Here is a 126018-nt window from a genome sequence, read left to right as displayed (position 1 = left end):
CGGGCGGCAGGGGCTCTGGAAGCAGGGTCAGTGCTCGGAGCTGCCGGGGTGTTTGTGCTAGCGCTGCTCGGGGACAGCGGGGCTGTCTGCGAGGGCAGGGGGTGCTGAGCTCGGCGCAGCCAGCGCTGCCTCCGGGGAGCCAAGCAGCGCATCAGAGGAATGCCTGCGACGGGGCCTGGCTGCCTGCCTGTCCCCTCCTGTCCCCAGCAGCTCCACATTCCTGCCGTCCCCCCGTGCTCCCTCAGCCTCCTGGGCTGGAGACGGTCCATCCTCTCGGGAGGGATGGCTGCCTGCCTGTCCCCTCCTGTCCCCAGCAGCTCCACATTCCTGCTGTCCCCCCGTGCTCCCTCAGCCTCCTGGGCTGGAGACGGTCCATCCTCTCGGGAGGGGTGGGCTGTCCTTGATGTCCTCACCAGCTGCGAGGGCCAGGGACCCCCAGCGGCCGCTGCTTTTGATCTCCGTCCAGCAGAGGTGACCCGGGGCTCTGTGAGCCACCCACGGGGTGGGCAGCCACAGCCAGAGCCCCTGCATGCCCCTCACCCCAGCATCTCTTGGGCTGAGAAAGGTCCGAATTGTCTGCTTTGGGAGGCTGTGACTCCTCTCTCTTTCTGCGGGCAGCGGTTGGAGGTGGGCAGGAAGGGAGGGGCTGTCTGTCGCTCCAGTTGGAGGAAAAGCCTGTTTAACCCTCGGGGTGCCCGGGGAAGATCTGCTCTCCTCATCACTGGAGCAGGTCCTCAGCTGGGGTAATCCCTTGTTTGATCTGCAGTGACACGCTCCTCCAGGGGTTCCTGTGCTCTCCAGGAGATCTTTAATCTCCTGTCAGGCAGACACAGGCACCTGCAAATCCACTCCAGGCCCTCCTGCTAAAGCACTTCTGCAGGTGCAGGCTGGATGTTTTCAACACCCATCTTTAACATTAGCTGGAGTGCTTTCTTCACAGTTTAAATTGCAAAACCAGCTCTGAACCAGATTTTGGAGGTCTCTGTCTTGCTCCCTGCGGTTGCTTTGTGAGGGTGATTAATCAGGCATGTTCCTGTTTCTTGATGGCCACTCTACATCATGGATTTAGATCCATAGGATAAGGCAGCAAGCCTACAAATCTATAGCCCCCCTAACCTATAGGTCCAATGCAGTAATTAAAGGAAAATGTTCTGCAGTTCATTAATAAGAGCCTGAACACCTCCCAGCCAACTGAAAGCAAGCCAAAAGCTGATATTTGCTGCACAAGTTTTGCTTGTTCTGAAGTAACTATTTGTCATCTGCTGAAGATGGCCCTGCACGCTGCTCTTTAATTCAGCTTTTAAATTGTTAAAAAAACAAACAGAAACCCCCAACAAAAACCCAACCAACCCCTGCCCTCACCCAAAGAAGCCAACAGACTCCTCTGGGTAAGGGAGATGAGGCATGGCTGTTTATTCCCAAGTTATGGGTCAGAGTGTGTTTCTGAATTCTGTTTTATTTCCCAGTGACAATTACATAAACAGTTTCAAAGCAGAGCCCAGGTGTCAGCTGCAGCCTTTCCCCTGCCCATCAGTTTGTCAGCAGCTCTGCTCAGCCCAGGAGCTGCGTTGCTCTCAGGTGAGGCACAGTTGCCTCCTGCCAGCACAAAGCCTGGCACTAGTTAAGGCAGGCACAGGGGCAGACCCTGTTTGCCTGGGGCAGGGGCTCTCTGCTGTGTCTGAGCCCCTCCTTTGAGGCTTGTGGCTGAAAATCAGCAACACAGGCTGTGAGAAGCCTCGTGGATGTAGGAATTACTGCGAGAGTCTGTAAAAGTCAAGGTCAAGACTAGAAAGTGAGAGCTCTTCTGGGCTGGACTGTGGGGAGAAGGGAAGCAAAGATGCCTGTTCTGCAGGTAAGGAAGCCTCAGTGCTACCCTGGGGTCTTCGTGTTGGCAACACTGGGAGGAAGAGTGGTTTTTACCCAGGGAATGCAGTTCACTGGCTGACCTCCCCGTGATGGGTCACTTAGAATTGGACTACACTCTCCTGAGCAAGTTTAACTTGCAGCAGCAGACTTTCCTGCTCTAGCTGTGCCAGCAAACAGTAAATGTGTGGGCTCTGGGGCTGTGTGTGCTAAACGAGCAGTGCTGGGCTGGTGGAGAACTGGCACTGATGAGCTGATGAGGGCAGAGGGGATGCTCACTTGCTGGGCCATTTTAAAACCCTTGGTTCTAAGTGATGGAATAATTTTTCTCTGGAATAGCGTGTGAGGAGAAGGCATGTGAAAGTGTGATATGGACCAAAAAGTGAAAAGTGGAGAGCTCAAACTTTTCACTTTTTCTCCATTTCTATGCTCAGCACAGTAGTTCTCCACCACTTTCAAGTAATTGAGAATATCTAATTTAAAATCCTTTAAAAATTGTAATTCTCCTAATTGAAACAATGAAGTCATGGCTGGATAATGATCTCCCACTGTCTCTTCTGCTACTTTAGTCTTAACAATATTTTCCTATGGTTTCTTGAATGGCTCACAGGGACTGCTGTGTGGCTGTTGGCTTTCCAAAGCTCTGGAAGTGGCTGAGCCCTATGGCAAATTAAATGCTCATGATCTGCTCTGCTTTGAGCTGTGGATGTGGGGTGGTTCAACATTTAAACCACGCTGAAGCTGTTGTGTCACTTATTAGACTTAATAAATTTATTTGTATTGTGGTTTAAAGTGGATCACCACAGGCAAAATCAAGATCTGGTCAGAAAACCACTTCACAAACGTCTGCAGGTGAGGTTACCGAGCCTGTGCTGGCTAATTCTGCTCCAGCACTGAGTGAGGTTGTGCAGTGTCTGTCTCTGCACACTCATTCTCCAGGCTGTGTTTGCCCCCTCTGTGCTCTGCACACTCATTCCCCAGGCTGTGTTTGCCCCCTCTGTGCTGTGCACACTCATTCTCCAGGCTGTGTTTGGATTCTCTGTGCTCTGCACACTCATTCCCCAGGCTGTGTTTGGACTCTCTGTGCTCTGCACACTCATTCCCCAGGCTGTGTTTGCCCTCTCTGTGCTGTGCACACTCATTCTCCAGGCTGTGTTTGCCCCCTCTGTGCTCTGCACACTCATTCCCCAGGCTGTGTTTGGACTCTCTGTGCTGTGCACACTCATTCTCCAGGCTGTGTTTGGATTCTCTGTGCTCTGCACACTCATTCCCCAGGCTGTGTTTGGACTCTCTGTGCCCTGCACACTCATTCTCCAGGCTGTGTCTGCCCTCTCTGTGCTGTGCACACTCATTCCCCAGGCTGTGTTTGCCTCTCTGTGCTGTGCACACTCATTCCCCAGGCTGTGTCTGCCCTCTCTGTGCCCTGCACACTCATTCTCCAGGCTGTGTTTGGACTCTCTGTGCTGTGCACACTCATTCCCCAGGCTGTGTTTGCCCTCTCTGTGCTGTGCACACTCATTCTCCAGGCTGTGTTTGGACTCTCTGTGCTGTGCACACTCATTCCCCAGGCTGTGTTTGGACTCTCTGTGCTGTGCACACTCATTCCCCAGGCTGTGTTTGGACTCTCTGTGCTCTGCACACTCATTCCCCAGGCTGTGTCTGCCCTCTCTGTGCTGTGCACACTCATTCTCCAGGCTGTGTTTGCCTCTGGGTGCTCTGCACACTCATTCTCCAGGCTGTGTTTGGACTCTCTGTGCTCTGCACACTCATTCCCCAGGCTGTGTTTGCCCTCTCTGTGCTGTGCACACTCATTCTCCAGGCTGTGTCTGCCCTCTCTGTGCTGTGCACACTCATTCCCAGGCTGTGTTTGCCCTCTCTGTGCTGTGCACACTCATTCCCCAGGCTGTGTTTGGACTCTCTGTGCTGTGCACACTCATTCTCCAGGCTGTGTTTGCCCTCTCTGTGCCCTGCACACTCATTCCCCAGGCTGTGTTTGCCCTCTCTGTGCTGTGCACACTCATTCCCAGGCTGTGTTTGCCCTCTCTGTGCTGTGCACACTCATTCCCCAGGCTGTGTTTGGACTCTCTGTGCTGTGCACACTCATTCTCCAGGCTGTGTTTGCCCTCTCTGTGCCCTGCACACTCATTCCCCAGGCTGTGTTTGGACTCTCTGTGCTGTGCACACTCATTCCCCAGGCTGTGTTTGGACTCTCTGTGCTGTGCACACTCATTCCCCAGGCTGTGTTTGGACTCTCTGTGCTGTGCACACTCATTCCCCAGGCTGTGTTTGCCCTCTCTGTGCTCTGCACACTCATTCCCCAGGCTGTGTTTGCCTCTGGGTGCTCTGCACACTCATTCCCCAGGCTGTGTTTGGACTCTCTGTGCTGTGCACACTCATTCCCCAGGCTGTGTTTGGACTCTCTGTGCTGTGCACACTCATTCCCCAGGCTGTGTTTGCCTCTCTGTGCTCTGCACACTCATTCCCCAGGCTGTGTTTGCCTCTGGGTGCTCTGCACACTCATTCCCCAGGCTGTGTTTGGACTCTCTGTGCCCTGCACACTCATTCCCCAGGCTGTGTTTGCCTCTCTGTGATCTGCACACTCATTCCCCAGGCTGTGTTTGCCCTCTCTGTGCTGTGCACACTCATTCCCAGGCTGTGTTTGCCCTCTCTGTGCTGTGCACACTCATTCTCCAGGCTGTGTTTGCCTCTGGGTGCTGTGCACACTCATTCTCCAGGCTGTGTTTGCCCCCTCTGTGCTGTGCACACTCATTCCCAGGCTGTGTTTGGACTCTCTGTGCTGTGCACACTCATTCCCCAGGCTGTGTTTGCCCTCTCTGTGCTCTGCACACTCATTCCCCAGGCTGTGTTTGCCCTCTCTGTGCCCTGCACACTCATTCTCCAGGCTGTGTTTGCCCTCTCTGTGCTCTGCACACTCATTCCCCAGGCTGTGTTTGGACTCTTTGTGCTCTGCACACTCATTCCCCAGGCTGTGTTTGCCCCCTCTGTGCTGTGCACACTCATTCTCCAGGCTGTGTTTGGACTCTCTGTGCTCTGCACACTCATTCTCCAGGCTGTGTTTGCCCTCTCTGTGCTCTGCACACTCATTCCCCAGGCTGTGTCTGCCCTCTCTGTGCTGTGCACACTCATTCCCCAGGCTGTGTTTGCCTCTGGGTGCCCTGCACACTCATTCCCCAGGCTGTGTTTGCCCTCTCTGTGCTGTGCACACTCATTCCCCAGGCTGTGTTTGGACTCTCTGTGCCCTGCACACTCATTCCCCAGGCTGTGTTTGCCCTCTCTGTGCTGTGCACACTCCTTCCCCAGGCTGTGTTTGCCCTCTCTGTGCTGTGCACACTCATTCTCCAGGCTGTGTTTGCCCTCTCTGTGCTGTGCACACTCATTCCCCAGGCTGTGTCTGCCCTCTCTGTGCTGTGCACACTCATTCCCCAGGCTGTGTTTGCCCTCTCTGTGCTGTGCACACTCATTCTCCAGGCTGTGTTTGCCCTCTCTGTGCTCTGGAGGGGCAGAGCATTTCCTGTCTGGTTCCCTGGGGGCTGCTCTCGTGTTCCATTTGGTTTGGAGTGCGTTTCAGGCTTGTCTGTGAGTCGGTTTGTGTCGGGGCTGTCGGTGGGATCGAATGTCCTTTCCATTGCTGAATGTAAGAAACTCTGCAGGGATGAATGCTGCAGACCATTCCAGAGCCCTGTTCCCTTCCACGAAGGCCTCCTCTGGAACATCCAGCCGCGGTGCTGGAGGTCAGGAAATCCGATGCTTTTGTACATTTCAAAGTACAGCGAGCCTCCATTTCTTCACCCTGCAGCTTGCTCTGCTTTCTTGCCTCCCTGTTGCTGTTGGCATCACTCTTAATGCAAATTCCAAAATCTGGGGGCACAGGGAAGGGGCAGTGTGTGGGACAGACCTGGTGCTGGGGGGCACCGTGCTCCTCCCCTGGCATTGCAGGGGCAGGGGGTGCTGCAGGGTCCCCTGGGACACCTGGGCAGGCAGGGATCCTCCAGGCTCTGGGATTTGGGATGCCTTGTGTTCAGCCCAGCGTGGTCTGGTTTTATTTATCCTGTGAGGGATGTGGGATAGAGAGCACTTGGAAGCAAGTCGACGGCCGCTAAAATAAATGTTCTTTTCTGTTTATTCCTTGGCTTACATCTGGAAATTAAATGTGCTGCATTAGGAATCTCAAACTTTGACTGTCTTCCTGAGTCTTTAATTGAAGACAGGTCAAGCCCAAAAGCATGACTGACTTCTGTTGCTGCACCAGGAAAAATCACTGATTTTGGAGAGGCTGTGGGTACAAGGCATTGCTGCTGTAGGTACAATGCATCACTGCTGTACAGAAATCCTCTGCTTTGATCAGGACATGGCAATGACTCTGGTTTGGAATGGCTGAATCTTGCAATGGGAAATAGATCAAGAAAGGCTTTAATGCTGGTCTTGGGTAAAACTACAGCAAGCTCTACAGCAGGCTGAGAGCTTTCTGTTTAAAGCTGGTATGTTTCTGCTAAAACTGGTAAATTTTCCACAACAGTCAGCATAATGCTGCATTTTTTGCATAAAGAAAATTGTTGAATCAAGCTGAAAGGAATGTGTCCTTAATTCTTTCAGCAGTTCTTGAGCCACACGTTCAGCAGCTTTGTTCACAAGCCTCAGCCATGTTGTTCTTATTTCTTGTTGTTCTTATTTGCCTCAATTTCCTCTTTTCCAGCATTTTTTGAGTTGAAGAGAAAATGACTCTTTCCCCAGTGCTGTCTCAGGGCTAAGGTAGCTGTCAGTGTGTGTGCAGAGATGGTTTCCCAGGGAAGCTCAGCCCTGCAAGGTGCTGCAGCCTGGGCTGGTGCTGTGGCTGAGCCCCAGCCCCGTGGCCAGGAGCTGCCCTGGGTCCAAGTCCAGCTGGTTTGTCCTGCTGAATTGTCCCTGCCAGCCCCGAGCCAGCGGGGACTTGTGCAATTAAACGGCTTTTAAACCTCTGCCAGCATGTTAATAAAGCATTGTTTATGTGCAAAGCACTTGGAAAACAACTCCAAACACTGGATTTATTTGCAGTAAATGTTGGACTTAATCACAGGAGATTTTTATCTGCGTTTGCACACATGATGCACATTTTTGCCTTGTTTGATAGCAGAGAATCAGGCCCTGGTTACCTGTTGGAAGGGGTGAGGGGGTGGCTCTGCAGCAGCTCCTGCCACTCCTGCCCTGCTCCCTGTGCCTTGCACTCCCTGGGGAGCAGCTCAGGGCAGGGCTGGCAGCGTTTGGGGGCAGCCGCCTCAAAGCCACCCTGCCCCTTCCTCTCTTTGGGGCTCTGCCCCAGGGCAGCTGAGGAAGGGCTTTCCCAGGCAGTGTCCCCAGGTGGGAGAACCCAAAGCTGCACCCGGGCAAAATCATTGGTTTTCTAGCATTTGAACAAAATTTAGTATTTCCTTTTCTAGAACAGGACTTTCAGAATTCCTTTTTCACTATAAGAATGAAAAAGGACAGCTTGGCTTCTTTCCTTTTCTGAAAGACTCAGCTCATTTCTGAGTCCTTCCTGGAAAAACATTTTCTGATGTTGAAATTAGCCAAGACCAGAGTTGCTGCCTGGGAGTACTTAGCTGTAAATTCACATGCTCTTGGCCTCTGGTTTGCTTTATTTCCTTGTGTTTAGCAGAAATCCTTTGGATTTGTTCAGGTTTTGCTGACAATGTGAGGTCCAAAGTGACTGTCCCAAAGGGTGTTACAGTCCTGAGATCAATGCCGTGTGTGTGGGGCAAAACTGGCAGCTCCTGTGCCCACTGATCGTGGGATGGCATGATGTGTGAGTGAAAATTACATTTTATTCCACTTTAGTCCTTGTGTCAGTCCCACAGCAGCACCAAGTGTCTGTGAGGTTCCAACTGGGAGCTGCAATTCCTGCAGCAGGGAGCAGGGCTAGGCTGGGGGAGCAGGGCCAGGGTGGGGAGGGCTGCAGACCCCAGGGTGGGGAGGGCTGCAGACCCCAGGGTGGGGGGAGCAGGGCCAGGCTGGGGAGGGCTGCAGACCCCAGCCCTCGGGAGGGTTCCTGCTGCTGGCTCAGACAGCCCTGGGCTGCAGGGCTCCCTCCTGCCACGCTGTGCCTGGTGTGCTCGTGGGGCTGGATGTTTGCACATCCCACCAGTGCCTTACCAGGAGCATCCCTGGGCCCCTGGTGCCGCTTTCCAAGCGGGGGAAAACGCCTTTGGGGAGCTGGGAGGAGCACTGGGGATGCTGGAGGTGCAGGCTGTGCCTGGGCTGCCTCCCAGGCAGGCTCCACAGGGCTGCTCTGGCCCAGGAGCTGCACTCTGCTCCCTCCATCCATCTCTGGTCTCAGAAGAATAAGAAACATCTGGCAGAGAGGCCACGTAGCTCAAATCTTTGAAGTGCAGATGCTTGGGGAGTTGTGTACAAACACAGAACTTGGGTTTTCTTTGTCACTGAAAACCTCGGACACCTTCCCCGTGCTGAGCCTCTGCTCTGCCTGGCATTCTCCTGGGCATGGGCTCCTGCTGGCTTCTCCCTCTCCCTGGTAATGCTGGTTCAAGTATAAACCAAGCCAAGGGTGCCACGGGGCTCACTCTGCTCCTGCTGGCAAGTTTTCCCTCATGTCTATGTGTAGAAAATACCTGGTTGGTTGTGTGTGAGCTGGATTTAATCTCTAGGTCATGGTAGGCAGGGATGAGGGGCCAAATTCTGATCCAGTGATGACATGGGTAAACTCCCACTGATTTCCAAAGACTGAATTGGCTGTAGAGGGCTGGGTTTGCAAATCCAAGTGCCTCTGACAAACACATTTGGCTCGCTTTCTGCCAGCACTCCATTATTTTTTCCCCAGTTCAGATGTTTATGTGAGTGCTTGCTGGCTCGAGAGGCTGAATGTGTCTGGTTATATTTGAGGGGATAAATGAAACTAAACACATCCAGCAAATGCCACCAGCCCTGCTCCCTGGAGGAGCCCTGCAGGGCTCTGGGACCCTTGTCTCTCAGCTCTGCTCCTCTGGTTTCTCCTAGCTGGGAGGATGCAGGTTTCTTGTAGGAGTTCCCACAGCTGCCACCTCCCAGGTGTGCACAAGGGCTCAACCCCCCTGGCCTGGTGTCCCAGGTGAGCCTGAAATGCCAGCCAGGCTGTGGTAATGGCACTGAAATTTATGGTGGGCAGAAATGCTCAGAGACAAACCATAAATGATTTTTGGAAGCATGAGAAGTACTGGTATAAGGGGCACATGTCTGTAGCAAGCAGTGCAGAACAGATCTGGGACCAGAACCTTTCCTGCAGTGCAGTGTTGGGCCAGTGTGGTTTGTTTACCCTGATTTTGAGATAAGGAACTCTTGTGGTTTAAGTCCCAGCCAAAGCCAGCACAGCAGTGCATGTGTGACAGTTCTTACCATTTTTTTCCGTGTATTAAGAAGACAATAAAATTTATCTGTATGGCTATGAGAGGAGCAGTCAGCTCAGTGAAATGTGCTTTCAGCAGCAGGAGTGTAGGAGGGCCACATGGTGGGAAAACATAAAACTGAGCATAAACACCTTCCCTAGAGCAGGGTGTGCAGGGAGCTGCCTGTGTGCAGAGTTCTGGGGCTGTGTGTGGCTGCCAGAGCAGGGGACAGGAGACAGGGCTGAGGGGGTCACAGCCAAAGCTTCACCTGCAGAGGTTGTGCTGCACAGAGGGAGGGAGGGCTTTACCTTCATTTATTGCCTTCCTTTCCTTCCTGGCCTGGCTGGACAGGGCATGTGGAGATTTTTTCTGTCCTTCTGGATGGACACACTGTTCTTGGCTATTTTATTCACCAGCATTATGAGCTGTAATTTTGTGTTAAAACCAAAACACAGCATGGAAACAGCAGTCAGCAGGGAGTCAAGGAATGCTGGATGTAAGAGCTTTCACAGTTGTTAAGCCATTGCACAGGGCAGTTTGACTCATTGATGCTTCCTCCTCTCTACTTCCTTGGATATCAAATGCTATCCTGGTTTTTCTTGGTAGCTTCCCAGGAGTTTTTTAGCTGCAGTTCCTTCCTGTGGTCACTGCCACATATGCAGCATTCTGGGAGTGCCAGTGAGCATCAGGTGCCCTGTGCATGGGCATCTCCTGGGGCTCTGTCCGTGCCCACTGCCCTCTCCTTGCCCTCTGCAGGTAAAGCCCAGAATGTCCAGGAAGGTTTTCCTTCCTGAGCTGCCGGCACTGGATGGAAGGAGGGAGCCTTTTCCACCTGCAAGGGCAGGCTGTGTTTAAATTGTTCATCTGTGTCATCAGGAGGCTGTGATGCATTTCCAGGTGTAGTGTTTGAAATCATTTTATTTCAAGACCAAGACCAGCCAGAGGATAACTGGATAGCATGTCTGACTCACGGGCTCATTCCCAGAGACAGTGATTTCCTTGGCTGGGACAGCTGGGGGGGATCCAGCTGTCATTTCTGACTCCTGAGGCTCTGCCAAAGGGAAGTGCTGACCTTGCTGAGGTGTGAGGAAGGCTCAGACACCCAGGGCTGGCTCTCTGGGTCCGTGGCACCAGCTGAGACCCTGTCCCTGCCTGGGGCAGCTGGGCTGGTCCCTGCCTGGGGCAGCTCTCAGAGCAGCCCCTGCCAGGGCCAGGTCCCTCCTGGGCCCTGGAGCTGCTCTGGCTGGGGAATTGTGGAATCTGCCACGTTCTCCCTGAGGCTGAGCAGCCTCAGGGACCACCTCGGGATGGACTGCCTCTGGGACATAAAGCCAGAATTTGTTTCTAGCCAGAAAGAATGCAGCCCATGGAAAAACCATAAAAGTTTCTGGTTGTGGCAGGATTACAGCAGGGCTGACAGTGAAAGTTCCTGCTTGGAGCAGGATTACAGCAGGAATGAAATTTCTCAGGAACTCAGAGTTTCCACTCAAATACAGACATTGATAATTTTATATTTGCCTCTTTGTGGCTTGAAGTCAACCTCCTCCTGAAGTTGATTTTTCTGTTTTGTAGAAGCTAAATCTTCTGTAACACATTTTACAATTAAAAAAAAATCCTTTTTGTTGTAAAATTGTCCCCCCTCCTTGTGTCCTGCTGCCTGGGTGGACCTGCAGCAGTCTGGGGATAACTGCACCCAGGTAAATGCCACAGGAAGGGTGCCAAGGCCACCAGGCTGTCATGGGCTGGGGCGAGAAACACCAGTTGCTGATTGCTGGGATTGATTAGAAAGCAGGGGCTGTGGGTGTTTAGTCTGACACCATTCACATCCTCAGGCTGCTTCTGTGAAGTTCTGGTCAACCCTTTTGGCCAGTCCTTGGTAAAATCTCAGCAGAAATCTCAGTCCTGTTAATATTCTAATTTTGTTTTCCTCAGCTCTCTTGGTTATTGGCAAAGGCTGTGGATTCTCTTGCAGCATTTTGATGGTTTTACACGTGAGAAAATGATGGGATGCACTTTTCAAAGGGCTTTTGTAAGTGATGGGGCCACACAGGGAGGCTTGCCTGGGAGCCTGCAGGCACCAGCAGTCAGGTTTGCCCCTGTCCCTTGGACTGTGCAAAGCCATGAGTCAATTTCCATCCCTGCTTCACCTTCCCACAGGCAAAACCGTCTTGGAGCTGATTTAATATTTAGAGAAGTGGTTTGAGAGCTATTTGCTTAGCTTGCACTATTATTATTAAAGACAGAAAAGGGTTTTAAAAGGTTTTAGTGAGTTATAATTGTAGGTGGTTTTCACTTCAAATCACCCAGTGGGAGCCCTGGGACTTGCTCTGCAAAATGGGGAAACCTGAGCTGCAGCAGTGATGAGCCTCAGGGATGTGGATGCCCCACTGCAAATCCACTGCAGCTGCTTCAGAACCACAGAATCCCTGAGGCTGGAAAAGAGCCCTAAGATGATAAAGTGCAGCCTTTGACCAATGCCCACCTTGCCACCAGCCCCGAGCACCGAGTGCCACATCCACTCTTTCCTTGGACTCCTCCCTGGGCAGCCCCTGCCAATGTTCAACAACCCCTTCAGTGGAGAAATTCTCCCTGGTGTCCAGCCTGAGCCTCTCAGGGCAGCCTGAGGCCCCTGCCCCTGGTCCTGGCTCTTGCTGCTGGCCCTGCCTGGCCACAGCCTCCTGTCAGGCAGAAATCTCAGCTGCAGCTTGGGAACCCTGAGTCTTCTGCTGGGGTCTGAGCAGGAGCCTGCAGCAGCACTGCAGCCCTCTGGGCACTGCAGGTGCTTTCAGCTTGATAAAAGCCTCTGCAATGAACCTTCAGTTAATAAATGCTAACAATCAGTCGTTGCAAATTCATGTCCATATTAGAAGTATTTGACATTGGGACACTTGCCAGAATTCTTGTGAGGCTGAGCCTGTGTGTCCATTCTAGGAGCTCCCCGAGAGTGGAGAACAAACCCTGCACTGAACACAGATGCTGCTCACCTCTTCCTGGTAGGGAGAGTTTATGGGCAGGACTCTGCTCACACAGAGGGGTTTTTCCCCTCACAGTGCATCCACTGCAGTCGTGGATTTTCTGCTTTGGTTTTAAACAGTTCCAATTTTAACATCAACCAAATACTTTCTGCAGTGTTTTCTTCCAGTTTTGTACAATTTAGGTGGATTTAAGATAGAGATGCTGTACGTGGTCCTGGCTTGACTCCTCATTCCTGGGCCTTGCTCAGTGGGATTATTCCAGGAGGATTTCTGCTGGCTCAGCTCTGAGCAGTCAGGGGTGACCCCAATGCTCTGCAGGGTGATTTGAGCACACACCTGCTGGAATGTGGTGTGCCCAGGGATGTGCAGCTCCTCTGAGGAGCAGCTCGTGTCCCCTGGTGTCTGTGTCCCCTGGTGTCTGTGTGCCCTGGTGTCTGTGTCCCCTGGTGTCTGTGTCCCCTGGTGTCTGTGTGCCCCGTGTCTGTGTGCCCTGCATGCCTGCCCTGCTGGGAGTGTCAGCTGCCTGGCTGGAGCAGCCAGGGCTCTCTGGGCATTGCAGCTCAGCCCCAACTCTCTGCCCTGCACCTCCTGATGCTCTCAGTGCTCTGAGGCTGGAGAACATTGTTTCAGGAAGTCTGGGTCTGGCTGAGGATGGCTGTGAGAAGCAGGAGCAGGGGGAGAAATTGTGTCCCCAAATGAGAATACTGGGAGTTCGAGTTTTCGGTTTTGTGTTTGATTTTAGCCAAATGACTGATTTTGTTACACGTTGAGAGAATGAAAACCAGAATGTGAGTGTGAGGCTGCCTTCAGAAATGCATTTACTGAGAGCTAGCCTTTCACTCTGACCTGTGTGGAAACAAGATGAAGCCCGCAGGTTTGCCAGTTCTGACTGCTCTTCACGTGTGAGATGCACTGCACATGTGGCTCTGCTTCAGCTCTGGTGCTTCTGAGTGCAATTCTCAGTGCAGGGTAGCAGCAGCCAGCAGGAGCAGCTTCAGAGCACAGAGCTGCTGCTGCCCCAGCCCCACGGGCAGGGAAACAGCCCCAGAGCCCTGGCACCACTGCACAAGGGCAATGCCCTGGCTGGGCTCTCTGCTGGCACGCACAGCATGGGCCCTGTGCTCCTCCCAAAGGTCACTGAGGTGATTTTAGACCCGTCTGAGCTGTGTAACTTGCCCTGCTGAGCCCCCACTTTTCCAGTGGGAGCAGTTAAAATCCATCTGGCTGGCACTGCTGCAGGGATGGCTTTGGGAAGGGTACCTGGTGGCACAGGGGTTTTAGCTTAACCTTTCTCTCACAAATACACAGTCCAAGTGTCTGTGGCACTTTGGCCAAACCTCCTCTTGCATAAAGAAACATCCCTGGAGTCTTTGGTGCTGGTGTTTCTAGCAGCTGGTGAGAATCACTCCTGGTTGTTTCCTTTCCCTCTCTTATTCACAAAAGGAACAAATTAAGAAAGTCAAAATTTTTCTGCTTACAAAATGAAAGAAAAAGCTTTGTGGAAATGAGGTCTGGGCAGCAGTTGGGTTTTTGTTTTGTGCAGCAGGAGCTGCTTATGCAAGGGAGAGCCGTTGGCAGGGCCCTGCAGGGAGGTGGCCCTGGGGCAGCTTTGGGAGAAACAAACAGGAGAAGAGAGATCTGTGGAGGGGGAAACATGAAGTGCACCTGGGGGGCACGCTGTGTCCAGGAGCCCACACTTTCCCCAGGCATGGCACTCATTCAGCACAAGCCATGTGGTTATCTCCTAGGCAGTGGAGGTGCTGCATGTGTGATTTATTAAGTGTTAGATCCAATGTAAATGGGTACTTTCTGCTAGTCCTGTGGTTTTGTCTGCTCAGCAGCGATATCAGAGTCAGAGTCTTCCCAGCACATGGGAATCCCCATCCTTGCTTTCCTTTTTTCCTAATTTTGGAGGAAGGAGTGTGAGCATGGGCCAGCCCAGCAGGGCAGGAGAGGAGCTGGGCTGTCCCAGCAGCCCAGGCAGCCCAGGCTGTGTCTGAGCAGTCCCACATCCCACCATCCCACCCCAGAGAGGGTCTCTTGGGCTGGACAGCCCTCCTGGCCCCTGGGAGTGTGTGATGAGGAGCTGCCCTCCCTCAGCTGGCAGCCTTTGCTCTCAGGAGCAAACCTGCAGTCGCTGCCCTGGCCTCAGGGACAGTGGGGCTGCCCTGGAGCAGTGGGGCAGGACTGCACCCCAGAGCAGGTGAACTCTGCATCATCTTATATGTACACTTCAGAAACATCCCAAAGTGCTCATTTGGCAAGATGAACAGCAAAAGTAACCAAATCCTGCGCTTCATGGTGCTTTTTCTCATTTGCTATTGCAATTCCATTTCAGGGCTCTGCTGCCTTAGCAGCAGCTCAATCCCCCAGTGCCATGGCAGCTCAGCTGGAGAAGCTGTGAACCTCTGGTTTGGATAATGCCCCTCCTGTTCCTCATCCCTGGCCTGCCTGGTGGCTCTGCAGTTCCAAAGTGTCGCTAATTTCAGAATTCAGCCTTCAGCATGTGCTCCTGCTTGTGCACATCTGTGCATTCACAAAGCCAGAGTCGTGTTTGAGTAAACAAATCCAACCCCCTCTTGCTGCCAACATTTCCCAAATGGTCTCTTTCCTGTTCGTGGTCTTTCAGGTGGGCATTCCCCTTCCCAAGTGACTGCCTTGGGCTTCAATTTTATCAACTATTTTTTAAAATTTACTGCTTTAACTGTGTGTAAGATTCCTGCTGATTGTCCCTCAGGTGCCTTCTCTGTTCCCCCAGGATGGCAAATCCAATTCCAGGGAGGTGCTGCTGGATCCAGAGCTCAGGAATTGTGCTTGTTTTTGCAAAAATGGGAAACTGTATGAGAACTAGAACTAGATGGACATTGAGAAGCTGGCAGTGGGAGGTGTGAGCTAGACAAAATCCTTGTTATAAGTCTGGGTTCCTTAAATTACTTTGAGCCACAAACTTTGCTGTAGAAGAGAAGCTCAGTGAGGCGGTTGGGAGTGTGCAGGTCCTGGTTCTGGGTGTGCCCACTGAGGGCTGCTCTCCTGAGCTGCCTGAGCAGCTGCTGTGCTGGTTCAGAGCAGGATGCTCTGCGCTCCCAGGGAGCAGCTCTGAGCTGCTGCTTCGCTTGGAAAAAAGAGGGAAAAGCACAAGTGTTGCTGCCTTCCTGCCAAACAGTAAAAAGTTGCATGTTTAAAAGCAAGATTTCAGTCTGAAAGCATAGAAGCAAAACACTGACTGTTGTCTTATCCTGATAATAATGTTGTTTTTAGACGGAGCTGGGAGATGTTTTATTGGCTGCTTTAATGCCTTCATGAATACAGTGTGCTTCTGGAGCTGCTGCTTTGCCTTGTGTTCAGAAATACTGCATGTGCCATACTTCTGCTTGCTAAAGTTTCAGAGAATTGCTTTTTTCAGTTCAGTGTATGAACATATTGTCAAATAAGACATTTGTTTCCATTTATGCAACTTGCAATTTGGTGATTAGCAACAGATGAAAAAGCAGCGTCCAAATTCCCTTGTATAAAATTTCTTGTGAATGCCATCCCTTCATTTCACAGAAACAGGCCAGTTTTCAGTCCTGTGAGTAGCATTAGAAATTACAGATACCAATAAAGAAGAAAGAAAGAAAGCAGAAACTGGGGCTTAGTGAGGCGGTATGAGATCTAGCACTGGCTTCTGAATATCAACCCCAAAGCTGTTCCTGGCCTCAAGGGGTATTTTCAGCTCTGTGCCGTACTGAGCAGTCAGTGGGTGTCCGTCAGAGGCATTGAAGGTCAGAGTAAGTCATTTTTGCTTTTTACTACAAGGTTGCAAGTTAATTGTCCGAAGGCAAACGGGGCAGCACTCAGTGGCTCCGGTGCTGTGCGTGCCCCTTCCCCTTCCGGAGCCCCCGGTGCCGGTCCCAGCCGGTGCCTGCCCCGCCGGGGGGACCGCCCGGGCCGGCGCTGCCGCCGCTCGGGTTTGCGGTGCCCCGGGGAGCGGACGGTCTGCAGGGCTGCACTGCCGCCCGGCGGCTTCTCCTCCCTCCTTTCCTGAGGCTTCCTCCGCACGGAGCCCGGCGCTGCGGCGGGCGGCTGGAGTGCTGACACCTGCTGGCACCTGCTGACACCTGCTGACACCTGCCTCCCCTTCACCCGCCTGTGCGGGCACACCTGTGCGGGCACACCCCCGCCTGTGCGGCCACACCTGTGCCCCTCCTGCTGAAGGTCCTGCCGCGGTCCCAGGGCTGTGGTGTCATTTCCCCACACCCTTTCAACACCCCTGTGTCCATCCCCCCCCAGCCCTGCAGGGCCTTTGGCCACCGGGGCTGGCTGTCCCCAGCTGTCACCCCTGTCCCCAGCAGGAGCAGGGGGCTGGCTGTCCCCAGCTGTCACCCCTGTCCCCAGCAGAAGCAGGGCTGGCTGTCCCCAGCTGTCACCCCTGTCCCCCGCAGGAGGGGGGCTGTGCTGCCCCAGCACCCAGGGGGTACTCGGGGCAGACAGGGGTACCCAGGGCCCTGCCAGCCCTCGGTGCCACTTTGGGCAGCTGTCACTCCATACCCCAGAGGGGATGTGACCCTTCCCAGCGTGGATGTGCCACACCACTGCTGTCACCACGGGCCACACGGGGTCTGTGAGGCAGCAGGGTCACCCTGGCAGCCGGGGGTGCCAGCACTGCCAGGAGCACCCCTGGGTTCAGCCAGGGCCACAGCAGTGACCTGCCTGCACACGGGGCAGGGCTGACACCTGAACCCCAGGGCAGGCTCAGGCTGCACTGTGGGAAATGATGTCCCCAGGCTGCACGTGGCTCTGGTGGCGTCCCCAGCCCTGGAGAGGCTGTGTGGATGTGGCACTTGGGGACATGGGCTGCTGGTGGCCTGGGCAGTGCTGAGGGCAGGGCTGGACTCGATGGTCCTGGAGGGGTTTTGCAGCCTGAATGACTCAGTGAGTGACAGACAAAGCAAGGGCTTGCAATGCTGTGAGAGGGCACTCAGTGGAAATGCAGTGAGGTGGGAGGGGGTGAAGAGGGACTGCTTTACAAACAGATGTAAGCCTGGGTTGCTGTGACAAACAAGGTGTAAGGTTATAAACTCACGCGTTTCTCCTTTCCAAACCACAGTTTGAAAACTCAGTCTGATGTTGCAACACTTCTTTTTTGCTGGGCTGACTTTTTGAGGGGGCAGGTCAGTGCCTGACTGAGTCCATGCCATCTCTGCACAGCTGGGCACATCCAGGCAGTCCTGGCTCTGATCCTCTGTGTTGTGGAGCACAGGGATGCAGTGAAGGCTGGCTCTGAGCAGGGGGACACGCTGGCTGCTGCTCTTCCCATTGCAGCTTTAACCCTGGCTCTAGCCTGCTTAGCCTTGCATTCATTTTTTCTGAAACATCAGTAGCCTGGAGTGCATGGGAATGCAGAGGGAGGGAAGCAGGGCATGCTGCAGGGCTCTTGGTACACTGTGTGCAGGAAAAGCAGCCACGTGACGTTTCATCCTTGTGTAACTACAGAAGGGTTTGAGTTGGGGGCTGGCTCATTCCATGTGCGTGCCATGGGCAGAGACACCCTCCACTAGACCAGGGGCTCCAAGCTCCATCCAGCCTCATCGAATGTAATAGATAAGGAGGGAAAAAACTAAACCAAACGTTTGTTTGCTTTAGCAAGCTGTGGGTGGTGGGGAGCAGGTGATGCACAGCCAGCCAGCAATGTTGGTGCTGGTGTGGGCTCTGGAGAGCATTGGCAGTGCAGGGCTGGTGTTGGGGTGAGGCATGAAGGGTAATCACTGCGTGGGATGGATCTGGATTTTAACATCCACGTGTTCCATTTGGCACCTCATCCCCTGTCTGACAGAGGTCTTGTGCTGTCCCAGCTGGTCCCTTTGACTAAAAGGGCTCTAACAAAATTGGCATATGGGAATTTCCATATTGCAGCTGATGCTCTGCAGTTCCTTTGAGTAAATCAGTTTATGATTTCCTTTGTCTGGGAGTGCTGTGGGTTCAGCGAGGTTGCTGGGGTGGTTCACTGGAGGGCAGGGGAGTGGCTCTGGCATGAGATGAGACGTTGGTCTTTCAAGGTTAAGCACTGTGAGCTTCTGCCTAAGCCAAGGGTGACCTCGGGGCAGGAGCAGAGCCCTGGCTGTCGCTGCACAGCCACGCTTCCACCTGGAGACAGCATGGAAGGAGAGTGGGAAACCTTCCTCAAGTGCAACAAAACAAAACACCAGTTTGGTGGTGGTTCCAATCTGGCCTCCTCTTCCTCCATGCTGTTTGCCTGTGCCAGGGCTGTCCTGGGGGCTCCTGTTCTCCTGGGAGGGACAGGGCAGGAGAGGGCTTTGTCCTGCATTCCCCAACATCAGCTGTGCCTTATCTTCCCATGCCACCTGAGATCTGGCTTCCTTACCTATGCTTTACCTCTCAGCCCCTGTCATTAGACCTGAACTATGCAAAAGAGGAGATGGGTTTGCCGCTCTGTGCCCAGCCCTGTGTGTACATGTGTTACTGCTGGGACCCAGGGCCAGGCCACCCTCACCTGGGCCAGAGTGGGCTCAGCTGTCCCCTGCCCAGGTAGAGTGGCCAGGGAGCTGTGCTCTCTCTTGGTTTTGTTGGAGTGGGGTGAAGAACGTTGGGCTTTCACTGGCTGTTGTGCTGCAGAAGGACTGAGGAGAGAGAGCACAGATGGATTTTTGAATATTTGAATAGTTTGGAGGTGCTCAGAACTTCAGTGTCTGAAAGTTTGATTAAGGGCCAGTCTTCATCTGTGTTTGGGCAGGTGGCACATGGTTCAGCTTTCAGCCTTCTGTGATCTTCCTGCCCTGCTCCTCCAAAGGGTGATCCATCCCGCAGGCTGCTCAGCCAGAGAGCACGAGGCTCCGAATTGCTGCTGGTAGAACTCTAGCCAAAGAAATCACCTACATTTTAATCTGAAACGATAAAACCGCTGTGTCCCAGGCCCTGCTCGAGTTCCTACCTTGCAGAGCGGCAGCTCAGTGCCCCGGGATACCCGACACGGCTGCCTGCGCCTGGGTGTCCCCGTGCCGCTCCCGTCCCGCTCCCGTCCGCCGCCTGTCCCGGGGGGCTCGGTGCGGGGCTCAATGCGGGGCTCGGTGCGGGGCTCGGAGCGGGGCTCAACGCGGGGCTCAACGCGGGGCTCGGAGCGGGGCTCGGAGCGGGGCTCAATGCGGGGCTCGGAGCGGGGCTCAATGCGGGGCTTGGCGCGGTGCTCGGAGCGGGGCTCGGAGCGGGGCTCAATGCGGGGCTCGGAGCGGGGTTCAATGCGGGGCTTGGCGCGGTGCTCGGAGCGGGGCTCGGAGCGGAGGCTCGGTGCGGGGCGGGCCGGCTCGGCGGCTTCCGGAGGCGGTATGGGGAAACTGCTGGGGAAAGGTGTTGTTTTGGAAGCTGCACAGTGGAGTAACCTCTGCCCCTGGTGATACGACAGAAATCACCTCCTGGCCGGGACCCAAGCAAAACACGGGATTAACTTTGCCCTGTGCTGTCTTGTTGGGGGGCGGTGAGAGCTGCTCCGGCAGCGCCAGAGCGGAGCCTGCAAGGATGGGAGCCAAGCTGCTGTGCCTGTGCCTCCTCACAGCCCTCCTCGGCTACTACATCTACAGCCCGCTGCCCGAGGAGCTGGCCCAGCCCGGCACGGTGATGCTCGTCTCGGCTGTCCTGAGGGCCCTGGGGCACCTGGTGAGGTCTGGGGCCGGGAGGGAGGGCAGGGCAGGGCAGGGGGGTTCTCGGGGGCTCGGGGACACGGCAGGGTGTGTGTCTGCTGCGTGTGTCCCACGGGGACCCGAGGGCAGGAGTGGCTGAAATGGAGCACTGAACTGACTGTGACTGTGACAGAAAGAAATGCAGGAAAGGTTTAATCTTGCAGCCTTGAGAAAGGGCCGTTCAGAGTAACGAATGGGACGTGGGATGTGGCTGGATGGACAAGCACAGACAAGCTCCTCTTGCTTGGCAGGGCTGTGCAGCTAAAGCCCTGCCGCCTGAATCTTTCCTGGCTCCCTGTGCCCAGCTCCCCCGGCAGCACTGGCTGCCCGGGGAGGGAACGCTACAGCAGCTCTCACATTCTATTGATTTTTGTGGTTTCATGGAAATCCACTGGCAAAAAGGCCTGAAAACCACACAAAACAACATCTCAGTGTGAGACAGCCCTTGTTGGCACGAGGTGCCTTTCCAGGGCTGTCTGGTCTGCAGGAGCAGGGAGGATGAGGAGTTTCCTGGTGCGTGTCCGGGACTCCTGCTTTGATTTCGGGGGCTGAGGTGGTGGAAGATGAGAGTGGTGAGAAAGAGAGAAGCTGTGGTCAGCAGTGTCGGTGTGCTGCCTTGCTGCTTCCCCTGCTGGAGGGAGCCTGCACGGAGGGCGGGCACGGGCAGCTCATTGCCCAGGCACGCCCGGTGCCTGCTCGGTCGCACTGTCCCCTCGGCAGGGCCCCGCTGGCCGCAGGAGTGCTGTGATTTCCCTGCAAGGTGGAGCTGTGTCTGCCTGCCTGGGAACAGTGGGGCTGTGGGCAGGCGTTTTGTAACTGGGCTCTCATCTCCTGTGAAACCATAATCCCAAGGGATGGGCACAGCCACAGCCCCCTGGAGCTGCACCGGTGCAATTTGAGTTAGGTGGCCCTAAATTGTCCCAAGAACATCCTGAATGGCCGGGCAGTGACTCGAGGTCACCTGGGGCAGGGCTGTGTTTCAGAGTGCAGTCTCTCTGACTCCCTGCAGTTGGTTTGAGCAAAGGGGACGAAGTGCCACCCTCGAGCGTTCCTGGGCAGCAGAACTCTCTCTGAGCTCCCAAAAGGGTGTGCCAAGAGCCCCACGACATGGCACATCTCCGTCCCCTGTTGTGGTGGCTCCTGGGGAGCCCCAGCTGGGCAGCCCTGCTGGGTGAGCTCAGAGGCCCTCGGTGCCCCCTCTTTGCAGCAGGGAGGCTGGGAATGCTCCCGGGCCTGCTGATGTTTGTGTCCTGCATCCATGTGCTGCCAAGCTGGGGAACAGCCTCTGAGAGCAAACCTGCTGCTTGCTGCAGTGTTTGAGCCTCTTGTGCTTTCCAAAGCACAAGGATCCCAGCCCCAAAGTGGCTGGCTTTCCCCATAATGCCCAAGAATCTCACACTGGGACAATGAGGATTTTCAGATGAGGGCACCATTTCTTTTTATTGATAATGGCGTGGAAACCACAGGCAGCAGCCCTGTGGTTTTCCACAATGTAAATTGTCCACTTGTGGAAAACAGCTCTGAGAGCTCTGGAAACCCTCAGTGCTGGGGCTCAGGGAATTCCTCCCACCACTGGGCTTTCACAAGCTCATTGGAGTCACAGCAGGACTCACTTTGACTGAGATATTTGTTTTTTCAAGATGTTAATCCTTGGGGGAAAAGCAACAACTGAGACGTGTTTATGCAAACTGTGTCAATGTGGTGGCTAAAGCGGCAATTCTGGCAGGGGTGTGAGTGTTTGTTTGTTTTCGTGGAGCTGATGGCAAGGACCTGTGCTTCCCTTTGCAGTGTGCCAGGGCCTGCCCACTCATCTCCCTCCCAATTCCAGCACACTGGGATTGGCAGGGCTCCCCCTGGCATCACCCGCTCCAAGCCTTCAGAGAGAGGTGACTCAAAAATGTGGTGACAATCCCTGTCAAAGACTGCCAGCAAGGGCTGAGCTCTGTGCTACGCTAGCTCCTGAAAAAGAAGGTTAGATCATGGAATCCCAGAGTCCCAGACTGGTTTGGGTTGGAAAAGATCTTAAATTTCATATCGTTCCACCCTCCTGCCAAGGCCAGGGACACGTTCCACTAGACCAGGTTGCTCAAAACCTGGTTATGTGTAGATGATGATTAAACAGTTTATTTAAATACAATTTGAAGGAAAAAAAAAATACACCAAGCAGGGTCAGACTGTCTGACTTCCACTATCACAGTAGGAAGGCTAGAGGTTACACCTATCAGCAGGTGACCAGTCAGTGTGGGGGTTTCACATTCTTCCTGGGGACAATAAAATTTCTCTTGGAAGCCAAACTCCAAACAGGTTCTGCACCAGGCTTGGCTATTTTCTTCCTTATAAAACTCAAACCTGCTCTGAATTTCATCTTTTTTCACCTTCAGATGACGTGTAAGAGCTTGGCTTTATTTCTTTTTGTTTCAATTGTGGTGTGATGAAGCTGGGGTGGGAAGAGGGTCACGTCCCATTGCTGGGGTGCTGGTGGACGTGCTGGTGCCAGCAGCAGTGCAGGGGCTGTGGGTGGCTGTGGGAGGCTGTGCAGTGTGCTCCCTGGGCTGTCCCTGTGCTGTGCTGGTGCCAGCAGCAGTGCAGGGGCTGTGGGTGGCTCTGCAGTGTGCTCCCTGGGCTGTCCCCTTGCCATGCTGGTGCTGGGAGCAGTGCAGGGGCTGTGGGTGGCTCTGCAGTGTGCTCCCTGGGCTGTCCCCTTGCCATGCTGGTGCCAGCAGCAGTGCAGGGGCTGTGGGTGGCTCTGCAGTGTGCTCCCTGGGCTGTCCCCGTGCCATGCTGGTGCCAGCAGCAGTGCAGGGGCTGTGGGTGGCTCTGCAGTGTGCTCCCTGGGCTGTCCCCATGCCATGCTGGTGCTGGCAGCAGTGCAGGGGCTGTGGGTGGCTGTGGGTGGCTGTGCAGTGTGCTCCCTGGGCTGTCCCCTTGCCATGCTGGTGCCAGCAGCAGTGCAGGGGCTGTGGGTGGCTCTGCAGTGTGCTCCCTGGGCTGTCCCCATGCCTTGCTGGTGCCAGCAGCAGGCCAGGAGTATGGGCGGCTCTCTGTGGGACATGTCCGTGCTGATGCTGGTGGGTCACTGAGCTGGACCCTGGGCTGCAGAAGTGGCCCACATGAACACCAAGCAGGAGTCTGAGTGTGGGCACGAAGCAGCAGCCCGGGTTCTGGCTGGGCTCTGGCTCTGGTGGCAGTGTGGGCGCTGCCCTAAGTGCTCCTGGCACTGCCAGGCTCAGGTGGAGGCACTCTGCTCTGGCCTGCTACAGTGACTTCCACAGCAGCTTCACATGCCTGCGCAGAGCATCAGTGCCTCTGTGGGAATGCAACCTGAGAGTGAATAGGCTGCCCTGAAACAGCTTGCCCTGTCTCGTGCTGCAGTCGGAGGCGGCTGAGCTGCTGGGGCTGATGAACTACATGGAGGGCCTGAGGCTGATCACGGCAGTGGAGCTCGTGGCTCCCACCTCCGATGAAAATGTCACCGTGACAGACACGGAGCTCAGCGGCGTCCCCGTGCGCCTGTACCTGCCCCGGAGGGCGCCTGGCGGGCTCAGGAGGGCCGTGCTCTACTTCCACGGCGGCGGCTGGTGCCTGGGAGACGCAGGTGAGCTCCGCAGCACCGCTGCCCTGGGTCTGTGCCAGAGATCCCACAGCCCTGCCAAGCGCTGCCTTTTGTTTGTGGGACTTGCCACAGGGAGGGGCAGGGGACTGGGGTGTCACCAGCTGAAAGCAGGGGGAGGTTTGGGAAAGTCAGCTGGAAGTGCTGCCAAGGGGAACAGGCAGGTGTGTGTGTGTGCCCATTCTCACACGCACTGGGCTTTCATTCCAGGCATGCACGGCTACGATCTCCTGTCACGGCGGATTTCAAACCAGCTGAATGCTGTCGTGGTGTCAGTCAAGTAAGAGATATTCTCCTTCCAGAGGGGATGAGGGTTTGGAGTAAATTAATCTGTTTCAATTAATCTGATTTTTCAATGCTTCTGTATTTGGTTGTGTGCTTTCCTGCTGACTTATACACATTTGTGAGCAGAGGCTGCCAGGGTGACAGTGGAGAATTGTGGTTGGTGGCTATCTTGACTTTATGGAGATGGGTGGGTAATAAAGCTGGGACAGACGGTTCCCTGGGCACGGAAACAAACATTCCCCAGCAGGGAGATGTGAGCAAGCCCTTCTCTCTATTAACTGCAGGTACTAACACACTTCTCTTGCTCCCCCAGCTACAGGTTGGCCCCTCCGCACCATTTCCCTGCCCAGTTTGAAGATGTGTACTCGGTGACCAAGTTCTTCCTGCAGAGCAAGGTCCTGTCCCAGTACGGGGTGGACCCTGCCCGGGTCTGCGTGGCCGGGGACAGCGCCGGGGGCAACCTGGCTGCAGCTGTGGCCCAGCAGGTATGACACAAAGGTGTGCAGCTCAAAATCAGCACTCTGGAGTGCCACTAAGAAAAGCTCAGCTCACAGCACGTGCTGCTCTCGTGGTCTGTCAGGATGTCACAGCCTGCGGGATCGTCACAGGGCTCTGGGGACCAGGCAGCTGTGCCTGAGCCACTCAGTGGCATGGCAGGAGCTTTAGTGCCATCCAGACATCTGTCCCCTGGAAAAGGCTCTCTGCCCTCACGTCGGGCCTTACATCACTCTAACCTTAAGCTCGTGTTGACTGGTTTAGGTATGATGTTTGCAAAGGGAATTTTAACTACGTGACTCATAAAGATGCAAATAGCAGGGAAAACATGCAAACAAAAAAACCCTCACTAAATGTTGCGGTGTCTGTGCATACAGTCTGGTGCCTTTTGCACTTCTCCTTCAGCTGTACTAAATAAAGTCAGCACGATGTTGTTGCTCTCTCAAGGACCTGTTTGGGGTGTAATGAAACCCTGGGAATGGTGGCGAATTTGCTGTGGATGCTGAAGGTAGAAAATGAGGGAGAAAATGGAAAATTTATTAGTGAAGAGGGGAAAAGGTTGGCATATAAGAAATGTCAATGTTCAATCCATCGCATTTTATTTGTTACATCTCTAAAACACACAGAATTGCAATTGCTTGAGTTGTAACATCTCAGGGTTAAAAAGCAAAGAGATGAACATGCTCTAAGTTGAGTGAAGTGAGGAGACCCAGAAACCTGAAAGTTTTGTGATGTAAGACTAGAAATTTTCAGTAGATATAGAAAATCTTCTGTCAATACTTCAGAAAGCATCAACATTTCAGAAGGAGTATTTCCCAAAAATCATTATCCTTCAATATAAAAAATAAAATGAAATTATATTTGATGTTTGAGAATTTTTATTACAGCGTGCTGTTTTAGGTAACCTGCCTGTAGATTCAGAATTTCTTTATCCTGGTTTTATCGATAATCTTATTTTGCTCAGGTCGCAAAATATGCGTCTTAATTCTTCACCTCAGATGATCTGTCAGTGCGGGAGAATCGACACCTTAACAGATTCTTTGCAACGGGTTCTGTTGTTTCTGCAGCTGTCAGAGGACCCTGAAGTCAAAACCAAGCTCCGAGCCCAAGTTCTGATCTACCCGGCTCTGCAGGCGCTGGACCTGGACCTGCCGTCCTACCGGGACAACGCGCACAAGCCGCTGCTGCCGCGGGCGCTGATGGTTCGCTTCTGGAGCGAGTACTTGGGCTCGGACCCCGCTCTCCGCGCCGCCATGGCCTCCAACCGCCACGTGCCGCCCGAGGCCGGCGCCCTGCTGCCCCTGGTCAACTGGAGCCGCTGGCTGCCCGCCGACATGCGGGGGGCTCACACCTACCGGGGCCCGGCCCTGGCCGGCGCGGGGCTGGCCCGGCGCTTCCCCGGGCTGCTGGACCCGCGGGCGAGCCCGCTGCTGGCCGGCGAGGCCCGGCTGCGCCGCCTGCCCCCGGCCTTCATCCTGACCTGCGAGCACGACGTGCTGCGCGACGACGGCGCCATGTACGCGGCCCGGCTGCGCGCCGCCGGCCTGCCCGTCACGCACCACCACGCCGGGGACGCCTTCCACGGCGCCATGACCTTCCTGGCCTGGCCTCTGGAGCTGTCCCTGGGCCACCGGCTCCTCGGCACCTGCCTGGACTGGCTGAAGGAGAACCTGTGAGCGCAAAGTCGGCCCCTCGCGTGCCCAGGGTGACCGGAGCCGTGCTGGCTTCTGGCCGCGATCGCCGTCCCCCTTGCAATCCCCGCGGCGCTGGGGCTGGAGCGTTTCTCACCTTGTCTGGCAGGAAATCAGTCTGATCCCAGCCCACACGTTCCTCCAGTGCTACCATCTGACCCTCAAACCCCCAGACTGTCAGGACTGCCCCGGCGTTCCTCCTCTGGCCCTGCTGCCTCCGGGATCTGGTGTCTTGTCTCTGTTGCTGCCTCCGGGATCTGGTGTCTTGTCTCTGTTGCTGCCTCCAGGATCTGGTGTCTTGTCTCTGTTGCTGCTCTTCTCTTCCTATCGCATCTTCGGCCCGGGGTTTGTGCCCAAGGGCCGGTGGCTGTGGGCACACGGGACGTGCTTCCTGTCCCTTTGTCTCCGCGGGATGTGGCAGCAGGGCCCCGCTGCTGCCAGGGCTGATGGGGTGAAGGGGAGCACCAGGAGGCTGCAGGAGGCTCGGGGCAGCGACCTGCCCATCACAGGCTGGGCTGGGGCTGCTCTTCCTGCCCGGCACAGCTTGAGGGAAGTGCTTGGAAACCCAAGGGATGGCTAAAAAATTGTGCAGGTGTTTTGGGCTTTGCTTGTTTGTTTGTTTTGGGGGTTTTGTGTAGTTGGTTTTTTGTTGTTGTTGTTGTGTTCATTTTTTTTTTTTTAAGCACATATCTTACTCCTACTTTCTTTCTTTAATCCTTGCACTAGCAGGAATTAGTGAATCAAACCAGCATTGGATATTCACTGGAAAAAGGAAGCTGTGAAGGCCCCAGACTTAGGATAACACTGCTTCATGGTCTGTGCTCTACTTATCGGTTAAGTCATGTACTAGGTGTTCTAATTGTCCTTGAAATTTTTTATCAGATTTCACATATGATTTCTTAAAAGTAGAATTAGCTTAGTAGCTTTATAGGCCTGGAAAAGAAACATAGTTTAGCTGGCTGTGTGGAACAGATAACCTCTGTGTAAATGCTTAGTGTGTTAAATATAAACCCTAAAATTTTTGACTGAAGCATGAATACAAGGGTTGGCTGTTAGTTTAAGTAAATCAACCACTGGGCCGGTACTTCACATATCCTGCTTTTCTTTTGCATAAAAGGTACTGAATCTTCAATAATTCTGGGTTATTTTCCCAAGTGTGTGCGGCCTGTTCAGATGGAATGTGTAGGGGCTGATTGCTGTTGTCCATCTTCATTCAGATGAATACGAACATTAAACTGTTTCTGATTCCAGTGCAGTGTTTGTCCCTGGGGTGTCCCGTCCATCGGAAGCGGTGGAGCTGTGCTGCAGCCCGAGGGTGGCTGCTGCAGACAGCCCCTCTTGCAGCTCTGCCCTGGCTCCTGCTGAGGGTGGGGAGCTGCTGGGCTGGGCTGGGCTGGGCTGTGCAGGAGGGAGGCAGCAGTGGTCGGGTAGGTCTCTCCTTGCAGCTTTGCACACCCTCTGGGTGCACATCTGTGCTGCTGGGCTCAGTCCCACAGGGTTTGGGAGGCATTCCTTGGGCCTCCCTGCAGCACTGCCAGCACAGCCCAACGCTCACCACAGACCGGGCTCCTCTCTGCTGCCAGAGGCAGCTCCACTGCAGTTTTATTTCTCCCACATTTGGGATTAATTAACGGCCTCTTAGTGTTCCTGAGGAAGTTGGGCTTGGGGCTTTTGTCTGATTTTCTGTACAGTTTTAGGGTCCTGTCCACAAGAATGTTCCCTGGGATGGGCATTTCTGGGTGGTAAATGCTAATGGAATGAGCCCAGCTGGGGTTTCCAGGAAGAGAACCTTGCGTAAGAGACTGCTCGGGGAGGATGGCTGTGGTTCTGGTTTGGAAGGGACGTGCCCACATCGCATCCCTGCTGTGAGCCAGAGTGGCTTTGGTTGTTCTGCTGCCCTGCAGCTCTGGGATGTTGTGGATAGGGTAGCACTAGGCTGAAGTGTTGGCCTCAGGTGGCTTTGCCTCCCTTCAGGGCTGCTGGAGGTGCCTGTGCCAGCCCAGCTGGAGCAAACCTGGGCCATCCTCCCTGTCCACACTGCCACCAATACTGTGCTTCCTCCATCGTGGCTCAGGCATCAGCTGTGTCAGGGACACTGAATGCCTGCCTGTAAGGCAGGAGAAAAATTTATGTTTTAAGGAACAATGCCAGACAAAAATTGCCAACCTTCCCTTGTACGTTTTTATAGGATGCTCCTGGAACCAGAAGTAAATGGCTTTTAAGCACCAGCACCTAAATATGGACTCATGATTGATTGGGCTGTATGTTTTTGTTTAGGTTCCTAAAATAGACTTTTGGGATTGGAAATGCCTGGTGAGGCACAAAATGAGGCAGTGAAAGCTGCACTATTGATGTTGCTGGCAGGAGAGGCTGGAGCTGCAGTAAGCAACCCATTTATCCACACCAGAAAACAGACAAACCACCACAAGGGAAGGCTTTGGTCTCCAAAAGCCTTCCCTCAAAGGGAGGATGGGATTTGGTAGTTGACAGTCAAGGACAAAGCTCAGCCTCACCATGGTGGGGCTCACAGCCCCGTTGGGAGCCAGCTCTGGGTGCAGAGGTCAAACCCTCCCAGGATGCCCAAGCACAGCGAGACTGATCACAGACTCTCCTACCACAGGGTGCAGTGGGAACTGTATGAAGAGAGGGGGTTCGTGCTTGCAGGTGAGTCAAGTAGGAAAGGAAGCATCCTTGAAGTATCCCCACCAATCTGGGCTTCCCCATCACCCATTTGTTAAGAATACTTAACTTTTTGTTGCAGTACTACACTGGTTAAAAAAACCAAAAAAATCCCCAACAAAGCACCACCAAAACCCCAAAGCCCAGAACTGGGCAGTACTCTTGGGTTTCTGGTATTTTTGGCAGCGTTGGTCGATTGCTCCTGGTGTGCTCAGCCAGGCCCTTGTTCCCGAGAAGGGCTCGGGGAGGGCCCCAAGGCTGCCAGCCCTGCCCGCCCCACCGCGCTCTCGGGTCCCTCCTGGTTCCTGGGCTGGAGCCCCAGCAGAGGCCAGCAGCACTGCAGCCTGCCCTGCCAGGAGCCCTGGGAGCAGCAGGCCTGGAGTGCCAGCCACCGCAGAGCCCGCTCCTGAGAGCCAGCTCAGGTGTTCCCCATGGAATGTGTGACTGGGACAGCCTCAAAAGAACTAGGGGATAGAAACCTGCTTACAAGTACAACCAACTGAAGCAATGGTCGCAGAGCTGTAAAGCAGGGACCAATCTGAACCTACTGAAATGACATTAAGGAGCATTTCTTGCTCCCTCATCAGTTTTCTGAGGAGTTAATGCAGCAGGAAGGAAGAAATGCTCCATTTCTTCAGCCCTGTTTTATCCTCCAGTGCAACAGCAGTTGCCTGAATGAACAAGATATTTAAAAGCTGGTAAATGAGAAGCTAGTGTCAGTTATTAGCCATGGGGGAAATTTTAAATCAGCTTCTGTAATACCTAAATATTAACTGATTTATTGGCCTTGTTCACAGAGAAAAACTACAATAGCTTTTTATATATATTAATAAGGTTAATATTTATGCTAGCTCTGAAGTACATCACAATAAAGGGGAGAGAAAGGTAGAGAAGCTGTGGCTGCCCCATACCTGAGGATGCTCAAGGCCAGATTGAATGGGCTTGAAGCAGCCTGCTCCAGGGAAAGTGTCCCTGCCCATGGCAGAGGGGGTGGAATTAGTTGCAGTGGGGTTTGGCCACTCTGCATTAGCAGCATTATTATATTTTTATCTTTGCCAATAATTTATATAGCAACGCTAGTAAAGCAGGGAGCTGTGGAGTGGTGATGTGCTGCTGTATGAAGAGTTAGTGCTCCTCGTCCCCCCGGCTCTGCCCTCCTGCAGCCCCTGGCTGTCCCAGAGCATGGGACCGGAGCAGGGGGTGCCCTCTCCTCCGGGCGGCCCGGCTGGTTCCCCGCGGGTTCCTGCGAAGGGGAAGTGTTGTTCGCATCTCGGCAGCTCAGCCAAACAGATCCCGCCTTCGCCCCACTCGTTAATGATTGAATGAGAGGCGGCGGGGCTGCCCCGGGATCGCACAGCTCTGCCGGACCTGCGGCGAGGCAGCACCGGCCCCGGCCATGGTAAGGCTCCAGCGATGGACTCTGCTGCTCCACCCGCTTCTGAGTGCGCTTCTAACTGCTCTTTGTTCTTACCTTAAAATTGATCCATCAGCCTTCTCCTAACAACTTGCTAAATTAATGCATCCGTCCATACTGAACTTTCAATTATTATCGCTCTTTTAAGTGCTGATGTCCCTGATGTGCTTTCTAGATTTATAACCTCACTGAGGTATTGAGTTTCTCCTCAAGAACCGAGCAGACAGGGCTCAACAGGTGAAGCAGGTGAGTTCTGGGCAGAGCAAGTACTCTCTGTAGCATTTCTGTCTCCTGGGGGACACAGAGTAAGTGTAGAGGCTTGATGGAAATGGCTTTATGGAGTTTTTGCTCTGCCTTATGATCTCCCTTCATAATGAAATACAGCTGATCTCTGCTTTGAGGACAGAGACCTGTGAACAAGTTCTTGACACCAAAGCACGTTTGGAAATGCTTAACCTTAGCTTGGGTTCAGTTTTGATCTATATCCTGGTTTCTGGCATTTGGTTTTCCCTGCTTTCCAGTTGTTTGCTGACACTTTATCCAAGGCTCTCACCAAAAGCTGTCTGTGTCCTGCGACAGGGACAGGTGGCTTTGCTGAGGAGGGAGAGGAGTAAACACTTGAGATCCTGCTCTATTTCCTTCCCTGTAGCTGAAAGCAGTTTTTTTAACCAGCCTTTAGAGAGAAAGCAAGCTCATGTGTGGTGCAGCTTTGAAGGAAGCTTTGGCAGAACGCAGAGGAGATGTGCTCCATCCTCCATGCAATTCTGATACCCAGTTTCCAGCACAGCTCACAAAGTGCTCCATTAAGGGCTGGGTTAATTTAACAAACACATCTCTCCTGGCTCCCCAGCCAGGTCAGCCTTCCCCAGCCTTGTCAGCAAACTTCTTCCTCGGTGACGAGGCAGGACCCACGGGACCAGCGTTGGGTAACAGGGGCAGATGACTCCACGAGGCTCTGACAGGGCACCCATGGGCTGGTTTCACTTTCCTGACCCCTGGCACTGCCCTGGCTTTGGCCAAGCTGGCACGCTGTGACTGATGCCTTCATTCAGGTGATGCTCCCGCTTTGAGCTCCTCACACAGGTCTTTGCTCAGGTGAGTTTTCATCTCCTTCTGTAACTCTGATCAGTGTCTGCAAGTACCAGTCCTGTGTGTGAGAGATGTTTGAGGTCACATATCTACTTACCCTGTAGGCTGGAAGGAAATTGCAGGCTGCATTCACTGATTACAACAATGATATAACAATAACTGTGCAATGATCTTTTACTTGGGTTTGGTCTTTATTCTTTTTCTCTTGATTTTCCAGGCTGTGAACGAGACCAGTGACTATTTTCTGACAAACAGAATACTGGAAAAGTATTATCTCTCCACCATGTACAGCCTTGAGTTCATTATAGGTGCCATTGGAAACACCATCGTGGTGTTTGGCTATATTTTCTGCCTGAAAAAATGGAAAAGCGGCAACATCTACCTGTTCAATTTATCCATATCAGATTTGCTATTTCTGTGCACTCTGCCAATACTGGTGAACAGCTACTCCAAGGATCAGTGGGCAGAGAGCATCCTGTGCCACAGCAACAGATTCCTGCTGCACGCCAACCTGTACAGCAGCATCCTCTTCCTCACCGTTATCAGCGTTGACCGGTACATGCTGATGAAGCACCCCTTCAGGGACCACATCCTGCAGAAGAGGAGCACGGCTGTCGTGGTGTCCGTTGCCATATGGATCGGGGTGATCCTGGAGCTGCTGCCGCTGCTGCATTTCCTGGAGCCTCTAACAGCTGCCAATAACTACAAGTGTCTTGATTACGCGAGCTCTGGAGACCCCGCGAGGAACCTCGTCTACAGCATGTTCCTGACGGTCTTTGGCTTCCTCATTCCCCTCCTGACCATGTGCTGCTTCTACGTGAAGATGGTTCGCTTTCTCCAAAGCAGGAGCGAGCAGATCCGCTCTGCCCTGACCCTGGAGAAGCCCCTGACCCTGGTGATCCTCACCGTGGTGATCTTCTCCCTGCTCTTTACTCCCTACCACGTCATGCGCAACGTCCGGATCGCCTCCCGAATTCCAGCCTTGAACGTCTCTAAGTACACACAGGGAGTCATCAGCACCATTTACATCATCACGAGACCCTTTGCCTTTCTAAACAGTGCCATTAATCCTGTTTTTTATTTCCTGATGGGTGACCACTTCAGGGAGATGCTGATGGCCAAAACAAGACAGCTCCTGGGCAGGCTGGCAACCACTGGGAAGTGAATGAGTAAGCAGACCCCTTGTAGTGGGAGAGGTCTGGGAGGAACTCTCTTAGGGAGAGCATTCAGCAATGTGCCATTTTTTAGATTACTTTATTTATGCAATAGAATAGGTATGAGCTGATTGTATTCCTCTAAATGGACCTGTTACCTTATTGTACAGGAAACTTCTGCTGAGCTGCCTCCAGCAAGCCAGGAGGAACGCTCTTGCTCTCAGCAGGACAGCAGTGGGAGCCCAGAGCCCATTAATGCTGTCATCAAGAGGCCATCAATCCAGCTCTCTGAGGGAAAGCATACTGCTCTCAGACAGCTGCTTTGTGAGCCATAACGTGGGCCTGGGCTGGGACAAAACGTGCTTTCACACGTCACAGGACAGCCAGGCACGCTCACATGGGCACTCACCCAGCCACTTACCAGGGTGTGGAGCTACCTATCCTCATTATAACTGTCTATAAGTGCCCGTGGAATCTATAGCCTGAAGCAGAATTTAGACCTCAGAGTTCAAACTTCATTAGCAGTTGTACTAATGAACCAGGAGCTAATGAGGAGCCAGTCCCTGCCTGATCCCTGCAGGATCGATTAGCAGCACAAGTTGCTCTCCAATGGACTGACCTGACTTCAAATAGAAGGGGAAAGATCGATGGAGCAACGAGCTCCTGTGAGCTTGGGCTGGCCCAGGGCTGCAGGGTGTGGGCAGCCCCCTCCCCTGCACTCCTGCAGGCCCCAGGGACTCCCCAGCACAGGGAACGGGTCAGGTCTCCCCCAGCTCAGCCTGGGGTCTGCTCTTGATGTGTCAGTCACCTGCAATGTGCTTCACTGTGCTGCTGGCACCAGCCCCCGGAGAATAAACTGCTTTAAAAGCTAGGAAAAGTCTGCTCCGTGTTGTTTTACTTGATTTGCTGATCTCTGAGTGTCCATGAAACCTCAGTATCTGTCTTGGTCCCTGTCACACGGCCCTGTTCCCTGTCACAGTGTTATCAAAGCAGGGTCTGGTCCCCAGCCCCACACAGCAGCAGCACTTCTGGGCCTGCCAGGGAGGTGACCCTGTCCTCTTTGCAGAAATGTGCAAGAAACTTACTTGCTTTGGGTTTTTTTAGCACAGAGACAGCCATGCAAAAGCTCAAGGTGCTTTGTCAATTTAGACTTCCTCCTCGAGGCTGGGTCTGCTGGAAGAGGAGGCACTGCCAGCCCAAGAGCATCCAGGGTCACTGCCCTGGTCTTGCCTGGGTCCTCCTCCCCTGTCCTGCCCAAGGAGTCCAGCCCAAGCCCCAAGGCAGGGCTGGAGCCAGGGGCACACTGGGTGCCACTGCCCTCTCCAGAGAGGTGCCTGTACAGCATGTGGCATCCCATGCCCCTGTGTCGATGGCCAGGAGCTGATTTCTCTTTGTAAACAGTGTGTGGTGAGAGTTTTCATGGATTAATGGACTCAATTATTTGTTTTGCTGTGTCCACTGAGGTGACCAGGGTCACCTGCTCCTTCTGAGTGACTGAGTCACCAAGGTTCCTGCCCGAGTGCCCACTGGCATGGCATTGACCCATGTGTGCTCATCAGCCCCAAATTGTGCTCTTCCTGTCAATATATGCCATAGATCCATCATCAGAAAGGAGCAAAGGCAGAGCTGAACAGTGCTGAACAGAGCCCCCAAGGTTCCCTCACCTGCTTCCATCCCACCTGTGATCTGCCCTGCTCACAGCAGGCTCTCCTCAGCTGGGGGCTCCACACAGAGCCCCAGCACCTCAGAGGGACTCAAAGACCTGCTGGGCTCTGGTCCTTCCCCCTTCTGAGACAGCCCTGGTTTGTACCTCTGACTTAGAGGCAATCTCTAAAGTCTCCATCACTTCCATTTCCCTAAACTAATGAGGGAAATCTCTGATCGTTACACAATTAACTGTGATGCTGCTGGTTTTGCAATTAAAAATGCGATGAAAAAGAGAATATAAACCACTATGTTCAAGCTTTGCAGGCATGTTCCTCTCTGCTTAATTCTTCTACTCCAGAGTGGTACATGGAGAAATTTCAATTAATAAAGCTCCAGAGCTCCTGGCTCACCTGAGCTGGGCTAAGCAGGTCCAAGGTGGGTGCAGGTTCCCCCAGGCAGAGCCACACTTGGGCTGCAGGCACTGGCATCAGCACAGCTGGGCACAGGCTTTGGTTCTGATTCAGACAGGATTTTTTTGGTTTCATTTTGTTTTGTCTTTCCTTATTTTGGGTGTGGACTGAAAATGCCTCCAGAACAGGAATTCAGCTGTGAGTCAGCCTGAAAACAGTCCAAGTATGTTTTAGTGGCGGTAAGTGACCTAAAAATAACTGTTCCTGGGAAGAGGGGTGAGGGCAGGGCGAGGGGCTGGGGCTGCCCCTGGCTTTCCCAGCCCTGCAGCCACTTTCCCAGGTACACACAGGGCCAGGACACTGGGCTGTGTTCAGCCTCCCCGTTAGGTGTGAGCTGCAGGAGCCTGTCTTTGGAGGGCATTCACAACCAGCTCCACACCCACAAGAAAACACATGGATCTATTTCTTATTCATTCCAGACCTCAGGTCCTCTGCAGCTTGGAATGTGTAAAATGTCCTGCCATGTTTTTCCTGACATTTAGAGGGAATTTCCTGGGTTTGCCTTTGTTCCCATCACCTTTTGCCCTGCCACTGCCCAGGCAGCGCTGCTCTGGGGTCGGCTGCCTCTGCTCCTTGCCCCAGCTCTCTGCAGTGCTCTGTGCCGCAGCAGCTGCTGCTCTGCATTGTTTCAATAATGATTTATAAGAACATGTCTCCAGAAGAGCAAGGCTGCCCACACAGGGGTCGTGGATCCAGCGCAGTGGTGTGTGAGGGGTGTCTCCTGGCTGCCCTGGGCACCTGCAGGGAGCTGACACCAGCAGAGGTGTCCTGAACATGTCACTGCTGCACTGGCAATTCAGAGTTTAACTGCTCACGTTGACAGTAATGAAGATACTAATTCAGCTGACTTCTGCTTGGTTTCAATTTGGTTTCCACTTTCTAAAAATATGTAAGCTAAAAATAGGCTTCCTGGAGCCCAGGAGGAGCTTCACCCTCTGGGCAGTCTGTCCTTTGGCTGGTGAGGTGAGGTGAGGTCAGCAGCCCCGCGAGGTCTCTGGGCAGCACCCCAGGTGTGCAGGCACACTCACAGAAACACCTAGAGCTTCACCTGTTTGTTCAAGCAGCTTTTGGATCAGCAGCATCGGGGTCTGAGCCAAGCACAGGATCACCTGGGGGCAGAGCGCTGCAGGGAGCCGATGCCAGAGCAAGGTGCCTGCAAGACTCATTTTCCTTTCAGTTTTCTGTGTCTTGTTGAGAGTTTGACCCACATAAGTGAAGTGGAACATTTAAGTGCTGCTTTGTTCATTCTTGCACTATTGCCTCACTTCCTGACACAGCCACATAAGAGTCACAGGCTGGAAGGTCTCACAAATAACCGTCCCGATGAAGCAATTAAGTTATTTGATAAATGAAGCAATCCAGCAGTTTGCCTGCTGCCTTTTGAAATAAATCCTGTGCTCTTGGCTGCTCCAAGGCTTGGTCTCAGGAATTCTTTTCCTTCCCAGAGGCCTGCCCTGTTTGGTGAATGCTGTTCAGGGGCAGACACGGTCCACTTGCTGTCGGCCCAACTCCTTCTTTCTGATGGGAAAGGTGGGGACCGAGCCTGGCACAGCCCAGCTGCCCAAACACCCTGGGGGGAGTAGGGAGGTGTTAGCCCACCCAGGCAGGTGATGCAGCGCTGGGCACGGGCTGGGGAGTGTCCTCTGCCCAGGTGAGGGGCCAGAGCAGCGGGCAGTGCTGATGAGCCAGAGGAGGCAATGGGTCCCACCTGCCCCAGAAGCTCCATTGGACAGGATGTGGGGCCCAAAGGGTTAAATAGGAGCCGTGGTGCTGCTTCCCTGCCTGCACAAGGATCCTGTGCTGTGTGCCACAGGTGCATAAGGAATGAGCAAGCCGAACAGGTAAGAATGAGGTGACCGTTCTCAAAAGTCTCTTTTATAACTAACTAAGTTACAGCAGAAAAAATTACTGCAGAATGTGGCACTTCTTGGGGAAGCCTGGTTGAGTGATCTGCTGGAGAGAGAGCTTGTATGTGCATTGTGGTGCAGGGCTGTGGTGGGACAGTCAGACGGAATCAGGAGTTCCTGTAAGAAATAAAGTGACCCAGTTTGGTTTATGGGAAATGTGCAGCAACGTGAGGGGAACTGCTCTGTGCTAAGGCAGGGGGTGAAGGGAGGCTTCTGCAGGCACAGTAACTGAGAGGCAACGTGCAAAAAGCCATCCTTTGAGCTGGGCTACAAGTGAAACTACTGGGAAATGTCCCCTGTAAATGGAGGTGTGAGGAGCAGCTCAGGCTGGAGCTGCCCCGGCTCTGCAGGGACACACAGCACCTCTGTCTTCAGCTGACCTGGCAAACTGTGCGAGTACTCCAAGGGGCTCCCTCCATCCTTGGAACGGTAGTTTTAAAAGCAACTGGGACTTTCTCTTTTTTTCTTTAGACAGTCCCCTCATCTCTTTTCCCCTGATCAGCCTATGGACAGGCTCAACACAAACATGACTTCACCTGGGGGACCTTGGGCTGCTCACATCTCCTTTGTCATTGAACAGCTCCTGGCACTCGAGGAGTTTTCCATTCTCCTAAAGAAATACAGCTCCTGGGATGCCTGGTTGTGCTCCCCTGGCAGGTTTACCAGCGGAAATCCTCCTCCTGCAGGAGCACAATGGCTGGGGGCTCTCCAGGGTGAGCAGCAGCCAGGGAAAACAAACATCATCCTGTTAGAGCACATTTCTACAGAGGCCCGAATTTAAAAACCTCATGAACGAGGTTCAATTGCCATGATTTTATATCTAGCCATACATTTTTGACAGGAGAGGAAGTACTTTATCACCCTAATGTTTATTTTTCTTTATGGTGTATGGGGATATTCTAGTTTCTTTGTATTTCAACCCAATATTTTTGCAGGGAATGCTTTAGCTATCGGCTGCCCTAAGAAATGCTGGCTTCTCTGTGGTTTGTGTCTATAGTTCTGTCACAGAGAAATAAGCTTTCCCTGATCCCTGGGAGCAAATTACTTTCAGTGCCCATTTGTCTTTCAGGGTGGTTTTTCTTATTTCCTTTTAATTAGTTGTGCATTTCAGGGCCATCGTTACAAAATGGTGGTGCTTCGTGCTGCTCATTTTGCTTCATTGAGGGAAGTGTCACAGGATGCTTTAGATGGCTTGATTCCATAAAGTCCCTTTGGGTTCAGGGTTTGGTTGTGTTTCAGGAGGAGGGCTGTGACCCTCAGTGCCTGTCCCAGCCCCATCCCTGCCTTCCCTCAGGACCAGTGCATCTCCTTCATCCTCATCCCATTCATGGAGCTGGAGTTGATGAGCAGATGCTCTCTCCTCTGCTTTAATTTTTCTTATTTCCTAGAAGGATTTCAGTAGTAACCTCAGAGGATCCCAAAATGACTTTTCCTGTTCCATCAGAGATTAATTCAGTCTTTGTTTTCTCCTGCCCGCAACACCTTTGGGCAGAGTGTTTGGTGTAACTTGGCAAGGGAAGAAAAAACATCAGAATTGACCTTGTACCAAAATAAATAGAGAGGAATTAATGTTTAGTTACAATTATCCTGTTCTCATTAACAGTTCCTCTGCTTACTGTGACATACAAACTTCCAAGGGCTTTGGTGTGACTTTTGCCATATTTATGAAAGCAGCTTTTCCAGACCTGCTGCCCGTGTGAGGAAGAATAAGACTGCTTACCTCCTAAAATGCTTTTCAGACCACTCTATGTAGTAGCCAGCATTGCTTTCCACAGATAAAGATAAAAATAAACACAGTTAAATGGTTCCTCTTAGCTACTTTATTCCTATATTGAATTATATCAGAGAAATCAGTTTTTCTTAAAGCTGCTGCCTATCATTACAGTGATTCAGCCTGTTGTACTGATAGCATTGAATGTAAGTTTCTCCAAAAGTATTTCTTAGCATGACAGACTTGATTTTGAGTCCTTGGGCTCCTTAAATCTTATTTTAAAGCAAGTTTCTGGTTCATGCCTGTAACATGCAGACTGTAAATCTGTTGAATGGACTCACTGTCTGGATGTGCCACTTCTTATTTATTTTTCTCTCCTGCTGTAATAGTATCTTTCATATTTTTCTTTATATCCTTTTCAAAAGCACAAGAGAAAAAGGATGCCTTTTTCACTTAAAAAAATCCCAATTAAAATATGACCTAATGACTAATTACTTGCAATCTGATTTTTATGACACGTAACTATAGTCACTACTTAATTAGAAAGAGTACAGCTCCAAATATCAAGTTAGAGAAACCAGCTGGTGTTTACAGAATGAGCTGATCATTAACCCTGGCTCTGGGGGTGTCACCCTCCATCCCAGTATGCCCACTGCACCAATTGGTCTGTACTGGGCAAGCACTGCTCAGGTTTTCTGTCCATAGCATGGCAGGTCGTGGAAGGGCTGTGGCCCACTGGAATAGGGCCAGGAGCCTGGATGCTGACAGAGGGGATGGGTGCCCTGTGAACAGCTGTGTCACAGAAAAGCAGATCATGGAAGTGTCAGAGTGAAGGGGGTGGTGTGTTCTGTCTGTCCTCTGAGGGGTCTGTGCTTGTCACTGTGCTCTGGTTAACTGGGGGCCCATCATCCTGCTGGCAGTTCTTGAGCAATGTGTGATTACAGAAGAAAACCCTGAAATTGCTTCTTTGACTCGGCCTTGATGAGAGCAAGACAGAAACAGCACTCTTGTCATCTTCCTACATTTTTATTCAGATTATTTTGCTTTGGGCCTGACAGGATGGGGCTGGTGCATCCAGATGAGGGCTGTCAGCCAGAGACCTTGCTCCAGTGAAGTAACGTGGCCTCTCGTATGCTGTGAAGCCAGTGCCCTCCCCAAAAGACTTTATCTGTGTTGGTTAATTCCTCAGGCTGGGAAAACATGTGCAACAAAATGCTTGTTTGGAGGGTGTCTCATAGCAAAGGATGTGTCTGAAAGTAGGTCTCAATTAGACTCGTGTGAATTAGCAGTGTCTTCTGAAGAAATTGGGGACTGTGGTTTCCTGAAGAGACAGAAAGATAGATTGATTGGAGTGTTTGCAAGGCTGGAGGAAACCTTTAGGCATCCCTTCAAAATAGTGTCAAAAAGGCAGTGCCTTCACCCAGGCAGGGACATGGAGGAGCTTGGCTGTCCCACGGCACCTGAGCATCCTCTTTGCGGCCGGCATCCCCCGAGCCGAGCTGCTCTCCCGCTGAAGCGGCTGCGGTCCGTCCTGCCGCTGAGCACATCCCCGGCCTGCCCGGGGCCAGGGGAGCCGCCGGGGCTGCGATGTGCTGCCTGGCTCCCGGCCAGGCTGTGCCCTGAGCCGGGGCAGGGCAGGTCCTGCGGCCGCTCCCCGGCCCGGACCCCGCTCGCCGGGACCGGCTTGGTGCGAGTGTTGGTGCCGAGCCTTGGAGCGGAGCTCCCGAACCCTGGTGCCCCGGCACTGCAGGGAGTGCCCCTCGCTGTCGGAAGCCGCGGCAGGCACAGGGAGGGACGGCGGGGGACACGCCGGGTCCCCGTCCCCGCGGCTGCCGGGCGCTCCCGGGCAGGGCCGGGCGTTCCCGGCACCCGGCTGTCTGCGGGCGGCTTGGCGACGCCGCGTCCCTGCCAGGTGCCGGGAGGCTTCGCGGCGCTCCCGCAGAGCCGCTGGCTGTGCTTCGCCTCCTTGCTGCTGCCCGCCGTGCCCGCTCCGGCCGGGCTCGGTGCCGGCGCTGCCCCTGCCGCTGGCCGGGCCCCGGGGGAGGGCAGGAGCGGCGCTTCCCTCCTGGCCTCCGAGCCCGGCGCTCTCAGAGGGAGCGGCACGGATTCGGCTTGCCGGAGCCGGTGAAGGGCTGTGACACTTACACAGCCGTGCAAGTACACACAGGGGGCTGTCCAACGGTGCCAGGCTGGAGCTGGGCACTGCTGGGGCCAGTGCTTGCTAAAACATGGGAGAATATCACATCCTTGACACTTGGCTAAAAATATGGGGGGTCACCAAGTCACGTCTGCCTCGCTCCTTATACTGTAATATTTCAGTGTGGGCATAGGCCAAATAGCAACAGCCCTCCTTGGCCACACAGGAATGAAACCAGACTTTGAAATGTCATTTTCATGTCCTTCCTTAGCAGGAGGGGACTGTTGCTCCCTGTCACTGCCCGCTAGTCTGTGGCCATGCTGGAGCATGGCTGGGTTACACAGTGTGGGGCTGTATGAAAAACAGCGCATTATTGCTGTCCTTTGGAAACATCTTCATGTCTGGAATCACTGTGTTCTGTGTGAAAGCAGACTCACCTTGTGCTTCCACTTGTGCACCATGGCAGTTTCACGGCAGAATACTTTTAAACGTGGCTGTTTTGGGTCACAGATGAACAAATCCTCTGGAAGCAAAAGGGATACTTTGGTAAAACTCCACAGCTTCCACCAGAGCAGCCGTGCTTTCAGTTAAATATTGAGAGCAAGTAGTTGGCTGTGGTTTTTCCCTGAAGAATCTCTTTGTTTCTAAATGTGGCTGTGAACTGTTGATGCCTCTGTCATTTAGGGGACAGGCAGTGCCCCCCACAGCTGGGCAGCTCAGATCTGAAATGGTGGGTTTGGAGATGGGATCAAAGTGCCCGAATCCTGGTTGTACAAGGTGTCTGGAGATGCCACCTGTGTGCTGAGGGTGGCAGGAGGTGTGCAGGAGGTGCAGCCCCCTCCTGCACCCCGCTCTGGGCTGCAGCGCTGCGGGCAGTGCCCTGAATGTGCCGCAGCATCACGGGCACCGCGCTGCCAGCCAGCCCCAGAGCCTCACCCAGAGGATGTGTGAGAGAAACCAGGAACATTCCCAGCAGCTAATATTTGATTTGGCTGCATCGGTGAGGGCAGGAATGTGCTATTGCTCTGGAAGCCCAGGGAGGCTGTGAAAGGCAGGGAAGGAGGGGAGTTCCACTGGCTCTGTGCCAGGCACTGGGATGAAAACAAGTAGGATTGAAAAAGAAAACTAAATGAAGTCCTAGGCCTGAAAATCTGCGACCTTCATAAAGCTATCTTTTATTTTATACCTTGATACATTTAGTAAAAAAAAGAAAAAGAGGGGAAAAAGGTAAAGAATAGAGCAGGAATGTCTTTAGTAGCATCACTTGTTTGGGATCTACCTTTTGAAAGAAAAAATACCAAACAAAGCAAATAAGCGTCTGTTGTTTCACCTGGTGCACTTTGCATTTATATGTGAATTTCACTTTTGTGACTTACATGTTTTATTTTTTGAGTCAACCTCCTCCTCCTTTATGGCTGGACTCTAGCAATCCTTCCTGGGATGGAGCTCAGGGATGTTGAGATGCTCCCACTCCTGCCCAGTGCCAGGCAGGCCAGCGTGCCCATGGCCAGTCTGCTTTGGTGACGCAGTTCCTCACAGAAAATACAAAAGCTGCCTAAACAACACAAGAAGGTACAAAAGGGTCAGTTTATAATTATTTCACACTAGGGTTTAATATAAAAACATGAGGATCCTGCTCCTGGTTCCCATATCAGAGAGGAGACCTTTGTTTCCAATCTGGATCTGTTTGACACGACATCCAGCAGGAAGGCAAAGCTGTTATCGCCAATGCTAGGATGGAAATGAGGAGCATGGACACTTTATCTCCTAATGAGGGAGAAATGAGACTGTCCATATGGTTCCCACACTTCCTCTGATTGAGATAATCTTTTACAGATTAACCAGAGACTTCTTACTCTTTGCAAGCAAAACAAAATGCTCCTGCCCCTGAAAACTTTACCAGTCATTACTTTTCAAAACAAAGATGTGACCAAAATTTGGAAAAATAATAAGAAGGATGGAGTGGAGTGATTGGTCAGACATTGACAGCTTTAATGAGAACGAATTAAAGCTCCTAAAATGCTGGGAACAGAAACCCCTTCAGCAGCACCATGATATGGGCTGGCCTTGCTGCCTTTCTGAAGGAACTCATTATTTTAATAATTGCAGCCTAAGAAAAACTTCAGGCTTTGGACTCTTCAAGAATAATAACAAAAAAAGGAAAAAAGCTGGGCAGTTCTGTAATCTGTGCCTCCATCAGTGCTCACCCTCTGCAGTGTGGGGCTGCCGACACGTTTTAGCTCAGTTCAGAACCGATGCCACAGAGCACACCATGGCCTGAGTCATAATGTGCCAACAAGTGCGTCTGTGGTGAGTATTCAGCGAGCAGTTGTACTCATCCAGCAGAGCATGAAGACTCCCCCTGCTGCATGTCTGACACCACAGGGAAGGTGGATGGGCCCTGCTCTCTGTTTGCAGCCCAGGGAATCATGTCAGATTAAACAGGGCTGTTTGCTAGCTCACTGTGCCTGGCAGTGCCACAGCTGTATCAGGAGAAAGGAGAAATCTGCCATTTCAGCTGAGATTTTCAGACTAGACCTGGGCCCCTCTCCATGGAGGCCTCTTTTCTGGTCTTGAGGATGTTGGGTTTCTGCACAGACAGCTGACACCCATGGGAAATCTTATCCGTTGTATCTCTCTGGGTGAAATTTCTGCGTACCTTTCACTCTTATTGGGGGTTTTACTCTGACCAAGATATGGAACCTCTGGGAATCCCAGAGAAGGGACCAGGGTGCCTGCGCTCTGCTTGGAAAAAGGCTTCAGGATGGGAAGAGACCCCTAGTGCAGACATCCATATCCCTGCCAAAACGCACAAAATTCTGTAAGTGGAATGCATATTTCTCAGGTGACTATTGTAATTAATTTTATTTATTATTTATTAGTGATTGAAATCAGGACTCAGGACCTGTCTTTGTCACACAGGGCAGTTCTTGGGGCAGCCTCTGTGAGGAGGCTGTGCAGACACAGAGACATGCTCCCCCCACTCTGCTGCTGGGGCTGGGGCCAAGCTGGGGCCGTGCTACATGCCACGAGCAAGGCTCAGGCACTCATGGAAAGCTGTTCCCTCAATTCCTGCAATACTCCGTAGGGTGGGATGGTGAACCCAGCAGCACTCTGCAGGGCAGGAGCAGAGGGGGACACCGGTGGAGGAGCGCAAAGAAATGACAGGAAATCCTGTGCACGGCTGTGCTGGCTGCAGCATCCCTCAGCAGCGCTTCCAGGCTGCTCAGCCGCGTGTTGCACCTCCAGCTGCACCTGCAGCACGGCCCGAGCTCGGGTACTGCAGGGCCCGGGTTCAGAGAGATGGCTCTGCTCCTGGCACGGGGGCTGTGGGTACGAGCCCCCCTGCTCCGGCTGCACGGCACAGCTGGCACAGCTGGCAAGCTGAGCGGAGCCACACGGTCCTTCCCCTGCAGCTCTGCCCGCACACCCCTTGCCCTGGGCCGTGCCCACCACGGACACTGCCGGGCAGGAGCCGCTGCACGGGTGTACTAAAGCTGGCATGGCCAGTGAAGGTGGGGCACCACGGCATTTTCCCCCTGGGCTGCTGAGCGAGGGACATTTCCAGCTTGCTCTGAGTGCAGCAGAGCTTTAGGTGGAAGGGCTGCTGCCTTTGGAAGCCTGGAGCTGGTGGTAACCCCAGCAGTAATAGCAAAAATGGGCTGAAAGCCCCTGGCTGGCGAGGCCAGGCAGCCGTTATCTGCGGCTCGCAGCAGGAAGGAGTCCCGGGCGCCGCCCCAGGCATTGCCCCATTTCCAGGGAGCGCGGGCCGTGGCCCATGTCAGCGGCACAAGCCCGTTTCCCCAGCAGCTGCCAGCGGGCAGATTAATGGGGCACAGGGAGACTCTGCAACCGGCACGCTCCAAACCGCGTGTCCGTGTCCCCGATCGATGCGAGTGAGCTCCCGTCAGCGAGCGCCATGCAAAGCACTTCCTCCGCCGCGTCCTTTTTTACTAGCAGAAAGTAACTTTTGTTTCCTTAAGAAAATACGTGTGCAAAGCCCAGCCCGCGGCCGTGGTTACCGCTGCAAGAAGGCTCACTTCACTCCCTCGGCCCCCTAGGTTTGGTAAGTGTCATTCTCCGGCCTGTCACCGCTTCCCCAGGCCAGCCACCCGGCGGAGAGCAGCAGGCTGCAATTGGCCCCGCGGCCCCGGGGGCGGTGGCCGTGCCCGCCGCGCTGCCGTGCCCCGAGCCCCGCGCGGCAGCCGCAGGTGGCACCGAGCCGCGGCCCCAGCCCCCAGCGGGGCTCGCCAGCCCGCCGAGCGCAGCGGGACAGCGCGGCCGTCGGGGACGGACGGTGAGTTGTTCCCAAAGCTGGACGGTTTCCTTGTCGTCTTTCACTGTCTTACGCTGCTTTCGCGTATGCGCCTCGCTGTCTTGAGTTAGTGAAGACTTGAATAATTTATTAGAGAAATGAACAGTAAGTGCAAGATGGTTTTATGCAAGGCATGAGTAACAAAACTCCGTGGTTCTGAAGAGCATTAAAAGTTGCAGACCCACCATAGACCCTCTGTGGCGCATGCTGGGGGTCCACTGGGACTCCTGTGGCGTGGAGGAGCGGCCCCCGGAGCGAGCACCAGCCTGCTCCCAGGTACACGTGGAAGAAGCGCGGCGCGGGAGCCACTGCCATGGCGCCCGCGTGTGCATCTTCTCTTTCTTCTGCTTTTACTACAGTTTTATCTGTTCATCACCTGTGGTGCTTACTGCGCTGGAAAAGTTGAGAGAGGTTCTCGCATGCTTACAGGAGCTCTGTGAGCTGGTTTAACATCTGTTGTGTTCTGGCGGTAGAGGGGACACAGGGCTGGTGAGGCACCCCCGCCATGGCTGTGCTCCACTTTGGGTGCATTTCCCACTGGGGCCGAGCGCTGCTGCTCTGCAGGGTCCTGCCAGCCCTGGGCAAGGAAGGACGGGTGTGGGTGTCCATCCCTGGAGCTCCTCAGCCCTGCTCTGGCACTCTGGGGGGCTGTTGGTTAAGCGCGTGGGAGACTGAAATGACATTAATCCTCTGAGAGCGATCCTCAGCTTCCTACCGCGAAATCTGCTGCTGCCGGCAAATGTCCCGCCAGTTTTCTGTGACTAAACACCACGCTGGATTGCACGCAGCAGCCATGGGGCTGAGCACCCACGCTGCTCCCATGGGGCTGGGGGAGTGAACAGGTGCTGCCAGAGGGGCTCCAGCATGAGCTGCATAGAAGGAAAGAAATTGCCTCTGCAGAAAGTGCAAAAGCTATAATGTGTGCCACAATTATTAGCTAGGAATTGCACTGTGAATTTTTCTCATTTGTGTGCTTGTAGACTAGGAGAGATTATGAGTATCTTATTGCTTTCAACAAAAATAATATCACACAGTAGTTGCAGGAGGCTTTAAAACAAAAGGACAAAATGGTGTAAGGGCCAAGTCATAAATTTGTGTGTTATATTTACAGAAATGCACATGCAGATGAGATCATTAAAACAGAAACAAATGAGCTCCGGCCTGGCGGGAAGCGGTGGCTGCGTGTGCCGTGCACAGCCGTGGCAGCGGGCTCCGGAAGAGCAGGGAGGCAGCAGGGCCTTCTGTGGCAGCAGCACTGCAGCTCGTGTCAGACCTTTTTGGGGAACTCGAGCTTCACCAGCGTTGCACAAATAAGGGCATCAGGAAGCAAACGGCTTCTCCAGGGTTGCAGTCGTGTTCAGTCCGGGTTTGAAGCAACTGGTGTGTCTGCCTTTAATAAAGGCTCAAGGAGGGAAGGAAGATCAGAGTATAGGCTGATTTAGTGACTGCTGTATCGCAGCTATTTGTTGAGATAAAATGAAGACAGAGAACAGGCTTGGAGCTCAGGTGGATTTGCACTGTGGTTTCTGTCTGTGTGTGAGGCCGGGTACGGAGCCCCCCGTGCTCCTGATGGGTAGGAGCCCTGCAGTGAGGAAGTGTCTTTGCTCTGCTCGAGGTGCAGCTCTGAGGAGGATGCCCACAGGCACCCTCGTGTCAGGCTCTGGGACACACTGGTCCCAGTGCCATGTCCGAGTGACCACTGGCCCTGCTGCCTGCCGGGCTCAGAGGGAAGGGCAGGCACCTTGGCACCAAATTCACGGGTCAGCCTCTCACCTCTACAGCACCAGGGCTGCACCGACACAGCAGGGAGAGCTCCTCTTTCTTGCTCCACTCGCAATAGCACATAGGGACTAAAACACAAAGTATCCCTCAAAAAACTTTCTCAGCACACAGTGTTTCTCTTCATCCTCAAGTACTGATTTGTCTTTTGGGCTGAGAGGCACACAATGCTGAGTGTACAATGACATATTTCTTTATCTTTGCTGTAAGACAATTAGTCTGCTGGAATCGCAGGTGGTGACTGTTGTTGGTATTGGATGATGACCTCGGAGACCCCTGGATCTGAAATTTCCTCTCGGTTTCCTCTTTACCCTGCCCTGCCTGGACATTGTGTTATGATAGAGCTTGTGCCTGACATCCATGCCCTAGGGTTTGATCCCCTGTAACCTGCTTAAACCGATGTGAATGGAATGCATTCACTTTTCGGGGTACAGTGAGGAATGTCATCACTGTGCCCAGGACACAGCTCCAGTCTCCCAGAACCAAGACACTGTCCCACACCATTATTTAGCAAGAATTTGGGCAGGGAGGAGTTTGTACAGAAACTTTGTGACCAGAACAAGTGCTTTGAAAACGCCCAGAGCGGTGATGTCGGTTCTCAGGGAGGAAATGGCCCAGGGAGCTCTTTGTGCTTGAGCGGGAACAGGAAGAGCACAAATGGCCCAGTACAATGTTCACTCCCAGGGCCCCTCGGGCTGTGCAGCCAGGGACATCTGCACTGCCCCACAGTGAGGCAGGTAAATATAAAATGCCATGCGATACCTGTTGTCATGGATTTTGTTCTGATCTGGATTAAACTCCATTGAAACACAAGTGTAAGAACATGGTATTTTTCTGAAAGAAAATGGAATGCTTCTTTGTCCTTTCAGTCTCCTGTTTCTAACAAAAAGCCATCAGAGCTAACCTCTGGCAGGTATCAGAAAGCTCTCCCAGCCAGTGAGGTGCGGCACTCCCTCGGGCATGTGGCACACCTGGATGCTCCCCAGGCTGGGCAGCTCTGAGGAGGGATGCTCACTAAACCCAGTCTGTTTCCAAAGTGCTGCCTGCTCCGTTGCAGGGGTGATTAGAGCACAAGAAAAGCACAGTTAATTATATCCCCTCCAGGCTGTCAAATAGAACAAAAAGCCTGATAAAGGAAGCAGCTGGAGTTAGATCTTGAGACCAGGTAACAAAATCTGTCTCCCAAAGTCAAGTAAGGAATTATTTGTCATTACTTCATTTCACAAAACATAATTCTCTGCTTATGTGTCTGTGTTTAAAGATGTTTAACACTATGTGACACTGGAGAGAAACTCTTTGTCTCTTTCCTCGTCTCTTTTCAGTTTGTTTGTCTTTCTAAACTGTGGTTAGCACCACAGGGGTCTGATGAGCCCTTTGCACATGGCCCCGCGCGCGCGTCCTGGCAGGGGACACACCGATACACCTGGCTAATCTAGACTATTGCGTGTCCTTTTCTGCACTCCGCTGTCGGTGTCACCGCACGGCAGGACCGACGCGTGCCCTGTGCCAGGGGCAGAGCCGGCCGGTTGCCCGGGCGGTGGGCCCGCTGCTGCGGAGGGCCAGGAGCGGTGAGCTGCTGATGGCGGGGGCCGGGCGAGCCCCGCCAGCCCCCGCAGCGGCGGGCAGAACCACCCCTCTGCAGCGGCTGCTCTCGCTAAGATGAAGGAAGAGCGGGAACCGGGAGGAAAGCAGGGTCCTTCTGCCCGCTTTGGGAAGCAAATCCTTAGAGGATCGTGTCCTCAGGAACGGCGTTGGGGGGGTCTGGAGCCATCGCGCTCGGTGTTCTGCGGACACGGCCGGGCCGCGGGCAGCGCCGCCCGCCCCCAGGCCGCCCCTGCCGTGCCTCCCCCGGCCGGAGGCGGCGGGGCCGGGCACGTGTGCGGGCCCGGGCTCGGTGACTCATGAGGCGCCGGCCGCTCCGCCGCGGGGAGGATGAGGGAGGGCGGCCCCGGGGGAGGGCAGCCCGCCGCGCCGCCGCCCCGCTCCGCGCCTTCCCCTCGCTCCCGCGGTGCCCGGAGCGCGGAGGCCGCACCGGGATTAGGTGAGCGCGGCCGCGCCGGGGCCGGGCCGGGCTCCCCGCGGGCCCGGGGCTGTCGGCGGGGCCGGGGCCGGGTGGCGCTTCCGGGCGGGGCGGGGGCGGCGGCGGAAGCGGGCCCGGGGCTGGCGCGGGGAGCCCGGGCCGCCGCTGCCTCCGCCCGCCGCGCCGGCGGCACCGTCAGCATGAGCCGCTGAGCCGGGCGGGCCGCGCCGGCAGGGCCCCGCCGGCAGGCCCGGGGTGAGTGCGGCGGCGAGGCCGGGCCCGGCGGCGGGGGGAGACGGGCGGCGGCCCTGCGGGGCGGCTCCGCGGGAAGGGGGGCTCGCCGGGCTCCGCGGGGAAGGGGGAGCGCCGCTGCGATCGGCGGGCCGGGGACAGCGACCGTCCTCCGGCAGCGGCCGGGGCGCGGCCCCGGTGCCCGCGCGTCCCTGCGGCAGCGCCCGGCGCGGGGCTCCCCACGCGGGTCCCCGCCCGGGGCCCGGAGCCACCCGGCCGCGGGGCGAGCGGCGGCTCCGCAGCGCCGGGCCCGGGCTCGGCCGTGGGTCGGGGCCGCCCCGGCGGGCGGTGGGTGCCGGCGGGGCCGGTACCGCGGTGCGGGGTCTCGGGCCGGCGGGGAGCCCGGCGGTGCGGGAGCAGCGCACGGCGGGGCGGGCGGCAGCGCCCCGTGCGCACTCACCGCACGGCCTGGCCCTGGCAGCGGCCGCCGTAGCGTGACGGAAAGAGAGCTTTTTGTTTCATTTTTGGAGAAAGTTCTTGAATTCCGAACTTTGGTTTGCAGGTGCAAACAAGTCAGTTTGTTAAGACGGTGGTATAGTGGAAGAGGAAAATGCAGGGATGTTTGTGTAATATTATTGTCTTGGAAAAGTATGTGATTGTCTGTTTTAGAAAGAAATAATTTATTTTGGTGATTTTTTTGAGGTGGGGAATATATTCCCCAGAGAAAGGGAGAAGCAGGACAGGGGTGACAGAGATAATGAAGTGCAGGAGAGCAGGTTCAGGGAAGGGATGTAACGGGAAAGAGGGATGGAAATAATGAAGAGTAATGGTGAATAACTTAACTGGGTTGTATTTTCTTTTTTGGCACTACGGAGAAGGGGTTCTAATGAAACGACAACATATTCCAAAGTGACAAGGAAATTATTTGCATAATGAATAATTAACCGATGGCGCTTGTTGCTGCAGGGGAGGTTTGGGGTGAGAGCTGAGGAGAGGTTGCAGGCTTCCCTCGGGCTGGCTGCATGTGACACTGACCCTGGGCATAGAGCAGTATTATGATAATTTAAAGTAGATAAAAGAGGAAGAAATTAAAGGCTTGGTAACCCCATGCTCACTGCAGTGGTGAAAGGACTGCTGCGTGTGGAAGGTTGGGATGTGCCACTGCAGGAACCAGAGGTGCTGGGCGTCTCGCTGCTCTGGGCTGAAAGCAGGCATGGGCAATAGCCAGTTGGGGTGTATCCCACAGCTGCCTCCAGCCTGGTTCCTGCATAGGAGAATCTGTAATGCACTCCTGCAGTCTGTCCTCTGAGGGGTCTCTGGAGGGCAGGTGAAGGCCCCATTCCGTGGCCTTGGTGCGATGTCCCAGCCATGTCCTGCTCCATCCCTGCATCAGGTGCTGCTCTGACTGTCCTCGGAGGCACCTGTGCTGGAAGCCTGCAGTACAGTGGTGACATCCAGGAGATGTCGATGGGTGCCAGCAAACAGCTGGAGCACGCCCTGGCCGTGGGAGGGTGCTGCCCTGCAGGGCCGGGGTTTGGCTGCCCAGAGCAGACAGGCTGTAAAAGCCTCATGGTTTCACCTCACTGTCCAGGGGGCTTTCTGTGGCCACAGGAAGGTTTTCACACATGTGGTGTAGATGAAGATCTGATGGTCAGCTCAGATTAAATCATAGGCTTCCCTCCCTGTTTTTATTTCCTTCGAGTACTTGTTTTTTATTCTGCTGCTTCAGTGTCAGTGGGGAAGTGGTAGTGACACAGGGATGCCTGTAATTAGGGGGATGAGCCTCAGCACCTCTTGATTCCTAAATAGTGGATGATTCCTGTTCAGGAGCTGGTGATAATCTTTAGACATCATTTTCTGACACTGAGGAAGTCATGCGTGTTGGGTTGTAAAAGGCCTTGTGGTGACTCCTTTACTTTCAAAGGCTTAATGGGTGTTTTCCTTAGGCATATTTTCGATGGGAATGCTGTAAACAGCATGTTAGCTAAGGCCAGCTCCTTAAGGTAAAACTGCAGGAAAAGTTCTGTTCCCATTCCTTATGATTTATGTTCATGCCAAGGATGATTTTTGCAACTATGAGTTTATCAGCAAATTCCTGCGACTACTCCTGTCCAGAGGGAAGGGAGAGGGAGGATCTGGCAGAGTTCAGTTGCTTCCCTGGGAATTCCTACACTTCAGTGTGTCCTGCTGTGCCCAGCCCTACACAGGGGGCTCTCCTTTCCCTTGTATGACTTGTGGTCTCTGCTGTTTGTGTGCCTTAAGGATTAGAGCAGTTGCCTATGATTATTATTTTTAAATTTAATTTTATTAACAATTATATACTGTAAACATAGTTTCCTAAGTTATGCAGCAAAGTAAACAACGTTTCTTTCCTCCTACCCCATAGTTATTTACCAAAAGAATAAACATGTAAATATGTTTGAGTGCTGTCCTCGGTGATATTTGGAACCTGCTCCGCTATGAATATGTGCAATTGCAATTCCATTAGCGTCAAAGAGAGTTCCCGGCAATTAACAAGGGAAGAGAAGGGACTATTAAAGCCATGTTGTAGTTGTGATGAAACTTCAGTACATCCTAAGATGAGCAAATACAGTTAATGTACCAAGTTGTGAGGTGAAAGCTTTGTGTGGTTCCTGTGAGGATGCTGGATCCCACTCTCCCTTCAGCAGTCTGTGCAGGGCGAGTGTCCTAGTCAGTACCTTGCTCAGAGTAAAAAGCCAGAGACAAATGTTGGTTTGCCCTGATGTGTGCATTCAAAACCAGCAGTAAGTTCTGCTGTTCTGAAGATGCTCTGAAGTCTGTTCAACAGCTTCAGAGGCAGTAGCAGGAGAGCAACAGCAGCACCCTGAGCTTGGGCAGGATGACAGATACGAGGCCATTGGGCAGTTTGGGGGCTGGGTTTGATGTGTGCTGACCTCAGTGTGAAGTCCCACTATCTATCAGAAGAATTGCTTTTCCTAAGGGGTCAATTAATTTTTTTTAATGTCCACTTTGTGTCAACTTCTACCCTGTGAAACAGTCCATGTTTCGGATTATGTGCACCTAATTGTTATAGAAGAATAGTTTTTATCCCAAATATCTTTGTTCCAAGTAGCTGGGAAGAAAAAAAAGTTTGCAATAGGTATAATCTATCCTTAGTAAAATCTGACTTGAGTTCTCACAGTTCTCACAATAAGCTTGAAATTTTGGAGGTAAAATTGCTGTTGGTACAAATTAGTAAGAGCAGCAGCAGTGTGTAAGGTGACAGCACTTCTGTCAAAAGGGTGCAAAATCCTGCAGTTTGAGTTCATTTTGGTTTGAATGCACAAGTTGTACAGGGAAACTGAGGCAGCCGGGCCTGAGGAAAATGCAGCTGGGCCTGAGTTTTGTGTAGTCAGATTATAATTCCTGTAAGGCAAGTGGATGACCAGCATTAGCCCAGCCTGGGGAATGGGCCAACTCAGCTTGGGTCTGTCTGTCCTTCCACAGCCCCACTACCACCTGGAGCTGCCCTGATCTGAGCACTTTGATAAAATGTACGACTCCTGTGTGCTCCTGAGACCTTTGCTTTGGGCAAATAGGCCAAATACTTGTTCTCTCAGAAAAAACATTTTGGTACATAAATATGCAGGGTGTACATGAATAGCTGAATGGAATGGATTTCTGCAGAATAAAAAGCAGTAAGTACTAAATAGGTTGATCTAAACACCAAAGGACTGGACGTATTTCGGGGCTCCTGCACAGCCCGCCGTGGTTAGCTGGGCTGGGCTGGGCTCCTTTTATCAGTCCTTCTTGTGAATGTACAGGTGGCAGTTCCAGCGCCTGCTGAGTGCCCAGGTTTTCCTGTGGGAAGTGTACCTCGCTGTCCGCCCTGGGGCAGGCTGCTTTTGTAAAAGGAATTTCTTTTCCCTTATGTAACTTGTTGGTGTTACATCCAGAGTCGGCTCTTGCTAAAGTGCGTCAGTCTTGCTTGCAGTGGCACTGAAAAAACTTAACAGAGCATGCACTGAATTCCCTCCTTATCTCTCTATAGCACATTTTATGTATCTTGTAGTGAGATGTTTTGTTTCTGCAGTTTCAGACTTCGTGTTTCAGAAGATTAATAGACTTAGCAGCCCTGTTTGCTCAGCTTAGCAGCGATAACAGTGTAATAAGTCATGAGACAGTCGCAGATCATCTGGCAAGGCAAAATATGCCTTGGACTTGAACTTGGAGCAGGTATTATTTGCAGAGAAAAGTGAAATGTTGAAAGCATTATAAATAGCGTGTCCTGCCTTGGGTGGCTGTGGGTTCAGGTCTGCCTGCGGAGCCTGCACAGGAGGCTGCTGATGGCATCTGCATTCCCCCGTCCGGATGGCCCGGGAGGCCGAGGGCAGCGTTTGTACCGTACATGGCTGGTATTTACTGCAGCACGTACAGCCCTGGCGGGGCTTGGGCGCAGGCTGGAGGAGCAGGCTGGGCCCGGGCTCCCAAACCCTCCCGCAGCAGCTCCGCGCATTCCTGCTGCGTGTCTGTCTCCCGCGGCAGCGAGTCCAACTGCGAGCAGTGAGTAAGGACTTGGGAACCCAGAGCATTTTTGGGCTCTCGGCCCAATCCTGCTTCCAGAGAAGTTAATTGGAATTTTTGCCTTCTAAAAAAGGGAGAGCGATCAGAAGTGCCCGGCTCAGCCCTGCAGGGCCCTGGGCGCTCCCGTGAGTGCCTGTGTGAGCCGGGCTGCCCCGGCGCCGGCAGGGATGGGCTGCGGGCGGCCGGAGCCCCCGGGGGATGTGCTCCCGAGGCTGCCGGAGCCGTGGCGCTGCAGTGGCGATATCTGCACTGCAGTGACAGTACCCGGCTCGAGGAGATAAGCTTTTCCTTTACATGTGAGTAAATTGCTGTGGAGCACGCGGAGTTTGCCGTGTCACTGGGGTCTGCGCGCACCCGAGGTGCGGAGCCTTCGAGCCCCGCGCTCCCCGGGCGGCGCGGAGGAGCGGCCGGGCTGCGGAGCGCGCTGCGCCGGGCACGTGGGTCAGGCTTTCCGAGCAGGTTGCCAAGCTGGAGGCACAGCAGCGGGCCTGGATTGGCCATATAAAGGAGGTGTCGGGTGCTGCCAGGGCCACCCGCCCTTCCTCTTCCTCACCTCTCCCCTGGGCCGCCCGCGCTCGCCGGTGTTTCAGTGCTGCCTGTGCCTCTGGCTCCCTTGGAAGGAAGCTCCTGGATAAACACGGCAGGGCTTTCTGGGGAGAAATAAACTCTTCCTTTTTTCTTCTGTGGCTCTCCGAAGCTTGGAATAAAATCCAAACAAAAATGTTGATTCTACTGTGTGGAAGAGTGTATTAGTGCCTGGACAAGCATTCTTGACTCTGTGTGCCCACCTCTGGTTTTCTTTGAAGTCTGGTACTCTTTACCTGGGTCATGAATCCTTACATGCTCCAAACGTAGGCACAACTTCAGTGGACTTTGAGCCTTCTTTCAAGCAGTAAAAAATCAAAGGTAGTAAGTCCGAGATCCTGATAATGTAATTATGTATTTTTCAGCTTTTTGATGTAGCAGTTAAAAATGTTGTTTGGGAGTGCGGGCGCTTGCTGTGGTGCTGGAGCTTTGCAGGCTGCTTGGGAAGGAAGTCCCTGGGCAGATATCTTGTTTGCTGCTTATCAACATTTTATTGAGCTCCTGTATTTATGTGCAAATATATTCAATAAATAAATCTTTAATTATGTGATTTTTGTTGTGAAAAGTAGACACAGCCCTGTTCAATTCTTATAATTAAATGCAGCTAATGGTGGAACAGAAATATAAGCATTTGAACTTCTTTCACTAATTTTTCTGCATGACTGACAAAATTATTGCTTTGGATTTGGTTTGTTTCCTACAACTTCTGAGCATTCTACAACTTCTGCCTTTAATCACCGTTTTTATAAAAGCTAGGTTTTCTTAAGTTATTTCTTAGAATAGAATCTGTTTTCCAAATATCCCTGTTTCTGTTTTTCAATATCCCCATTTCTGTTTTTTGTGTAAGAGTAGAAATTTAAACTTTCATTCTTGGTGTTTTAAAATGGCTTTTAGAGGTCGGAAGGAAAATACAAGGAAAACAGTGATCTTTTGAGGTTTTTCCAAAATTCCTTCATTGGTTTTAATTTGGATAGCTTGCTGTGTTAATGGAAAAGGGACACATTGAGGAGAACCCAAGCAGAGGATAGAGTATTCTGTGTGAGAAGTCCCAAGGGACAGTGTCAATGGCACTGCTGTGCCGCGCAGGGACCAGCCCAGCTCAGGAGCCCCTTTGTGACTTGTGCCCTGTGTGGTGAAGCTCTGCTGGCTGAGGTTGTGTGCAGAGAGGCTGTTCTGAGCAGGGGCTCTTAGAGGCTTGTTTCTCATGGTTATTGTTAGCTGTGTGCATATCATAATTCAAAATGAACAAGCGTAACAATATACTAAAGCAAATACTGATTAAAAACTTGTCTCAAAGATATTTTCCACTTATTTCCTAAAATAAAAGTCATGCAGTTTTTATTACTTCATTTTAATACCAGTGACTAATTTGGAGCTTTTGCTTGATATCTGAAGACGTGTGTATTTGTTTAGTTTGCCTGAAATTGGTAACGATCCAAAACTGATCACATCAGTAAGTGTTTCTGTGCTGCTGAGCATTGTATATGTAAGGATCTTTATTAAGTCAAGGAAAGCGTCTCCTAAACTGGTTTAGTTTTGCTGTCTATGGAAAAATCATTTTATATTTAGTGTATAACAGTTATCTCTGATACCTCAGATGGTGACAGGGCAGAGAGAATTAAAAATCCCATTCTCTGTGGTTTAGATTCTTATGTAACTAATGAAATAAATTATATAGATTCATTGTATTTTCTGAGAAGTCGTACGAGTTTCTCTTATCCTGGAAGGATGTGATTATAAACATAAATTAAATGTAAGGCCAGAATGAATCAAAGCACGGAAAGTGCTATTTTAGATCTGAGATTCCCTGAGAAACAGACAGCTGTGAATGCAAATGCAGTCGTCTGTGTCTCCTGTCTCACAGCAGATGCTGGAGTGTTTTCAGGACGGTCCTTGCCGTGATTCATGTTGGTGAGCGAGTCGGGCAGTGTCGTCATCGCCCTGAGCTGGCAGTGCCTCGCTGCTCCAGGTGTCCCCAGCATGGCAGCGCTGCCACTCTGTGATGCTGGCGTGGTTTCAGAGGTGCGGGGCTCCCGGTCCTCCCTCGGGGGTGCTGTGCCTGGCACTGCTTGGCCATGCTGCAGAGCCAGGGCGCTGGTTTGCCTCTTGGGCAGCAGTCCTTCGGCCCAAACTGAACTACTCTGCTCTCCCTCATTGCCAGGTAATTTTCTGGTCCCTGGGGAGAAGCATGTGATTGTCCCTGCGTTGCCATAGCTCGCCATGGCTGAGCTGAAGTGACCAGTTCTAAGAGCTGCTGCAAGCAGAGCTCAGTGTAACGAGTTCCTCATGAGCTGGACTCACGTCCCTTTTCAGTTGCCCTCAAGTCAGATGCAAGATGAAGCAATCCATGACTGCCATAACTCCGAAGGGCCTTCCTGGGAGTGTGTGTCTTCGGCAGAGAGCAGAGAGCAGCAAGGTGTCCCCCATGGAATTGTGCCCCACTGTGGTCCATGTGTCCTCAGGGCCAGGAGAGCTGCTGGCATTGTCACCAGGAGCAGGACCACATACCAGCCTGGAGCACGTGACATGCATAGATGGCCTGTTCTATTCCTGGTAATTAGGTTCCGATTTAATCTTGTTAGTTAATTTGGTGTGTGCAGGGATGTGGTAGCTGCATCCAGACACCTGACTCGAAATTATTGTCCTAACAAAGTGGCTGTCATGTGAACGGGCAAGAACTGTGAAATCTGGAGTTTTTGATGTGGGCAAAGGTAGGAGGAGTGGCCCAGCCAGGGATGAGTTAGTGAGGCCAAGGGGAGGAGCTTATTGTCTGGAGGAAGTGGTACTATTAATAAATTAATGATGTTAGTAGTGACCATGTGTATGTCCTGATCCAGTGCTGTCTGCAGTGGTCCCTCAGGACTCCTTTTCCCCACTGCTTTATCCAGCTGTCTCTGGGGAAGGAAAAGCCACCCTTTGCACCAGGGCCACCTGGCAGCTGCACGAGGAAGGGAAGTGGGCACTGAGCAGTACTGAGGTGCTGGTCTGTGTTGCCTTGCGGTACTGGAGATGTTCTGGCATCAGACCCGTGGGAAGCCGGGGTTGGTGTCTGCTGCACCTCTCACCAGTGAGAGCTCCTCCGGGTCACTTCTGCTGAAACCATCAGCATCAGCTGAATTTGGTGTCAGAGGGAAGCGGTTCATTCCCTTGCTGAGTCATGGCCGTGGCATTTTTTTTCTGTAGGGATTCTTCTTATGGATGACGCTAATCATCGTGTTTTGTATAAATTCATATACGCGCGTGCAGCTGGAAATCACCCGTCCCTGTGGGACAGTTTCTGCCTCTTTGCTGCTGCTGCAGGCACCTCCTGGCTCTGAATCTGGGCTGTGGGACTCATCCTGGGGTTTGCCATGTGGCTGTTCTTGAGGACAACACCCCGCAGCCGCTGCCACCGAGACAGGCGTGAGCAAAGTTACAGTCAGTAATTTTGTGTTCCCAGTGAGCCCGAGTCACACCTGCAGGGTGCAGAGCAGGGAAGGTTTTACAGGTGCAGTGGTCAGTTCATGCACCCTGTGCTGCCTGGGGAGGCGCCAGGGTTGGGGGCCTGCTCCTGGGCTGACCCCGCTGCCGTGGTCATCCTGCTGCTCTCCTGCCTTGCCTGGCTTGTGTACATTTGCAGTTAATCAAACAAAATGTGCAAGAGTTGGATTAATAAATAGCTTGTAGTTTTTGGAAGGGTGCATAGTTCATTTATTACGGCCTCTCAAAAGTCTTTGGATAGAAACAACATGTTTAAAATTACTATTAGAACAAGAAAATAAAACTGATTTTAATAAAGCAGGTTTTGTTTTTTTCAATTCCGTTTGTTACTTCTTGGAATTTTAACTTAAATCACTAGATTACTGTTACTTTTAAAGATAAACAACTTCTTTTTAGGCTTGCTTGGGCAATGTCACTTCTTTTATGGTTGAAATTCCCCTGTGCCAGAATAATACAGAACTTCCCATTTCTAAAATACATTATGTGAATGTTATGGCAAGGGAATTTCAGGTGCAAATATGTTTTTATTACCAGAAACGGTATTTGCGACTTCCGTGGTGGGTGGGGATGGATATGTAAATGCTTTGTAATACATAAATTGATGAAAAATGGATTAAAGGCAGAGTAGTCCTTGCCCATTTTGTGTCCCTGACTTAAAGTTGCAAGAACAGAATAACAGCTTGTGTGCCATGTCCTCGTCCAGAGACGGGGCCTGGCCTGTGCCTGTTCTTGCTCATAAATACACATCCAGCTAATGCTGTCAAACTGTGAATCCCATGTGTCCCTGAAGTCTCAAATTTTGTAACAGAGATTGATATATACCCCGGGTTATTAGAAAAAAAAAAAAATCAGCAGGCATGTTTCTTGACTTAAATATTTTTAAAATTACAGCAAGAGCAGTTAATCCCTAACTGTCTGCTCCTCAAAGGTAAAAGGGTTTATGGAATTTGCAGTGTAGCTTTCTGACTTGAAAATAGCATTACTGTAATCTAAAGTAAGAGAGGATTGGGCTGTGGGATTTGTATGTCAGTGCCCATGCGCTGCTGGTGGGAATTGGCTCACAGTTTGATTAGGGTTGGAAATCTTGGGGCAATACCTGATTTCTGCATGTGGCTGGGGCATGTAGTGTACAACATGTTGCCTCTTTTTTCATTATTTATCAAATTTTCACGAACCGAGTACACTTGGGTGTGTTAAATTCAGATGGAATGTCACAGCTAGGTGGTTCTGCTAAAACAGTTTCAGAAACTGTGAAATAGACTCAAGATGAAACCACGTCTGATGGGGATGTGCTGGAGGAGCCACTGAAGTCAGTGGGAGGTTGCACCAGGAAAGTCTGTCAGAGCTAAAACAGAACAGAAAAAAACCTTTAAAACACTAGTAGTAGTAGTAGTAGTAGTAGTACTAAAACTATGTATGTCATGCAAAATATCTGTGTCACAGAAGCAGTGTTGGCAGTTTTTTTACTAATCTGGTGTGGCACACTTAGTAGCTCAAAGCTAACATGTGCTTGCAGTTTTACCAGGCTCCCAGTCCCAGGCTGCTGGGCTGGGGAGCTGTGAAATCCAGCCCAGGCTACAGTACCCGGGCAGTCCTGCTCTAGAGCTGGCTGCTCTCTGCTCCTGCCTTTGCACTCCCATTTTTTCCTGAAATACACAAAAGTACAACATTGTAAAAGGAATCATCTTCCATTTCTGTGCTGTCCTATGGGAGCAGCGGATGCAGCCCAGAGTGTGAGACAATCTTCAGCTGCAGTTTACTAAAGAATATTTCTTTTATCCAGTCCTATACTGTTATGCGACAAGATGTTAATTAGCTCATTGTTTCAGCTTAATTTTGTGACAGTGCTATAATTATATCCCTCAATTGTGCCATGGAGTAATTGCTGTACCTCTTCCAAATTTTATATTGAGATATGTTATTGGTAAACTTTGAGTTTGGCAGAGGTGTTTTGAAAATACTGTAAGGAGTCAGTAATTTTGTGTTCCTTGATTTAAAAGACAGCCATTTGGCAATTTCAAGCTTTGAGACTGCCCTGTCAGTGTAAATAGAATATTGATTTTATTCCATTTCCTATCTCATTAGAGTCATTGTCATGAGGATGAATTCACGTTGTGTAATTATCTGTTCTTGCTGACAGTTCTCATGTCATTGAGACTGGTGTTTTCAGCTTCCACTTTCTCTAAGCATAAAAATAGCATTCTTCCCTGCCATCTTCTCCTTCAGTGCTGGGCTTCTTGCCTGCCCAGCTTTCTACATCTTTCTTTGAGAGACATGTGTGAATTGAGATAAACAGGGATGTCCAGCAACCCCAGTTACAGGAACAGTGAAAACAATGCCTCTTTGGGAGCGATTCTCAGTGCACAGAGTTACCTTATTTTTGTGCCAAAGACTGTAATGAGGGGGGAAAATGCATTGTTAATCACTCTGCACATTTCTTTATAGCAATAAGGGGAAGTAACAGGGGTCTCTTCTGTGTCAGATTCACTTTCTTGGACATTTCTAGGTAACCTTTCCATTGATTTGTGAGGCTGTTTCTTAATCATTTTCATTGGCCCAGCTCAGGAGACAATTAAGTCATCTCTGTTACCCTCCTAAGGAATGACTCCTCAGTGTTATTTCTCTCTTCTGTCTCTTCTGAGAATCACTTTTTAATTTGTTTTCAATCCTTATAGTTCAATATTCAGTCAAGGCAAGGTTCTGCCTTGGCCAAACCAATGTTGCAGTATTCCCAAGACAAGTGGCAAATGCTTCCAGATTCCAAAAGGTGAGCTTTAAAACCCACCTATGGATCACAAGAGTCTTCAGTACTGACTGCTCTCCTAGGTGGGGTCTAGAAACCATCAGCCCCTAAATCAGTTTTAATTGAATGGAAAAGAAGTTCAGTCCTTTTCCTGTCCTGTCCCCGTGGTTCTCACTCTGGATTTGTTACAGTCCTTCCCACCATATCAGCAACAGCCCAAGGGAGACATCACATGTATCAGCTGGGTTTTGCAGACAGTGTATCTTCTAGCATGTGAAGCTTGCTGGGGACTCCTTAGTGACTGAGTATCACAAGAGAATTTCCAAGTGAGGGGAAAATAGTTTATGCAGATAAAAAAGGATAATTTTATGCTAACATCTTCCTTTATTTATGGATATTGAAGATAAACCTCTGGTCTGACATCAGGCCTTATTTCTGCTCAAAGGTTATTTTTAAAGCTGATATTTCTGGTGTTTTCAGGTAGACAACAAGCTATGGCAAAACACTTTTTCTTCAGGTAACTGTTTATACAATATATACATCTAGTATTTCTTTGTGTTCTGAAGGTTTACCATTGAGGCATCAGCTCCTTGGAGTGAGGCTTTTCTTTTTGTGGGTAGCAGCCTGAAGAAGGAAGGGTGGAATTAGTGCAGTCACAAGTGTGTCACTGACCTCAGCAGGAGAAGGATTTCCCTCTGAGTGGGTGATTGTCCAAATCCTAACAGAAAACTTATTATAAACCTGGGAGTAAAACACAGTTCGGGGAGCCTTCCCAGGGATATTTCTCCTGTCAGTACATGAGAGCAGGAAAGCTAGTTTTCATCTGCTTTCATTTTTAGGGTGCTGCATTCGTGCTCTCTTTCCTTTCTTGTTAGGGGTGACTACTTGTGTAATGAGAGTGGAATATCTCGTTTGGAAACGGTGGCCTTTAACTTGCATTGGCTTTAGCATATAAAATGCATCAATTTGCTGCTCTAACTCTTCTTGGTGTTTGGAAAAATCAGTGCTTGGTATGGATTGGGTCCCAAGCTGATGAACAAGAGAAAACCCTGCTTAGAGCTGTTCCACAGCTTTGTGGTCCAGCTCTTCTTGCTGGCATTGGCAGCACCCTGTTCTGAGGGTCTCACAGGGAACAGATGTTCCTAACAAAATAACACAAGTCATTTTGTGCAGTGCAGGCAGGAGCGATGGTGGGAGGACGCAGATCCAGCTCTTGTCTGTGGAGGACAAGTTGCAGTGCACCTTGACGGAGGCTGGGGGATGTGTTTAGGCTTCCAAAAGTGCTCTGATGTGCTGATATTCCCCACGAGGCTGCAGGGAGGCCTGGTGGATCTGGCGGACCTGCTGGCACACAGTCCCAGCAGCACATTCTCTGCTTCCATATCTCTTGGTGCTAATCTGTCATGGCTGGGAAGAGTGGCACAAGTTCAAGAACCAAACTGGTTTGCCTGGACTTTTGTTACAGAACAAGTTTTCAAGACCTAAGAATTCAATATCCTGAGCACTGAGGAGTAGTGACTGCTGGTTGCAGGATGACCCCAAACTTCAGAGTTTTAGGCAGTTGAAGCAAATGAGTATCTGTTTACCACATACACTTAGTTATTAACCTGTGCTTGCAAGTAATTATGTCGTTGTTTGTCTCTTGCTAGCAAGGATTAAAAACGTGGCATGATTTCAAGTGTCCTGGCAAAGAATCCACGGTGCCTGTTGTAATCTCATTAGCTCTGTTAGGTGTGTTTTCCTTCCCCTGAAGTTGGTTGTTCTGATCATTATGTCCCTAGAAAAAGACTGTAGCTTTTTCCCATCTGTTGGTTTGCATTCACACTGACAGCATCGCTTCCCGGGGTATGATTCTGGGGGCTGTCAGTGACCTGCATTGGAGGGCAGTGGGAAATAAGACGATGAAGCAGCATCTTTAGAAAGACGGGGATGGGGCTAGTCTTCCCCTTAGCGCAGGTGGAGGATGCTGCTGGGGCTGCAGTGCTGGCAGAATCCCCGTGGCTGGTGCTGTCAGTGCGTCCCAGGCAGTGCCACGAGGGTCCGTCTGCTCCGTCCTTTGCGAGGATCCCCTGCGCAGGGTCCCCTGCCATCCTCAGGTGGGACAGGAGCTCTAGTTCCTTATACCGGATTTGCATTTGCAGGTGGCACCAGGCTTCTGTGGCAGAGCTGGGCGTCTGAGCCGCGGCGCGGAGGGAAACCCATCCAGCCCGCCTGGGCATCCGCGGGCGAGGTTTGCCCCGCTGCCCGGTGGCTCTGCGGCGGCCGGAGGCGCTGCCGCGGCGCGGTGCGGGGCAGAGCGCTGCTCCCGGCGGGCAGGGCCGCTGTCCCCGAGCTCTCGGCGTGGCCCCGGTGCCGCGGGCCGTGTCCGAGCGGGCGGTCGGGCGCCGCCGGGGCCGAGCCGCTCCGGGGTCGGCGCGTCTCGGTCTGTGCTCACGCCGGCCGGGCCGACGGGGCGGTGCCGGTCCCGTTCGGCCGCCGCGTTCCGCGCGCCGGGGAGCTGCGGCGGGCGGTCAGGCGGCGCCGGGCCCGAGCCGCTCGGAGGGCCGGCGGGCGCTGCCGGTGCCGTTCCCAGTGCCGTTCCCGGCCGGGTTCGCTCGCCGGTACCGCCGGGCCGCACGCGCGGCCCCCGGCGGGCGCGCTCGGGGCAGCGCGGCGCGGCCGGCGTCTGACAGGCGCGACCTTTCATAAGACGGCCCCCGCCATTGGCTCCCTGCCCGGAGTGTCGCTGCAACGCTCGCCGCGATTGGCCCGCGGCGGTGCTGCCGCCCGGCCCCGCGCGGGGACGCGGCCCCGCCGCCCGCAGCCGTGAGTGCCCTGCGCGGGGCGGCGGCTCGCGGGGCGCCCGCGCCGCCCGCTCGTAACGTGTCTCTTCTCTCCACAGGTTGGTACTAAGAAGTGCCTTTCCTGACGTCGCTGCTGCTTGGGACCGCTTCTAGAGCAGCCGCTGCTTTTGCCTTGCTTGCTGCCAGCTAGACTGCGACGACAGCGCTCCGCCGCTGCCAGCCCCGCGCCCGCCGGGAGGAGGGTCCGGCGCTGCTCCCCCGCCGCCGCTGCACTGTGCACTAAAGTGTGCCGCGAAGGTCAGAGCTCTGCTGCCCGAAAGCCAAGGAGAGGAGGAGAAAAAGCCCAGCCTAAACCCGGTGTCGGTCGTTGCTCTAAACTGCTGCATCTGTCTATGCCAAACTAATCGATCCCGATTGCACCGCAGAGCCCGCTGCGAGCCCGCTGCCTGGAGGCACCTGCCCGCCGCCGTCCCCGGGAGCAGCTCGGGAATCGCTGCCGGAGCCCGCCACGTTCCCATGCTTGCGGCGGCCGCACTCAGGACGGGATGCTGAGCGCGCGGGGCTAGTCCCGGCCACGCTCCCTCCCGCAGGCGCACCCGGCTGCCGGCCCGGCCCTCCCCAGCCCCGCTAACGGTGCCACGCTCTGAACTCTGGTGACACAGCTCTTCCTCGGGATTGCAGCCACCCGGTTTTACACGCACTTATTTTAAAATAGGGAGCGGGGGAAAAAAGTGTTCTGGAGGTGGCACTTTCGTAATTTCCAGTTTATCAGTTCAGCTACCCGTTTGCCCATTTTTATTGGAAATTTTAACTACCTGTAAAATCTAAAGATGGCTGTTAGCGTCACACCGATCCGGGACACAAAATGGCTAACGCTGGAAGTGTGTAGGGAATTCCAAAGGGGGACTTGCTCACGACCAGACACGGAATGTAAATTTGCACACCCATCGAAAAGCTGCCAAGTTGAAAACGGACGTGTAATCGCCTGCTTTGACTCATTGAAAGTGAGTAAACATTACATTATTTTCAAGGATAAATGGTTAATGAAAGAAGCAGTCGTAGCCAGAGAAATCCTGCAGCCGAACAGGAGCAAGTGCTGGCTGCCAGCAGTGGGGTATTTTGCTGCTTTCATTTTATTGATGCTTGTCGATTTCTGTTGCTGCTTTCCTCAGGGGAAGGATATAGGGAACGAAGGGAAAATACGTCTGGCAGGGCTCAAATCCTTCAGTATGGCTACAGGGGCTCATTCTTCGCCTCCAAATTATTCCCTGCCTGTAGCTGGAATAAAGGGCACTTCACGTAGAAACAGCAAAGTCACTGTGAGGATTCTTTGTTTTTAATAGCACAAACCACGTAAGCAATATGAGGATTTGTTTCCATCTCGTAACTGTTGGTGTCTCTGGACAGCTGATGGTGAACCTTAGAAGAGTGTTTTCCTCCCTGGGTTATTTGGGTGTCTGTGAGCACCCTGCTTGCCTTTCTGTGGTTGGCACTGGTGTGGTTATCCCATCTTTTTCCCAAGTGCACTCACTTAAGAGAAGAACAGCACTTAGCAGAAAGCAAGGTGCCTCTGGACGTGCAAGCATGGCAGGAGCAGAGAGGGTTTTCAGGAGGCACATCCCATCTAGGCACCATAAATACAGGGCTGTTGTTTCACTGTAGCTGCCGTGTCAGTGATAGGTGTTAAATGTGCAGGTCCCAGCTCCTTTTCTTGGTTTTTCATGATTTAAGTAACCTCACATGTAAAATACTCATAACACAAACAGTACAGAATTAATCCAGCAGAGTCATGAAAAGATCAAGACTTGGGAAGCAGGAATTTGTCTGTCAGTTTTTTCTCCAGTGTGATTTTCTCTTCCTGGCCCCAACCCCGAGAAGGGGAGCTGGCTGCTGGCAGGGCCGTGCTCGGTGGGAGCTGGAGCTGGAGCAGCTGGTGGCTCAGCCGGGCCCGGCGCAGCGCGAGCGGGGCAGGAAGTGCCTTGCAGCAGGTCTCTGTAGATCCTCAGCGTCCCGAGCTTCGCCTGGCTCTTGTCTCTGGTCAGGGGACAGGTAAAGCTCTACAGTGCTCTCAGGCCTGAAATGCTCCATCACCCCCAGCCACGGCTTAACCTGCAGATACTGAAAGGATTTGTTTCTCTGTTGTTCAATTTATTTTTAAATACAGCAATTACAATGCATGCAGGGTATTAACTTTAAAATGTGGAAATAAGATCTTTTTATGCATTAAGCACGTGCTGGAGGTAGGAGCAGAGCCAGGGCTGCCAGTGCCAGTGGGGAGTCCCAGCCCCGCGGTGTCATCACGAGGACACGGTGGCACCGCGTGTCGGCGTGGCTGTCGGTGGCTGCGCGGTGTCGCCGTGGGGATGGCGGTGCTGCCAGAGCACAGGCCTGGCCCCGGAGCCTCTCAGCTGTTGCTGAGCGAGGGGCTGTGACTGCCACCGTGGGTTTGCTGGTGCAGCAGCACCCGCAGTGTCCCCGGGTTGGTTTCCCAGCAACGTGTGTCTGGCCACCGCGGCCTGACCCCACTGGCCTTGCTTTTCATGGCGGGGATCTGCCGAAAGGCTGGAAAGCAGCCACTAGAGTGACCCGGACGTGATGTCAGTGGTCGCTGGAAGTGCCTTAAAATCTCAGTGCTGGAGCCGGGCGGCAGCGTGAGCTGGTGTCTGTGTGCGAGGGGATGGAGCGCGGCCTGGCCTGCTTTCCCCAGTCCCGGCAGCGTGACTGCCCTTCTGCTGCTGTCAGCAGGGCTCTTCGCTTCCCTTTTTAATGCAGGAACTGAGGCTGACCTTTGCCAAGCACTGCAAGGTCCGTGGGTGATAACTGTGGGTAACGTTACAGCGTTGCTGCGGATCCTCTGAAAGGAGTGTGCTGCTGCCCTGTGGAGTCAGCGCAAGGGCCGAGCTGGGAGCTGGGAAGGAATCTGCTGTTTAAAAATACACTGCTGACCAGAGCTGTTTACTTGTGCTCATGCTGAAAGGTTTGCCAGTGGCTGAGCTGCTGTGTGCTGGAGAGGCTCCCGGGGATGCGGGGCAGGATCCCGTGGCGTGGGCCCGGCGCCTGTGGCTGCCAGCGGCTCCCCGGCCCCTGGGCAGGGTGGTTTGTTAAGCAGTTGTACCATGCAGGGGAATACCTTGGGGAAACAGGAGATGGAATATCCCCCTTTGGGGAATTCCCAGTCCAATCCCCCTTGCTGAAGCCATTGCTCAGTTTTGGTTTTGTTTCAGCTCTGTGTCCGTTTTGGGGTGTGCCAATCTCAACCAGCCCTAGTCATTGAGTTACCTTGTCTGCAATATCCCAAACTTTAGATGTTCTGCAAAAGCAATTGAGGGAGATGCTGCACCAGCTCTCTCTGGGCCCTCTAAGGTCAGTCAATATTTTAGTACAGATCAAAAAAGATTTTTGGTTAGGACATTCAAAAGTAATTTTTAATTTTTCAGTAATTCAATATGGATGTAATGTCCTTGTTCTTTACTAAAATAGCAGCACGCTGAAAAATTGACCTTAATGTTAAAATATTTGATTTCTTATTAATGTATATAATATTAGTATTAATTATACAGCTATTCTTGCATTATCTCTTGAACATAAGACAGATACTTAGTCACTGAATTTTTCACTACAAACTCCTGCATCTTGGCAGGAGTTGAAATGAGGTGACCTTTAAGTCCCTTCCAGCCCAGCGCGCTGTGCGGTGCTGTGATGTGTCACTCCAAGGCTTGGTGTGCCTTAGGAGTGACTGCTGTGTGGAGCTGACGTCAGGCAGGTGTGAGTGCTGCAGAGCTGCAGCCCTGGGCAGGACTGCTGGGCGCTGGAGATGGCCTGTGCGCTCGGCTATTCCTGGAGCAGGAGCAGGCACAGCAGATCCTCGCAGGGACCCTGTGCGGTGGCAGTGCCCTTCGGCGCTGGCCCTGGCCCAGGTGTCCTCTGCGGGCGGCGGCCGCCGCAGCCAAACTCCATCGCCCTGCCCTGCCGGGAGGAGGCAAAAATAGATGCCAGAAGTGAAACTTGCAGCTTGGGTAAAGCGCTTTTTTTTTTTAATTACTATTTCCCCCTCCTGTGAAATGAAGGCACAAACTCTGCGCAGGGCTAGAGCAAGGAAAGCAGTGTTGCCTCCCGAGGTTCCCTGCTGTGCTGTGTGGGAGCGGTGGCACTGGGCTCTGGACACCATCTCTGGTTGCAAACACGTCCTGGGAGCAGAACGAGCAGGCTCTGGCCCATGGTAGTTGGGAGCGTGGGGAGCAAGAGGCAGCCAGGCCCGTGGCTGTGACCTCTGAGGTACTGCAGGAGGTCAGGGCTGGGACAGCCCCAGCGAGATGTTATCATCCTGCTGCCTAATTAGCGCTAATGGAACCTGCGAGGCTGGCCTAGGGGAGCGCGTGAATCAAGATGAACGTGTGTGGGATAATCTGGCCCTTAGATATTAGGAGGATAATTTTAAACCAAGAATGATTATGTAGTGTATTCAAATTATGCGCTGGAGCGGCTGAGTCAGCTCCAGCTCTGGCTCTGCCTTGTTTAAATGCCGTAGGATTTTTTTCCTAAATTTGGATGCCTAAAAGACTGTTAGACTGTCTACAGCAAAAATAAGCTCGAGTTTCTAAATCAGGAAACTGGTTTGCAACAGAAATTTGATTTTTACCATAATTTTGAAACATTTTTTCTTCTTTCTTTTTCTTGGAAAAAAAAGCCGAAGTCGAACTCGTTTTTGAAATTACGTTAGCTTCGTCAGATGTTCCGATAGATGAGTCATCCGCGTTTCCTGAAAGCTGAGATAAAGATGTCTGAACAATGGGGAGATGGATGTCAAATGCAAATTCTGTGGGAGCTGCAGATGTGCCCAGGCCACCGTCACTGCGGCCAGGCTGCCACGCGGCCGCTGCCAGCCCTGTGCTGGGGAGAGTGTCACACAGCGGGAGGGGCAGGGGGCTCGGGTGTCCCAGTGCTACCTCTGGTGCTGTCCCAGTGCTGTCCCAGTGCTGTCCCAGTGCTGTCCCCAGTGCTATCCCAGTGCTGTCCCAGTGCTGTCCCAGCAGTGTCCCAGTGCTGTCCCCAGTGCTGTCCCCAGTGCTGTCCCAGCAGTGTCCCAGTGTTGTCCCAGTGCTGTCCCCAGTGCTATCCCAGTGCTATCCCAGTGCTGTCCCAGCAGTGTCCCAGCGCTGTCCCAGTGCTATCCCAGTGCTGTCCCAGCAGTGTCCCAGTGCTATCCCAGTGCTGTCCCAGTGCTATCCCAGTGCTGTCCCAGAGCTGTCCCAGCAGTGTCCCAGTGCTGTCCCAGTGCTGTTCCAGCAGTGTCCCAGTGCTGTCCCAGTGCTGTCCCAGAGCTGTCCCAGCAGTGTCCCAGTGCTGTCCCAGTGCTGTTCCAGCAGTGTCCCAGTGCTGCCTCCGGCGCTGCCCCTGGCACTGCCCCGCTGTGCTCGGCCCAGCCCCACACCAGCTCTCTGTGGGGTGGGGGCTGCTGTGTTCCCAAACCTGCTGCTTCGGAGTGATCTGAACGTCCCGTGGCTGGGTGGCCGTGGTGAGCACAGGTCCCAGCCCACGGCTTTGGAGATAACGTGCGCCACGGGTGCTGCGCTTCCAAGCTGGCTTTTGGTCTCCTAAGCTATGCTCCCGCTAAGGCGGCTCCTTCATGTTCATGCTGGGTGTCCCAATGAAGTGTAAAAGCTTTTTCTACTCTTTCTTCAACAGCTGGAAAGTCTTAAACTTCCACATTTCTCTGCTTTTTTATTTTTTTTTAATTCTAAGAAAAAGCTGGAAACCAGAAGTGTAAGTCACTTCAGCGATGATGCCTGAGGTTGAAGCTCTGGTGCCTAATGTCTGAGACCCAGCAGCACTTAGTATGATAGTATTTTATCTTCTGATGTAGAAGTGGTTATTTTTTTAAAATAGAACACCTGAACTCTGTAAAAGTGACTGCCACTTTTCCCAAGAAGGCTTAAAATACATAAATGTAGCATTATTATTATTATTGCTGAAATTCATGAGCATCTTATTTCTTCTGCCTCAGAGTTGTAATTGTTAGTTGTTCAAGTCTTTCTACTACAGTCCGTCTACTTTGTCCCTGCTTAAAAAAATACTGATTTTTTTGACTTGCTGTTCTCCCTTGTGTGACACTTACCTAAGGGTGTAGAGTAAGAACTCCATTTAATACAAAGAGAAGAAACTCCCATAAGCTTATTGCTCTAATCATGTTGATGGGTCTGATTCTTCTTCAGCGGAGGCAAAAGAAGAAACCCAGAACACCTGAGCAGGTGATTCTTGAGTAGTTTGACCTGTGTGGTATCTGGCATCCCTGGAGTGCGGGGTGGTGGCAGGACTCGGGGTGCAGGGATGAGGTGAGGCTGAGGGCTGGGAGGCAGATGGACACATGGCTGATTTCAAGGAAGCTCGTAAAGCAGTAACCCTTGGCAAAAAATGAAAACATAAACAATGTTCAAATTCCTAAAGTCTGATTTGCCATTTTTCTCCTCTCCAGCCTGTGCGTCTGCCAGCAGGCTGAGCTCCAGAAGAGGAAGCAAAGGGAAAAGTGGCAAACACATGGAGAAAATGGGGCAATTGTTAGGTGGAGTGGCAAATAGTCCATTAGCAAACCAAACAATTGAAAGCACGCGTGTTCCTCTGTGGGAAGATAGATGGTGTTTTGAAATCTTATCAGGCCTTTGGACAGAGGAGTTACAGCTAACTACAGCCTTCGCTGCTCATTTTACAGTTTCAGCTCTGCCTCGGCAGAAAGAAATAAGGTAAAAATTAAAACGTTGCACTGCAGCATTTGCACTGTCATTTCTTAAAGGCTGTGCATAATAGAAACCAGCGTGGGCTCCTGCTACAGTCAGGAACTCTGCTGGGCATAGTCAAAATCAGTAAAAATCTGAACTCGTTTGCAGGGAAGATGTAAAGAGGCAAAAAAATAAGAAAACCTCATGTCAAGAACATTCAGACATTTGTCCCAAGTCTTAACTGTGTGATCAGGAGCAGCCTGTGAGGCCTGTCTCCTTCCCAGGATGACCCCAAGAGTCTGTTTTTCCAAATACAGATGCCTTGTTGCCAAGGCTCGCTGAAATTTGTTGGAAGCAACAAATTACATTCAATACCGAATGATCACATCTGTTTTTTGACTTTGGAGAAATGCTGGTGTTTCTTTGTTGGGAATGTGGAGCCTTCTTAGCCCAGCTGGATGTTATTTAGGAACTACTGCCCCGGGTGCTGCTTGGGAGTCTGCGCTTCCTGCCAGAAGCTGCTCCCGTGTCCGTGCCTGGGAAGGAGCCTCTTCTGCAGGTGAGCAGCCAAAGCCAGGCAAGGCCACAGCCCTCCCTCCGGAGTGCTGAGCTCCAGACATCCCTGCAGAGAGAGGCAGCAGGGTTTGGGCTTGGCCGGAGTCGGGGCAGCCCTGGTGCTCAGGGCTGGGCTGTGCTCCCGGCGGTGCCTCGCGGCGGCTGGGCTCAGCTGCTCTGCACCAGGGCTGCACTCCAAACAGCCCCCTAGGAAATGACAGGAGCTGCTTTTATCCTGAGCCAGAGGGCTGTCTTGTCCCCCGTTTCACAGTGCCACTAGGAGGATTACTGCTGTTAAAATAAGATTTAAGTCAACCCTGAATTGTCAGGTCCTGAAACACAGGATTACGCTAGTAAGAAAACCTTCGGGTTCATGGTTGAATTTATTGAAATACTTACAACTTATCCTCTTCATTAGGCAACATCTCTGGATTTAACTGATGCAGAACACACATTGAGGTAGTTGAAAGCAACTGCAATATTTGATCAAATAAAGGAAACTACATCTGAAGAAGTGGATTTTTAAAGAAGAAGAAGAAGAAATCCAGTGTAGTGCTTCTGGAGGGCTTTACCCTGGCACTAGCAAGCTGCTTCCTCAGATTGCCTTTTTATTATGTTCCACTCACTGGATAGACTTCTCAGCTCTCAGCCCTGGAGATCCCAAGAAGTTCTCTGTCTTTTCAGAGAGGGGCTGGTGGGCTCTGATGGGGGAATGCTGATGCCTCCCAAGTTTGCTGACAGGAGCGGGAGGGGGAAAGGGGCTGGCTGGGGGAGCAGGTCTGGATCCAGCTTCATCTCAGAGCACTTCAAGTCCCTTCAAGTTCCTGGAAAGACTCTCTTCAGCTCCAGATTTCTCTGGACCATTCCTAACTTGGCAAAATAGTACAGAGAGTTAGCAAAAAGAGAGAGACTGCTGTTTGAAAAGAGGAGTAGTTCTGGGAGGGAGGAAAGCTGGTTACTTTTTGTTGGTGCCATTTCACTGAATTTGCGTGGGTTAATCCAGGCTTGCATAGGGACATAAATGGTTGTGAGATTGAGATTTAAATTTGAAAGAGTGGAATTGCAAAGTATGGAAATTGTCCCACATGTGCCCACTGGACCAGGAGGCTGCTGACATAGGGAGCTGTGAGGATGTGGAGGGTGGCTGGCTGCAAGGCCACCTCTGTTGAGGGGACATACCTGTGGGACCAGGGGCAAACATTCCGTTGAATCTGAGGTGGAACAGGGCAGTTTGTGCTTGGGGCAGGTCATGGGCAGGAGCTGGCTCGGGCCTGAGGGGTCTGTGGTGTCGCTGGGGGACAGGGTCATTTGTGTGTGGACATGCTGGAAAAGCCCACAGTCTGGGAGCAGGCAGCAAAGCCAGGGTAGCTGCAGGTGTAGTAGGTAACTACCACTTTGCAGGAGTAAAACTCATTGTTTCCTGCTCGCTCTTTATCCTGGTGGGATTCAGTCTAAAATCCTGTACAGGTTCATTGCTGGTATTTGATACTGGCTGAGGAAGAGGTTGGTTTTTTTTTTATTTGAGAGCATCTTTCCAGCTTTGTCTGGCTCAGGGAGAGGTTATCACTCCTCCCAGGAGCCTGGCAGGTTTTAGGTGTGCAGTAGCCACCACAGTAATGTCAGGAACAGCACAGGATTTCTCACTTGCTTCTGTTATATAGGAACAAGAGTGTGCACATTTAACTGAAGTCTATTGAAAAGAATAGGCAGAATTAAATGTTTTCTGGGTCTTTGGAGCTCGCTGTAAACTGACATTGGTGCAGCAAATACTGAGTGCAAAGAAAGAGCACACTTGGTTGTGTGTTTGTGCAGAATTCAGCAGGCAACAGCTCGGAGCACATTGTGCCATCAGAGGCAGGCTGGGCTGCAGCTGCACAGGCTGCTGGCTCTGCTGTCCCTTCCCCTTTATTGCAGTGCACTCAGTGTTTAGAGCCTGCTGTAGATGGGACACTGTGTCTGCAATTCTGGTTGCTTTCTGGTTGTAGGGTGGATAATTTTTTTCAGAAAATAATCTGCATTGACATGGTTGCTTGTCTGGTGCCCTGGTAAAATTTTTCCCTGCAGTGAGCTGAGTCAGGAGACAGCCTGGATGTCTGCAGTGGCTGTAACCAAATAAAAATGCAGGTGAGCTGGGAAAGCCCCTGACTGGGCAAACTGAAGGGTTAAAGAGTTCCCACTCACTAAGCACTCCTTAGAGGAAACAGAAGAGTCAGTACTTTGTATCTACTAGTTGTTATTTACTCCTGGTGTTGGCTGATTGCTGGCAGCACCTCATGTCTGTGGGGCAGAGTGAGGTGCTTCCCTTGGTAAGGCACGTGATGGATGGATGGATGGATGGATGGATGGATGGATGGATGGATATGGCAGCTTTAATTCCAAGTAAAGTACCTTAAAATGCAAAGCTCTTGTTGCCAGTGGAACACAAGGAATTGTTTCATAGTGATCATGAATTTCTGATTTAAATTTCCAGGTGATACTGGAGGGGTGTGGTGGGGCTGGTGAGTCCAGGGAACACCTCAGCAGGCTGGGCATTTGCTGCAGAAGTGGCAGTGTGTGGAGCTGCAGCTGGCAAAGCAGACATGCAGCAGAGTGAGCTTGCTGCAACCAGGACAGGGTTTGGGTTTTTCTCTGTGGCTGCACTGAACAGGAGGAAATGGGATTTTTTATGACAGTGGTAAAGGTGATTAAGTCTCTAACTAGAAGAGAAGACAAGGCAGAAGAGAGAAAGAAATTAAAAGGCGGGACAGAGGACAGACAAAAGGCTGAAGAGGTCAGATGCTGTTATAGCACCTGGCAGATAACACAGGAGAGAGGGCTCTGTCTGAGCTGTGTGAGCAGATGGGAGGGGAAGGGGAAGCAAGAGCAAAGCACAAGCCAGGGAGATCAGGAGATATCAGAGGATGTAGTGTGCAGACAGGCTCCAAGATTCCCTGACAAAATGTGTTTGTTCCCAGGTTCTGCCTGCTTTTTGCAACAGATATTTTGCACCTAGTTCCAAATGTGGTTACTGGTGTGATTAAATATATCTGAAGAGAAAAATAACACTTGCAGATGGATTTTTATTTTTTTATACTGTGGAAGAAAGCACACCTAGTTTTTCCTAGTTGGAATCCTTTAGCATTTGGCTTCATTAAGTCCAGCACCGAAAATCAGAAGGGAAGTGAGGTCTCCTGTTCATGTTTAGTCCATTGGCTGAAGACACTGCTAATGTTTGTAACAATGTAAAATATTTCTACACAGCATTTGTCACATATTCATGGTTTAGATGTTTCCGGTAATTTTAGATACCTAAGGAATTAGACACTGAAAAAGTAGCAACAGTGGAAGGTTGAAGTTATTTGTTATACTTGTCAACTGTTCTGCTCCAGGCTGCACACACACTGTAGACTGTGTATGTGTGTGTGCTCATTGTATTTTATATGTAATGTATGTCTGTGTGTATATGACTCCTCCAAGTTTTTTTCAGGCTGTGTGATTTGTGTGTTGACTTTGGGTTTGTACACAAAAAGGAGCATTCAGAAACTGCAAAGACCTTTTGTGAATTAAGAAGCTACTTTATGTTCAAAAAATTTTAAATCGTAGTTGCTAAAAATACACTCATATTTAATATTTAAAATTTGGAAAGTACTGCTGGATTTTATCGTTGTCTGGAGTACAGCCATGGGTCAGTTGTCCAGCACTATCTGTAGTTGTTCTGTTCTTTCTTCTCTTGTCCTCTTTAAATGACGAATAATTAAGTGTTTCTGAGTGACTGCTCAAGTTCTGTTTTGATCACCTGACAAATTACTTGGTTCAGCTTCTGCTCCTTAATGTTGTGTAAAAGCTGTCTGAGCCCTGGCAGCTGCAGGAGGCAGGGATTCCCGGTGGTGGTGGGGGTGCTGAGGCAGGGATTCCCAGAGGCTGCGGGGCTGTGGCAGGCAGGGATTCCCAGTGGCAGTGCTGCCAGGGAGAGCAGGATCAGCTGTTGGGAACAGCACATCTCCAGGTCCCTGGAATGCTGGGGTTCTGAGCTCTTGGGCGTAATGGTGAGCAAAGCTGTCACTGTCAACTTGTGTCTTTGTAGGGAAGTTGTGGGGTAGAAGGTTCTCATTTTCTATTTCACTACTTTGCTGTTTTACTACTTTTAGGGTGAGTCAGGTCTCACATAAAATAAAGGTCATGGAAAAGAGAGGAATTCAATATTTGTTTTATTTCCTTTTAATACTCACAAACAAGTAGTTTCCTCTCAAAGATCTAAGTGAAATATATTAAAAGAGAATTTAGGTTTTTGAAGAGCGAGCACCTGTAAGGCAGCCCTGCAACCCAGCCCCGAGGCTGATGCTCTCATCTCTGGAGCTTTGATTCTGCCTCACGCATGCTGAACTTGGGGAAAAAGTGCTTCTGCAATGAGATCATGATACGCCAGTCCTCCCTCTGAATGTTCCTGTTTGTTTCATCAGCTCAGTTGGCTCCCACACATGGAAAGTTTTTCATTTCCCACCAGCTATGTGGCTGAACACTTGAAGTGAGAGCGTTTGAGTCTTCAGGTCACACACACACAGTATCTGCAGAGGTGGCATTTCCTGCAGCTCAGCGTGTGCACCACGCTAGTGACACTGCCAAATGTCCTACAACGACATCACACTGCCAGGAGCAGAAACCACAGAATCATTTAGGGCGGAGAACACCTCCAAGGTCATCGAAGCTGTGCCCAATGCCCACCTTGTCACCCAGCCCAGAGCACTGAGTGCCACATGCAGTCATTCCTTGGTCACCTCCAGGGCTGGGGGCTCCATCACCTCCCTGGGCAGCCCCTGCCAATGCCTGCCCACCCTTTCTGTAAAGAAATTCTTCCTGAGAAGCTGCTTCCTGCAGAAAGTCTGCATCTGTAAAACAATGCTACTCCTCTTTCCATTTTGCCATTGGGCTGGGGTTTTGTGTCTTCCTCCTGGCTAAGCTCCTGCTGGAGCCGAGCTGCCCTCGGGAGGAGCGGAGCACTGCACAGCTCTGCTTTGGGACGGGACATGGCAGTGTCAGTGCCCCTGTGAAATAAACTATCAAAGGGAATTCTGACCACAGAGCAGTGCTCGGCATGTTTTGTGGTTATTTCACTTTAGAAAAATAAATCCTGCCACCTGTGTTTGCCACTAGTCCGTGTGCACTGACCTGCTCCGTTCACAGCGCGGCAAGGGCAGGTGGATCTGCACCCCTGTGTTCCTGCACGCCCATGAGCTCTGCGAGGCCTTACAGACCCTGAAAAACAGCTTCTGCTGTTTGCATGTTCTTTCTGCTCCTCTGGTGTCATTGTCACCTATTTCATAAGCTTTTCTGAGCGTTTTTCTCCTCCCTGTGTGACTGACAGAGTTGAGCTTTTCAAGACTTTTGCATCAAATATTCACCCTGCAGCCGCATTTCTGAGCACACAGAGGCTCTCACCTGGTCCTGCTTTATGTATTTGTTCTAGCAAGGAGTTGCATTTTTAGATGTAAAGCCTATGCAGAGGCTTTAACAGGAGAGGCTGGAGAGCTCCTGAGCGCAAGCAAGGTTTCCTGGTAGCTGTAATTATATTTGCACTGCACTGGTGCGGACAGAGCAGATAGATACTGTCTTTATTTGCACACTGCCTTACAGTAGGTCTTTTGTTCTGTCATTTTGCTGTCATTTTGTTTCATGTGGAAAGTGAGCAAGGCCAAACCTCTGGGGTAGAAGGTAGCAGGGGTGCAGAGTGTGTAGTTACAGCAGCACTGCCTGTTAGAGATGCTTAAATGAGTGCACACATCCATCAGACAGCTTTGTCTTTGTGAAATATTGATCTGCAATATCAACGTTAAGAGGTCTGGAAAGCACTTAGTGCAGGAAATTATTCCTGAGCTGTATGAGAAAAAAACCTGTGACTGATATAGGGCCTGTTGAGCCCTCTGTCCTGCCTTCCCCTCCTGAGCAGTGCAGCACAGAGCTGAGCAAGGGGCTCAGCGTTGGTGTGGGCTGCATCTTCCAGTTTTGGTTGGTGCCTCCATGTGCAGTGTTAATGATTATTGGATCATGCCGTGGGCATGTCAGGGGTGGGGCTGGACACTGACCCAAGGGCAGGGAGGCTGGAGCCTGCACTGCCTGGTCACTCTGGGGATGGCTGAGCCCCCAGGTGAGAAATTCAGCAAACAGGGCTCGTGCCCTGCGTGCTCCTCTGTGCCACTGCTCTGCTGGCTTCCACAGGACACAGAGCTTCCAGCCCCCAGGTGAGAAATTCAGCAAACAGGGCTCGTGCCCTGCGGGCTCCTCTGTGCCACTGCTCTGCTGGCTTCCACAGGACGCGGAGCTTCCTGCCCCCAGCTGGGATGTCCTCTCCTCCTTCTTGGTTTTCCATGGAGCGGTGAGGTGCTTCAGGGCCGGGTTTGGTTTGGTTTGTTTCTTTTAAAGTAATTTGTTTCTTTAAAGAAAGTGTGTCCCAGAGGCACAGTGGAAGTGGTGCTGCACCTGAGGTCCCAGTGCTGCTGCAGCGGGGCCTCCAGCCCTACCCTGGTTCGCGGGTGGTTCCCGCAGGGACTGCAAGGCTGTTTATTTGGTTAGGAAGCTTTTACTGGGCCTCATCGCACACTTGCAAGGTAAAACAAACCTGATGTGTCAGCCTTTGTTTACTCACCACACTTTCCCTTTCCTACTCATGCTTGCTTCAGTTTGTTCTTTGTTAAAGACTTTTAACTCTCCGTTTGCCTTCTGATGTTGAATACATCAACATTTTTTGGTATCGTTTTTTTTGTCCCTGAAGTCTGAATTAGTTAGATTGATCCTCCATGCATGAATTTTTGAAGTATAAACTTAGTTTAAGTTTTTTTATTTCTCTTCTTCTGTACCCTTTGTTATTTATATCCTTTTCTTCCCTCATTTGCCTAAGCAGTAAAAAACTGTTACTCAAGCTTGTCATCAGTTGGCCGTGGTTTGGTGGCTTTCTTTATCTAGCTTCTAATTACTTCAAATTTGTCTTTTCTCTTGCCTCTCTGGATGATGTAGTAAAATCTTGTGTTTGTGCTTGTCTAGTCCCTTTACCCAGTGCTGTTATCCCCTCATCAGTGATGGGCAGACCATATTTCAACAGTAATGGGTACTTTCATTGCCATCAGGGAAATCTGATCTTCCTTTCAGCTTTCCTCCCCACTCCTGAGGCTTCTGCAAAGTGCCTCTATGATTGAATACCAGCTGGCTTGAGAGCCACCAGACCCATGGTAATTCCATCAGCAGCACAGTGTTCCCTGGGGGGCTGTTGCTGGTGTTTCTTGTCCAGCAAGCTGAGCAGTTGGGGTGTTCTCTGTGCTGAGGAGGAGCTGGGTGTGTGGGTTAAGGGGTCACAGTTCCCCTGGGGGAGCCTGTGCAGGATCCTGCTGTGTGTGTGCAGGGTTTGGTGCAGCAGGGCACCCGGGACAGCCTCCCCTGGCCAGGGCAGCGTGTCTGTGCCTGCCCTGCCCTGCAGGACCCTGCTGTGTGTGTGCAGGGTTTGGTGCAGCAGGGCACCCGGGACAGCCTCTCCTGGCCAGGGCAGTGTCCAGGGCAGCGTGTCTGTGCCTGCCCTGCCCTGCAGGACCCTGCTGTGTGTGTGCAGGGTTTGGTGCAGCAGGGCACCCAGGACAGCCTCCCCTGGCCAGGGCAGTGTCCAGGGCAGCGTGTCCCGCGCCTGCCCTGCCGGTGGAGCGCCGCTCCCCTCCCAGCCCTCCCCGTCCATCCCGGTGTTCCGCTCCCCTCCGCCCTGCTCACATGCTCGCTTTTTTTGTCCAGAAGTGACTAAGCTTCCTGTTATTCCACTCTGTCAGTTTTTCCCCAATCCTGCTGTCGTGTTGGGCAATATTTATTTGCCAGCAGCTTCCTTTGCCGCTGTCCCACTCCGCTCTGTCCTATTCCTGCTTGACTCTTAATTTGTTATTTGTGGCCCTCAGGGATTTTCACTTGCACTCTGTTAGACTTATTTCCGCTAAAGCCAGGATTTATAAAGAGCTGTGACCCCCAGGAGAGCGTTACCTGGACGCTGCAGGCATGCAGTGTGGACTGTTTAATCTGTGGAGGGAGGGCTGCTCTTTGGTTCAGGTGTGAACACACCTGGCACGGGTGCAGCCAGGGCAGCATGGCAGCGCTGTCCTGAGCTGTCCCTGCCTGATGGGTGTGTTCTGTGTACAGAGGAATTGTTCCTGCCTCGTTGGAAACCACAGGCACACTTTGATTTAGCAGGGCTTTCCTTCGGGTGATGGGAAATCGAAGGAGCTGCTCAGGAGAGGGTTTTCCCTCTGGAGCTCCAGGGGTAGCCTGGAGGCATTGGCCGATGATGCTGTGGGGAGGTGGAGGGCACGGCTGGCAGGGTGGGCAGTGGCTGAAGGTGTCTCTCAAGGACCTCTCCCAGCCCCTGTGCCCCGAGGCAGGGTGGTCAGGCAGGGGGGATGTCCCCAGTCCAGCACCCTGCAGGACTCATGCACCTGGCCCCACCACGTGCCTCCACTGGGACCAGCAGCAGCAAACAGCCATGGCGACCCAGTACTCCTGGTGTAAAAATAATACCTCAGGAGGAGTAAACAAGCTATTTTTGTGTGTTAGGGGTGGCCATGCAGAGCTGACTCAGGGCCTTGCCTCGCGCTGCCGCCGTGGGCTTCTTCAGACATGCTGAGCATTTAGAGCAGCTTGAGGCGCTTCCCCTGGTGCTGGGAGGGTGGGATGGTGCCAGGGGGGCCTGGGAGGTGTCTGTGTCCCGAGGGGGGCTGCTGGCTGCCAGGCACTGCTGCTGTGTCTCAGAGCAGGGGACATCCCAGTGCCAGCTCCTCGGGTCCCCAGCAACATGGTCGGGTCCTGCTGGAGCTGCTGCCGGCTCAGATGGTGCTTGTGCCCAGGTACAATTAATTACATAGAATTTCAACAGGTGGGGAGGGAAACTTTATCTGAAGCAAATAGGGACAGAGCTCGTAGGAAATGAATAGTGCCTGGCAGAGATTGGGTGTGAAAATTGACACATAAATGTCACAGCTTGAAAAATAGTGTCTCAGACATAAATTAAACCGCTCGTGACCCCAAGGCTACAGCAGGGCTGGGAATGCCAGGGAAAGAGCATCTCTCTTTTGTTTTACTCTTTTATGGCACTTTAGCACTACAACAAGTACTAATTTTAATTGTTTTACTTTGCACGTGCTGAGTTCTGTCAATTGCCAAATTCCAGGGTGACGTACCCATTAGGCTTCACGGGTTTCATGGTGGTGACACGTGCAGAAACAAAGGCAAAGGCTAACAATTCTACTTATGTGATAATTATGATATGATAGAAAGTAAAGGGAAAAGAGCTGTGTTCAGTCTGTCTTGCACATTTAAGGAAAGATGCAAGGCTAGTTTTCTATCAGCCTAATCTTTATCTTTTAATGATTGTTTTTTGATTTTCACTTCAAACCAGACAGTAACGGCTGTTAAAAAAAATATCAAAGTGACCAGGGGTACTTAATTGCTAGCCAACAGAAGGAAAGAGGAAAGGTGTGGGAGAGGAGGGTGCCTTGGGGTGGGACAGGGGGTCTGTGGCAGGGGCACACAGCAGTGCCCTTTGAGGGGGCACTTGGCAGTGTCTCAGGGGATGTGGTGGTGCCCTGGGGTGGGACATGGCAGTGCCTTGGGGTGGGCACCACGGTGCTTGGGCTGTTGCTGCTCTGGGGGTTCCTTTGGGCACGAGGCTCGTGCGTTGCCCTCGTAGGTGAACGTGGCTGGGTTCATTAATTCCTTCTGAACTGCAGATTAGGATCTCCTTTCTGCTGCTGGTCCTGGCCAGCCAGTCAGCTGCACTGACTGATTTTAAAAGGGTGTTTTGTAGGAAATCAACGTCTTGTCAAAAGTTCCCTCTTGTGGAAAACAGGTGGAATTTTTTCTTAGAAGTTGTTAAAGATTCCCTGGTTTTGTTTTGGTTGGGTTTTTTTTCCCCAAAAGAGAAATTCTTCAACTTTGTCTAGATCCTAAAATTCTTGTTGGGCAGTGACACTGTTTCTTCCTTACTCAAGTGGGTTTGTGGGTTTGTCCTTTCAGTCACAGTGGGATTCTGGCTGGAAGAGGCATGCACTGGCCTGATGTGCACTGTTACTGGAAGCTCTGAGTGGTTTTCCTTCCATTCCTGTGTGCACTTCTCTCGTTCTTTGGGTTTGCAAGGCAGGGCAGCACTGGCCAATTCCCCACACACCTCCAGTCAGTGGCACTGTGGTGGTGACAGCCATGAACCTTCACTATCAAACCTGTGGGTCACCCATGCTGCTCTCAGGGGTTCAGTGTCCACATTTACCTGCTGCGATGGACTTTAGTGGTCCCTCAGCCCCCTGTGGAAATCGATCTCCAAGTTTAGTGGTGCAGTGTTTCAGACTAAAGTGCTTTGGAACTCCAGTGCCCTGAAGGTGACGTGCACCCTGCCTCCTCCAGCAGCCTGTTCTGGGTGCCAAGCGTGCTCTATTGGCCTCTCTTTTGTTTTATTACTGAGTAGACTGAATGGCCTTAATTTGTTTATCATGTAAACAAACTGTACAGAAAAGCCAGAAGTGTCAAATTTTTGGTTGCCAGAGGCAGAACTTGGCGTCAGCTGCCAAAGGCAGCCTGTCTGTGGCTGTGGCACCCACACAAGGGTCCCTGCAGCTCTGAAAGGCTGTGAGCTCTGTAATGCCCAAGAAGCTCTGTCCCAGTCCTGACAGCTCTCCCCAGTGCCTCCATAGCCACTCTGGGTTATTTTGGCAGTACTGAAGGTGTGTGTAAATAAGTAGAAAGGTTTGGATGTCAACAAGCAGTATGATTTCTTCTTAGGCTCTTGCACATGTGCAGTCAGGGACCGGGAGCTGTTTGCATTCCTGAAAATCAGGTCACCTCCCCATGCTGCTTTCAGGGATTTCACGGGATGCCCTGCAGCCCCTGGGTTTCCCAGCAGTGGAACGTGCTGGGTTTGTTTTGTCAGGTGCCAGCAGCCCTTACAGAGCCAGCAGAGCACGCGGCTCCGCGGCGGTTTCGGTGTGGCATTGCTGAAAGGGAGTCAAGATCATTTCTCATGCTGCTCATTCAAACTTGTGATCCTTTGTACACTCTGGGGAAAGTTCCTCACCCTGAGAAAGCAGCTGTTGGCTTTTCCAGGTGCCAGCAGCCACTGAAGCTGCTCTGTACATGTGCACAGGTACCTGTGCCACTGCTGTCCGCCCGGGCAGGGTTCACTGTCTGCCTTCCACGTTCTAAGAAAAGTGGCATCTCGGAGCAGAGCTCAGGGGATTCATTTGAAATCATATCTCCAGGCTTTGATCCCCAGAACAGTTCCCATTTGAGGCTGAGCTCAGTTTCAGAAAACTGTTTTATTTATCTATAAGGATAGATCCAGGCAAATTTTTTCTTTCAGCAGAAATTCTTCTCTGTGAGGGTGGTGAGTCTGGTGCGACCCTCGCACAGGGTGCCCAGAGCAGCTGTGGCTGCCTCTGGATTCCTGGAAGTGTCCAAGGCCAGGCTGGACAGGGCTTAGAGCTGCCTGGGGTAGTGGAAGATGTCCCTGCCCATGGCAGGAGGATTGGAACTGGGTGATCTTTAAGGTCACTTTCAACCCTAACAAGTCTGTGACTGTGATACTATGAAATTTCACATTTAGAGCTTTTCCTCTCAGAGTGCTTTGTTTCACCTGTGTTCAGTTGTAAACTCAAATCCTATTTTGAAATGAAGTTTAATAAACTTCCCAAATTTCAGTCAGAATTTATTGTTTAACTTCAATTGAATAAAAGAATATTTTAATAATTACTTTCCCCTATAATGTTGGGGAATTAATTATTTTTAAGTCAATAGTATATTTACCTGACAAATGTATTCTAATAATGTTTAAATTGTATTGAAAACAGCATGTCAAGGTACTATTCTTGCTAAAAACAGAGGAAGAATACAACTAAAAGGATAACAAGAAAATCAGGAAAGATATAATTCTTATATAAACTGTCAATAAAAACCCCAAACATGTGGATGTGCTGGCATTTCAGGATTTGATTCCAGCAGTGATTTCCAGTGTCTGGGGTGTGGGGCTGCAGTTCTCAGCAGTGCTTTTAGAGCAGCCTCTCTCCCATAAAAACCCAGACATGAAAGCTTCAGGCAGTGGGAGGAGGCGGTTGGTGCGCCTTGGGCAGCACGGAGCGGTTTATCGGCGTGACGGTGATTTTTGTGTTATTTATCTGTGTGACGGTGGTTTTTGTGTTATTTATTGGTGTGATGGTGATTTTTGTGTTATTTATTGGTGTGGTGGTGATTTTTGTGTTACTTATCACAGGACAGTGATTTTTGTGTTATTTATCACAGGACAGTGATTTTTGTGTTATTTATCATGGGACAGTGATTTTTGTGTTATTTATCACAGGACAGTGATTTTTGTGTTATTTATCATGGGATGGTGATTTTTGTGTTATTTATTGCGGGACGGTGATTTTTGTGTTATTTATCATGGGACGGTGATTTTTGTGTTATTTATCGCGGGACGGTGATTTTTGTGTTATTTATCACGGGACAGTGATTTTTGTGTTATTTATCGCGGGACGGTGATTTTTGTGTTATTTATCACGGGACAGTGATTTTTGTGTTATTTATCGCGGGACGGTGATTTTTGTGTTATTTATCACGGGACAGTGATTTTTGTGTTATTTATCGCGGGACGGTGATTTTTGTGTTATTTATCATGGGACGGTGATTTTTGTGTTATTTATCGCGGGACGGTGATTTTTGTGTTATTTATCGTGGGACGGTGATTTTTGTGTTATTCGGCCCTGCCCTGAGCCCCAGCCGCGCGGCTGCCGGCACTGAGCAGCGCACAGGAGCGGGGCAGCCCTGTCCTCACGTCACCTGGGCCCAGCCTCTGCAGCCAGGCTGTGGGCAGAACCTTCCGGAGCCCCCTGTGCCCTCGGCTCAGCAGAGCCCTGCCAGGCAGCCGGCGGGGAGCTTCAGGAGGAGTTAAACACCACCGCTGTGAACATTCACTGCTGAAAGTCCTGGCTGTTGTGAGGGGGGATAGGGGTTGCTGCTCTTTCCCCCTGTGCCCCCTAGTCCTTGTTTTGGAGCCTGTGCACCCCTAGTCCCTGTACACATCTGGAGGGGGTCGCTCTGTCCCTGCTCACATCCAGCTGCAGGTGGGGGATGCAGGTCCCGTCCTGTGGGCCACGTGCCTCGTCTGATGGTGCAGGGGTGCCAGGCTGTGGGTATGCTGTGGGCATCTCTGGGAGCTACAGGCAGCTGTCAGGGGTGCCCAGCTGGGGTCCCTGTGCGGCAGGTGCCCCGATGAGCTCAGTCCCGAGCTCTGTGCAGGGGATTCGTGCAGTGGTGGGGCCTCACCCCTCTCCTGCTGCTAATTTGCTTTGTCGGTTCAGGGCAAATTCCTGGTGGAGGTTCTGTGTAGTGCTCTGTGCCGTGCCTGTCGAGTGACTGTCAGGGGATTACAGCTGTGAGCAGGATTTGGATCACAGCAATCCCAGTACCTGCTCAGCATCCCACTGTTCTGGCCACTTGCAGCTGGGCACCACGGGAATCTGCCCCGATAAACAGATTAAATCTGCCTGTGTTGTACTTGATCCAGACATAAAGTCATATTCATTGTCCTTTTAAATTGTGGGTCATTGCACGCCTGAGCGAGCATCATATGGATTAGCAGAGATTGCTCTAAAAGGATTTGGCAGCATTGGAAGTTCAAGGAGCAGCAGGAGCTCTCGCTGGGAAGGGCTCGTGGTTCCAAATGGTGCTGTGACCCCCGGGCTGTCCCTTGGGGGGACAAAGCCCCTTGGGCTGGGGAAGGCTGCTCCTTCTGCACACCCCTGGAAAAACATAATTCCCTGGTGTCCTGGGGTACAGCACTGGCTGGGGGCAGGTGCAGGGGTGCTTGGGAGGAAATGAGGTGTTGCTCAATCTCAGGCTGCAGAGTTTGTATGTCCTGGGAGTGTCAATATAAATACTGATGGATTGATACATATGTGGTGCCTGTACAGGCCTAGGGATATACAAACATATCAACCACATATTGTATTGAATATTTATATAAATGTTAAAAACACATAAATTTAAATATGTAAATATAAATAAAATTTATTAAATTTTACATCCATGTGTGGTTGATGCATTTGCTCATGCTGTTATGAAATGAGAACTGGGGTCACTTGGGGGTATTCCAGCAGCCACTTTACAACGGGTCAGGGTGGCTAGGGCTGGACAGGTGCTCAGTTGCCATCACTGTGGGTGCAAAGAAAAGTGGCACAGGTGTGAATATCCCCTTATCCCCGTCCTCATGCCACTGTTGTGGCACTGGGAATCATTCTGTGCTTCCTCGGGGCTGAGGAGGAGGAGGGACACGCAGACAGCAGGAGCAGCAGGGAGGGTTTTGCTGCTGAGCTGGTGTCTTTCCTTCTGTTTGTGTGCTGGCAGTCTGCTTGCTCTGTTTGCTTTTTTCTTTCTTTTTTTAAATCCTGTTGTGTTTCATGGCAGTAGGACAGCTCCGTAGGAGTGCTATTAGCTGTGCTAGCCAAATGATCCATTAGAGAGGTTGAGGCTTTTATGTACAAGAATCACACACAAAGACGTCATTAAGTGGTCACTTTGCTGTGTTTTCACATGGAAGGATTCACTTTAAAAAGTGTCTGCAGAGTGCTGCCATCGGTATCCCTGTGCCACAGCAGCAGCCCTGGGGGGAGCTGAGGGGGCTCTACAGGGGGATGCCCTCACCTCCTTGCCCCGGAGATGTGTGTTTGCCCGCAGCTGGCATTCTGCTTGCTCTGAGAGTTGTTTGGGAGTGTCCAAACCCGCAGCCCCTCCGTGGCAGGCTGTTGGGCTGTGAGCAGGGGGAGCTGCAGGGTCTGGAGGGCGAGCACTGCCCCCAGCTCTGGTGCTGAACCAGCATCTGGGTACAGTGTGGGACCAGCTCTGGGCAGAGGCACCTGTAATCCCACAGCATCAGACAGGGGCAGAACTGGGTGCAGTGACCCCTCCGGCAGGTGTTGGGCTTGTCTGCCAACAGGCTGTGCATCAGCCTTGTGTAGAGGCTCAGTGATTGCAGCCCTGCCTCTGGCCTCAGAGGTGTCAGTCACTGACTCACGGGGCTGCAGGCTGCTCCAAGGCAGCCACGCAGGCCCTGTGTATTAAAATATAGACATTAAAAAGGTTTCTCTGAATGTGGCAGGCAGCCTCAACACAAAGCTCCTGCAAGCAGTTTATTTTTAAAAAGGAAACCATAGCTTACATGGAGTTAAATGTTTTGCTGTAAAACCCATGGGCATCGGGATAAATAGTTTTACCATTTACAGGCAATAGTTGATGGCACGTAGCAGCCATCCTCCTGCTCGGGTTCAAACACGCCGGGTCACAGGGATTTGTGCTCCCTGACAGAGGGAGGTGTTTGTGTGTTTGTTTTGGATCAGAAGCGTTCCCTGTGCTCCAGCTGCACTGTTGAGCTGTGGCTGCTTGTTCTGCAGCTTTGGCAGCCCCAGGCAGAGCCCCTGGCTGCGGGAACACCGCAGCCCCAGCAGCAGCAGTTGGTGCCACAGCACCCTCAGAACATCCGCAGCGTTTCAGTGACTGAAATTCTGTCAGTCGTTAAGAACTGTTCCATTGGGATGGGGCGGTGTGTGTTCACAGGGGGCAGAGGGGATGTGCAGCGCTCACTGGAGTCTCTCTTGGCCACAAGGAGATTTTTCTTTTGTCCTTAGGAGGTAGCCTGTTAAATGATAGAGGGTTGTAGGTCTGACCATGAATAGCCATTTCAAATTGCAGAATCACAGACTCAGGAGTAAAGGAGCTTGCAGTGTCAGAAGGGAATCCCAAGAAAGCTTTTCTGTTACTAAATATACAATCAGGGTGTTTTCTGGAAGGATATTATTATCACAGAGCAAAATTTGCAGTAGTATTCCTAACATACAGTGTGGGATGTTAAAAACAGGGTGTGCTGTGCTTCCCAGAAATGTGATGGTGTGGGGAAGAGCCTGGTGGTGACCACACAGAAATGGGCACACTCCTGTTCACCTGTGTGCAGGTCTGAAAAACCCAGGTGTACTGTCACGATCCAACACAGCTGTCAGAGGATCCAAGTCTTCTAGGAATATCCTGGATTTTCTGAATGTAGAATTTGGGAGTGATTTTTCCAAGGCGTGATTGGTCATTTTCTTTTGCCTGAGTTTGCCACGTTTTCCACAATTCTGTAAGTGTTCACACAAAGTGCCCTGTGCTTTGTGGGGAGTGAAACCCCCATTAAGTGTAGCTGGGGATGCTTCTGCCCTGTGGGAAGGTGCCCGGGGACAGGTCCAAGTTCCTGCTCCCCTGAAGGCAAGGTGAAAAATCCTCCCAGCCCAGCTCCTGATCACCAGACCGTGCTGAGCCCTGTGCTGCACCCGATGAGGTGTCACAGGAGGCTGAACACAGCAAGGTCAGGCACATCCTGCTCCCATCCAGAGCGGATGGCATTTCTTCATTTTTGACAGTGAAAGTGAACTATACAGAGTAGGAAATAAATCTGTGTATTAAACACCAAAAAAAGAAATGGAGAGGCAGCATGAGATTAAAAGACTTACTGCTGCAAGGAGAGCAAAGCAAATGTGTGCTTGCTGCCGTGCTTCAGATAAGAGTGAGGAGTTTGTGTGGCAGCTGCTGCAGGCACGGTGCTGTCCGGCTGCTCAGAGGGGCTGAGCTGAGCTCAGCCTGACACTGCTGAGCCCAGGCTGGGGCAGGGCACCACCTGAGAGTGGCTGGGACACCGAGGGACCCGGCTGGCCCTCTGCCCCTCACCCACTGGCCTTGAGGGCCTCTGCTGAGGAGCATTTGTGCTGAGTTTTGGTCCAGCAGGATTGGGCTAATGCCCCGCTGTGCTGGCATGGCCCATCAGGACACTGCAGCATCCCCTGCCACCTCTGAATTTACTCACTTATAATATTCCTTTTGTAATGATTGGAAGAGAGTTCAGAGAAGGTTCAGAGGGATGAAAACCTGCCTTGACCTCTGCTGATGCAGTTAGCAGGATCCAGTGACAGGGTAATTGGGATCTGCTTGCTGCAGGGGCATGGGATGAAGGCTGCCCATGTTGTGGGGAGATCTGGGCCACTGGTTTCCAGCCTGCAGCTTCCAGCTCCTGGGCGCTCTGTGGGTCATTTGTAACGGTCCATGGAATGAAAGTGAGACAAGAAACCCTGCTCCCAGGCAGACAAGTCTGCATTTCTTCTGGGAAATTCGCTAAGATCTGTAAATTAAAAGAGATTGAAGGTTAAAGGTGCCCTGAGCTCCAGAGCTACATGCAAACAAGGAGGATGTAAGTGTTTCGATAGTAGCTGGTGATAGCAAAGCATAAGCACAATTTACCTGGGGCTGTGGTATATTCTGGTAGTCTTTAACTCTGAGTAAATAGCTTTCCTTAAAGAGCATCTCCTAGGTGGATAGAAATGCTGGTCTCAGTGGAGAAGCAGCAAGACTCCTTGTTTCCTGGGAGCCAGAGGACATTGCATTAGATCACAGGAATGATTTTTTATGGCTTTAAAGCATTTGAGTGTATGAAGTACATTAAGTGGTTGGGGTGTACAACACGTACTGCCAGGATTTGGATCTTATCCAGAGAGTTGTGGAACTGCCTAAACCCCAGCACTGAAATGAGGACATTGAGTTTAATCTGGGTTTCAGAATCAGGTTGGTTAACTGCTCCTCTGATTCCAGCAACACATGTTGTAGTTCCGTGTTACCCATTTAGCAGTAATTTGCTCTGACTTTTACATTGTGCTCATGTAGGGTCTCATTTTTCAGGTATCTGGTAAGTGTGTCTGCTTGTGTTTGCTTTAGCCCATGGCATGAGGAACAAAGATGCAGCTTCCAATCCTACTGTGTCCATTCTCTTCTTCAGGGTCGATGTTCAAGGGAAAACTGCAAATATCTTCACCCACCACCACACTTAAAAACGCAGCTGGAGATCAATGGCCGCAATAACCTGATCCAGCAGAAGAACATGGCCATGCTGGCCCAGCAGATGCAGCTGGCCAATGCCATGATGCCCGGAGCCCCGCTGCAGCCCGTGGTACGTGCACTCCAGGGGTCCCTCAGGAGCTGGGCTGAGTGTGGGCAGCACAGGCTTGCCACCAGGGAAATCCCGTGAGGGTCGGGAATGGGAGACAAATCAACTGAAATGCCCCTCTGAAATCACTGAATTGCCCCTCTGTATGTCTTTGTGTTGCTTAATTCTGCCTTGCCTGAAGTAATATTTTTAATTATTTCAGTAATCTTGGGTTAATTTATCTTTCACAGCTTTATTCTCAGAGTTTGGTAAGCGAATGATCTGCGTAAGATTTTCGTTTCCTTTGCGATATTATGTGCTTTAGGAAACTCCTGGCTTTGAGAAGATACCCACTGGGTGTTTTCCCTTCTCTCAAGGGAACTGTCTCAGAGAATTGCTTGCTGGAATTGAGCTTTAGTTTAGGGAGAGTTAGGCTCAGCTTGACCATGGCTAGTGCATCAGTCAGTATGAGCCCCTCCAGCAGCAGGGAGCTGGGGTGGCTCTGTGCCCTGGCCCAGCAGTGGCCATGTGCTGATGGGGCTGTAGGACAGGGGGGTGTCCCCACTTAGGGTGTGCAGCACATCACAATGTCCCTGTGAGCTTCAGAGCAATGCCAGCTGGCTCTGATAACATGCTGTTATTCTGCAGTGGTCAAAAAGCTGCAGGATATTTATATTGCTAGAAAATAAGCTCAGTAGAAAATAAATGGGGTAGTCTTATTTGCTGTACAGCAGGCACACAGGTGTCTGTTTGAGTGTATTGGGCTGAGATCAAACACCAACATCTCTTAAGTTACACACTAACAGACTGGTTCTGTTTTGAAGTTCATTGTTACATAGCTGATAACCCAGTAATGAAAAGTGCAGTTAATTAATAGTGTATTTAAGGGTAATATTTAATTTCCTGTAATATTTGCCAGGTTGTTTTTCATTCACATGGATGAAGAGTTATAAGCATTACAGAAATTATACCCATTTACACAACTCTCATTCTGCTTTCTCCAGTAATCCCTGCATGGTTTTGTTCATTATTTCCAATGTCTCTTGCTTCCAAACAATTCAGTCATTTCCTCAGGAATACAGAAACATGTGCTGTTCTCTGCTGTCTGCCTTAAACTGATATGAAACAGAGAAAGAGTTGTGTTAATGCTGTAGTTGTTTTTCCCTCTAAAAATTAGATGGGGAAAAGAACCTAAATGCCTTGAGTAACTGCCTTATTTAGATAGTGAAAGACAAACACTCCTGGCTGAATTTTATTTGGCAGTTACACTGCATTTGGGGGCAGGAGAGTTATTTAATCCTTGCTGCAGTGTAACAGCTCTGTGTTGGTTTTCACAGCATTATTTGGGCTCTACACCCAATTATCTTCACACCCACAAGGGCACTTGACTCTTTTTTGAAAACATGCAAACAAACAAAATAAAATCATGTTTGCATGTGCTCTTTCTTCCATTGGTTTAATGTTTTAGCCTAACTAAAGCATCTCCCTGATGCAGCGAGTGTCTGATTCTCTGCATGGCCAGCCTGTTGGATTCTGTAAAACGGGAGGATTGTGGCTGTGAAACCTCAGGAGTTCCTGAGCCAGCTCTAGCTGCACCAGGGTCAGAAAAGCTTTTGCCTGTGCCTGAAGTTGAGTGTGGTCGGTGCTTTGTCAGGGATCTCAGTTGCCTTTTCCCCAAGAGCCAGCATTGTACCTGCTGTGGCCATGTCCCCCTGGTAGCCCCAAACTGTCTGTGACCCCACAGAGCGTCTGTCATTCATTATGGCATTGCTGGAGTGTGGACCCACTGTGAATTTGCTCCAGGAGCTGCCGCGTGCTGTGAGTGTGCAGGGAAGCTGGAGGAGGAGAACCAGCAGAGGCTGGTGGGGATCCCTGTCCCGTGCCCTTGCTCAGGTGCAGCAGCTGCACGGGTGTTCCCCATGAGCCACAAACACAACAAATGCTCCTTTCCAGTCAGCAGCAGAAACTCACCTCGTTCAGCTCCAGGCCATGCTGAAGAGTTGTTTTGGTGACAGCGTGGCAAGTTGCTGCACAGCAAATGTTAAGTGTCTGTTTCCCTGTCTCCACTTGCAGCCAATGTTTTCTGTTGCACCGAGCTTAGCCACCAATGCGTCAGCTGCCTTCAACCCCTACCTGGGGCCCGTGTCCCCAGGCCTGGTCCCTGCTGAGATCCTGCCCACGGCCCCGATGCTGGTGACAGGGAACCCCGGCGTGCCAGTTCCTGCTGCCGCCGCCGCCGCCGCCCAGAAGCTGATGAGGACAGACAGGCTGGAGGTAGGAGCTGGGTGCTGTAACTTACTCTCACAAGTGCTATCATTTGTTACGTCTTCTAGGTGGGAAATACTTTCCTTGTGAAAGCAAATAATGCAGGTTTCACCTGGGCTGGTAATGTGGTATCTTTGTGATGGTAAGAACAAGGAGTGACTGAGTGATTGCACAGTAAGTTCAGGCTGCCATTCTACTTCTGACCCTCGCTTGCAGAAGGAAATTGGAATATTTAGGAATGATCATGGCAGCAGCAAGGGTGCCACGAAGCTGTTAGTGTGTGCCCAGAAGGCATTAGCAGGGTGGGGGTGCAACCCCTGAGCCCCAGGGAGGGGTGCAGAGCTGCAGGTGCTGGGTGCAGAAGACTCAGCCTCTCTGGCTCGGGGCAGACGGTGCCCACACTCCCCTGCTGGCCTCCCGCACCTGGCTTATCACCCTCGCTACAGCCCTGACAAGTGTCGGTGCTCTCGAGCTGCTGCTCTCCCTCACTCCCAATCTTTCTTATCTGAAAGGCCTGACAGTGTTTTCGGCACCTTATCTGTGCTGCAGCAGCGTGGGCGGGGAGCCAGGGACAGGCTGCCGGCTGCCGTGAGCTTGGGGCACAGCCCGTGGGCACAGCCTGAGAGCATGCAGCACAGCCTGAGAGCATGGAGCACAGCCTGAGAGCACAGCCTGAGAGCATGGAGCACAGCCTGAGAGCATGCAGCACAGCCTGAGAGCACAGCCTGAGAGCACGGAGCACAGCCTGAGAGCACAGCCTGAGAGCACAGCCTGAGAGCATGGAGCACAGCCTGAGAGCATGGAGCACAGCCTGAGAGCATGGAGCACAGCCTGAGAGCATGGAGCACAGCCTGAGAGCATGGAGCACAGCCTGAGAGCATGCAGCACAGCCTGAGAGCACAGCCTGAGAGCATGGAGCACAGCCTGAGAGCGTGGAGCACAGCCTGAGAGCACAGCCTGAGAGCATGGAGCACAGCCTGAGAGCATGGAGCACAGCCTGAGAGCACAGCCTGAGAGCATGGAGCACAGCCTGAGAGTGTGGAGCACAGCCTGAGAGCACAGCCTGAGAGCATGGAGCACAGCCTGAGAGCATGGAGCACAGCCTGAGAGCACAGCCTGAGAGCATGGAGCACAGCCTGAGAGCATGGAGCACAGCCTGAGAGTGTGGAGCACAGCCTGAGAGCACAGCCTGAGAGCATGGAGCACAGCCTGAGAGTGTGGAGCACAGCCTGAGAGCGTGGAGCACAGCCTGAGAGCACAGCCTGAGAGCACAGCCTGAGAACATAGATCATAACCTGAGAGCACAGCTTGAGAGCACAGCCTGAGAGCACAGCCTGAGAACATAGAGCTCAGCTCGTGGGCACAGCCTGAGAGCAGGTGCTTGGCAGCCCTGGCTGTGGTTAAAAGGCAGCGGAGGGGGAGGCTGAGCAGCCAGGCTGCCCTGCTGTCACCCTGGTGTGTGCTGCACACGGAGGGGTGAGGGCTCAAGGCCGCTGTCCCCTGCTGCTGGTCTCCCTTCTGGCAGTGGGTCTGCTCACTGAGCTCAGGGAGCACGCTGGGAGGAGCAAGAAGGATCTCTGTTTTATGCAGCCTGCTGTAACTCTGTTCTTTCTGCCTGTGCATCTGCACTTACAGGGATTAACTCTCCTTCCAAGGGAAATTAATTCCTTTTCCTTAGGTGCATCCCTGACTGTCGAGCTGCTGCTCAGAAGGGGCAAGCTGGGAGCAGTGTGGAGGGTCATCTGGCAGCCAGCATTTCCTGCTGCTGCTGTCACTATTCTGAGAGCTCACATCACCGCAGGTCACCCTCCTGTGGGATCACATCATTTCCCTTTTTAGAGATGTTTTCCCTGAGGGAAGCATTCCCCAAAGCACGCTCAGGTTGCAGGGAGGCAGCCGTGCTGAGCTCTGAGCTAGCACACAGGTGGTTGGTTGGAATCACCCAGGGATGTTTTTCCCTTGAGGACTCTGTTTAAAGATGGACACCTGCCAGAGGTGGATTAAAACCAAAATGCAATTAGGTAAATTCATAAATAAATCATAATGGATTTGGAAATGAGTGTGGAGAGGAGGAGGCCTGTGGAGGGAACCCTTTGGGTTGTGCTGCCAAGATCAGCTGCTGTGTTTGTGCTTCCAGCCCTGAAGTGCCCATGGATGGTCAGCATGGGACACGAGGCCTCAAAAGCATCCTGATCATAAGCAGGGTGTACCCATTGTCCCCAAGCACACAGGGAAGCAGGAGCACTCCTTTGTGTGCCCCTCCAGGGCAGCCCTGGTGCTGGCCACAGGCTGTGACCGCTGTGCACAGGGAGCTGATGTCATCTGGGACCTCAGCATGAGGATTTGTCCCTCTGGACGCTGCATTCTCTTGATGCTGCTGTTGAGAGAAGTGGTGCACTGCTGAGCCAAACTCCTTTGCGAGAGGGAGATGCTACAGTAGCGCTCTTAAGGACACAATACTGTTTTTCCCTTCTGCAAATTCAGTTTAAACAGTGAAACATGTAGGTGAGAACATAATTTATAAATGCTTTCCAGTACAGTGGTCATCTGATCTGGAGTATCCAAATTTAGTATCCAAACACTAAACAAGCATGTAATTTTTAGGAACAGCAAAATATTTGAATGTACTTTATAGGCCACAGAAATGCAGAATGGATTTTGGAGATTCTGCATCACCTGGCTATTACTTCCCAGAGGAGCCAGCAGTGTCTACCTGCTCTTCCAGGGAGCTGCTGCTGTGGCATTGCCATTTGTTATAGCATGATCAGAGCTTTATAAGGCTCCACTCACTCTCCCTTGGAATGAACTGTCCTGGAGAAAAATAACCACAATGATGTTAGCATCTAATCTCGGAGTATGATTGGTTCTGCTTAGCATTTTAAATATTTATTTTCAAGGGTGATATACTCTGTCAGGAATTAAGTCAGCAGGCGTTCTGGCATACAGACCCAGACTGTTCCCAGGCTGAAAGCTCTCAGTAAGCACACCTGGGGTTATCAGGGATGCAGGCAGACACCACAGCTCTGTTGGGCAGCACTGTGTCTCCTGAATTAATGTGAGTCTTGGTGAAGTGAGGTCGGGGACCAGTACTAGCAGGAGGATTGCTTTCATCTGGATTTCACACTGACAGCATACAGATGTTGGGTGTCCAGTGCTTTCAGCCACTCCTCTAAAGAATCTGCATCTCAGGATGGAAATGTCATGGCTTCAGGCTTTTCCACAGCTTTCCTCACACTCCTCCCCTGCAGGAAATATCTTGAACAAAGTGTGGTTCTTCAGTGAGATAGAAAAGAAGCAAGAAGGACAGGGAAGTGAGAGAAAAAGGAATTGCCTAACACTTTATCAAAAACAGCTGTTTCTGTTGGAATGCCATCATTTTCTATTAGAAGTGTTCCCAAGTCAGGAATGACCACAGCCAAGCTGCTCTTTCTTGCTTGGTTCTTACATGCCATGCTTTGCCAGAAGGAAGCAGCTTAGAAGTTCCTGGAGCTGGTCAGCTTGGGGCAATCAGGACTGTTGTGCTGGCTGGCATGTATCACTGCAGGGGACTGGACCAGGGAAGGGATCTGCCTGCAGGATTACCTGGCAGGCCAGTGGATCTTTTCCAGCCCAGGAATTTGCCTGAGCTGTTTCAGGCATGCTGCAGAATCTGTTCTGTGAGCCCTGAGCAAGAGGGCACGGGATGAGCAGGGGCCATGGAGGGGCTGGGGTGGCTCAGGTGCCAATACACACCTGGAGTCTGTCACCATGTGAAAAAAGCCCATGAACAGGGTTGTGCAGGAATGGCCCTGGACAAATGTTTTCAGACCTGACCTGGTCCTGGTCCTGCAGGGGGTCAGTTCATACCCATGGAGGATTTGCAGGTGGCAGTGGCAGTGGCACGAGGGTTAAACAGCAGCCAGAGGACTGGTGTGGAGGGAAACCAAACCACTGCCAAATCTGGGTTGTTGCAGGGATCAGAGCCAAGGTCCTTAAGGAAATACTTACGATGCAAGCTCACAGGCACCCACCTTGAACAGGAAATTCCATCTACTAAAGGGTTTTATATTTATGCAGACCCAGTTGCTTTTGTCCCTTTGTTTCCTATGGCCATTGGAAATCTGGAATGAAAAGTGTGTTTTGTCGGCAGTTTGGGGAGAACTGACCATGACAGGAGCCCACGTCAGTCTGTCAGACACAGGGTTGGCACAGGGTTGGCAGAGGGGGCCAGTGTTTGTCCCACTGGTGACACAGTCCGTGTCTGTGGTGCTGGGGTGGCCAGGGGTCTGTGTGGGCTCAGGGCTGGCTGGAGCCCACGGGGACACTGCAGGGGCTGTCACCCAAGCAGCTGCAGTGTCTGAGCCCTCAGCTCCATCTGGCTGCTGGCATGTGACAGCGAGAGCAGTGGTGGCTCCAGCTGTGGCCGCTGCTATTGCCCACCTCCCCAGGGTGATGGCTGGGCAGCACAGGGGCTGTGCCACCACCATGGGCTCGGCTTGCTCTCTCCTGGCAGGAGCCTGGATTGTGGGGGCACGTGGACACAGAGTGCCCACCCGGTGGGGCTCCCTGGGGGTGGCCACACACCGTCCACTCACCTTAAAGAGCACATGGAACACAGCCAGGTCACAGCAGGGCATGGCCCAGCACCTTGGGCTGCTTGGGTGGTGCCCAAGGGCAGCCATGGCACATTTCAGGAGACAGAAACAGCCCCCTGGGCAGCTAAATGGGAGCCAGAGTGACACCTGCTGTGTGCTTGGCTCGGGTCATGGTGGGTTTTCATGCTCTTTGACATCAGAAGTGGCTCTGGAGAAGCCAGTCTCTGCTGCCGTGTCCCTGAGCCCTCCATCCCACTGCAGTGCACCGCCTGGGCCAGGCCCCTTCCTCGTGGTGCTCTGGCAGATTTTCAGAAAGCTTATCTCTGCTCCAAGCCGTGCCTGCAGCACCCACCACCAAAAGTAAGTGGCTTTCTTTTCCTGGTGTCACAGGTATGTCGAGAGTACCAGCGTGGGAACTGCAACAGGGGAGAGAACGACTGCCGGTTCGCTCACCCCGCCGACAGCGCCATGATCGACACCAACGACAACACCGTCACCGTCTGCATGGATTACATCAAAGGGAGGTGCTCCCGGGAAAAGTGCAAATATTTTCACCCTCCTGCACACCTGCAAGCCAAGATCAAGGCTGCCCAGTACCAGGTTAACCAAGCTGCAGCTGCCCAAGCAGCAGCGACTGCAGCTGCCATGGTGAGTGCGGGAGCGCTTGTGGATGTAGACGTACATTGAGGAGAGGCAGTGGTGGATGTGTGTTTGTCCTTGCTGAGGAGGGTGCGTGTGCTTGGGTACCCCGGTCACTACGCGGTGCAATGAGCTTTCTCAGCATGTGGTGCCAGATCTGCTGTGAAGTAGTTCCAGACCGTTGAGGTGTTTGACTAATTTTGCCTGCTGATGTCCGGAGTTCCCGTGTGTACCTCTGTGCGTGCATACGTGTGTGCGTGTCTGTACGCGTGGGCTCCTCGTGTCTCTGGTTGGCCGTACATCTGTGTGTGGGCAGATGTGTATCTGTCCAGCTGCGCAGCTAGACAAATCCATGTTTAGTTTCTGTAAGTCCGTGTTTGTAGAGGTGTAGTTTGGAGTGGACTGACCGTGTTGCTGCTGTCCCCGTCCCGTGTCCCCGAGGGCTGGCGGTGGCTGTCCCGGGCGCTAGTGCAGGCCCGTAGCCGTAGCAGCCCGGCCTGGGCCCCGTGAGGAGCTGGTGTGCTGGCGAGGCGAGGGCAGCACCGGGGGGCTGTGGTGGCAGAGGGTCCCGCCTGTGCTGAGCCCGTGGGTGTGGGAAGCGGAGCACAGTGGGGGCGGCAGGGCCGGCGGGGCGAGGCGGCGGCCGCGGGCCCGGCGCGGGCGGGAGCCCGGCCGTGCTGGCCGTGAGCCCCGCGGCCCGCCCGGCCTGGGCACCCCCTGCTGCCCCGCTGCCCTGCCCGTCGGCCCGTGCATGCCTAGTCTTGTTACCGTTGTACACGGCATCCGGTGATTTGTTTTTATTTGTTTTTTCTCACCTCCCCAAATGCACTGCTGCCCCCATGACGCACCTCTGCTTGCTGTTTATGTTAATGCGCTTGACCCCACTGGCCATTGCCATCATGTGCTCGCTGCCTGCTAATTAAGACTCAGTCGGCTGTCAAATCACTGAAGCGACCCCTCGAGGCAACCTTTGACCTGGTACTATGACCTTTCACCTTTTAGCTTGGCATGTAGCTGTATCGTAGAGTCGAGTTTGGGGTTAATGTGTAGAAATGGAGCATCCCGGTTTCCCTCCCCGGCAAAGGGCGTGCGGGCGGCCGGGCCGGGCTGGGCGCCCTCCCTGCGGCCCCCGCCGCCCCGGACCCCGCCGGCCCCTTCCCGTCCCCTCCCCTGTCCCCTGTCCCCGTCCCTGTCCCTGTCCCCTCCCGGGTGCCGGCGCAGGGGCGTTGGCATGGCTTGGTGGCGCGGAGGCGGCCGGGGCCGGCATGCGGCACGCTCTGCATGCCCGGGCAGCGCTGGGGCCCGGGGACTGGGGTGTCACCGCGGCCCTGCCATCCACTCCAGACGGTGACTATTAACATGGCTTCTACGTGTGATCCTCATGGAGCTAGCAGTGCTGCTTCCCCGAGAGCCTGGCTCCTGGCCCACCCGAAGCTTTCCCTGGCGTGGCACTGATGCCGGTGCCCACAGCGGCTGTCCCGCCGGTCCCTGTGCCGCTGTAGTAGCAGGCAAACAGTGCTCCCTGGAAAGCTGTTCCCTCGCCTTTTATTTGGTAGTTCAGTCTGCTATGCCGCTTGCTTGCTCATGGAGAAACATGGTGCTGCCTGGTTATTTTGCCTTCTACTGATTTTTCTTTTTTCCTTTTTCTCTCTCCTTTTCTCCCCCCTCCTTCCCTCCCATCCTCCTCCACACCCCACCCCCGCTCCCTTTTTTTTTTTCTTTTTGTTACTGGACTTTATTTTTATCCCCATCCACCATTCAGGGAATTCCTCAAGCTGTACTTCCCCCTTTACCAAAGAGGCCTGCGCTTGAAAAAACCAATGGTGCCACCGCAGTCTTTAACACTGGTATCTTCCAATACCAGCAAGCTCTTGCCAACATGCAGTTACAGCAGCATACAGCCTTTCTCCCACCAGGTAAGTGCATCGCTGGCGCCTGTTCGGGGGCGGGAGCGGGCGGGTTTCTGGGAACAGCACATAGGAGGCAGCTGTTGGCTGCTGGTGCAGACGTGGTGTGTGCTGAGGCTGCTGGTGCCAGGCACAGGCAGCCCCTCCAGGCAGGGCACAGCAGTGCCCCTGCCCCTGGGCACAGGAGGGGCTGCCTGTGGGAGCGCTGGCTTCTCTCTGCTCCTCGCAGAAGCTGGGTGGGTGTTTTCCAGTCTAACACAAAATCAACATCGTGCTCTCTCGCCCCAAATCAGAATTTGAAATCTCCTCTCTCCTTCCTCTTTCCCTGGATTAACTGCTCTTCCTTCCACATCCCTCAGCTGTTGTGCTTGTGTCCCTGTAAGACCCCTTGGCCTTGGCAGTGGTGGCTCTGAGTCACACACACAAAGGGGTTTTTAAATGAGGTTTTAATGGGGTGCAGTGATCCCCGGCAGCGCAGGCAGTGTCACAGCTGGAGAAACACAAACCTACACGAGAAGTCGCATTTTGGGCCTCCACCACTGATGTCTCAGGGCTGGTCTTGGAATGAGTAAAGCCAAGTGTTTGTTCTCAGCCAAGAGTCCTGGTGTAATTGGTGAAGAGTTGAAGCCTGTACTATGGACCAAGCAGAAATCCTTTTGCAGGAGTAGTGATGGGGCATGAAGTTGGAATATGTGCTTTGGTTCTGCCGATGGCACTGCATGAGAAATGATCTCCAGTATGTCCTGGGAGCTTCTGCCCTTAGGTACACAGCTGAGGTAGTTTGTTACACCTGAAGCCACACTAAAGAAGCACCATCTTTCCAGGAGGTGTGCAGAGCTGATAGATCTTTACTCAAAAATGGGATAGAGTCTGTGAGGACAGCCCTTCATAATGCAGACTGGGAAGGGGAAGAAATACAGCTAATCAGTCTCTACCCAGAAATTGAAAGGATTTTACCCTGAGCATCTTCAGCAAGTATGTTCCCAGGAGATCAGTACAGTACCCTTTACTGTTGTCTTGATCTGGCATGCAGCCAAGTTGTGTACTTTAAATGGCACAAAAATCAGTTTCTTGATCTAGTGCATTTTAATAATGCAAAAATGCATTACAGCCACTGAAATGTATCAGTAAAGTTGCAAAGCTTGTTCAAGTCAATAGCAAGATGGGCTGGGTAAGCTGCAGGTCAGATCCCTAGCCCACATATTAAAATCAATATAAAAATGCATATGCAGGCATAGACTCATAGAACCCCTGAATGGTTTGGGTTGGGAAGGGCCTTTAAAACCACCTCATTGCAAACTCCCTGCCATGGGGGGACACTTTGTAATAGACCAGGTTGCTCAGAGCCCCATCCAGATAGACTCAGAATCCTTCCTATGAATGCTAAACAATTCACAGATCTCTTTTGGCACAGCATAACCAATGGAGTCTGTAAACTGCAGTTTTCTGTCTTCCATGAAAGCAGCAAGGGTCTGGATAGTTTCTGGAAATGCTGGAGCTGCCTTTGTACTTCCCCTTGGAACCCAGGAGCTGGGGTTGTGGTTTGTGTGTGCCAGACCCCATTTGCACCTCGTCATAGACTGGGGTCTTTCCCATTGGCTCTTGACACACCTTGCCTCAGCTCTTCCTCCAACAGATCCACACTGAAACCTCCAGGAGCTTGGCAGTGGTTCTTGAGCCTCACTAGACCTTTCCTGACCACTGGAGTTTAGTGTATGTTACACAATAAAAGTAGGGGAGATTTTAGCCTGAGCTATTATGAATTCTCTCTTTATATTTTTCAGATAGCTGCAATTTGAGCTTTCCAGTAGTCCAGTACTTTCCAAAAAGTTTGAAAAATGTCTTTGGCACCTTGCCCTTTTTAGTTTTTCCTGCTTCAAATGAGCCAGGATCAGTTCCTGTTTGGGCACAGTCACGCGGACACAGAGTTTCTCCATCTGTCCCTGCGAAGCCACGGAGAGCACAGAGCATGGGTGCCCCCAGCTCCACGGCCACGGAGCAGGGCCAGGGCAGCTCAGAGGGATCTGAATTAAAGTGACATTTTTCAGGTTCAGACAGCCAAGGTGTAAGTGCTCATTTGTGTTCCTGGTTGCTCCAGGCAGAGCGTGCAAGAGGGCCGGAGGGCAGGGCGCTGCAGAACCTACGCAGGGTGGGTGTGCCCTGGGCAGGACCCTCCCCTCTGCAGGGCACTTCACTTTTCATGTTCTCCCACTGGTACTGCAGAAAACCTCAGATACCTCCTCTGAATTGTAAGGCATTGTTCTGGCTGGCTGTGTGCCAGGGATGTGAAGCACATCCAGGGAACATCCATGCCTGGGACTGGACACTGCACTCCAGCATGCTTTAAGTGATTAAATGTTCTTCAGACATTCATATCACCTCTCTCAACTAAAGCTGCCTCTGTGCACAGCTCCCCTCTTGAGGTGTCCCCGAAACCGTGGCTGCTGGAAGCTGTCCCCAGAATGAGAGGGGAGTCGAGGGGTGTTGCAAGGAAGAACCAGGAACATTTGTGCTGTTGAGAAAGGGCAGTTAGTATGCTGAATCAGGAGGCTCTGCATGCCTGGGTTTGTCACTGGGTCCCGGCTGCCAGCTGGGGACACCTCGGCAGATGTGGGTGACCCTCCCACTGTGTATGTGCAGAGCTCCAGGTCCTCAGACCTTCACCTGCTCCATGTCCTGCAGCGACTGGGGCTGGCTGCAGTGCTCCTGGGGCAGCTGGGTGACATCCTGCCCGGTGCCTGGGACCATGCTGTGCCTCAGCTCCCTTCTCCTCAGGAGTGTGGGTGCAGCTGCCATGCCCCAGGTGTGTCCCCAGACTGGCCTTGAGAAGCGAGATCCTGCAGAGCAAGGGCTCAGGTTGGCAGGATGCTCCCAGGAGTTGGGTGGTGCAGCTGCAAGGGGCAGGATTGCAGCTGGCAGCTGAACCCCAGAGCCAGTGAGGAAAGGCTGCAGCTGCCTCTGCGTCCTGTAAACCCATTGTGTATTTCTTCAATTACTGCAGCTTCAGCACCAGAGACTCCCTTGCTCCTGGCTGGGACTCAGTGCCCAGAGGCTTTCCTAAAGGGACTTTCCTTCCTGGGGCTGCTGGGCCTGTACAAAACCACTGCTCTCCCCCAAAACATTGGGGAGGGAAAGGTCACACACCACTGCTCACCTCCACGGAGTGCTTGTGCTGTCTGGAGTGTTGTTTTTAATCAGGCATAAGTAGATTGGGCAGAAGAAATAGACTGACGGCAATAATACAAGGGAGAAAAGAGAAAAAAATCATTAAAACAACAGTAAACCCAGAATCTTTATAGAAATAGCTTTATTGTGTTGCAGAAATAATCTGGTTATGAAGTTTTGGTCAGTTAAGTCAGAACATCCTCAAATTAAAATTCTGCCTTGTGCCGAACAGCCAGGGAACATTGAAAGTGCACATTCATTATTCATGTGTTCTCATTAGTCAGTCAAAGCTTCTGAAGTCAAGCTGAATATTAGGATCATAGCAAAAATTATTTTTATTACTGGTAAGAGGGTCATAAAGCATAATATCTGTGTTTGGGCGTTATGCCACCCCAGCAAGCATTCTACTTTCTGCCTCGTGTTCGTTTGCTTTAATTCCCTTTCAAAACTGTGTGCACTGGTCATAATGTTAATGATGATCATTCAGACTGAAATTTGGAGCTTTTCACTGAAAAGTGTTAGAGGGATGTTTCAGAGTGCTTCTAACACCCAGCCCTTGTGTAGCAATGGGTGTTATTATTACTGGTGCATGGGGTGATGGACCATTGCAGGGTGCACAGCCATGTGCAGGGGGCACTTCTGCAGAGCCACAGCTCAGAGCTTGTGCTCTGAAACCCCATTAATGCCGCTGAGAGCCCACAAGAGGGACCAAGAAAGACGTTCTGCTTACTGTTTGTACTTTTTAGCAAATTCTGCTCCATTTTTTAATCTTGCAGGTGATTCCCTTGGCTTCAGCCGTGATTTGTGCCAGGGGAGGTCAGGACAGGCGCCCTTCCTTTTACCCTTTCTTTGCCAGTGTCCTCAGTCTCTTCCTTGACACAGAGGAGTAATTAGGGAACGTGATGATACCCTTGCCTTTGTTGCCTTACAGATACAGCAGTGACAGAGGATAACCTTGGCCCCAGCAGTAATTAAACTGGCCTGACTTCTTCCCTGCATAGTTAAATGCTCCTGAGGCTGTGCATCCCCTCCAGCGCTGGGCACAGCTGGAGCCATTTCCTGTCCCCAGACCAGTCCTGGGATGTCACAGAGGCTGCCTTGCCTGGCTGCCTCTGGCAGTCTGCTAGGATATGTTTCCATTTCCACTGCAATCTCATTCCCAGATTTCAGAGTTTATTTCCGTTTCTGCTGTGTCACTCATCATTGACAGTATTAATAAATGTTTTTTGTTAAATTAAAAAGTAAATAATCTATTAAAAATGGATATTCTGGAAGATCAGTATATGTTTATCATCTTGGAAGCAGAAATAAAAGATTGTGAGATCAGTCTGGTAGGAGGCATTTTGCTGTGTGGCTTAAAGAGAATTGCCAGTTTGGTGATACTTAAAAATGATGCCAGAATGATCCTAAAAACGCTTTCCTGCTCTGGCTCTGGTTGCAGGGCAGAACTCTCCAGGTGTGTGGTCTGAAAGGAGTTGGGGTTGTGAGCCCAGGCATCAGCAGCTTAAGATTCATCCTACAGTGTAGAACAGAAGACCGAGCAGGGGTTGTTAGGTGTCACTGGGAGCTGCACAAGGCACAGGGACCATTCAGCCACTGCTCTGGGCCACGAGAGGAGAGGGAGAGGGAGAGGGAGAGGGAGAGGGAGAGGGAGAGGGAGAGGGAGAGGGAGAGGGAGAGGGAGAGGGAGAGGGAGAGGGAGAGGGAGAGGCTCTTGTCACCTCTGACTGTCCATCTGCCTGGATGGCTCCAACAAGGACTTCAGGGCCTGGTCCCTGCACTGGGGACCGCAAGCACCAGGCAGGGTGAGTTTGAAGCATCTCTTTTGATCTGAGAAGAGCAGGGAAAAGACCATGACAAGGCTTGTGTCCAAAGGCAGGAAGGTTTCAGGAGCTGTGAGTCAGAGCTGAGGAAGGCTTTCCTGGCCGTGCAGGGGCCAGCAGGGTCCCAGCACAGCTCCACCCGCTGCCTGTCCCCGAGGCTGCCTGTCCCCGAGGCCTCGTTCTAACGGATCACTGTGCTATTGTGTGGTTTGATTGTGCTGACAGTTACATGCCACTGTGCCCGTAATAACAATTTTTCTTCTTTGTTCAATGAAATTTCTAATTACACGTGTGATGGGTTGTTTTAATTCTTTTCCCTTTCCAAATCCACCTTCCTGTTGCAATGCATGATGAGCAGGCTCAATATTGTGCATGACACCCGCTACAAGTGTTGGTAGGTGCCAGCTTTGTTTCTTGATTATCTTAAACCTGTGGTGCAGCTCACAGACCCTCAAAATCCACTGCTAGATTTAACGTACAGTCCTCGTGCCAGTCCATCTCCCCGAGCCTCCTGCACTAACACCTGTCAATTAAATGTGATTGTTTTATTTAATTGACATGGACACGTAGACGTTAATTTTGTACAACAGTTCTTAATTGCACATTGTTCCTTGGTGGATTTTGACTGGACTATGAGTTCCAGTGTTTAGAAACTATCTTGTGTTAACTAAAGACTGTGTCTAACCATAGCCACGTAGCTGTATTCTGTCCTTCTACAAGATTAATTTCTGTTAGCAGTTAATATTCGGGTTGAATTTCTAAAGGACAAAAATTTGTAAATGTAAGGGCATTGAAAAAACTCTCCTGTTGTTTTTCATATTGAAATGGTTAAGCTTGTTTGTGTCGATTTTCTTGATTTGATAGTAACAAGCATTTTCCCCTTTTTTTTCTCTTCCGTCTCCCTCCCCTCCCTCCTGGAATGCTGTCCTGCTTTGCACTGTGGTTGCATGTCACGCGCTGGCAATGATGTCTCGGGCTTTCTGCTGTGGTAAACCATGCTCAATGACCCTCCCACGTGTCGCTCTGGTCCCATACTGCTACACTCTTCTGTATGTTTGCTTATTTGATTTTCCTTCCGAAAGTTCCCATGGTGCACGGTGCTACGCCAGCCACTGTGTCTGCAGCAACAACATCTGCCACAAGTGTTCCCTTCGCTGCAACAGCCACAGCCAACCAGGTTTGCTAATTTACAGCTTTGTTCCTTACAGACAACTCGAAATCGGTGCTTTAATGAGCATGGGGGTTTGGATCTGACCTCTTGTTGGCCTACACATTCTCTCAGAGAGCTGCAGCACAGCTTAATCAGCCCTTAGCTGTGCTCCAAAGGTGCTGCAGTTCCATTTCTGATGCTAAAAATAATTGACAATAGAGTTTCTGGCTCAGTCTTGACGTTTATGGGCCATGCTGCTTATTTCTGTTCTCAGGGTTGCAAAGAGCAAGGGATAATACACAAACGTATGATTTATTTCCGTTTCTGTGGAGCCAACAGCTCCTTTCAGTGCAGAACCCAGGGAAAGCCAGGGGAGTCTTTGTGCAGAGGGGCTGCAGGTTCTTACAGTCTGAGTTTAGCAGTCCAAACATGTTCTGACTCTCCTCTTCCAAGTGTAAAACAAAACCCTGTGAGCATGGGCTACACAGAAAGGCTTCCTTGAAGCCTTTTTTGCAGCCTTGTGATTCTCCTTGGAATGGCCCATTGCTTTGAACAGAGCTCAGATAAGAAAATGCCCATTAAAGTCTGGGTTTATTTCTCAATAGGCACCCCAGTCATTGCCGTGTTTGGATGTATTTCAGGAATATGAGAGTAAAGCTTTACCACGTAAGTGATTAGAAGTCCTGCCAGGAAAGCCAGAACCAATGCTCTAAAGATGAGTCCCTGGGCCAGAGGAGCGGCTGGAGCTGCACCTGAGCACAGGACGCTGTCAGAAAAGCAGATTTCTGTACAACACCTGGCTGAAACAATAAAAACGTTTTAAAGAGCCTCATGTTCCTCTTCTAAAAGCTAATTATTTTTTGAGGTTTGCTGGGCAGTTAGTTGTCCATGCCAGGAAGCTGTCGGTCCTGGTCTGACATACAGCTCGGATGACATGTGCGCCCCTTAGAAAAGGGAGCTCCAGGTTCTCCTCAGCGTTGTGCAGGTGTGCTCCTGTGCAGGTAAATGGCAATGTTAAGGCAGGCTTACCTGATGCACTCGGCTCCTGGCTCAGGACAGGTGGCTCCTCAGGACACCCAGAGCTGCAGAGTGAGCCCGAGGGCCTTTGGCTTCAAGCCTTTGGCTTCAAGCACCTTTACCTGTTGAGCACTACCATTTTGTGCTGCCCCAGCTGTACATCCCTCGTTAACTTGTCTGCTTCCTCATCTCTCAAAAATACAATTCCCAAATGGCATCATTGCAGTGACACCTAGGCATGCACATCCCAAGCCTCCAGAGGGACCTGGATATTGTAGAATGCCAAAACCAGCCCAGGTTAGTCTGCTCAGCAGCTGGCATGTTCTTGTCTTGAGAAATGTTTGCTGAATGAACAGCTCACTCGGGGCTTTAAACTTGGCCTAAGAATTTGTGGTTTGAAAGGCTAGTTCATAGATGGGCTACCTCTGCATATGTGCCACCTCAGCAAGCAACCTCCTGTATGCCCAAAGTCTCTTAATATTGTAGTTTGTTGTACCAGACAGTCACTTTCAGTGTGTCTCTGTATCCTGTGCATGTCCTGAGGGTTATGAGAACAAGACAAGCCACAGAAAAGTAATCATTTTTAAATCCTCTACTAGTAACCATGCACTTCCCAGGGAGATCACAGGGAAAACCTTCTGCTGTAGAATCTGGTCATTTCATGCCTTTCCTCCCCAGAGCCTCATAACACCCTTAGTGCAGTTCTGCAGCCAAACCTCCATATATACATATATGCCCATATATGTATATACCATGTGAGCAATGCTGAAGGTATTTAATGCCACCCAATGCCGTGTGCCTGCATGCCAAAGGCTAAAGATGTGGCCCTTCATCTGCCCGGGCTGGTGTGGAAGGTCCTTGGTCTGTTCGACAGCACTGCCCCTGATGCTGCTCCAGTCGGGTGCCACAGCCTGTCCTGCAGCAGCAGGAAAACATGGTATGAGAAGCTTCATTCTGCTCCGAGCCCATTTCTGTGGAGTTGGCAATGCTGTGATGTGTGAGCTGCCAGGGGAGGAGAGGGCACACAGGTGGAGAAGCAGCAGCAGGACCTGCCAATGAGTTAGCTGAGAAGAAACCCCCCGTTCTCTTTACTGGGCAGATTCACAGGCCAGCCTTGGTGCCCATCAGGAAAAAGGGTCTTTCCAAGTGCCACAGCCATTTGGGATCGTGCAAATCCACGTTGTGTCCTAGGCCCCAGCACAGTTCCCTGTGCCTGGGCACGTCTGCTCCCCTGGGCGCTGCGGGGCTGCGGTGCCGCCGTGACCCACGGCCAGGGCGCAGTGTCACCTGTCAGTGGCACTGCTGGCACTTGGCTCCGTGTAATCCTGGTTTGGTAAACGGCAAACTGAGCAGATTGGCCCTTGAGGGGAGCCACGTGCTCAGTGCTGTTTGTGCAGCCGAGCCCTTTGGGGGTTGTTTCCCTGCTTGGAGAGGTTTTGCTTGCCGGCTGCTCCGCGCGGTGCCGCGGCTGCTGCGGGAAGGGCAGAGCTCTTCTCAGCCGGGCATTTCCACCAGCCATGAACATCAAGCTCAGGGCATCGTAGGCTTGGCATTCAAACCCCAGGACAGTGACAGCAGTGAACACTTCACAAAGTCACACTGAAACGAGGCCGCTGTAGAATTCATCATCTGAGACACTGAAAGCACAGGATTTTGTGTAGGCCAACAAAAAGGGCTATTTTCAATTACTGCACTGCATGACTTGTAGATGTTAACTTCTCCTATTTCCTGAACAACCAGTAATACTTATTTATATTTGTCCAGTAGTACTTAACCCAGTGTTTTTCAGTTAAAAGTTGCTATTGTAGCACTTCAGTTGACTTTAACTTATAGTTACGATATATAAAGTCCACCAGCTCACAGCTGATCCTCCCTTTCCCAAACTGATGTTCTGTAGCAAATGCTGTGCCTCTGGGTGGACTCCTTGCACCTGTCACTCACTGTTTACATTTCTTACCTGTAGATACCCATAATATCTGCCGAACATCTGACTAGCCACAAGTATGTTACACAGATGTAGACATTTGGTCATCAAACAGTAAGTTCCCAATGTGTTGTTGCTGTATTTTTTCTTCCTCTTATGTGTGCAATTGGTTGCTGTAAGGGACAGAATGTTTTTATCTTCTTTCTAATAAAACCAGTAAGCTCTGGGGTGGAGGCTCTGACCCCCCTGAGGGGCCATTCCTCTCCAAGGGGTGATCCCACGGGTACCAGTGGCCACATCATGTGTTAGTTTGTACGTGCCCACCCAGCAGAACCAGGGTTCACGGAGGTTTATGCTCTATCTGCGGTGGCCTCAGCACTGACCTGAGCTGAGGGCAGACTTGGGGGGAAGATGATTCCATCGGGTTCTCTTCAGAAAGAAGGGCTTTTAAATCTCAAAATTTGGAACCCCAGCATTTCCTGGGTTTGGAAAAGCATAATTCTCCTGTTGTGAGATTCCCCTCCCACAGCCATCCCGTCCCAGGATGGCTCCACGTTCGTGTTACCTTCCTCTCTCCTGTGCTCCTTTTCTGCCATGTTTTTATTGAATTCCTTGACCATAATGGAATTATTTCTGAGGGTGAGGATTGATGCATTGGCCACAATGGGTTTGTAATCACGGCTGCTCCTTTCAGCTGATCATAAACATTGTTAAACTGCTGGAGTGGTGCAGGGAGGGTGGATGGAATGCCTTGAGTGGGATGGGACCGTTCTGCTGCCGGAGGGCTCCTGCAGGGACACGGCCCTCGTGTGTGGAGCTGGGGCTGGTGTGTCTGGCCTGGAGTCCTGGCTGCGCCGAGAACACTTTGTGCTTTTCCCTTCCCAGATGGTATCGGCGGCGAAGAGGCCGGATTTGGGTGGGAAGAGGCCGAGCTCTTTAGCCATAGTGTATGTAAATACTGTCCAGCAGCACTGGGAACCCCTCAGCAGTGACATCACACATTGCATGTTAACGAGACGAAGCGAGACCGTGGGACTCCACTGCACACTGTTGCCTATCTACTTTGTACATTGAATTGATATTTGTGCTGAGGTGATTTACTGTCCGGGCCCGCAGCATCGTCCGCCTTTCCCCGCGCTGCCCGGGCGGAGCTGGGGGCCGCGGCCCCAGGGACCGCCCGGAAAGACCGACGATGCTGTAACCAGACATCTATTATGTATTGGTACGTCTGTAGACCAAGATATAATTTTTTAAAGTAAGTTTATTTCTTTCAAGGTTTACAAATAACAAAGGTGCACCTTGTATTTAAAATTGCCATTATAGACGAGAGCGTGCATGCACAGTAATTTTTTGTTTAAAAGTAATATTTTTAATGTAATAGATTGTAAGAAATGAAAAGAGAGGAATCTGACAGAGATGAATGTGCCAAGCAAAACCACAACTGTGTATATTTTAAAGCACATCAATGGCTTTAAGTACCACGTTGTTAAGGATTCTCATGAAGTGCCATAGACTGTACATCCATCAGAGTATTATTTCCACAGTGTTATTTTCAGAACCACGTTTTCACTGACTTGATGAGTACTGATCAGTCAAAGGGCACCATTCTGTTTCAAACCAAAGCTGTCTCAGAAATGGCCAATTGCTCCTCACAGGCAGTGGGCAGCACCAGAGAGATGCTCCAGCTGTGCGTAACCCTTATGGACAATATTATCTATAAACTCTCCCAAGGCGTTGTATGTCATATTTATGCATAGTTACTGTATAAGGTGATCTGCAAAGGGAAAAGCCATTTCTGAGACACAGTAACAAATGTTTGAGGAACTTCTTTTGCTCTATTTATAGCCTCTGTCTCGAGTCACAAGGACTATAAATGTTTTGCAGAGATGGGTTTCACTTTAATTCATCAAGTCCCGCGTCCGCGGCGACTCTAAACAAAGACGCAGAAGCACTGACAGCAGATGCATGACAAACCAAAATAGGACAAATGAGACGTTAATTAGTGTAGAAATTGGGTGGGTTAATACTCGGGTGAGTTTTATATGTGATTTTTTTTTTGTTCAGATTAACTGCTTATAGCCTTAGAAAGCCTTTACAAAATAAAAACAAACAAATAGATGTGCATTCAAGTTCTAAGAATGGATTCATCCAAAGGAATTCCTTTTTGTGGTTTGGATGTTGCAGCCAGTAAAGGATATTTTTGCTCTGTTCAGCCAGGGGCTGCCTGGGGCCAGGCCCCGGGTGGGCAGGGAGGGAGAGGCGCGGGTTCGGTTCTAGAACTCGCCATACTCCGAGTTTACTGCGAGTTTTTATGCTTGAGAGAGATGCTTTATAGATAAGAATGATGTGTTGATTTTCCTGATTGTACTGTACATCTATTAAAGCCTTAGATTATTACATTACGGGTTAAAACCCATACCAATGTAATTTCAATCGTGTTAAGAAAGTATAGGTGACTTCACATGTTATTGTAGTGACTTACCATAGAGAATTTACTTATTTTTTTCTTGTTAAAAGTGTAGTTTTTATTTCTTACATTTATTAGCTCGTTTTCATTTTCTATTACCAGTTGATACCATTTCAGTTCATAGAATTTTGTTTTATTAGAGTTTACTGATGACTTTTTCAAAATACAAAAAAAAAAAAAGTAGTTTTCTTCATAACATACTCAGTTTGGAATCTATATGTAGTGTCTTATGAGTATTCGTATTATTGTTAACGAAATGATTTCTATTTTACTGATCTAATACGACAATGTAAGAATGTCAGTCATTGTTAGTTCTTGTCTAGTTTTCATTCAAAGAACAAAGATCTTTTATATGGATATCTATAATTATATAATCATTGCTAAGTAAGATGTTAAGTTGTTGCTATAGCAACAATCCTGGCAGACAATTGAGTAATATTTTGATGATTTATTTTGTTTGTAATTAGTTATTATGAGAAAAAAAAATCTAGTTCCTAGATATTAGAATAAAATTTATTTTCTACTGTATCCATTTCAAATGTTAAAATATTGTTTAAATATTTTTTGAAATCCCTGAATATCAGGCCTTGTTATAAATAAGCTGCATAATCAATAGATCAAGGGACTTTTTGTTGATAATCCAAATACTCAAAGTTTACGTAACAAGAATTCTAGTGTGTGTGTGCAAACTCTTGAGGGTTGATTATGCTGCAGTTGGGACGTCGAGAGCGAAGGTTGACTTTTTGCACTTCTGTATATAGTCAAAAAAGAGAGAAACCTGTATAATAGTAAGATCTTATTTTGAATAAAAATGTCTATAATTACAAGGAGTTTTGTTAAGGCTAAATAAAATGACAGGCTGAACAAAATTGCTTGCAAAAGTGGCACAGAGTTAGCACTCCATCCCCCTTCCAAAAAGTTGCTTTGCTTTATGTGGACAGCTTGTAGTTTGCCAGGATTTTTTCAGCTGGAAAGATCTGCCATCCTTCCGAGATCTCATGACTGACAGAAGCTCCACTGGGTCAAATCTGCCTGAAAATCATTAAGAAAGAAAAAAAAGGAAAAAAAAAAAAAAAGAAAAAAAAAAGCAGGTACTTCAGCCCATCCAGGGAATCATGGCTCAGATATTCCGTACATTATTCAAAATCTACTGCATGTTTAAAGTATCAAAATATATTAAAGATATATGCTATTCAAACCAGTTTCTGACAATTTCAGTGGTTTCTTGTTCACAAAAAAAGATTCTTCAAAACAAATACTGACATTCACAGAGTTCAACCATGGACAGGCAAACGGAACAGCACCCGTAGCTGTAGGGTAGGGGATTGTTTTCTCGCTGTAGTGGTCCTGTTCTTTTAGCAGGTGAGGAACAACCTGGGAGATCTTCCCTTTTCATGGAAGCCTTGCAGGAGCCTGGTCATCCTGTGCGTGCCAAAGCTGGGAGCAGGCGTGGGGCTGGGAGCTGACACCAATCAGTGATTAATTACCTAACGAGCTGCGCTCTGCAGCCCCCGGGCCATCTGCTGGAAGGACGGGCGCGCTTGGGTTTGCTCTTACGTAACCACAGACTTACTTTGCTTGTAGTTGCTCCAGTTACGTACTCTGTCCTGGGCTGCAATTTGGGTTTATGCTTATTTTATTATTACTGCTATAGTTGACCTTGCTGTATGGAAAAAATAAAGTGAAATTGCCCTAATAAAAGTTCTCTTTCTTAATTATCTTTTCCTCTACCAGGTTAAAAGCGGCTCCGCTGCATTAGGTAGGCTCGAACATGTCTGAGCACTTGTGGGATTGCCCACAATTTATTTTATTTGGTACTGGGGCTTTTCTGTGCCAGCACGTTCCATCCACAGGAATGGATGTGTATTAAAATGCCACCTGTTAAGGATATTCCTGTTAGATCCTGGGGGTAAACACAAAGCACCGGGATCTCTGGATCAGCCCCTGCTGTCGTTACCCTCCTGTGACACCACCTCTGAGATTCAGGGACACATTCCCCACAGGGAGGGCCACAGGGAATGAGGGGAGTGGGGAATGGGGGCACAGGGAGCCGGATCCTCAGGGAACTGCAGAACAGGGAGCTGGGGGTGCAGGGAATTCAGAGTGAAGGCAGTGAGTGGGGCATGGAACTGGGGGGGCAAGGAGTGGGGAGCAGAAACCGGGATGTGCAGGGAATGGGGGCACAGGGAATAAAGGGAACTGGGAAGGGAGGTGAGGGAATGGGGCCGCCGGGATGGGGTGCAGCCAGGCAGCGGCTGACATTAGAGGGAGCTCTGTTGCCACGTGTTGCAGTTCCTCTGTCGGTTTCCCACAAATCACTGATAATCAAAATTTTTGATCACAACATCACAACTTTAACTGATTGAAGGAAACAGCTCAGGGCAGTTGCTTTCCAGGGGGATCCGGGTGTCTCCTGTGACCCCCAGCACGAACTGGCCTTTCCCAGACAGGTCTATTGGCCCCGTTTCTCAGCTCAGCACACCTGGACACCCCATTCCTGCCGGCCAAGTCCCCTGCACTCCCTTTGTCCCGTGCTCAGGATGGCACCAGCATTTCATTTATCCCCACATTTAGCTGCCAAGGGAAAACAGCATGTCGAGCAGTACCAGTGTTCAGAACAGGCCCAAAGAACCCAGCTCGGTTTTCCTCCGTAACTTGGGCAGTGCCTGCGGTGGCTCCCGGGTCCGTGCCGGGGCTCCCCCAGCCCCTCGGGCCGGGGCTGTCCTGCAGCTCTGCGGGCTCAGGCGAGGGAGGGGGCGCGGAGCAGCAGCCCTGCCCCGGGGCTGTCACTGCAGCGAGGATTCAGCAGCTCGGCTGCCGAGCAGAGCCACGAGAAGGAGCTGCTGCCAAAGCGGCTCGGGAAGCTGCGGCTGTGGCACCTCGCTGGCCAGGGCCCGGACAATGACAACCACGGGAGCAGCAATGACAACTGTATCAGTTCTGAAAAGCAAAACAATAGAATTTTGTTCCAAGGATCTCCTGTGTCTGCAGCTGGGAGGCTCTTCTGAACTGGGAGAGGATTCTGGGCCTTCAGGGAGGGAGGAACAGGAACCTAGGGAAGAGTTCGAATCACCTCTGCTCCCTGGGCAGGAAAAATGGTTGCAGGAAGAAGGAAACGGAATAATTCTGAGGGTGATTTTGCATCCAGATATTAGGTGCACCAGGCGCTTTGGGGGCCGGCTCTGCCCCGAGGGGTGGCAGCAGGAGAGCTGGGGCTGCCGACACCCCTGACACACGGTGGCCAAGGGCTCTGGCTGTGGCATCGGCAGCCGCAGGCAAAGGGGGGGAAATATGCCCAGAGTGTCTCTTGCCAGCTCTGCCAGCTGCTGCTGGCTCCAGCTCCTCAGCTCATGGTTTCTGGTGCAAAAAGGAAAATGATGTGAACATATCGTTACTGCATGAAACCCAGTTCTGAACATCTGTGCTGAAGTGAAAACTTCATCCAAAATAGATGCACAGACAGAGGGGAAAGAAGAGCAGCTCACGGGACAGAGCTGGAGGGAATTCACAAAATCCAACTTGCCCCATAAAACTTTTGGGGGGACCCTGAGCCTGTACCTACATTCCCTTGTGACGGTCCCTGCCTGCCTGTTTTGACCTTTCCCCCTATCCAGTATCACTCACTTCATGTCTGTTCTCCAAAACGCCTCCACGCTGTCTGGAGGACGTGTGTCTCTGCTGTGAGATGCACACCCTGGGCCTGGGCTGCCCTTTCATGGGGTTTATCCACGTCATTTTCCTTTGGAGGAGCCTCCTGTGGCCTGGCAGTGCCGGACACCTTCCCTAGTGCTGAACCCCCCGTTCCTGGGAGCCCCTGGCACAGCCGTCAGTGACAGGCCCCTTCCCGGCTGTGTCTGTATCACCAGGGCTGCCTGGGGCTGGAGGATGCTGCTGCTGGGGCGGCTCTGGCCCCAGTACCCGGCCAGGACTCAGGAATTCCCTGCCCTGGGCGGTGGTTCAGGCCAGGGCTCAGGCCAGGGCCGAGCCTGGAGCGCCAATTCCCTGCCAGAGTGAGGGGCTGGTCCCCCCAGGGTCGTTCCCTCCTGCCTCCGGGTACCCCCGTGCCGGGTCTGTGCCTTCTGACTCACCAGCAGGTGCATTGAGCAATCTTCTCTTTCCCAATCTGTTTTCTTGCTCAGGAATTCAGTCATCAGGTTGCTTCCAGGGCAGCAAGAACGTAATCCAGCTGCGAGTTCCCACACGCGGCTCCGCCGCTCGGCAGGTGCCGGCAGAACCCCTCGTTTTTCACGGGAAGGGAGGCAGGGCTGCGTCCAGCGCCCGCTGCTGAGCCCCGCGGGTGCCACCCGCTCCCCTGGGTGCCAGCCTGCAGCCTGAGCCAGCCCTGGGTGGCTCGCAGGGTGAGCAGGGCAGCTGGGGCCGGGAGCCCCCTGAGCTGGGGCTGCCCGGGGCAGCGCTGCCCCTCCTGTGGGGCCGGACAGGGATCAGACAGGGGGGGACAGGAGGGGGCCGGACAGGGATCAGACAGGGGGGGACAGGACGGGGCCGGCCCCACGCCCCGGGATGCCCTAACGTGCGGGGGCAGGGCACCGACCCACAGGCAGCACCCAGCGTTAGGAACCGCCAGAGCCCTGCTCTGTGTTCGATGTGCCTCTGCCGTGCCATTCCACACTCGCCGCTGGGCCGTGGGCCTTTCCTATTCCTGGATATTTCCCGGCATTTTGCACTTCTCCCTGCTGCAGCACCCGGCAGCGCTCCCCTCCGTGCCAGCCCCGGACCCAGAGCAGCGCCCACCCCGCGCTGCCCGGCAGGTCAGTGTCCCTCCAGCCTGCAGCCAGCTGGACACACGGCAGGGGAGGGACAACTTCCAACCCTTTTCCTTTTTTTCCCTCCTTTTTTTCTCGCGACAGTCCTGAACGATAGTTTGTGATGCTGCAGTTTGAAGGTTCCCACTCATAACAGATGGGCAGCATTTTCTTGTACTTGGTTTGCAAATCCTTTCCCCATGCAGTGGATATTAATGATCACGCAAACCAAACTGCTGCTTTCCAAGGAGCACCAGCTCAGACTCCTGCAGGCCAGGAGTGCTGAGGGGCCTGGCAGCCTGTCCGAGTGTGCTGTGACAGTGCTCTCGGGCAAACAGAATTCTGTATTAATTTTTTAAACCCTCCCATCCTCCCCTTCTGAGCCGAAGCCTCATTCTGGGGAGAAATCTGTTAAACCCAGCGCACGATTTCTGTCAGCCTTGCTCCGACGCAGTTTTCAATGGGAACGGGAAGAAACATGTCAGCGGCTTCGTGTCTCTTCTCGCCCGGGGAGCAGGTCCCGTGCCAAGCTGGGAATGCCTTTGGCAGAGCTGCTGCCTGCCGAGCGTCCCGGCGCTGCTCCGGCTCCCGGGGACGCTGCCGGAGCCCCGGGCCGCGCACCTGGGCCGGGCTGCGGGGGCCCGCGGAGCCCCCGGCGCGGCTCGGCAGCGCCGGCAGCTGAGTCAGCCCCGCTCTGCCGGTCCGGAGGAGGCCCAGCTGTCTCCTCGCCGGGCGTGGAGCCGCTCCAGCCTCCGTGCGCGGTGCCTGCCCACCGCATGCTGCTGCCGTGCCGGGAACAGCGTGTGCCGCTCGGGGATGCCGCGTGTGCCGGGGCGCCTCGCTGGGGCTGCCACGGGCTGCGCTCCATCCTCCCCCGAAAGGAAGGGGCGAGGAGCATTAAGACCGCCGTGGAGCTGCTGCTTTGTCCCGCGGCTTTGCGAGCCGGGGCTTCTCGTGCCTCTCCTCCTCCCGGGCTTGCTCCCAGGTTGGAGCGGGCGGTTCCGGTACAGAGGGTGCGGGAGGGGTGGGCTCTGCTCGGAGCTGTGCCCGGGCTCACTGCGGTCTCGTCCTCCACCCCAAACCCCAGCGATGCGGTGGGGAGCAGCTCTGGCACGGCGCGGAGCCAGCGGCGAGCTCCCGCACGGATTCCCCGCAGAGTGCTGGGCCCCAGTCCCAGCAGGGACGGGTGGTGCTGATCCCGTAATGCCTGAGCCCTTCTGAGGGCACCACCCGGCCAGGGGTTGTTTCTGCAGGCAGGTTGTTGTCTTTGTTTGTGCATGGCAAAAAAAAACGGAGATCTGAAAATGTGCTCTTGAGCTTTGGAAGTGGATGGAGATCACCACAGCATCATACAATTCATTAAAAATATAATTCCGATGCACTGTAATTAGAATAAAAATTGTTTGCAAATCACGCGGGGATTTGCTTTAATTAAATGTTCGTTGTCAGGCTCCTGCTGGGTTACAGAGGCCTGAGAGCAAAGGGATCTGTCCACGGAGCACAGCAGCTCGGTGTGCTGTGCCTGCAGGCAGCTGAGGAAGTCAACATCTAAAAACGCCAAAGCAGCCAACCAGCCCAAGGAGAGCCCAGCCCAGCGCCGGGGCTGCTCTCCCGGGCCGGCCGGGGGTGCCGGGCAGGGGGGATGCTCACCGGGCACCCAGCGCTCCCGGCCGCGCATTCCTGAGCCGTGCCCGGCATCACACCGGGACACAGACTGAGCGATAACGCTGAAATGGGCCATGCTTTACCAGGGGAGGAACCGGACCCACTCCCCGGCCGTGCTGCGCGGGGCTCGGGCAGCTTGGGACATGCTGTGAGCCCAGGGTGGCGACAGTCCCGCCGTGCGACAGCCGGGGGCAGCTCCCGCCTGGAGCCAGCGCTCCGACTGCCCCGCTGGTATTTCCCCACACGGGCTGAATCCCAGGTTTGCCTTTATTTGTCACTGGCAGGGGAGTAAATGCAATGAGAGAGGAAAAATTCTGTCACTCACTCTGCAAAACTGCAAGGAACTGGAACTATTTTAGGAAAGGAAAAAAAAAAGGGTAAACTTTCAAAGGTCTTTTAAAACCAAGGTTAAACAAGGAAAGACTTGGAGATGAGAATTAAAGGACTCAGATAAGCTTTGCTGAGGAGAGGTTTTCTTCCCTGTTAGTTTTGCTTATGGGTTTATGTCAGTTTTATGGAGATGTACAGTATAATTTATCCAGTCTTTCCTATTTATGGGTACATTTCAGAGTAGAATGTTGTTAGCAGCTTGAAGCACTGCCATGCTCCAGCACTTTGGGTTTAACACTACTCAATGTGAAAAAAATTAATATTTCGACTCAAAATAGTGAATAGCAGCTATGAATGCAAAAACTTCGCAGCTCACTTCAAAACCTGTCAGAACTGCCCAGGGAAGAGGAATGCTGATGCGCTCTGCTTGCTGCAGCGGCTCTGCCGGGGCCGGCCGGGCTCTGGGTGTGCGGGGCACGGCCCAGGGTCTGTCCCAGGGACACTCCGAGCCCTTCGCGGGGACAGCAAATCGCCCTCGGGGTCTTTGGAGGGCGACAGCCCCTGCAGGTGTGGCTGTCTCGGTGCTTGGCATTCCAACAGAGACAGGAGATGCTGGGAAACCCCCGCGCTCCGTGACTCTGGGGCTCGGGGTCTTTGTTAAACATCCGCTGGTTTTCCATGGCTGAGCTGTTCCCCAGAGCTGAAGGAAGTGGCAATCTCAAAAAAATGTGTGACCTTCCAGCAGGAATGAGAGTTTCCTGGGAGCTGGCTGTGCCCCATGCCCGGGATAGAGCCCTCACCTCCCAGCTCCCCTCCAAGGGCTGAGCCCAGGGCCGGGTTCCTGCAGTGCACCTCAGGAATCCATACCATACTGCAGCAAATGTCAAAAGTCGTTAATTATTAAGCAGGCCTGTATCTGGGGGAAGTATGATAACTCAGGCCGGGAGACAGAACTGTTTGTGTGGAACAGCTGTTTGTGCAGAGCAGCCCGTGGTGGAGGGAAGGGAATTTATAAATAAAAGTTACAAAACTTCAACAAAGGCCTTGGCACGAATGGCCAAAAGTTCAGATAAAAGGGGAGCTATTAAGGATCACTTTTCTCGGGCCTTGAAAAGCATTTGGTAACTTCCAGGAATGAAGATTGTTTGGCCAGCCCGTGAACCCCGGAGGGCTCCCAGCCCCGTGCCAGGGCTGGGGGTGCTCCAGGCTCTCATCTGCTGAGGCACAGCACCCACGGCCACCCCCGCCCGTCCCGTGTGAGGGGCAGGGCAGGAGCAGAGCCCTCGGCCCCTCCAGGTGCCGCAGCTGCTCCTGCTCCTCCTCACCTGTGGCACCGAGCCCCGGCAGCCTGTGCCGAGCAGGGGTGCTGGCCAGGGGCTGTGCCCAGCTCGGAGCCCCCGGGGCAGCAATCCGGCTCCGCTTTGGCCAGGAAAGGCGGCCGGGCAGCGCTGCGGGAGCCGGGCTGCGGGCAGCAGGAGGAGAAGCTGCCGTTCGGTGCCTGGGGAGGGGGAAAGCCCCAAAGCCCCACCCCAGTGCTCCCCTCCCTGTGTCCCCACTACCTGCTCTGCTCAGGACAGGCCCCTCTCAGCCCTGCCACCAGCCTGGGGCTCGGGGGGCCTGGCCCGTGGCACTGCAGCAGCTTCCAGAGGACAAGGGCGGGGAGGGAGTTAGCCCAGCAGCCTCTCCAGGCTGTGGGAGCCCTGCACAGCCCCAGGCACGCTTCTGCCCTCGCTGAGGGCATGCCCTCACCGCAGGCCGGGTGCCAGCTCTGTGAGGAGTGCAATCTTTATTGTTAAAGTAATAAAAACGACCTGCTTACACCCCAAACCAAACAAAGCACCACCCCAAACGGTTGCCATTGAGCTCCTTCACCCGGGATGACAGAGGAAGAGCAGAGAGCACAAAGGCTCTGGTTCTGCTGCACAGCTTGGCTCCAGCCCAGCTTCGCCCAGGCTGTGAGGGGGAAGGTGAGAGCTGGCTGTGAACCCACGGCACATCAGCTCGTGTGCAGAGCGAGGGGCAGCTTCCAGCATCAGCTGCGTGCTGGCAGGGCTGGCGCATCCAGGGAGAGGAGGTCGGGGTCCTGGAGGCCTGAGGGGACAGAAATGGGCTGAGCAGCGAGTTCAGCCCCTGGCTTCTGCTTGCCTGCTGTGTTTGTGCCCTGGTTTGGCTCATTTTCCAGGTACCTCCAGCTCCTGCCCTGAGCCAGCGGCTGGTGCTGCTCGCCGGGCAGCGCCCTGCCGGGAATTTGTTCTGATTCCATGTGGAAGACCCCCACTGAATTTTCAGGGGGTTGGGGGGGGCCCAAGGGGTTTTTTTCGTGCCAGCTGGAACAGGAAGCAGATGCTGCAGGGGGACCGGGCTCCCCCCGTGCCCGGTGCCCCCCGGCTCCGGAGGAGGAACTCCCGCACGGCGTCTGCGGCCAGGCTGCGGCGGGGCAGGAGGCACCAGAGCCGGGTCCGCTTCCTGCCCCTGCCAGCAGCGCCTCTCCGGATGCTCCTGTGGGCAGGCAGCACCGGGGAGGGTCTCTCGCTCTCAAAATATTTCAGCAGAACCGAGTCCTGTCATCTCCTCCTGCCGCTCAACCCCGCCCGCAGCAGCAGCGGCACGGGCACTGACACCCGGCAGAAACCCAGAGGATTTGCCTGCACGCACCCCGAGGCAGCCAAGGAGGGTTTGAAGGAGCTGACAATGCCGTCTCCTTATTTTCAACCCGGACTTGTGAGGGTTTTCCCTCCTCTGCTGCTTTGCGAGCCCTCGTGCTGCCGCTGTCCGAGCGCTGCCCGGTGCCCGGGGCTGGGGACCCGGCCCGCGAGTGCAGCTCTGAGCCCCGGCTCATTCACAGCTACAGTCCCACACTCCTGCGGCGATAGATTCTGGTCTCCAACAGCCCTTCCCAGCTCTGCATTTCCGAGTGTTTTACCAGGGTGGTGAATGGGGATCATCCCCGCTTGCTCACCGGGAAGCCGGAGCAGGGGCAGGAGCAGGGTTTGCCCTCTGCAAGTGGCCAGGCTCCGCTCTGGAAGCTCCTGCCCTCCCACCAGCGCTGCCGCCTCCCCTTCTCATTGCAACAGCCTTCGTGGCCAGCCGCGCTGGAATTAATTCTGCTTTCAAATGAATCATGCTAAGAAATGCATGATGTGGGAGCAACAGGATTATTTTTGCTTCTGTCACGGATGCTGGCAGAGTGACCCCTGCTCCTCCCACTCAGCTGCGCTCAGCCCAAGGCAGTGAAACCCCACCTGCCCCCGGGGAGCCCCAGCTCTGCCCTGTGAGGCTGAGATGACTCCAGCCCAAGGCTCTCAGGCCCTGCCCTCAGGTAAAGCTCAGCCCTTCCTCGGCACCCCCTGGGGCACCTTGCTGCAGCCACAGAGGCAGCAGGAATTCCAACAGCAGCACCTTCCTGACGCTGTGCTGCAATTCTGCAGAAATTCGGGCAGGGAAGAGGCAGAGCTGCCAAGTGCTGGCAGGAGTCCTGTGCTGTGCCCTTCCACAACACATTGCCAGGGCGAAATGGGAACGGTTTGGGTTAAAATCCAGCTTTTCTTAATTTGCCCTAGCAAAGAGAACCGGCTCCAAATAGATCTTTGTTTTGATTCAAGTCTTAAATGGTTTCTCCAAGGAAAAACCCAAACCAACCAGCAAACAAACAAACAAACAAACAAACAACGCCACCTCCACAGCTCCTCCTGCCCAGGGGTGGAGAAGCATGTTGTGGTTTGTTTTCATAGGAAAATCAGCCTTTGTTGGGAGCGTGATTCAAACATGCAGGGACTGGGGCTTGGATGAGTTTCCAGGGTTTAGCAATAGTTTTGCAACACGTGTGTGGTTTCTAGTGAGCTGTGTGACGAGCAGTGGCCGGGCTGCAGCGGCGCTGGGAGGGAAGGGCTGTGCTGGCTTTGCCAAGGTCCTGCCCCAGGCAGAGCTCCTCGGGGTGAGAGCTGCCCGTCCCTGGAATTCACATTGCCAAGGGAATAACACATTGCCTGGGGAGAAAGGCCTGCGGGTACCTGGGGCAATGTCCCATCAGCATTTCGGGGAGCCTTTGTGCGGTGCTGTGAATGGGGGAGCTGCCCTGGGCTTTGTGTGGAGGGTGTTTGGTTTGTGGGTCCCTGGCTGTCCCCTGTCACTGCAGCAGGGTCCCCTGGGCCGTGGGGCCACCCCAAACTGTGCCAGGGGTCCCCGAGGCTCCGGGGGCAGGCTCTGGGTGTGCCCTCGTCCCCCTGGTTCTGTTCCCCCTGTTTCAATTTGCTTTGAAAAGCATCCAGCACCCCGGCTCCCGTGTCCCGTCCCACCCAGCCCCCGGGTTTGCCCATTCCCAGGCACTCCCAGGCCCCGGAACGCTGCTCCTGCTCCTCTGCCCCTGGAGGCTCCCAGCAGAGCCCAGGTGCCGCAGAAAAAGCCAATTTCTCAGCCTTTCTTGGCAGCGGCACTGAAGGAAGGAAGGGAGTGGATGAGTGAGTGGACTCCCACCTGGAAAATACCTTTTCTGCCTCCTCCATTGAAACCATCCCACTGTGAGCATTAATACTTCTTCTGCAGCTCCAGGAAATACAATAATAGGTTGCACATTCAAACCAGCTGCTCGTTTATTTTTTCAACTGCCTCTGAAAAATGCCTGTAATTAGGAAAAATCTATAACAAGAAGTACAAACAAATCAATGTCTTTCATTAGCCACAAAGAGTCGGCACTCTGCCTTCACTGCGGCTTTATTAAATTAGAATAATGAAGCAGAAGCCATAGAAAGCAAAACAAGAGCTTTGGAAAGGGCTGAAAATACACAGATGTCAGGTTAGAAACACGTTTCGAATTTAAGCGTGAAGCTGCAAACACATTTGCTTGTGCTGTTCTGATGCCTCCTCTGCAAGGCTGTGGGAACCTAAAAGAATATATACAGGAAATAGATAGATATATGAAATATGTATTTATATGTTTTTATATATTTTATATATTTATATATATTTAGATATATATTTATATTTATTTATAGATTTTATCCAGTTATATATTTCAATATTTATGTTTATGTTTATGTTTATATTTATATTTTCCCTCCTACTTCCCTATAAGAGGGATTTCATCTCCTCTGCCAAGACACTTTGCTCGTGCAGGAGGGTGTCAGGATGTGCACCCAGGAGCTGGGATGGGTGAGGAGGGGAGCACACCCTGGGCTAGGGGAGGCTCCCAGGGCACCTGCCCCGTGCCACACCTGCAGTGGGAGCGTCCAAGGCCTCCCCCAGGTGTGATCCCTCCCTGCAGGACAGGACTGCCTGGCTCTGCTGCACATCCTCCCCCTGGCCTGGCTCTCTCCTCCTTCTGTGCAGGGCCTGGGCACACACAGAGTGCTGAGGATCAGCAGTCCCGGGACAAAACACGGACAGGCTGCTCCAGGACCTTGCAAGCACCAGAATAAACCAACTTTGATGCATTTTACTGTTTCAGAGATCATTTTCTCCCATTTGTTTCTGCCATGTGGTAGTTTGTTGCTTTCAAAAACAAACCAAAACCAACCTTTTCATAATCAGCAGAAAATGCTTTCACAAATCTTCACCTGTGTCTTTGCTAATGCAGAGCTGTGAGCTGGAAAAAGAAGTCTTGCCCTTAATTTCCCTTAAAGGGAAAAGCTGCAGGGCTGGGGCAGGGTGGGCATGGCTGGACAGTAGCTGCAAATTGCTCATTCCTGGCTTCTTTCAGGCAGGATTTCTGCAGCCTGGGAGTGTGGAGCCACGCTGGTGCCCTGCAGTGCCCTCGTGCCCCTGGCTGTGGGGCTGTGACCCTTGGGGGCACCTGTGGGGCTGGCAGGGCTGGGCTGTGGGGAGGGGGCAGGACATCACCTGGGATTGGAGCCTGAGCCCACACCGAGCAGGGAATCTGAAAACTCTCCAGCTGAATTTGTCCTTGCAGAGCTGCCCTGGTGCTGGCCTGAGGGGCTGCAGGGACGGAGCCTGGGCCAGCCTGACCCCGGCAGCCACCCCGGCACTCAGCTCTCCCAAGGAATGTTTGTTTTACTGCTTTACCACGGGCTGACAGCACCACAAACCCCCCTAGCCCAGGATAATTGAATATTCATCTCCTGCGAATTCTATTAATTCTGAGTCTCTTGTTCGCAGGAGCAAAATAATTGCTGTAATTTCATTTCAAAACCAAAGTCAATAACCACGAGCCTGTCAGTTCTCTGTGCTTTCACTGAGGATCCGCTGTCTGTTCCGTGATCACTGCTACAACAGCACATTCATTTGTGCATTTCTCTGCTAAAGCCCATTTGCTCTAAGTGGCCCAGTTAACATCACCAGAGACTCCTTTGCCCTGGTTTTAAAAAACTTTTTAAAACCCTGCCTTAATCTAAACAGGAAAATATAAATTATGTGGTTTGGTGCACGTTAGTGTTTCCCCCCCATCCCCCACCAAAGGCTCTGCATTTTTTTTAAACAGCCCCAAAGGAGATGTGCTTTAATATTAATCAGTGCTAAAAAATAATTTTTAAAAATCAGGTTTTACCCGCTAGAGAAAAGCACAGAGAAGGGAAGAGGTTTAAACACGTGGCATTGGGACCTGGCATGCAGGGCAGGCATGGGGAAGCTGCTTGTCAGGGAGCTGTAAAAAAGCAGGTTTTATGTTTTCTACACAGCCTCCACCGTGACGGAAGGCTCTGGATCTGACCTTCCTCCTTGCCCCCTTATCCTCTCATCAGTGTTTACCAGACACGGAATTTTCTCATGAAAGAGCAGCTGCTGCTCCAGAAGCAGGGTCACTGGGTACCTCTGCCACAGAGGCATTCCTGTGGCCAGGGGCTGCTGCTGGAGTTTGTGCATTGAGGAGGGGACGAGGGAGCAGGGACACGGCAGGGACACGGCAGGGACACGGCAGGGACATGGCAGGGACACCACAGGGACACGGCAGGGACACCACAGGGACACCACAGGGACACCACAGGGACACGGCAGGGACACCACAGGGACACTGGCTGGTCTCTCTGCTCTGCTGCCCAGACCAATGCACTGCAGCTGGAGGGCTGCAACCTCAGAATCACTGCCTTGCTCTGGAGGGGACTCAGGCAAGGCTGTCCTCCCTTCGGGTTGCTGGGTCCAGGCTGACATGCCAGGCAGGGCAGGTGCTGCCATCCATCCATCATCCATCCATCCATCCATCCATCCATCCATCCATCCATCCATCCATCATCCATCCATCATCCATCCATCCATCCATCCATCCATCCATCCATCCATCCTTCCATCCATCATCCATCCATCCATCCATCCATCATCCATCCATCCATCATCAATCCATCCATGCCTCCATCCATCATCAATCCATCCATGCCTCCATCCATCCATCCATCCATCCATCATCCATCCATCATCCATCCATCATCCATCCATCCATCCATCAATCATCCATCCATCCATCCATCCATCCATCCATCCATCCATCCATCCATCCATGCCTCCATCCATCCATCCATCCATCCATCCATCCATCCATCCATCCACCCATCTCCCATCCATCCATCATCCATCCATCCATCCATCCACCCATCTCCCATCCCCTCCCCCATCCCCCATCCCCCATCCCCTCCCCCCTGCCCAGTTCACTGAACCAGCAGATTCTGACCCCAAAGCTGTGATGCCATTATTCATCCCATCAGCTGGGCAGGTTGATCCCTCTCCTCATTTCTTTACAGCAGTACTCAGCCCTAGCTGTGGCTGCTGCTTCCTTGGCTACAGGCAGGCCCAGGGGTTTGGCAGGGTTCCTGAGGCAGCTCCCTGAGCCAAACAGATGAAGCCTCATTAGCACCTGTACCAGGGAGGTATTTATTTCCATTAAGACAGCGTGGAGTGTGCCTTCCTGCCAGGCACAGCACAAACACAGCGGGAGACAAAAGCCCTGCTCCCCTCTGCTCAGCACTCCCTCATCACTCACACGCTGTTAAACCAGCTAAGCAAACCAGGCTGGGCTGAAAACAAGCAGCTTGGTGGCTCTGCCCTCCCTTCCTGGTGCCACTGCAGGCAGCCAGGCCAGCCCCAGGGATGGGGCTGGGACAGGGCAGCTGCAGCACCCCTGGGACAGTCAGCATGCCCTGACCCTGGCGAGCACAGGGACCCAGACTGGTGGGGAGGGACCTCAGAGCCCCCCCAGTGCCCCCCCTGCCATGGCAGGGACACCTCCCACTGTCCCAGGGACCCCTCCCACTGTCCCAGCTGCTCCAGCCCCAGTGTCCAGCCTGGCCTTGAGCACTGCCAGGGATCCAGGGGCAGCCACAGCTGCTCTGGGAATCTGTGCCAGGACCTGCCCACCCTGCCAGGGAACAATTCCCAGTTCCCACTCTCCCATCCATCCCTGCCCTCAGCAGTGGGAGCCATTCCCTGTTCCTGTCCCTCCATCCCTTGTCCCCAGTCCCTCTCCAGCTCTCCTGGAGCCCCTTCAGGCCCTGCCAGGGGCTCTGAGCTCTCCCTGGAGCTGCTCCTCTCCAGGTGAGCACCCCCAGCTCTCCAGCCTGGCAGCAGAGGGGCTCCAGCCCTGAGAGCCCCTTCATGGTGTCCTCTGGATCAGCTCCAGCAGCTCCACATCCGTTCTGTGTTGGAGCCCCCAGGGCTGGATGAGGCACTCCGAGCAGAGGTGTCACTTGCTGCTCCTCCTGCCTGTGCCCAGTTTTGGGCTAAATTTGAGCTTGGTTCCTGTCCAGCCTGTTCCTGTCCATCGGGCTTCTCACCAAAGAGGATAAAACACCTCAGTCTATAGTCTGCAATGCAAGTGTCAGGCGTGGGGGAATCAGTCTGCCAAGGGAAACCCAGAGCTCTGTGCCAGGGTGCTGCTCCTGGGCAGCTTTCAAAAACAAAAGGATGAGCTGGTCTTTAGAAAACCCCCATGACACAGAGTGGTTTGGGGTTGATCCTTATCAGATCCATCCCTGCAGATCTGGGAGTGAAGTTCTCTTACCTGCCCCATTTATAATTAATTTCACCTCATTTAGAAATCAAAGCAGCAAAGAGGAACTCACAGAGGAGGTTCTGCCAGCCTTCCCACCCCCCAGTTTGCTGTGGCTTTAAGTCAAAGCTGATTTTGCCCCCCTCCCACACTAAATATGAGACTTTAAAATCAATCATTAATAGCTTTGAAAGGTTTGTACAGCAACAACCAGGCTCACTCATGTTTGAACATTAACAGATGTATTTTTCCTTAACAGTGGGTTCTTTAAGTCAAATTCTAGAGGTTATAAAAAGGATTATCTATGCCAGTGATTTTTTTTTCCAGTACATTTTTAGACTGGGCTCATGGAATAAGCTCCTGAAGCTCCAAATTGAAAAGACAAAGGTTAATCCCTTAAGAGCTGGATAAACAATCAGTCATTAAGGGATGGAAAGCATTAGCACAGGGTGAGCAGAGGCTGAAGGGCAGGAGGGGAAGGTGTGCCTGCAGCGGGCACTGGCCTCACCGGGGTGTGGGGGCCCAGTCCTGCTGCCAGGGGCTGTGGGGGTCCCAGTGCCACAGCGGGGGCAGAGGGCCACGGCTCAGGGTGCAAACCACACGAGTTTATTTGTGTTTGGCATTTTGGTAGGGAGGAGGGAATGCGGGGACAGAGGGGCTCTGCAGCAGGGCCCCCCAGCACCGCAGAGCTGCAGCTGGTGCAGCCCCGACTGAAGCTGTGCTTCAGAGGCTGCCCCTGGCGCTGGAAACGGCCCTGGGGAGGGGGGCCAGGGGTCTGCTTCCAGCGAGGGCTCGGCTGGCATGCCTTTGTCCTGCAGGGTTAGCCGTAGGGGCTTTTATTTCAGGTACTGCTGCGCCTGCGTTTGTTCCTTGGCATCACCTCCTCCCTCAGCATCGCTGGGAGCTGCTGAGTTTCACCTTTGGCTGTCATGTGCAGACAGGAGTGTCCCTGAGGTCAGCCTGGAGGTGCACAAGGTGCCCAAGTGCTCTGAGACAGGAACACATCCATCTGCTGGGTTTCAGCCCAGGGGCAGCACCGAAACCAGCCGGGAGCATCAGGGCATGAGAGACAGGACAGGGAGCAGCCAGGAGCACCCGGTGATGAGGGGTCACTGTGCCCCATGGAGCTCTGGGGATGAGGGGTCACTGTGCCCCACAGAGCTCTGGGGATGAGGGGTGTCTGTGCCCCATGGAGCTCTGGGGATGAGGGGTGTCTGTGCCCCATGGAGCTCTGGGGATGAGGGGTCCCTGTGCCCCACACAGCTCTGGTGATGAGGGGTCACTGTGCCCCACACAGCTCTGGTGATGAGGGGTCACTGTGCTCCACACGGCTCTGGGGATGAGGGGTCACTGTGCCCCACACAGCTCTGGGGATGAGGGGTCACTGTGCCCCATGGAGCTCCAGTGATGAGGGGTCACTGTGCCCCACACAGCCCCAGTGATGAGGGGTCACTGTGCCCCACAGAGCTCTGGGGATGAGGGGTCACTGTGCCCCACACAGCCC

General features: G+C 52.3%; 3 protein-coding genes across 15 annotated transcripts; all 3 read left to right on the top strand.

Moving 5' to 3' along the window:
• The first annotated feature begins 19585 nt into the window (after nucleotides 1-19585).
• Nucleotides 19586-25987, top strand: AADAC (arylacetamide deacetylase). Its single transcript, XM_084212193.1, has 5 exons — nucleotides 19586-19858; nucleotides 23254-23476; nucleotides 23702-23771; nucleotides 24090-24261; nucleotides 25339-25987. Exons 1-5 carry the CDS (start codon nucleotides 19721-19723, stop codon nucleotides 25945-25947), a joined length of 1212 nt encoding a protein of 403 aa, XP_084068319.1. The 5' UTR covers nucleotides 19586-19720; the 3' UTR covers nucleotides 25948-25987.
• A 2551-nt stretch (nucleotides 25988-28538) lies between these two features.
• SUCNR1 (succinate receptor 1) lies at nucleotides 28539-32309 on the top strand (the record flags this gene model as incomplete). The annotated part of the gene is made up of 5 exons (XM_084212283.1): nucleotides 28539-28626; nucleotides 28879-28968; nucleotides 30249-30301; nucleotides 31139-31150; nucleotides 31362-32309. The coding sequence occupies 5 exons, from the start codon at nucleotides 28539-28541 to the stop codon at nucleotides 32307-32309; spliced, it is 1191 nt and encodes a 396-aa protein (XP_084068409.1).
• A 12059-nt stretch (nucleotides 32310-44368) lies between these two features.
• On the top strand, nucleotides 44369-110525 carry MBNL1 (muscleblind like splicing regulator 1). 13 transcript variants are annotated; one of them, XM_084212339.1, is made up of 11 exons: nucleotides 44369-44467; nucleotides 62750-63655; nucleotides 87753-87923; nucleotides 89973-90173; nucleotides 95129-95386; nucleotides 96302-96355; nucleotides 97140-97293; nucleotides 102631-102666; nucleotides 103355-103449; nucleotides 106403-106477; nucleotides 107249-110525. In XM_084212339.1, exons 2-10 carry the CDS (start codon nucleotides 63482-63484, stop codon nucleotides 106457-106459), a joined length of 1200 nt encoding a protein of 399 aa, XP_084068465.1. In that variant the 5' UTR covers nucleotides 44369-44467; nucleotides 62750-63481; the 3' UTR covers nucleotides 106460-106477; nucleotides 107249-110525. The 13 variants fall into 13 exon arrangements, with proteins under 13 accessions (XP_084068465.1, XP_084068462.1, XP_084068464.1 ...); XM_084212338.1 differs by lacking the exon at nucleotides 44369-44467 and adding an exon at nucleotides 48149-48305; XM_084212333.1 differs by lacking the exon at nucleotides 44369-44467 and adding an exon at nucleotides 48420-48539.
• The last annotated feature ends 15493 nt before the right edge of the window (nucleotides 110526-126018 follow it).

Source organism: Fringilla coelebs (genome assembly GCF_963513975.1).
Source record: "Fringilla coelebs genome assembly, chromosome: 10".
Taxonomy (NCBI): Eukaryota; Metazoa; Chordata; class Aves; order Passeriformes; family Fringillidae; genus Fringilla; species Fringilla coelebs.
The sequence above is the reverse complement of the archived record's forward strand: the minus strand, read 5'-3'. Positions and strand labels throughout refer to the sequence as shown.

Bases quoted from the DNA above. Each gene is read 5' to 3' on its own strand.
- MBNL1 (XM_084212339.1), top strand. From the start codon at position 63,482: ATGGCTGTTAGCGTCACACCGATCCGGGACACAAAATGGCTAACGCTG. The intron at 96,356-97,139 runs GTACTATGACCT...TCCACCATTCAG, and splicing joins TCGAGGCAACCTTTGACCTG to GGAATTCCTCAAGCTGTACT. The intron at 103,450-106,402 runs GTTTGCTAATTT...TCTTACCTGTAG, and splicing joins CAACAGCCACAGCCAACCAG to ATACCCATAATATCTGCCGA.
- AADAC (XM_084212193.1), top strand. From the start codon at position 19,721: ATGGGAGCCAAGCTGCTGTGCCTGTGCCTCCTCACAGCCCTCCTCGGC. The intron at 19,859-23,253 runs GTGAGGTCTGGG...CTCGTGCTGCAG, and splicing joins TGAGGGCCCTGGGGCACCTG to TCGGAGGCGGCTGAGCTGCT. The intron at 23,772-24,089 runs GTAAGAGATATT...TTGCTCCCCCAG, and splicing joins GCTGTCGTGGTGTCAGTCAA to CTACAGGTTGGCCCCTCCGC.